The sequence below is a fragment of the Myodes glareolus genome, chromosome 1 (genome assembly GCF_982192425.1).
Source record: "Myodes glareolus chromosome 1, mMyoGla1.1, whole genome shotgun sequence".
NCBI classification, from domain to species: Eukaryota; Metazoa; Chordata; class Mammalia; order Rodentia; family Cricetidae; genus Myodes; species Myodes glareolus.
Window position 1 is genome coordinate 91,935,541 of NC_142026.1, and position 144,179 is coordinate 92,079,719.

The following is a 144,179-nucleotide window of genomic DNA, read 5'->3' on the forward strand; positions in this document are numbered from 1 at the left end:
TCATTAATTATCTTAGTTGTTGAAACTTATGTGAACACTGCAAACTTCATTGTTGCAGAAAACATAGTATTTAATATTATTATAAATGCCAGGGCTCAATTTAGACATCATATCTAAGTATCTGAACAGAATTTTACTCTGCGTTATTAAAAAAAATAAAAAGACTGCTGGACAATGTCTTGGTCTTAACAAATCCCTGCAAATATCTTATTTAAGTACTAAATAAATACCATTTGACCATTATTTTGTAGAAAAATTAGCATATATATCAGTTTCATCAAGGAAAATGTCCTTGGTGTTTGCTCGTCTTTAATATGATGGAAATGTCCAGCTTAGCATTTTACATAGCTATGCTCAGCCTGCGCTCAGTTATCATATGTACAAATCACATTGGAACCTCAGTAATTTAGCATGTCACAATTTGCCCTGACTGTAAATGACATTCTAGGCCAACACGTTCCTTTTAATAACTTCCCCTTTAAAAACTTACATCCTAATTTTACATCCACTCTTTTTCCTGTAAGACAGTAAAGACAAGGGATTTCAGTATGTCTTTGGTATTGATTGATTTGATTTTGATTTGCTATATTCAGTATTCATTATTTTCCTTTGTGTTCATCCATGTATATATGTTACACAATTTTTCCAAAGTGATTTTGTTGAGGTGGAAGGTGTCAGCTGATTTGATTTTAAAAAATGACAATATATTTCCTAAACCATCATCATAATAAATTATGGCCGTGTATTAGGTTTCATTGGAGATAATTTATTAACATTGATTAATAATCAAATCAGTGCATAATGAAGTTACCAATGTTTATGACTATCATTACTTTCTATAAATTCAAATTGCTTTTTCTATGCTCATTTTATGATGAGAAGTAAAATCATAATGAAAGTACTCTTGGGCCCATTACCTATGGAGTGATACCTTGCTCAGCCTAGATACAGGGGTCAGACCTGGGTCCTATCTCAAGTGATGTGGCAGACTTTGTTGACTCCCTATGGGAGGCTTCACTGTCTGAGGAGTGGATGGGGAGTGGAAAAAGTGCATGTGGGGAAGGAAAAGGGAACTGGAATTGGTATGTAAAATAAAAAAAAAGGTGCTCTTGGAATCAAAGTGCTCTTGGGAACTAGAGAATAGTTTCATATTATGATGATATAGTTGTGGTTTTACAAGTTTCATTAGTTGAGAAGATTAATATGTCACTCATTTTAAGATAATTCAAATATAATTTAATTGAAAAATGAAAATGAAAGATGCTACTTCTTAAGAATAACAACTTAAACTATCCCTAAGTGTGCCAAATAGAATTTTAGCTAATCATTTGAATTAAACATGAATTATTTAAACTACCCTGCCTATCACATTTACAATTTGCTAGTTCTCCTGCTAAGCACTTTACATATGCTGTTTTTCTTTTATTTGTCACAATACCTCATGAACAGGTGCGCTTGTCTCTTCTCTAGTGGGGCTTCTCCTGGAGTATGGTTGATATGACAGGTCCTGGACATGGGACTTGTCCTGGAAGATGGTTGGTGTGACAGGTCCTGGGTATGGGGCTCACTTTGGAGGATGGTGTGTGATGTAGCAGGTGTTACATACTACTGAGGAGACATTCTCCTCTTTCTACAGTGATGAAATGCCAACAGTCACTCAGTTGGTGGTGGGATTTCCTACCTATTCTGCCATGTTTGGATTTTGTCGGTTTGAGCTTGTGCCCAATCACCATGAGCTCCTCTGTGTATCTGTACCATTGTGTCTAGAAAGCCCTGATTCTCTGAAAGCATCCACTCCCCACCTCACCTTCATGACTCTTACCATCTTTCTGTAGCATCTTCTGTATAAATCCTGGAGCTTTGAGTGGAGGGCAGTGATAATAGACATCCTGTTTACTGTTTAAACACATCTTCATATCTATTCTATTAAGATTTACTGTGCCTGGAACAGTGGTTCTCAACTTCTGCAATGGTGCAATCCTTTAATACAGTTCATCATGTTGTGGGGAATCCCAATCATAAAATTATTTTTGCTGCTACTTCATAATTATAATTTTGCGACAGTTATAAATCATAATGTAGACATACGTAAAAGAGTCATTTGACACTTAAAGGAGTCACAACCCACCGGTAGAGAACCACTGGCCTAGAGCATTCCAGCTTTTATATGGACTTTCCCAAATGCAGACCATTTGCAAATTATCACTTGTGTCTCTTTGTGACTTGATCTTGTGACAGGCTCCTATGCTATCTTTGGTTCACACATTGTGACAGGATCTCCAAATCTCCTTGAATGTAGAACAATGTGTTTAATTCTAAAATTTCTAGGCTTTCCTATGCTGAAGATAGTACTTGGGTAATGATAATATGATGTGGGATTCCCCTCTGTATGCTATGAATACCATTGGTTAATAAAGAAAGTGCCTTGGCCTGTTGTTAGGGCAGAACTTAGGTAGGCAGGGAAAACTAAACGGCATGCTGGGAAAAAGGAGGCAGAGTCAGTGAGAAGCCATGTAGCCCCCACTGGAGACAGACACCTGATGGAACTTTGCCCAGTAAGTCACAGCCACGTGGCGATACACATATTGCTAGAAATGGGTTAAATTAAGATGGAAGAGTTAGCAAATAAGAAGCTAGAGCTAATGGGTCAAGCAGTGATTTAAATAATAAAGTTTTGGTGTGATTATTTTGGGGCTGAGTAGCCGGGAATCAACAAGCAGCCTCCCTGCAACAATAATATGTAAAAGTATTTGTGAACAGGAGACAAATGAAAGCAATTTTCTTTAAATTAGAACATGTTGTCTTCTGTAACAGGCCTCCAGGAGAGCAACATGTGTCCAATGTATCTATGTGTATGCATATTTTGGGTGTCTTAGAATTTTTGCTACCTCAAATTTAATTGAAAATGCTTTTCTGCTGAGTGATTGCACTCACATTAGCTAGACCCTGAAATCAACATGATTTGTAAGATAAATTTTATCTCTCACTTCACAAACACAAAAAGATCTATAGGGGAATAAACCAGAGTCAGCAGCTGATGTTGATGCCCTAGGGAACAGGAGTCAATGAAGTCCTAAAAAGATGATTCTTTTCAGTCCCTGCACCTTTTCTAAAGTAAAATAGTTTGAGGGTGGAAAAAAATCTATCCCCTGCTGTCTGCAGCAATGCTTTACTATGAGAAGAGTCTGTCACACGAATTTCCTTTTCTTGGGGTTCTAAATAGTTATAGAATCATCCCAGTGCTTTACAATGAATCAGTATGAACTGATTTGTTGAATAAGATTATCCTGTGGCTTTTCTTAGAATAAACATAAGAAGTACACTCTGAAATGTCAGGTTTGTAATAAGGAAAAGCTACCAGCCAATGGTTGTGTAGGAACTGAAATAATCATGAAAGAATTGATTCTTTTTTTTACCAAATCCTCAATTCAATAGATGCTTAATAAATACCAATTAAACATTCCCCTTCTTAAGAAAGGAAGAGGATATGTTCATACTCTCGCTGTTTATTTTGCAGCCGGTCAGACCCATGTTGATATCACAGATCATTTCAGATGTTAAGAAACTTGAAGCACATGACAATGCAACATAAATGCAGGCTAGCTTGAGTGTCTCGAATATCTCATAAACTTTGTCCATGTGTTAGGTGTTCCTACATAACCATGGCTGTGTTTGTGTGTTAGGTGCTGAAGGCTATGAACTTCTTAGTGATCTGATGGTTAACATAAATCATAGTAGACTGAATCCTGCTCCTTGCAAGGAATAGGTTCACTTTCATTCTGTCTGTAGAAATCCACCCTTAGATTTCATTTTTGCTTTAATACAGCTGGTTTGCTGCTTGGGGTAGGGGACAAGTGTAGTGGGAAAAGTCTGTGAATGAGAGGAAATGCTTAAAAGACCAGCTGTTCTTAAAAGTCTGCTGTTGCTAAAGTCTTATGTTAAGCTTTCTCTTCCTAGGCTTCTAAAATATATGAAAGAAGTAAGCAGAAGAAGAGTAGAAGACATGTAACAAGAAAGAAGGGGGATGCTGACAATTTGAAAATTACACAAAAACTGCAGCTCAGGGTTGGGGAAGAGGAAAGAATAAGTAGGTTAACTAAAACCAAAGATTCTGGTGAAGCATGATGGGAACTCAATAGTTTATAAGTTAATGTCAAAATGTAACTTAAAATAGAGTCCACAATGAATTTTCCAGAGTGGGTGGATATTGCTTCTCCCAGAAGATATGGATTATTAATGAAAATGCAGTACAGGGCATGGGAAACCTTCTTATAAGTTATTGTTTAGAGAAGCCCCAGAGGCCTCCTGAGCAGCATAGACTATTACCATATGACTTGGTTATCTGCCATAACTACATGGCAAGACCCAGAAATGTAGAGAATGCTCTGGTGGCAGAGATCTATGGTTAGTTGGGAGGGAAAATGGGGGGTTTATATGAGTATATTTCTTTGTATGTGTTTATGAAAGGTTAAAAATAAAGAAAAACCTGCAAAAGGAAAGTGTGTTTAGAATTTTAAATACACATGAGTATGTGTAGTCGCTAAGGATATTTGTTTGAATCAGACATGAAACTAAGGAACTTTGTATAAACTCCATGAGCATCATTTTTAATGATGGGATTTGAACAAACTTGTAGAAAAATAAAGGGCTTACATTTAAGAAAATGGATCTATAACATATTGTCATCAGGCATTCAATTCAGAAACTCAATGCTTAAACAATCCTACCTAGAAGAACTTATATTCCAAAACTAATACCATAATGAACTAAATTTGAATTTTATTATTAAGCTTCTAATGGGACAATCAATTTTTGATCATATGCTTAACATATATTGATTTAGCCTTGATTCTGTAATTGATCTGTAATTATTTACAGATGCTCCTAATATAAAACAATTATTATACAGATAAATGTAGTTATTTTAAATGTACTTATTTGATGTTAGAAAAGTAATTGTTCAGAGTCATTTCATTTAAGACAAAACGATACTGCTATTTTTTGTAACTAATTATGGTTAAGCAGAAAAACTCAAGTTTTCTTCAGTCATGGGTTTCTTAACTTATATTCCTTAACCAAATGCAATAAGAATTGATTTGCCAATAGTCACTACCCCTGGTTGGTTGTTACTATCCCTGGGGAATAGTTGTTACAATACATTGATGATAAAATGCTATAAATATTTTAAAGCATCCACATAGATTTACACAAGACAATATTACAGAAACTGAGTGACTGTCCCAATGATTAGTTCCCTTTGTGGTACCCCCCAGTCGTCAAGACTTCATAGTCAGCCCCAACCTGTCAATGAAGATGACTGGGCAGGTATATGGAGTATTTCCATTCTGAAAAAAAAAACAGTCTAATAGTGAATCCTAGAATCAAAACAATATCTTTTCTTCTACATGTCCGACCAATTCTGAAAAAAAGGCAACACCCAGTTAAAAGCAGCATATCCCGACAGGTCCTGAAGGCACCTGTGCAGCGCCAACTAATGCTGAGCATCTCTTCCTCTGGGTTGATGGTGTTGTAGCCTAGAGTCCATAGTTATATAAAACAATTGCTAAAATATTCACCTACAATTTTGACGACCAGAAAGAGGCCCATAGTATAAAACTTACTATCTGAATCTGGTAGCAGAAATTAGTTGACTTTTCCCTAAACATCATATAACCCCCTTTGGGATATAATAATACTACAATGCCCATCCCACTTATTATTTGATGTGGTTCTGTGCCTATGTTTTGATAAAATAAATCTTGGCAGATGCAGTGCATATTTTTAAAAACATGCCCACTGTATTTTCCCTTTATTTTTACTTCTGTTGGGTAGGTGTTGATCCCTGATCCAGTTTCAGAATTATATTTCCTAAAAAAATGTTTAAAAACTTAATTTATGTTTACTTAAATATATGACTGTAAGAAGTTCAGGGTTCAATATAGTCAAGTGCCAACACAGTTAAGCTAAGTATTTCTAATTTTGTGACCCATTGCATTCCACCATACTATTTGTTCCTGTCCTATGAACGTGGGAAGTCACAAGGGCACAGATGAATGCTGCATCTTTATCTAATAGTCACTAGTCGTGGCTTCTTTGATGATGAGTACTTTCAAATCCATGTGTTTCACCTTTTCTATGCCTTTTTTGGGTTTTGATCAAAATGACTCATCCAATGAATATGTCCTGAATACTAAATATGTTCCATGTACTATTTCAGGTTCCAGAAGGTGTGAAAGGACACAACAAGCAATCCTGCCTCATTTGGAACTTCTTGACTGTATATGTCTTGTGTAGAAATAAGGCTTTGCTAATACAATTGCAATATACTCAACAAGCCATTTTTAGAGCCTTATAATTTTTCATTTTTTTTAGCAAATCAGGAAGGACCAGTGATGTCTGAGGTCTACAGATATTAAATATGAAATATGGCCGACATAAAATAATAAAATGCCAAGCTTTATCCTTTAGACCAAACAACCTCTGGGGACAGATTCTTCACGGATGTCTAGAATTTGTACAGCCCTTTAGCTCCCCTTGGCATGTCCTCTTTCTGGTTTCTCTTCTGACTCCATTCCGTGCTGCTTCAAGGATGGCCAACATCAAATGGGCTTAGGCCCACCAAGAGTGCTTGGCTTCCTGTCCTTGTACTTTCCTTTCATTCTCATTATTCCTGGTTCAACTAAAGCTAGGCTTTAGGAAGAATGGCTCAAGTACAGTTGAGAAGCAGGGAAAATTATGCTCTTAATGGTGCAACCTTTTAGCGGTGGAAGGCAGAGGTTGGCAGATAGATAATGGCTCTCCCTTCTTGGTTCTGAACACTGTCAGAAGATGCAATCATCCCTAGAGGACTCTAAAAGAATTATTTCTCAGCAATAATCATTGAGCCACATCTAGTATGTAGCAATGTCCATCTCAAGGGTTTACCCACCGGCAAATGTTCCACCTTCATATCCTTTTCCTGGTGTCCTTTCATTCTGCATGGTTATGCACTCTCACTAGTTAGTATTTAGTGTATTTTCTGGGAACATTGAATTACTCTACGTATCAGAATATGACTGTGGGAATGAGAGAGCCGAGAATGGCATGATATGAGAGTGGAGAAAAGGTGATCTTGTTTCTAGGTGTGGGTTGCTAGGTGAGCAATGACAAGGGAAACTCGGGTTCTTAGATTTCATTTCAAAATATGACTATAATTAGACAGATGTGGCTGGATACAGTTTGGAAGACAGAAGACTGTCAAATGTAAGAATGAATTAATCTTTCATAGACGATTCACAGTGGTAATCAGATGGTGGGTCTTAAAGAGGAAAGTATGTGGTGGGGCTAAGAAATAACATATTGGAGGATAGATGAAAGATGGAGGTAATCCCAAATTACCAGGAATAATGGTAAGCCTGTAGTCAGGTAAAACCTCATGAAGGGGACAGAGAATGAGGAAGAACCATGTTTGAAAGTGCTTCTTATTTTGTTACACATGAAAACCCTCCACAGGTAAACTGAACCTTTTTCTGATGTCTCGGTTCAGTAGCTCCAAGGTAGGAACTCAGATTCCTTCCTACAAACTGCCAGGACATTCTGTGGCTTCTTCAGTGATCACACCGTGATAGCAATGATCCTGCTGATGGAGAGAGCCCTCTCCTCTGCAGGTCAGCTGAGGAGGCCCAGACCAGTGTGCTTAGTCATACTTCAAATGCATTCTTGGCATCTTTGCAAATTGGGAGGTTAAAATATTTTTCTCAAACAATTTGTAACACACCTAAGTTGTTGTCACAAGCAACTTGTTGTCTGTTGTTGGTGTTGACAAAAATTTCCAGTAGTTTAACCCAAGATTAACTATTCCTATTTATTAACTTGCCACTGCTCTACTTTCTATAGAGGCCATGCTCCTCTGTGATAGGATATGGAAAAGGTAACTTTGTCCAAAAATCATTGAGATGCACTCAAGAAAAATAAATAATCTAATAGGAAAGGAATAAGAATTTCAAATAAGGAAAATTAAAAGTGAGAAGTGCGACTAAATAAGAAACATGATCAACCATATGGCTCAGCAGGTAACAATGTTTGCGGTGAAGCCTGAAGACCTGAGTCCAAGGCACAGGAGCCACAATATGGAAATAGAAAACCTATTACTACAAGTTACCCTTTAACTTTCTTCACAAGGGCAAGCATACACCCCTTCTACTTCTCTGACTCTGTCTCTGTCTCTCTCTCTCTCTCTCTCTCTCTCTCTCTCTCTCTCTCACACACACACACACACACACACACACACACTTAATGGTAATTCATTTCTTTTTTAGTAGAAGTACTAGAAGGAAGCCATGTTGGTAATTCTTTCAAATATGTTTTTTTTAACTGTGGAAAACACTGAAAAGAATTCCAAGGTGGCAGGGAAATGATGTATTTCTATTTGCACAAGTTCCAGGAGACTTGAATCCAGCAGTGAGAATTCCATGTAGAACTAAAACTTAACATGGAGACATAAAGACCATGTTTCCCATAGGGAACTGGGTCTGCATTAGGCCCCACAGTGGGTTTGCCTAAAATTACCCAGGCCTTTCCTGCTGTGTCCTGGAGGAGAAAGGAAAATGAACTGATGGGGCCTTACAGATGAAACAAAACACCATGGAAAAAGCAATCTGTGTAGGAGAGGGGCTACTTTGCTTATATTTCTGTATCACAGTCCTTCACTGAAGGATGTCAGGGCAAGAACTCCAAGGATGGTCCTGGAGACAGGACCTGATGCACAGGTTGCAAAGGTGAGCTATTTATTGCCTTGCTGCTCACAGCAGTGCAGCCTGCTTTCTTAAAGTGACCAAGAACACCATTCCAGAGATAGCACCTCCCGTAGTGAACTGGGTCTAATCACATCAATCATCATTCAACAAAATTCTCCACACAGACATCCATACAGACATACACATCCACACATATTCACGCAGGCCAGGTGGGAGATTTTTCTCAGTTGAGGTTTCCTCTTCTCAAACAACTCCAGCTTGTGACAAGCTGACTTAAAACTAGTAAACACACAACCACAAAGTAGAATATTGTCATCTGCATCTCTGAAGATGCTTGCTCAGGAATTGTGTAGGTCTCTATCCATTCATGATACTTGCGTTTTTTTCCCATAAGATCAAGTTGTTTGAAGTAGAAGATACCCACAGTATAGCCACTAGAGTGTCATTTTTAAAAATGAAACTTTTTATTTTTATTATTCATTATTTCATTTTTAGCATACCAATAATGGGCTCGTTATCCTATTTTTATGTATTTAATTATACTTTGAGTTTGTTTACTCAACCCATTTCCCTCATTTGTTGTTCTGTATTCCTCTTTCAGGGTCCAGCACTTTTCTACCTACCTGCCAAATAACTCTTCCTCAGCTTTCTTGTCATGAGTTCATGTGTGTGCATGTGTGAAAATGTGTTTGTGTGACTATGTGAATATGTGCATATGTCTGGGTAGGTATGTGTCCCTCCGTGTGTATGTTTCTGTGTATCTGTGACTGTGTGACTCTGTGTGTGTGCATGTGTGTCTGTGACTATGTGAATATGTCTGTGTGTGCAACTGTGACTGTGTTAACATGTGCATATGTGAATATTTGTGTGTGAGTATGTGTCACTCTGTGTGTATGTCTCTGTGTGTCTCTGTGACTGTGTGACTCTGTGTGTGTATGCGTTCTGTGACTGTGCGAATATGTGTGCATGTGTGTCTGTGTGTACAACTGTGACTGTGTGAACATGTATGCATGTGTGTGTCTATGTGAGTATGTGTCTCTCTGTGTGCATGTCTCTGTGTGACTCTGTGTGTGTGCATGTGTGTCAGTGACTGTGTGAATGTGTGTATGTGTATCCATGACTGTATGTGAATATCTGTGTGTGAGCATGTGTCTCTCTGGGTGTATGCCTCTGTGTGTCTACAACTCTCTCTGTGTGTGTGTGTGTGTGTGTGTGTGTGTGTGTGTGTGTGTTTAGCTGCAGATTGAACCCAATGCCCACCATTTTCACTGTGATTACCAAATACACTCTCAGCAAGGGCTTAAGGCTTTGCCATCGAGCCTCTCAGTCTCTGGCTTCTGCTCCCATGAACCATCTTTATGGTACTGCCACACTCACTCCACCCCCACACCCCATACCTGCCTGTATGCTGAACACTATGCAGCTGCTCCCACCATAGGTACTTTGCATATGTGTCGCATCTGGTTTGAATACATCTCTCCACCGTCTTCCTCTCCCCTCCTAAATCTCGCTATTCATATCTAAGCCCAGGTGTTACTCACTCAAGTACTTCACTACCTTCCACCTTGTTCCTCCCATGAGAGCATTTATCATAACTGTACTCCTATCACAGGTGTGCAATCCATTTTAATTACCAACTCAGCAAAACCAGAGATAGAATCAGGTTCTTTTCAGTATTTATTCCTTTGGCTCCAGAAATACACCTGACATTGCAAAATAATTTTGGAAAAATGATAAATAATTCTTTGAAATAGAATAATGTAAATACTTTAAAAGTGTAATTTCCTTGGTTAAAAAATTAAAATGATTTCATTTGTCTGTATTTTTAATCATAGGTTAGGTAAGTGACTGTCAGCGTCTCAACGTGTCACCAAGGTCCTGATTTTCTCTACTCTAACTTTTGCTTGAATGTCCAATCAGAAGAATTTTGATTGCTGATGAAGCTGTTCTTTTTAGGTTGAAACTTACTACTGAGACTTTAGGGAATTTTTTATTTCATTTAGAGATTGCACCAAACTTGGACCAAAGTGGAGTTTTCTAATTCAGCAGCTGATTTATACCTTCAAATTAGCACATAATCTACTTTCACAGTTACCTCCTGGTTTTATGTTCCATAGTAATAATAAGAACAAATAATAACAATAATAATAGTAATAAAATATTTATGCCTCACACTTAGAGATGGTACAGGCATTTCTTGAATGCTGTTATGTACATTCTGGGATCCAGGTCTTAAGCGACAGAAAGGTCATAGGCTCCATACCTCATAGGTGGTCATGGGCCCTTAGGTAGGTGGTGAAAGATGCCTACACACATTGCTTCTTCACTGTTTCCTTTTCTAGGCCTGGAATCACTCCTGCTGGTGATATTTTCCCACCTCTATCCAAAGGCTGACTCCTTCCAGAGTAAGACAAGAAAAGAAAAGTTCTAGCAAGTTCTGTGTCAGAGACTAATATGTGCTACACTAGATTTCATGTAGATGCAGACTATGAAGTCAAAGGGTATCTCACTGAATAAAAATGGTGATATGTCTCAAATGCTTCTTTATACATACTTGCTGCCTATCAATTTTATGATGTCTGAATCAGTTGTGGAGTTTTATAGCAGGAAACGTGACAGGTGTTAGATGTCTTATGCCTTTTCACCTTTAACAAAATGAAGGTATATAGAAATATTGTGTCGTATTTGTATTAACTTTGAAGATACTAAGGGTTCCTATTTAGAAAAGTTTGCACAGTTATGTCTACTTTCACTTTGAAAAATTCGGAGTGAGCAATGAAAATTATTGCTACGCCACTTCTTCGAAAGGTGTGTGATAACGAGCACATGTCTGCTCTAGTTAGCTAATCAGTGAACTTTGAAGGGCAGTTTTGAAACTTTCCAACTCATGGTTTATTGCCTCAATTTCCTTGCTTCAGCTGGAGTGTTTTTTTTATTTCTGGAGGATGGCATTTGAAAACTAGATGGCTCTTACTCTGTTTTACAACAAGTTTTCATTCCTACCAATAGCTATAAATTGGTTTTCAGAGAAGGAACACCCGGGGGCCTATAGAAGCTAGACCAAATGATGGATTTCAATTACTTGCATTGGCTCATATACCCAAGATGAGCTACTTCTTTGGGGTTAGGTTACAACTTGGTTACTCAGAAACACCATTTTGCCCTTCTGCCAGTCCAGGCTTCCAGAATAACTGTTCAGTTTTTAATAGAAATAGAATTATGAAACTTGCAGGTAGCTGGATAGAGTTGAGAACAACTGATCTGAGTGGAATAATCCAAACCTGGAGAAACTAACATTGCATGTCTCTGCTCCTTTGTAGATGTTAGCTTTAATATTCAGATATGTGGCTTTACTTGGGATACCCATACAGGCCAGGAAATTAGTAATGGGCCATGGGGGAATTTCAAGGTAGAGGAATTAGACCATAAGCACATAAAGAATTAAGTATCAAATGGAACAGGAAGGGTTAAATGGATGAGGGATGGGAGTTTGGGGTAGATATAGGGAGAACTAACCAACACTAAAGGTCTTTTCATAAAGTCAGGTTCTGGAGTGAAATAAAGATCACCGGCAATAAATAGCCTTTTATAGTTGGGGTTCTAGTGAAACCTGCTATTCTTCAACTCTAAAATGAGTAATGGGGCTTTTTAATTGTTAGCCAGAGCTGTCTAATAGAAGCATTTATGATTCCAATATATGGTAATTCCATTTAAATTATTTTGAAATGTATTATATCCTTTAGGAAGCTTCAGTAGTTAAAAGTTTTCATATGACTTTTTGAGAGTAGGTTTTCTTGTGGTTATAAAAATGTAAAGTCATATTCCTCAGAATATCGACTACCAATTGACAGAGATTGATAAACATTTAAATGATAACAGTTTTGTGTTATCAAATGCTTCAAACAAATGCTTAAAGCAAGCATTTATAAAGTCAATTTCAATACTGCCTTAATATTTTTCATCAACTATCACAAAGAAAAGTTTCAGAAGTTTATTCTTTCAACCATGATTTAGTTTATTTAGTTGAATCTCACAAGCAATTTAAGAGGCCAACACTGAATACTTTCACCATAATATCACTAATGAAATATTTAATATGGATTGACAATACACTATTTATTAAGATAAAAATACATGGAGGAAGTTCATACTTAGGATTGACTCTGTGTACATTAAATACAAATAGGAACTAATTGTACATGGTCTCTAATTGAACCTAAATAAATGGTCATATTTTGAAAACCTGTTTTCAAAATTGGAAAACTTAAAGGAAATGGGCATCTTTCTGGATAAATATCATTTACCAAAATTAAATCAAGACCAACTAAGCAAATTAAACAGATCTATACCCACAGAGAAATGACTGTTGAGCTTGCCTAAAGGTTAAATGATTCTTCTGGGTTCCTGCTTCATGAGAGTCTACCGGACATTCTGCAGGACACAGAAAAAAAAAGTGACTGGCGAACTGCCAATGTAGGCAGACCTGTCTTTGAAGTTTCCTACTTCATGAAAAAGTCTGCTGGATACTATGGGCCTTTATGCTGAAGATGGATGCCCCAGTGGTACAGAAGAACTTTGGGTGATTGTCCAGGCATCAAGATGTCTCTGTCAATTCTAGAATCTGGATGTTGATTACAATGCACTTCCTGTTTACTTAGGTAATATATCCTTCTGGAGTCTTTGATGAAGTTGAAGAATAGTTATAATTATAGTTCCCCTTATTTAAGATAAAAGACAAAGTAGATATAAATATAGTAACTGTAATTATTGTTTGATACCCATTTTCTATATCTAATTTTACTATGTTAAAACCTTCCTTTTTATTTAAACAGAAAAAGGGAGGTGATGTGGGAATCCCTTCTGTATGCTGTGACTACCATTAATGAATAAAGAAAGCTGGCTTGAGCTTATAGCAACTCAGAACTTAGCTAGTTGAGGAAAACTAAACTGAATTCTGGGAGAGAGGAGGCAGAGTCAGGAGAGAAGCCATGGGACTGTCACCAGAGACAGACATGTGAAACTTTGCTGGTAGTCCATGACCTTGCGGTGGTGCACAGATTAATTGAGACGGGTTAAATTAAGATGTAAAAGTTAGCCAATAAGACGTTAAAGCTAATGGGTCAAGCAGTGATTTAAGTAATACAGTTTCTGTATGGTTATTTTGGGTCTGAGCTGCCGGGCAGCTGGGAAACAAACAAGTGGCTACCCTACAACATCTATAGAGTTACAATTTTTAAACATATGGACTTCAAAAAAGAGTAAATTTAAAATATTAATAATTTTATTTTAAAATTTAACACCATACTGAATAAAAGAATATTTGAAAGTATATCTCAAGTGACTTACTTTTAGATCATGTAGGTGAGTGTACATGTGAGCATCCACAGTGTCTTTCTTACATGCATTTGTAGTGTGTGAGACATACAGTCTTTCTATTCGCTATGTAAGTTATTAATGCTTTCAAATACAGATTGAAATGTTTTAAGAATTACTTCTTTTTAGAAAACATCTTAAAATTCAAATACAAATGTGTCATTCCCTTCCCCCTCTAATACCTATCATGTATTCCCATCTCTCATAATTATGGATTCTTTTCCTTTAATCATTACAGTCACACACACACACATACACACACACACACAAAGTTCATTTAGTGATACTTGTATGCATATGATTTCAGGGCTGACCTCTGGGTATTAGACAACCAGTTAGGGGGCTCATTCCTCAGGCAGACTATTTCTCTCATTTTCAGAATTACTTAGCTGCCATAGTTCCTCATGTGTGAGTGGTGTCCTGTGAGATTCGCTACTTCTATGTTAGTATGCTGATTGTTGTCATTTGTTCTGTTTTGGGGGGGGGCAGCCATAATTATTTGGCCTATTACTTCATAACTTAAGGTACAAAATCTTTTTCCTTTGTTTCTTTTCCCTAAAATGTACACTATACTAAAGATTTTCATTGTGTTTACACTTTATTATATGAGACATAATCTAGGGAATTCTTAATGTACAGAGGAGATTGCGTGTAGGCTATATACAAGTAGCATGCCATTTCAATGGGGAACTTGAGAATACCCATGTTGGTACTAGAACCAATTCCCCACAGCTTCCAAGAAATAGCTCTTACCAGAAGTTATATTAGCATTTCTTTGATAATGGTGGGAGTTAGGGAGCTCTGGCAGTCACCTTGAGTAAGCACACACTCTCAGTGTTGCATGGTGCTTAAATAGTTGTGTGGCACCATCAGTTCTGGCATCATCTGGTCAATAGCTGGAAAATTGTTATATAAACTGCCACAATTACAAAGTATCAATTTGGAAGTGTTATTTTATAAAAATGTGTTTCAACCCTCTGGAGACAGTATGCAATGTGGTGTGATTCTGGTACAATTCCTGTGGCCATGACACTGTTTTTCCACATGAAGGAACGGGAATGAATGACCCACTGAGGATGTTTCTGCCTGCGTCTCTGGGCTCTGCTAGTTTAGATATTCCAGTTCTTAAAGTAGAGAAAAGAATTGCCAGTCTAAAGGATCTAATTTCTGCCACCAGACAGCCCCACTGAGTCCCATGCTAGACAAAGCCTAGGGTTCTAGAATAAACACATCGCCCACCATTGTCTTTCCCCTACCATTTATAACCCGAGGAAAGAAATATCCAGCAGTAGTCTGGAGGAGCTGTTCCAGACAGTAGATGGAGAGTGAGCAGAGTGATGTAAGGAGTTCTGAGATGAGGTTCAGAGATTCCATCTCAGCTGGTATTTTCCCCAGACACTGTGGGTACCCTCTGATGGTCCTTGTTTTGTCTTCTCATGTGCTTCAGTGTGTCCAGGATGATTAATTTTAACATCTAGATCTGAGTACAGAGCTATTTACTTTCCACACATAACCGTCTATGTTACATCTATTATCTTTTTCTCCCCATTGTGTTTGTTGTATACGCCTGTCTCCTTTTGGATCAGGTAAGCACTGATGAGCTTTCTAAATTTGTACATGGAAATTTGTGAGTGACAATATGTGTTAGCTGTATGTGGACAGGCAGAGTCATGAGGAGTTGTCAATCAATTCCAGAGCTTCAGGGTTTCTTGGGGCTGACTCCACCCAACTGCCAATATACTTTTGACCTTTGATTCTTGAGTCTAAACTTCTGGGATCCCAATTCAAACCTAAGGCATGTTATTACGAACCCCATTTCTTTTGATTCTGGAATTCTATTAGCAAAGAATGCAACACCTTGGTTTTAATGAAATAGTATTGCTAAGACTATAGACCCATAAACACAAAAAGAAAGCTTATTCTTGTTTTACTAGTGTACAAACATGATAGAATCTATTACTTACATTTTTTCTTGCTTCATAAATTCTTAATTTCAACTTCTTTTTATTTAAATAACAATGAATAGGTTTACATGTTGAGTAAATACATTTGTGAGCAAAACTTTGCATTTTCACTTTTGTCCATATCATGGATTTTTGTTATATATTTTTATTTAGAGACATAATTTCACATAGTGCACATAGCCCAGAATGGCCCCTAACTTCTTATGTAAAGAACAATTTGAGCTTCTGATCCTTCTGCCTCTAATAGTTGAGTGTTTGGATTAGAGGTGAAATAAATATTTCAGCTGTAATTGATTTTTTAAAATAAAAATCACTACCTATGCAGGACGATCAAGTCTCCAGTTTGCCAAACACAGGGCATTCTTCAGAGCAGAGTCTCTGTCTCTCAGTCTGCCAACCCATTGCTTTCCTACAAAACATTCATGTGTGTACAAACAGTGATTCAGGGTAGCTATGAACACAAAAACTGTAAATTAAGTTAAAATATTATGAGGTTTGTGTTGTATAATTTTGTTGTTCTTGTTTTCTTTTCTTATTTGGTTAATTTAATGGTTAGTTCTTGAGTGTGAACTTTATAGATGACAACATGGCCCAGAGAAGACAAAAGTTGGTAGACTCCTGTGTGGTCTTAAATTGAAGAAACTGCTTGACCCCAGTTTTTCTGTTTTCTGACTCTAGCTCTCCAAACTTTTCAACCTTCTCTTTTGTTCCTCTGTAGTAAGGAGTTGCGGGCAGGCCTGCTTTTCGTCCTGCCCAGCTCCTGCATGGCTAGCTTAGTCCCAGAAATAATAACACACAAGTTATATTCATTTAAACACTGCCTGGCCCATTATCTCTAGAGAGTTAGTTACTGACTAACTCTCATATCTTGATATTAACCCATTTCTAATAATCTCGTGGTAGCACCACGAGGTAGTGGCTTACCAGAAAAGATTTAGCATGTCTGACCTGGTGGCTGGCTCCATGGCGTCTGGCTCATTGCCCTCTTCCCAGCATTCTATTCTGTTTACTCCGCCTACCTAATTTTCTGTCCTATCAAAGGGGCCAAGGCAGTCTCTTTATTGACCAATGAAAATAACACAATAGACAGATAACCCTCCTCCATCATTCCTCTTTCATTCAAAACTATCATTTCAAACCCTTTCACTTTTTCTTATGAAATTACATTTCACTTTTACATTATAACAAACTCTTTCACACCATAAAAACCCCAGAAGGTACTCCACAGAATAAAGAAGGTAATTAGTTTGAAAATATTAGATACTTAATAAAAATAACATCCATTTTAAGATTACAATTCAGACTTTACTTTCATTAAAGAAACATTGATTAAGACCTTGATAAATTATAATGTAGATATAAAGCTGTGATTTTTTTTAATTTCCTGAGCAAAATGTTCAATAAGACAAAAAGTTCGATCATTTGGGATGATGCTTCAACATTTTAAAAACAATAGTTTTGTTACTTCATAACAATCAGGAAATTGTCTTAAATATAAGAATCCTATTGGAGATTGTCATTCAATGAAACCTCTTCATCCCATCCTACATAATAATGTATTTATGGAAGCTCCAATCTCTGTTGTAGTCATGTGTCTCGCAATGACACTTTGTTTAACAGCACATGACGAAAAAGACAGTGGTATCTGGGAGAGTGTGTTCTCTAATGATTCTGTCAACATCCCGATGTATGTAAGCACATTCTATAAGGTATACTAACAACACTGTAGATATATATCTCAACAACTGCCCAAGCATACTTTTTGGAAAATGTATTCCCAGAGCATGGCTGCATTTTCAAAAGGTAGGAAAGTTAAAGTTGAATCAGCAGAATGGGTCCTAATCCATCATAATTAATGTTCTCTTAAGGAAAGAGAACTGAAGGACAACATAGAAAACTAAGCACAGAAGTTAAGCAAGAAGGCAGCCATCTGCAAGCCTAGCAGAGGGACGCCTGAGCAAGTCAAATTTGCCACTGCTTTGGTCCCAGAAGTCCTGCCTGAGGCTGATGCAAATGCAGTTTTTGGTGTTTCAGGCTCTTGGATTAGACTTTTATTATTGCATTCCCAGCAAACTCACAAGCAGGCTAACAGCGAGTGCCTACGTGTCAAGGAAGGTGAAATTTGGAAAGGACATAGAACTTGTTTCATTTTTTTTTCTTGTAGGTATTCAGGGCCTGGTGAGATAAACTCTACTCTTTAAAATACCAACACGCCTTTCAAAGTTCCCTTTGAAAAGGTTATTTCAGATCGTTCATTTCTACCCATACTTTTTGTTCATTGTCGAAAATTATCTTTTTGTCCCCCAGCTTAGCATTTTCATTTGACTACACAAATAGGATTTATAGAGTGTTCACGCAAATGTAAAAACCAAATTGTTCAGTATGCGGTGAGACGAAAGGAGAGTGTGGGAGGGGAGGGGCCAGGGTGGAAAATGAAGTATAATACAAGCAGGCTAAATCACCCTCTGTTTCCATCCAGAGGGCTCAGGTTCATAGCGCAACGCAGCGGTCTCCACTGTTCGGTGGAGATCTTGTGGCCATTCAGGTGGGACTCAGGCAGCATTTGCTGGCCACCATTTTTTCACTTCTGTGTGTGATCCAAGATGTTCTTGCCAATTCATGTATTTTTTTAAGCTTCAGAAAAAGTTGAGGTTATTTTCTGAAGTTTTATTAATTTAAAAATTAGCTCTTAAATTTGATTTTTTTCAGTTTCTCTATGTAAGATATTAATTCATTGAAAAAAATAACCATTTCTATCATGAGCATTTGCTGCTCATAATCATGCCATAGAATGCTCCTGTAGATAGCTTATAAATGGAATTAGAAGTTATTTTAATCATATTATATCAAACATATAATACACATTAGGGAGAATCAAGGGATATCTAATATAAATTATATTTGTTCTCCAATTGATATGATACTTAACTTTTTTTTAATCTCATAGATTATGTAATTCAAGTACATATATAAATGTAGACTTTAGTTCTCTTTGAGAATCTTTTTCTGAACCAATAATTATCTTTGTAAAAATTATTTGTTACAGTTGGCTGACTTGCTTGTCTTTGTTTCTTAACTAGAGCCTTGCTATATAACTAAAGACAGCTTCCTTGGAACCATCTTGCTTCTGCTCTTGACTACGGGGCTCCATGGAAAAAAAGCAACACATCCAGCTGTATTTTTGTTTTATTAAGGCTTTCATAGTTACAAGATTTGTCACTCAGTAAAATGGTAGAACTATTAGAGAGACTTGTTAAATTAAATCATCTTATATTTTTTAAGACGTATTAACTATGCATATTAGTAGGGCTCACGTGCTATTTCCACGAACACATGTAGAGTTTACATTGATTAAATGTACTTCTTCCTTATATAATTTCTCCCCTCCCACACCCTTTTAGCCTCTAGAAATTCACTGTATTGAATTTTAGTCAACTTTTTTTTTTTTAAAAAAATAAGCATTCACATGAAAGAGAACTTGTGATATTTGCCTTTCTGGGTCTGTCTTATTTCATTTACTTTTTAATTAGCCACCAGATGGAACTTAATCTCTTGAGAGACTGCACAATGTTGGTCACTGCATGGAAATTAAAAGTCCCCTGACCTAGCACAGAGTTGCTTCTGGGAAAGTATTATTTAACTAAATGGAGCAACAGCACAGCAGATGCCACGGATTTATAATTGCTGGTTTCTGAAGTTGGTATCACCTCACTTTCCCCCAACTTTGAAATCAGTGGACTTCCCAAGACTGCTGTCACTTTACCCATGGGTGTGCCTACACTACTGCTTGAAAGAATGACACATGTCGGCAAAACGCTGCACTTGATGTTGCTTGCCTAAGCACATCTGGCATCTGCTCATATGAGTGAGCATGCTCCCAACTGCCAGCTCCTGCATCCAGGTGGCTGGTACAGATGTGCAACTACTGCACAATCACAGGTTCTTCCCGCAACAGCTTTACACCATGAACTGTCTTCTGTTCTTTTCAAAGCTTCCGAATCACTTTAAAATGGTCCTCATATTGTGTTTTCTCTTACACATAATTCTCAAAATGTCTAATCTTTGTAGATTACACGGCTTGAGGGTCGATGTTATTAATGATTTCTTTTCTATTCTTGTTGTATGCGAAGCAACTCCCAGATCCTAGAATGCTACTCAGTACGGGTGAAGCTGCTGGTTGGACACCAACTTGATTTCTCCCTGCTTGATGACAAAATATGTGCTGTCTTCAGCAATAAGGCATTACCATCAGGTTATAGAGGGTAACCAAAAGCTTTGGCAATATTCTGTGATATTTGTGGGGGCAGTTGTGGGAACCCTTTAGTCAATGATTCAGAAAACTGTAATCCATCTCTAGAACTGGAGATTTTACTTAGTGTCATAAGGTATCTAGTTGAGGCATGTGTTTCCCATTATACGGTGACTCCATTTTAAATTCCTTTCATATTACATATTTAAAGAAACTTCTGCGATAGTAAGTTTTTATATAGCTTTTAGAAAGGCCTTTAGTCTTAGAACAGTAGTATTTGATTTTACCCTAGGTCTCTGGGCTATTCATACTCGGGCTCATGGTCATCAAAGCAGTCTCAGGTATGAGTAGGCCTCAAGTCAAATCAGATATTGGTTGTTTGCTCCCACAGGCTTTGTGCCACCTTTGGACAAACATATCTTACAGGAAAGACAACATTGTCTTTAACAATGGGACCTTTCTGTCAGTTGTTGGAGAATAACCTATAGTCTTGGCAAAATCCCGAGTTGGTTGGGAGTGGCCATGAAGTACATTTAGTCAACAACTCGTTTATATGTGTGCCAGTCCTAAGACAGGAAGTGTCATTTGGCAGCAAAAGATGGCTAGTTGTAGCTCACTCTTTCCCATTATTGGGTGATTTCATTTAGATTGCCTTCATATATGTTTTATTTTAGGAAGCCTCCACCGCATTAGGTTTTCGTATTACCCTCCTAATGGCCCTTAATTTTACTCTCTCTCTCACTGTCCCTCCTATGTTTTCCTCCTCACTTGATACCTCCATTTCAATCTGCTCCCCCCACTATATATCTGTAACTGTCTATTCTATTTCCTTTCTCTAAGGATATTTATCTGCTCCCCACTAGTCCCTTACTCTATACCTAACTTCTGTGGTTGTATGAATAATAGCTTGATTATCATTGACAGCTAGAGCTAATATCCACACACAAGTGAATACATACCATATTTGTTTTCTGGGTCTGAATCACTTCACTCAGTTTGACTTCTTTTTTAATTCCATCTTTTACTTGAAAATTTCATGATTTCATTTTTAACAACTAAGTAATACTCCAGTATGTAAATGTACCATATAGTCTTAACTTTTTCATCTGTTGAGGGATGTCTAAGTTATTTTTGATTTCTAGCTATTATGAATAGAGCAGCAAGGAAGATAGTTGAGTGTTTCTGTGTTAGGATGGTATGTCCTGTGGGTATATGTCCAACAGTGGTATATCTGGGTCTTGAGGTAAATCTGTTCCCATCTTCCTGAAGAACTTCCACACTGATTTCCATAGTGGTTGCACAAGTTTGTACTCCCACAAGCAACAAATGAGTGATCTTTTTATTCCACATTCTTGCCTACATGAGCTGTCACTTGTTTTATTGATCATTCTGATTGGTGTAAAATGAAATATCAAAGTAGTTTTGATATGTATGCCCTTGATGTTTCCCAACCATTGGAATTTCCTCTTTTGTAAATTCTTTGTTTAGATCTGTACCCCATTTTTAATTGGGTTAGTTTTCCTTTTCATATCTAGCTTGTGTGTGCTTGTTTGTGTTCTTTATATATTTTGAATGTTAGCCCTCAATTGGAAGTGTAGTTGATAAATATATTTTCCCATTCTGCAGGTTGCTGCTTTGATGGAAAGATGCTGTCCTTTGCCTCACAGAAGTTTTTTTGATTTAATGAGGTCCCATTTATTAATTGTTGATCTTAGTGCCTATGCTAATAGTGTTCTGTTCCAAAAGTATTCTCCTGTGCCAACAAATTTAAGGCTACTCTCACTTTTTTAAATATAATATTCCATGTGTCTGATCTTTTCCCCATTTGAATTTGAGTTTTGAACAGGGTGATAAGTAGGGATCTATTTTCACCCTTCTACATACAGGTGTCCAGTTTGACCAGCATCATTTTTTGAAAATGCTGTCTTTTCCATTGTGTATTGCTGGCTTTGTTATAAAAATCAGATATGTGGATTTTTGTCTGGGTCTTCACTTTGATCCCACTAGTCAATGTTTCTGTTTCTGTGGCAATCTCAGATATCCTCTAGCACTATAGTTCTATAGTACAGCTTGAAATCAGGTATAGTGGTTCCTCCACAGTTCTTTTATTATTCAGGATTATTTTAGCTGTCCTGTTTTTTTTCTTGCTTTGTTTTTATATGAAGCTGAATTTTTTTCTTTCAAGACCTGTGAAAAACTGAGCAGAAATTTTGATGGGATTGCATTGACTCTGTAGATTGCATTTGATAGAATATCATTTTTACTGTATTATTCTTACCAATCCATGAGCATGGGAGATTTCTCCATATTCTGATATCTTCTTCAATTTCTTTATTCATTGTTCTAGTTTTTATTATACAAGTTTTATCTTACTTGACTAGAATTATCTCAAGATATTTTATATTATTTGAGGCTATTGTGAGGGGTATTGTTTTTCTGATTTCTTTCTCAGTCCATTTGCCATTTGTTTACAGGAAGGTTACTGATTTTTTTTGAGCTACTTTCGTATTCTACTACTTTACTGAAAGTGTTTATCAGATATATGGGATACCTGGTGGACTTTTAGAGTTACATAGATATCTTTATCATCTCCAAATAAAGATACTTTTACTTCTTCCTTTCCTATTTGTATCTTCTTGATCTCCTTCAGTTGTCTTATTGCTAAAGCTAAGACTTCAAGTCTTTATATAATTTTTTAAATAAAATTTCCATTATTAAAAACATTTTAAAAAATTAAATTCTGAAATTTTTATTTATAATTTGTTTTTCTTAGAAGAACCTCTACAGACACATTTGGCATAAGTCTCTCATTTCCTGTCCATGTCCAAACTTTATCATTTTCATAGAAGTCGGGACATAATCATAACCAAAATGACTTATGCATTTAGCTTCCTTCAGCAACTAATGGCATGAACTGACAGCTTCTTCAGGTAGTGCTAAAATTTTACTCTCATGGGTAAATTTCCATGTGGCATTATAGAATTTCTGCCCCCAAGAAAGTAGTTATTGGATTATCCTTCAAGGAAGCTCAGACATCCTTCAGGAGAAACAGTAGTGTGGCTGAAGTTCAGGGTGAAGGTTCTCTGTAGATAGTGTGTCCTGAGCAAACCACCTGCTGCAAGAAGAATGGATATTTGTTGCTGTGGTTGTTTATGTGTTTTTGAAACCAAGAGTCATGTTTTTTTTGTTTGTTTGTTTTTATACTTTATCCTAAAATACTTCGGGTTAGAAAGGTAAAATTTTAGGTAGAAATACCCTTTGGGAAGGCTCTAGTACTACAGAACTTGCCAAAGTTTTCTGGTGAACAATTGCCAGGCTCCCTTGTTTCCTGAAATACAAGTTACATGCTCCTATGGGTAAGTTAGAAGGCGCGGGTCTTCCCCATTGGCAAGGTACCTTAGAAAGGGCTAGGAGTCAAATTTTACTATCCCTAAGTTCTCACTTGTTTGTGGATACAGAGTTTCCCTGGTAACCATCTAAATGTAGAGATTCGTAGTCTAGTCAGGACCTGAACTTCCTTTCCCTGTGCTAACTGGGAAACAGGTGCAGACATTAACTTCTAACTATAATTACGTCTGAAAACAAGGATAATGGAGATGTAGAATATTTCTTCTGACTTTAATGCACTGTTATTTAAGGAAAATCTAGTGTTTTATTAAAGTAAAGTTTACTTAAATAACATGACAGATATAAATTATTTGTACTCTTGAAAGTTGTCATAAATGTGATGAATTATAAAGTGTAAATAACCCATACTATGAAACAAAGGTATGTATGGCTTTTTATATGAAACAAGAACTAGGGTAATGTGTATCAAAGCAGTGCCTTGCACAAAATATATTTATTTATATTAAATATAAATTTATATTAAATGTAAATAGCTTCTGGGTTAGGGATGAGGGCATATGTTCACTTCTTTCAGCTTCTGGACCCATCTAATTTTATCTTTTTCTATTTTTTACTTTTTATATTTATCTATTTATTTTTATCCTTTTTTAACTCCACAAGTCCTTTAAATATAAATTATGTCTTCCAACTTTATGTTTTTAATGGAACTGCTGGGTGTGCAAATGTTTGGATCCTTGTGCCTGTATCTGTTTCTTGTACCTTTTCTTGGGATCTTTTCCTTCCATTTGTTTTGTTCTATTCCAGTATGTTCATTTTTTCTTATATCATATCATACTATTCTATATTCTATTCTAATCTATTCTATTAATTATTGATTGAAACTCCTTAGCATTTTGTATTATCTAATGAGAGACAGAAAAGTGGATGATCGAGATAGTAGGAATTGGGAGGAGTGGGGGGCATAATCAGGACACATTATGTGGGAAAATAGCTATTTTCAATAAAAGAAGGATTTTTGGTTTCTTCCAAGATGAATGCCACTGTTGCGCCATTTGGGTCATTCTTCATGGAGAGTTGCTATTGTGGTCTGTAGTCATTGCAATGGAGTAGGACTGTTAATTGCTTTTCTCACCTGGCAACTTGCATAGCACTTCAGGGTAATGGAGAACCAGTTTTAGGGAAGAAGCTTTCAGGTCAGTTCCAGTTTGATTCTTAAAAGTCTTGTATCCTAAGTGCTTGGTTTTTACTGCAATAGGGTTTATCTTCAAATTCTGGTAAACAACCAAAGGTAGTAATAACCTATATTGTTTGGGGACTCTCTTAGACTTCCTTAATTGACAATTCCAAGGGCCATTTTCCTTGTCTGGAACTCTGGCACTGAGATTTTTGTTAGGCAGGTTATGGATCTTAGGGAGAATATGATCCCCCAAGTAGCAAAACATTCCTCTCTCTCTCTCTCTCTCTCTCTCTCTCTCTCTCTCTGTCTCTCTGTCTCTCTGTCTCTCTGTCTGTCTCTCTCTCTCTCTCTCATTCTCTCTGTTTGTGTTCATTTAAAGTAAGCTTAAAAAATAATAAACTTCCATATATCTTTCTCAAGTGCCATAGTGCTATTTATTTCTCTCCTCTTCTGTATTACTCCTTCCACTGCTACCTCAGTTAAAATCACCATTCCATTTTCTCTGTTTGTTTAAAATATGATTTGCCTAACATTCCATGAGAGCCCAAAAATTTTCACAGTCTTAGAAAATAAAATCCTAAATCTTAGTGTGGTTTCATTAGACTTTAACGACCCTTTCTGGTCTGGTTTGTGATTTCAGACCTTGTCTGGTTGGAATTTACATTATCTGACTTCCTAAATTACGATTTCCCCCTTTGCTTTCACATGCTAAGATTGTCTTAGTCATTCATATCCTGTCCCTTTTGCTAGAAACATTCTTTCTGCATAATTTGAAATCATTCTCTTCATCTTGTCATTAGGTTAATGTGTAACTTTCCTTGACAGCCATGATAAGGTTCTCCTCCACCCTCATCTTTCCTCACTCCTCTATCCACACAGCTGCATCCTGCTCATCTTGTATTGTTTTTCTTTTATTTTTGAGATGCCTCAGACCCTTTTCTAGGAATCAAAGCTGAGTTTCTTTTATTTTCTTCAGTGTTATGACTCTGTAGTCGTATTTCCTAAAATATCATAATTACCTGTGCTGATAGAAGGCTTTAAGCACTGCCCAAGCAATTTTTAAATTTTTGATTATCTTTGATTTTTTCCACAACCTCTCCAAAATTTAAAGACTGAAAATTATCGTATCATCTTATGCAATCCCATATTTTCATGTGGGAGACTGAGTGAAGGTCAGCCTGGAATTTGCTAAGGTCATATAGCTAGCTGCAGACACACTGAGAACACCTTTCTTTCTGCTTAAGCTGTCTTTCCTCAGTCTGATTGTTTAAGCTTCTGACGTTCCTGGAAGGACGATGTCTTGTTATCTGATAAAGAGCAAACTTTGTTATAGGTGAATGCCCAGAGTAGCCCTCCAAAGGAGCAGGCTAATTTTAAGTGTAATTCCCTTTAATAAAACAATAGCTCTTAACCCACTCTGTTCTGAATCTTGGAGCTCTACACATAATTTTGGAGTTGAACTGTCTGTTTTCTAATAAATCCTGTATAAAGCAAGATATGTCTTAGAGGAAAAACAATCTGTAAAGGACCTGTTAGGAATACCAAGTATTGTTTGGTTTTAGATGGAAGACCCACTGTATTATATCTTCTATTAATTTTTGAGGTATAATTTTTGAATTGAATTCTAAATTCAGAGTCATTATGGGATATTTTTACCTCTCTTATGAATCTCACTTATTCTCTTACTGTATTTGATATTTTAAAGGTAATTATTGTATTCATCTAAGAGCAGAACATCTCATAGAGTTTTTCTCAGTACTATTTTTATGTTCAGGTAATTAAGTTTGAGGTCTACATGGAAATAAAACCACATTCTAAGACATGTATTCTTTCTACTTATAACTCTATCAATAAATATAGTGTAATTATTTAGACTGGCCATAAATTAAAAGGAAATTTTAAAGATAGATGTAAATAAAGGTTTTGAAAATGTCCTCTTTTTGCAACAACAAAAAATTCTTTTGCCTTTGTCTTCTAAGTGATATACTGATAGGCATTCATTGGGATTCTATTTTTTTAAAAGTCTTACAAGCCAAGCTTGGTGATGTAGACCTTTAATCCTAGCACTTAGGTAGCAGAGGCAGGCAAATTTTGGAGTTCAAGACCACTCTGGTCTCTAGAGTAAGTTCCTGAACAGCCGGGGCTGTATAGAGAACCACTGTTTCATACAAGAGATGTACAAACAATAGCAAAAAGCTTCACCAAGAGATCTTCAATATTTGCTGGATTAATATACAAGGGTGACTGTTGGCTCTGAGCTCTTGGTTTCCATGATGTCTACATTAGAGATGATTTTTTTCTACTTACATAGCATTTTATTTAGAATGATGCATACTAGGCATAATTCATCACTTTTGTCTTACAGGGCTAAGTACAGACAGGCCACATTTTATAACAGCAACTCAGCTGTTGGTGTCAACACAAAGGAGATATAGCTTCTGCTTTCGTGATTCTTTCAGATGTATTTAGCACACTGCTTGAATATGGTGGACAACTGGAGAATGTTTCTAGATTGATTTGGAAACATATTGTGTGATTCTTTTAGCTATAAAAGCAGTGAAGTGACCAGGCAGAGGCGACTCCTCCCTGCGGAGCTCTCCCGAATCCCGTCCCAGTCTTTATCCAGAACCCTCATCTGGCGATGGATGGAGATGGAGGCGGAGAACCACGTTGGAACACTGGACCTAGCTCCCTAGGTCCAAATGAGAGGCAGAAGGAAAGAGAACGTGAGCAAAGAAGGCAAGGGCAGAGGAAACCTTCATCCGACGTTGGATGGCGATACAGATGGAAACCCATATTGGAACACCGAACTGAGCACTCCACGGTCCAAATGAGGAGCAGAAGGATGAAGAAAATAAAAAAAGTAATCAGGACTGCGAGGGATGCGAACACCCACTGATACAAGGGGACTGATATAATGAGAGTTCACCAAGGCCTGTTGGACTGGGACTGAACGAGGACGTGATCCAACCAGATTCTCTGAATGTGGCTGGCCCGGAGCCTTTTTGAAAAGCCATTGACAATGACACTGGGACTTGCTTCCTCTGCACATACTGGATTTTGGCGCTCCAGTCTGTTTGGACTCTCACCTTCCCTGGACCTGGAGGGAGGGGGGAGGAACTTGAACTTCCCACAGGGCAGGAAACCCTGACTGCTCTAGGGGATGGAGAGGGAGGAGGAGAGGGAGTGGGGGGAGTGGGAGGGTGTTGGGAGGAGGGGCTGAAATGGAAACTTTTATAATTTAATAAAAAAAATTTAAAAAAAAGCAGTGAAGTACCAGTTCTTATCATTTTTGGAGCGAGAAAGGAATAAGGAGATGGAGGTGATGATGAGGATGGGAGAGAGCTCTGCTCTTAAACCATGTGGTGTGGGAGAATTGTTTGTATTCTGTCAATCATGTATTTTAATAAAACGCTGATTGGTCAAGCAGGAAGTATAGGTGGGTCAACCAGACAGGAAGTAGAGGTGGGGCGATGTGAACAGGAATATTCTGGGAAACAGAAAGCTCCCTCCACCACTCCTGGGCAGACCACTGAAGAGGCAGCATGTAACTTGCCCAGCTAAAAAAGGTACCAAGCCATATGGCTAACGTAGATAAGGATAATGGGGTAATATGTGTCATAAGAACTAATAAGTAGCCTGACCTAATGGGCCAATCAGCTTTATAACTTATAGAGATCTCTGTGTGGTTGATTTTCTCTGGGACTTGCCGGCTGTGGGGTACTGAGCGGGACAGAAACCCCAACAAGCCGGCCCTCATGTTACGACCATGTTTATCTAAATTCTTTAGATAGCAAATATTCTAGTGACTCTAAAAGGACACAGTTTGGGACTGGTATCCAATGTCAACAGGTGGTTTTCTTTCTCATTTGATGCTGAAACAATCCGAGACAATTTCAGAGGCCCCCATTCCCCACCCCAGGACTTTTCTGAAAAGTCCTAGTGACCTCACAGGAATGGTTACATGGTTAATATTAGAGTTCTTTGGCCTTTGGCATTTAGAAGCCAGAGGCAAATTCCATAGAAACCCAAAAGGAGAATCTCAGAACATTTAAAATAGAGATTTGCTGATTTTTATTTCGTGTGTGTGTGTGTGTGTGTGTGTGTGTGTGTGTGTGTGCTTGCCTTTAAGAATGTATGTGCACCGTGTAAGTTCCAGAAGAGAATATTGGATCTGCTGGTATTTAAGTTAGATATTGTTATGAGCTCCCATGTGAGTATCTGGGAACCAAACCCAGGTCCTCTTCAAGAGCAGAAAATCTCTTGTCCACATAGTCATCTCTCCAAACCCTCCCTGGTCACTTTTAATGTAAAAGGAACTAAGTTTTTAATTAGAACAATTATTAAAACCGAGTCAGCTTAGTTGCCACCTTGACTACACCAGGAATTAACTAAAACCCAAATGGGTGGCCATACCAGTAAAGCATTGTTTTCTTAATTAAATTATTTGAAATGGGAAGTCCTACTTCTAATTGCCTCCTAAAGGTTGTAGTATCCATTTTTAAAATGTGCCTCACCTTTACTTGTAGCCTACTTAAGGACATGGGCAAAGAAAGCTTGCTTCTTCAGGATTCCAGCACATACTGAAGACTAACTGATATCCCTACTCACGGACTGAACAACTACTGCATTCTTGGGCCTTCCATTTTGAGACAGTCATTGGTTCAGTGACTTTTCCTCCTGTCTTTGTCCACCACTCCTTTTGTGACCTTGATGTTAGAAAGTACCTTTCTGTTCATAGCTACAGTATGTTGGGTGCCTTGAGTTGTGTTTAAGGGTTCCTCTTCTTTGCACTGTGTGATTCTTCCTAAGCAATTGCCCAGGGAATGTAAACACTCTGGTGCTGCTACAGCTGCAGTGTGACAATTGCCCTTGAGTCTTTTCCTGTCAGATGGTTTAGTCTGACCCTAGCAGGAAATGCTTAAAAATAGACCTCTAATGCTGAGAAGGTCTGGGAGACATTTCTGTTTCTCTTTGTATTTTAAACTTTTCCTCTTCCAGCCAGTTTATCAAGCGAAAGAGCTATTAACCTAAATGAGACTATATTATGTCTAATATGAGTTTTTTTTCCTCATTTGTCCTTAAGTTCCTCATAAGCTAAGAGGTAGGCTATCAGCAGTGCAAGCATGTTAGTGATGAATTATGTTGAACCTTTGAACAACACATTTTTAAAGTCATTAATGTAGAGATTTCTTAAGAGGCGAGGAAGATAATTCAACACAATCACTTCTTGGTCTGGGTAGACACAACCAACTGGTAGCTATGTGAGTCTCTAAGTCCAGGCATGGGAGGAAGAAAAGTCTATAGCTCCATGGCATCCCTTATGGTTTGGGTGGGCAGGATTCAACCAAGTGTCACCTGTGTCCCTGCCAAGGCCCCAGCACCTGGCAATCAGGCACCATTGTGGTGAAAGAGTACAGGGTATGGACATGAAAGAGAAGAGGCAGAATGGTTTGAGGGCTGGGGAGAGAGGCAGATCTGGAGAGGCGAGGGTGGTGAGAGACAGGCTATCATGAATGACCTGATGGGCACCTGAGTCCAGAGAGATGTCCCAGCCTGGGCTATGGTCAAGGCCAGACCTTGGTTCAGGATCCTGGAGAAGTTGAAGGGCATGCATTGATGTTTGTGACTTCTGTCCTCACTGGGGGCCTTGCAGGGGCCTATTGTCTGGGACTCTGTTTGTATCCAAGGGCCACACTGCTATGGGGGCTCTAACAATCTGGGTAGCTTACAAAACCACCTGGGACTATGGTGACATCCTGGCCCGGGATGCAGCTGAGGACCATGCAGGTCTGTGTTGGTGTCCCTCAACCATGTTGCTTCCAGGCGCAATGCAGATTCCTGGGGTCTGAACCACAACCTGTAACCATGTTTGTGTCTAAGGGTTGTGACACCATCAGTGCCAGGCCGATTTGGGTGGCTACTGCTGTCTACTGGGACCAGAACTGTGGCTGATGGCCACATCTGGGCCTGTGGCGCTGTGGCAGCCAAGGTCTGTGTTTATGTTTGTAGCTCTTGACACCGCCTATGACCAAGCTGATGCCATGCTCTGAGCACCGGGGCCAATATTGATAACCAAGGGCCATGTTAGTCCGAGGAGCCTGGGCTGCTACCTGGGACCATGCTGACATCTGGGCCCAGGTTGCTGCCAAGGGCAGTGTCTTGATATCTATGGCTCATGTTGCCACTAAAGAGCACATAGATGCCCAGGGTCTGGGCTGCAACTTGTGGCCATGAGGGTGTCTGAAGGTCATGCATCCACCAAGGACATGCTGATCTGAGCGGCCTGCACTGTCTCCTGGGGACATGGTATGGTGCAGCCCAGGGTTGCTACCAAGGGCCTTTCCTTGATTCATGGCTATACAGTACCCAGGCTCTGAGCTGATGTTCATGGGTCCTGTTACCACCAAGGGCCATGCAGATGACCAGGAGGTATGCGTGTGGGTGGCTCAGATCTGAGGACCTGAGAACAGAACCTGCCCCTCTCCTTGTTTCAGGCAGCATTGGGTGAGCTAACTGAGACAGTGCTGGAGAGCTCAGCTGTCGGAGAAGAGACAAAGAGGGAAAGCTACCAAACTGAACAAACCAGCGACCACCCAGGCCCAGAACCAGACCTGAGTTGGCCCACTCCAATATCCACCTCATCTATGACCTGTTTTAGCACGTGAAGGAGACAAACCTACAGGTCTCCAGGACATAGGACAACAGACAGGCTAGCCAAGAGGAACCCCAGTGAAAGTCTATTATTGGTATTGTAGTGGTAACCAGAGGCCTCGAAACAGACTCATGGCAACAGTCTGCATAAGCTGCTTCTCAACCTTTTTTTTCCCTCCCTTTTATTAAAATTGGATTCTTTTCTCATTCATTATATCCTGATTATGGTTTTCCCTCTCTTTACTCCCTCTCAGTTCCTCCCTTCATGCCCTCCCATCTGGATCCACTGCCTTACTTTCTCTCACTAGAGAAACAAAACAATCCTCTAAGGAATAATTAAATACAATACAACAAAAACTATCACATCTAGTTGGACAAGACAAACCAACTGGAGAGTCCAAGAGAAGGTACAGGAATCAGAGACCAACTCATTGACACACTCAGAAATCCTGTAAGAGCCCTATAACTGGGAGCCATACTATATATGCAGAGGACCTGGTGCAGACCTGTGCAGGGTGTGCGCTCGCTCGCTCTGCCTCTCTGAGCTCACTCTCTTCTCTTCCTTCACAGGTAATAAACTTTGCTATGTCTCCTGTCTACTGTGCCCTTTCCTTTACTTTAATCCTTAGTGTCTGCATGCTTCTGTCTGCCTATTTGTGGTGACCTATGCTCTGTTTTATTAATTATTTTTGCTTCTCTCTAAGACACACAGTTAAGCTAATCTCTTGACCTTGTATTTTCAGTATAATTTTTATTTCATTTAAAAATTTTGTTTTGAATATATTCTACTTTTTAATTATTTATTTATTTGTGTGTAGGGCGTGTTTTTTTTGCCATGTATGTGCCTGGTGACCTTGGAGGCCATAAGAGAGCATCCCATCCCCCAAAACTAGCATTACAGATGGTTGTGATCCACAATGTGGGTGATGAGAATTAAATCTGGATCTACTAGAAGAGCAACAATTCACTTAATCACCGAGTCATCTCTTCAGTCCCTTAATACATTCTGTTTTTAAAATTCAGGCTTAAGATCCTGGTGTTGGATACATTTATGGTCTGTTTATTGTCTGGTTTCTCTATATTCTATCTTATAGGCAGGGACACAAGATGCGCAAATACACACATTGTCCAGTTTATGTATTAATTTCAGTCTCTTACACACATTTTAAATTAAAATATAACCTTTAGACTCTGAAGTTAGAGTTTAATCACCCACCCTGGACCAGTGAATCAATAAGAAAACTATTTACTGGATTTTAAGTTCTGAGAAGACTAATCTATTCACATTTTGCCTCCTTATTTCCCTATATGGTTGCATTGTAGGGTTCTTAACTGAAATTCTTGGCTATTCACAAAAGGTCTCTGTGGCCAAAATGAACAACATTCCTTTTGGCACATTTGTTAAAAATGCACAGAAGTGTGTTTGGCCTTTGGTATCATTTTTCTCTTGGTTTCTTCCCTTTACAACCACCTGAAGCTTTGAGGTAGGCATATGCTTATGTGAGGAAAAGTTATATTAAATACGATGCTCACAGAACTGGAGAGATACTCCGGCCCCTAAGAGAACTTATTACTCTTGTAGAGGACCTGGGTTCAGTTCCCAGCACCTAAACTGGAGGCTCATGACTGCCTGTCACCCCAGTTCCAAGACATTTGACATCCTCTTCTAGTTTCTGTGGTTACTTACATATATGTAGTGCACACACTCATATTCTGGTATACACACACACACACATTTGTGTGCACACACATATTACATAAATAAATCTCTTACAAAAAGTGATACTCTTATCTATGTGTTGGGCCCAAGCTGACATATTTGTTCTTGCTTGGGAGGAAGAGTGTGGATTAAGAAAGAAATAGACAAGAGACATCAGATAGTGTCAGGAGGGCATCCAGTGAATACTGTGATCTGCCTCGTGTTTATTTCTCATAGCCTTTATATACTCCAATCTAAAATGGAGGGGGAAGAAGACAAAAGACTTTTTTGCCAAGATACAAAGAGCAAACAAAGTAATTACCTTCTTAAAATCCAAAACATCTAGTAACCACACTCTAGGTCAAGACTTCATCACATATCCCTGAAGAAGCAAGAAGAGGTCTGAATATTCTGACATTTAGTCAAGATGGAGCGGATCCACTTCTGTGGACTCCCACATCTACGGGTATAAGGAGAAATGTTTATAGATTGTTGCTAGGCCTTATGCTGGTTTTGTAAATTAGTGGCTATAGATTCTTCTCCAATGATCATGACTTCATTTTCACTGGGTAGTTAGCTAGGTTTCTAGTAAGGCATGGCATCCCTCTTATTGAGAGGGTTAAGTACAGTTAGAGAGATATTAGTTCCTACTGAGGTATGTGTACCACATCTGCACCCATAGGATTATTGTGCCATACTGGTAGTTTAATGCGACAATTAATGAAAAAAGGGGTCACAGATTTGAAGAAGAACAGAGAGCAGTATTTGGTAGGGTTTGGATTGATGTTCACTTCTCTATGGGACTTTGTCTTTGGACTCTGCCTGATTTGGTAGCTATAAGTTATAGAATTTCATTCTGCAATCTATTCTTTATGCAATCCTGTGGAGTTACTGTAAGCTTTGGGTTGCTACTGTCCTGTGAAGTATGTGCAAGTCAACCTCAATACACTTTCTCAGCAATGTTGACCCTCATGGTTTTGAACATCTTGCTCGATCGCTAATGCCTGTAATAAGCAATGTATTCTTTTTTTGTTGTTATTCTTAGCCAGTAGGTTAGTTTGTTACAAGCTATTCTGTCACTTTTAAAAGTAGAAGTCCTGGATACTACATTTGTACTGGAAAACTAATTATTATAGCAAAAGAATTATGGAAGTCTGAAATAGAAAAGTTTACCTGAAATAAGTTTCCTATGATCACAAACAATAGAGCCAAATTTCAACATAGTACTAACATAAGGATGGGCAGAAGCCAGGAAGCATTATACCTGAAGTCTTGGCTATTTTAAAAGGTCTAATTGACTGAAAAAATAATTTCAGGGTTATCACTGGATCTCTAAACCTAATACAATTATATAATAGGAGAAATATCTAAAGGCATATAAGTGTGTTTGGTCTCGATAAGCGTAGTTCTGAGTAGGATTAGTAATGGCATTAAATAAGACTGAAAGTGCTTAAGGATGTGGGGCAGGAACAGAAGTGATCCGAATTGATTTGAACATCAAAACTTTCCAGGAAGATTTTATCTAAATTGAAAAATGAAACTTCCAGCCTTTAGGGCTAGCCACCAAAGCCCAGAATTCTTCCAGAAGGCATCAGAAGACAATATGAAGCCATACAGGCCCGGGAGATACAAAGAGCCTCTTTTTCCCTAGGAGGGGGGGTTAAACATTACAAAACAAAAGCGGTGATAACAACTATGTTCCCACTGACTGAGTTACATAAACAACGAGATATAAGTGCCTTAGATTAAGAATCGTTTTTAACCCCTACAAGTTTGTGAATTAAATGTCAGTATCACTTTACAAATGAGGAACTGGAAGTACAAAGGACAAAGAGTTTGTTTAGAAGAAGTGGAGAAGGATGAGATGGGCCCAAAACTCAGGCATCTGGTTCCAGACATGACACTCCCATACACTACAGTACACTATTTAAGCTGAAAGTCTTGATTTTTACAAGTTTTTTTTAACCTTTTCCTGAACTTGGGTAGCAGAAATAACCAAAAATCACAGTAATCATATATAATTTGCTTATCCTTGTTGGAGAGGGATGTTGCAAATAGAATTATAATGGATTTTAACTTCTTTGTTATGTGCATTGTTTAATGAATCAGGATAAGAAACTAGGGATATTCTTTGATAGAATTTAATGTAAGTAATGCAAGCAAAACAGAACAAATTAATACTATAGTGAGATATAAAATATGCACTATTTATGCAGGTGTATACAAATAAACTTACCATGCACAGAATCATTTTATACCTCAGTCAATTCTTACAGAAATATTATAGGCATGAACTATAATGGAAATTCAAAGTATCATTTAATATAATTTGAATGCCTGCTCTGAGTATACTGGTAATTTCAATGAAATTTTAAAGTATACTTTTAAAGTAGTCCAGGCAAAAGAACCTGAGGTCTCTTTTGTTTTCTAAGTTAAATTACCTGTCATGTCTTTGCTATTCTTTGTCATATTTATCACATCAGTGTGACCAATGCTAGACGGTCCAGGAGTATGATTGCTGGGAAATCACCCAGAGCAGATTCAGATCTTAGCATCCAACAAACATGCCTCTGTATGAAAATATCTGTGACTCCAGCCCTGATAGATTCAACCCCCTCTGCTGGCTTCTGCACCCAAGCACACATGCACAAGCATCACAAGCATCACAAAGACAAGTAAGTCCATCAGTAAGATAGTCTTTATGGCAGATGTGACAGTGCACACCTTCCGTCCCAGAACTGGAGATGTAGAGGCAGGAAGATCTCTATCAGTTTAGGGCCAGCCTGGTCTATATAGTAAGCCTCAGGTTAGCCAAGGCTACATAGTAAGATGCCATGTCAAAGAAAACAAAATGAAAAAAAAACACAAAAAAAAGGTAGACTACAGACACTATGTATTTGCAGCCATTTCATGCCAGACAGTTGGCAAATGCAGGCCATTTCTATGTCTTCAGGATAATAATAAAAAATTTGAGTTCAACACCTCAGGTGTTGAAGAATCAATAATTAATTTTACTTCTTATGATTAATCTGGAAACCACAATAAAATCATTTGAGCATAAATCAAGCATTAGATTTACTGTTTTTGAAAGGCTATCAAAATAACATCAAAGAGCGCTATTTTACCTCAGTAGGATTATGACAGGTGACTGCCTTAATTAACTGAAGCTGTGTCTCAACATTTTTGAGGACTTTCTGACACAGCTCTTTAAGAGCTTGCTGGAAAGCCTGTTTTTTCCCCTTCATCTCTACAGACTTCAAAGGAGTCTGGTATTTCAGAAGACTGTCAAAATGTGCTGATGCGTATTTGAGAGAGCACATATTTTATAGCTTGCCAGAGTTGCTACACATTATTATTTTTCTCAGGTTTCCGGCTGTAGACCCATATAATGGAAAAGGAGTCTGTGTGTGGGAAATACCAGGCTTGTCACAGGGCAAAGGGAGCCATCCACTGTCTGTGACTTTTCTCCAGAAGAAATGAAGAGAGGAATCCATCAAATGTTAGTGTTAAGAACTGAGACGCTCTGGAATGTTTGTCCAGAGTCCCCGGCCTCAGAGCAAAGCCTCTTACACTGTTGGGCTCCAGGGGAAGACTTCAGCCAAAGTCAACAAGAGCAGAAACTCCATCTGATTGGGCTGTGGAAACAGCTGGAAGCACTTAGCAGGAAAACCACCTCAAATTCCTCTCCCAGAAACGCTGACGGCATGGGAGATGTATATGCATGTGTGTGTTTGGGGGGGGGGGGCGCTGTCAGGATCTCTCTTCAGCTGTGGTCAGAAAAAATATTTTCTTTCCCTGAAAACTGTAAATATATGTGTTCAGCCTTGGTCATAATAAACATCCAACCAAGATGTCTTTCCTTTTCTGAAAATTAGCCCATGTTGGGTCCTTTTTGATATATTAATCAGCATTTGGTTTAAGTCAGCTTTCATGCTTCCTTTCATTTTTTTTTTAATATTCACTACCCTTAGGCCTCATTTTCTAAATGAAATTGGATAGCATCCAGACTTCTATTAGGGTCCAGCCTGTCCAACGAATGTTTCATTTTGACAAACTTTTAGTTGGTAAAATAATAGTCATTAATTCTTTGCCTTGTGAATGTTTTTTCACTGTTCTACACAGCAACTTTTGCAACATGACTGCTAGGAGGAAAAAATTAAATGCCACACAAAACAGCAAGTAGATTTTTGTAGCTTTGCTGACCTATAGTGGCCAGTTGAAAATTATGTGTTTGTAAATTCTACAAGAGGATTTGCCAGAGCCGGACATAGTGAGACTTCCACATACTCGGACAGCACACAAATCATCTCACAGCTACTCCTTCTGATGTGGGGAGAAAACCTGAGATCTACATCCTGTAGTTGCTTTCTCTATTCTTTGGGGAAACCACCAACCAGCTCCCAAATGAATATATGGAGACTTATTCTTACTTATGAAGGCCTGGCCTTAGCTTGACTTGTTTCTAGTCAACTTTTCTTAACTTAAATTATCCCATCTACCTTTTGCCTCTGGGCTTTTACCTTTCTCTATATTCTTTTCTTTCCTTCTTACTCAGTGACTGATTGTGGGACTGGGGGTCTGGCCTCTGGCATCCTCTCTTTTTCTCCTTTTCTCATTCCTCCTTCTTCTTTCTTCTATTTATTCTCTCTGTCAGGCTGTCCTGCCTATCTCTCTCTCCTACTTAGCTATTGGCCATTCAGTCCTTATTTAGAGCAATTAGGTATTTTAAGTAGGCAAAGTAATGCATTTTTACAGAATTAAACAAACGCAACATAAAAGAAAGCAACACATCTTTACGTCATTAAACAAATATTTCACAGCATAAAAGAATGTAACTCATCTTTAACTAATATTCCACAACAACATTAGTCAACCTCCTCCACACAGGATCCCATGACACTCACTGGCAATCCAAACTGCACTGTCATACGTTATATTAACTTGACCCGTAGTATAACTGGAACTTTTTCACCACTTGACCAACACATCCCAATGTGTCCCTTAAAGCACTATACTACACAGTATGCATTTATAAAGCTATATAAAATCATAGAGAGGCAATGTATTTGAGAAATAGATTTTCCACTCTATAGAAAGTAAATTTTGCTCTTGTGATCAAAGCTTTAAAATTATCACTAGTCTAATGACTATAACTATAGGTAGAACAAAAAGTGAACTGTGGAAAAACTAAGAAAAAAAACCCATTATTTTACATTCAGTATCTGAAAAGTCCATAGTGTGATTTTCTACTGGACAAACACAAGTGACACACATATATGTAATTACTTTTGTAACAAGTACTGAACCTAGGATTTAGTGAATGACAGGCAGACAGTCGACCACAGAGCTCTGTTTAGGTTTTAATCATTGAAAGAATTCTTATATATAATTCTTATCTATTTATTTATTTACTTGTTTGAAATAAGTCTTATTGTATTACCTTGACTATCCCAAAACTCACTCCTTAAAACAGGCTAGCTTCAAATGCATAAAAATCTACCTTCTTCAACCTCCACACTGCTGAGATAGAGATATGCATCACCACACCCAGCCTGCACTTCTTCTCAAAAGGTGTGTCTTGTGCCTACCATTGATTAGATAGCTATTTAATTATCATTATTTTAGGTAAATTCGGTGGTAAATTCGGTTTGAGGAACAAAGTCTTAATCCTATGTATAAAATATATCATGTAAATATGAGCGATGACTTGTATTATTGATCACTCTGCTTCCAAAATGCTAAATAACATACTAATGATTATTTTACCCAAATATTGCGGAATATTTCATTCATTTATTCACCAATTGTTCCCAGATTACTGGAAATTATTTCATATTCCTAATATAGCAGTAAACTTAGCAAATTAAATTTCTTTAAGGAGATTATTATGGTCCATTACAAGTACAGCGTACAGATAAAGACATAAATATGTACATCAGGTTTCGATGATGTGTTTGCATAAACATAAAATGAGGGAAATGTGAACACAGCACACTGAGTCTGTGGCTGCTTCTTTGTAGAAGGTGACCAGGAGAAATTTATCCATGCAAACACACTATGCTATAAGAAACCAACTCATGTGTCTAGTGTTCAGAAAAGTTTCCCAAGAAAGGAAAATTTTCCCCAGAGTAAAATCTGCTTGGTCACTTCAAGAAAGTCTGAAGTAGTTAGCTCGTGTGGTTGAACACATAGAATGTGAACACAGTAGCGTGGCAACGAGTTTGCAGGGACCAGATCTGTAGACAGATGATGGGTGTCTAGCCCTTGATCTGGGATGTAAAGGTATGAAAAAGCTTTGAGAAGAAGCATGAATCAGTCTGACAGGTGTTTGAAAGTGTCCCTCTGACCTTGACATGGATGATTCCATTGAGAGGTGTGGTGATAGTGGCTTGGATCAAGGTCACATGAATGAGAAAACAATAAAGTAACAAAAGTTCATATTCTGAGCTACCAAGTCCTGACAATATTTTGAAATAAACGCGCTGATTTTTCTAATGGTTTGGGCATGGGACAAGAGATAAAATGATGATTCAGGGTTTACTCCAAATGTTTTAGTCTCAGTAACTATAAAAAAGCTTCAGGAAAAATGGTTTCTTTGGAAATTAGCCTACAAGGCTCAAGAATTTAAATAGAAATCTATGTAGGTTGATTCATGAGGAGTTAAGACATATAGGTATGGGAGGAAAGCATATAGTAGATAGGGGTCATGATTAATGCTACATGCAGAATTAACTTAAGGTACTGAGCCAAGGAACAAGAAGCAATTGCACAAAATGGAGTATTGTTAGGCAAGTTTCCAAGAGTAACTTGATAGATCCTCCAAAGTTGGCTGAAGGTAGCAGAATTTTCTTCAAGCTGTATGACAGAGACTAGGTTATTGACTGGTTCCAAGAGGACTCACGTAGCTGCTAATCTGCAGTCATAGTGAAATGCAGCTATTCGGACACGTGCAGAATAACACAGTGCCAGCTAGCAAGGCTCTCACGTTATGGAGATGAAAACCTGGACTCTGCCTTTCATTATCTGTATGACCCTGAGCAAGATATGCAACCTCTCTCAGCCTCGGCTCTTTCATCTTCAAATGAGGGGTCTGAGAATTCAGGGAGGTGCGGACTGCAATGTGCACAACAGAGCGCCTGGTAGAGAATCAATATCAGTAAGTGTGGTCTGTATTAGCACCAACTCCAAGGCGCATCTGATCAGAGGGACACTGGATGGGCAGGGTCCCAGGAGTCAGCAGAGAGCAGGGCTCAGCCAGATCTCCTTTGCTGGTATGAGAAAGAACAGCTGCTGTCCAGATGGAAGTCAGATGTTTGCAATTTTTCATGGGTTTTCCTTTGCAAAGTCTACTGAGATGTCACCGTAAAAGGCTGTCACACCTCTGATGAGGAAGTCAAGACTTTCCTCACCTCCATTGAATTTGTAACAAATTATATATTTTAAAAATCATCCTAAAGGAATAGGAGTGTAATTATCATTTTTTTCTTGAGGTATCAAAGTTTATCTTGAGGTATACATTCTGTGTTTAAAATTCAACCAGAATATGAACACAGATTAGCAGGTACCATGAAAAAAATAGCCAGACTTGTATACAATTGTTTTCATATCAAAAAGTTTCAATATGACATATTTTATGTTAGGCATATAGCTATCAAAATGCCTTACAGAGCTAGAACCCAAGCAGAAGTGCCTTCATGCTTTAATAGACAATTATATATGCACAGCAAAATGTCTGAGTGACTCTATAGCAAATTAGAAAGAGTGGTTACGCCTCAATGACTTGGGGCTTTTCATTTAATGGCAATTCGAAATTTTTCCATAGTTATTTCTTCTACAAATAAATCCAAACTTACAACCACATTCAGAACTAATCTAAATGATATGACCTTAAGATCAAGCTTTATTCATAAATAGCAAAGTACTGAGTTCATATGCAAGATCCACAAGTGACACCTCTCAGAGTAAGGCTATTTTTTGCCTCACCTACAGAAGGAACAGTTTCAAGGATCTTGTTGGGAAAACACTGGTGAATTTTCCTCATTAAATGTGACTTTTGTTAAACCTTCCTCCACTCAGCCACTTTAAACAGGAACCCAAAGTGGTCCCAGATGTGAAGACAAGTGAAGTCAGGATACTAAGAAAATATTTGTGAACAATGAACACTCAACCACTTGGAGTAATTTGAATCATCTTGTTTGTTACTTTATCTCAAATTATTGAGCCTATTTCTTCATATTTAAGCTACAAATAAATGTTATATTACCTGACCAAGCCAATACATCCATGACTATTCAAATATTTTGAGTAATGTCACCACCTTTCCTGTGTTTCTACAAACTTGCCTCAACTCCACCCACAGATGATCAAGTGTTACAACCAAACTCTTGGGTCCCATCCAGAAATTTCTAGGTGGAGGAACCCACCAGAAAGTACACTGCTTTGGGTTTTATGAAACCCTGTGTATTTCTGTGAAGCTGTACAAAAATGTGTTTCTCTTTTTAAGGTTAAAAAAAAGTTCAGTGAATAGACTTGTTACAATAATATCCCTGAGACCAAGTACTGGCAGAAGCAATCTGAATGCGAGGTTTGCTTGGCCCCTGGGTAAAAAGATACAGCGCACTGTGGTGGGGTCCTCCCGGTGGTACAGAGAGCTAAGTCTGCAGTGTGTGAATGGGAAGTGAAAGAAACTCATGTGTTAGTAGAACTGGAAGCAGAAAAGTAGACCAGAGGTGGGACTGGGCTCGAACTCTCATAGGCCTGACCTCAGAGACCCATCCTACCAGCCTGGTGTCCACAGGTGAAGATGAGACCGCTTCTGAAAACAATAGCCAAGCTATGGTCTCAGATACATTAGCCTGAGGGGGACATTTCAGATCCAAGCCACAACACAAAGTTTAGATGTATTGTAGAAGGAGCAGTGGGCTGCTTTTCGTCCCGCCCAGCTCCTGGCCGCCTGGCTAGCTTTACCTGAAATAATTACACAGAAACTATATTCATTTAAACACTGCCTGGCCCATTAGTTCTAGCCTCTTATTGGCTGACTCTCCCATCTTGATTAACCCATTTCTAACAATGTGTGTATCACCACAAGGTAGTGGCTTACTGGGAAGATTCTAACCACCGACCATCCGTCTTGGGCAGGAGAAGCATGACGTCTGCCTCATTGCCTTCCTCCCAGCATTCTGTTCTGTCTACCTCACCCACATATGTTCTGACCTATCAAGCTAAGGCAGATTCTTTATTAACCAATGAAAGTAACACATAGACAGATGATCCTCCTACATCGATGTATGCCTTATATCAGGGAGGAGAGACTATCTGAAAGACTTTTATCTATCTTTTTTTTTTTTTTTGAGACAGGGTTTCCCTGTGTTGCTTTGGAGCCTGTCCTGGAATTAGCTCTTGTAGACCAGGCTGACCCTGAACTCACAGAGATATACCAGCCTCTGCCTCTCGAGTGCTGGGATTAAAGGCATGCTTCACCTACCTATCTAGTATTTATATCAAATATGATTGAGCTGTCAGCCATTGCTGTCTGCTATAAATGGCTGCGTTAACACAAAGGAAGAATTATTTCAGTGCTGAAATTTACTCAAATTGATTGCTTATGGCTACCAAGAAAAACTCACATTTAATAAACGGTGAACTTTGTGGAAATTTGCTATTCGGTGTACTTAGAAGATACCCTACACCCTTGAAACACCTTAAGCAAATATAAATGGTATTTTCTGCACATACCTTGAATGTAGCACTGTTCTTGAGTTTGCCAATGAGTACTTCATGAAATAATACAGAAGCAGAACTTTTGAGCCCAAGCAAATTATCCTCACAAACTTGGGCAAGTGTCATGGATTCTCATTAAGGCCAACTCTCAGGGCCAAGAGAACCCGGCCTTCATTATGCCAATGAACAGCATAGCCATTTAAAAGGGGAGCCCAAAACTAGGAAGTTGTTCTCAGAGGATGTAGATTGTACCTTGCTTATTTCTAGCTTATCTTTAGCTTTAGAGGTTACAGAATACATGTTCATATTGCCTTTTAATTGCCCACATTGTTTATCTATTATTCATCATGCAAGCAATTTTCAGGAATTATTTCAGTATTTATTTGACTGTCTCCAAGACCTCTTACTGATAAAAATCACAAATATTCCCAATGTCTTAAATTGGACCTTGCAGAAAACAATAGAAATCGCACTATCTTTTATTTCTAGCTTTGGAAGCGAGCTGCACTGTGAGATCTCTCAGGAAAACTTAGCAACATTGACCCTGCCATGAGCAAAACAACCCAGATTCCTTCCTGAAACTACTTAAAATTATTTGGCTAGGAGAAAGAACCATGGGGAAGAGCACAGTTCATGAGGTGAACTGAGCTGAGACACAGGAAGAATAAACTTTTGGAAAGAAAATTGAGTATGTTTCCTGTTTGCACTTACAATTCTCTATAAATAAGGCCTAGTTAGCATTTGCACTAAATTAAAATATTTAGCCTTCAGTGAATGGCATGCTATGAATGTCTCTGAAAACATGTATAAAAATTTTTCTTATTTTTTTTTATTTTCTGAAATCAAAATATAGTTACATCATCTTCCTCTTTTCTTTTCTTCCCCTCCCCCATTTCTCCCATGCCCCGTTCCTCACTCCTCTCAAGCTGTTGGCCTTTTCTTTGCAAGTATCTCTCTATAAAGATGCTTATGTAAATATATTTCATGTTATATACTTACCTGTAGGTATAAAGGCAAGTTTCAGAATGCAATTAGGAATTATGCTTGTCTAAGTTAAGTGAAAACAGTACATTCTCCTCTAAGATCCATAGCCTCACCAGCCCTGGGTAATTGCAAGTTTTCTTGTACCAGTCATGAATTCCTTCCTGTTGAGTCAATCTTGTATTCAATTTTCTACCTGATATTTTCTGTAAAGATATGTCATTAATGCAACTTTAGAGATACCTTCCTCTGCTGATCATTATTGGGATCTGTAGGTATCATAGCTGGGGAGAATTGTTGACTGCTTCTCTCCCTCGGCAGCCATCATAGCAACTTCTGGCACTCTGGAAGCTAGACCTCAGGAAGGAGGCTTCTGGGTCAGACCCAGCTTGAACTTTCATAGTCTTCTGTTTGAAGTGTGTAGTATTTTCAACAATAGGGATTTATTGTCAATGTCTGCGAGCAGTCAATGGCAACAGCAGTCATCTGTTGTGTTTAGGAGTGTCTTAGATTCTCCTCACCAATAGTTCAAAGGAGGTGTCCTATGCCTTGTACTGGCATTTTGTTAGTGTGTTATTCCTATAGGATCATTGTCAGTCCTAATAAATATATACATACATATACATAAACATATACATACACACATATAGTCTAGCTCTCTTCCTTTCTTCATGTATGCATGTGTGTGTGTGCGTCTGTGTCTGTGTACATATGTCTGAATAGGAAGAGAGTTTAAATTAGGAAGGAGTGAGGGAAGTCAATACAGAAGGAGAGAGAAACAAATAAGGACATTGGAAAAATCTTAAGGAATCATATCTTTTTGTTTTTATTCTTCTTTATTTAGCACATTGCTATTACTTATTAAAGAAATATACAGACATGGCAATCCCCTTAGAGGAATGGAGGCATCTCAGCTGAAATCACCTACCTACACCACACTGTGATCAACCTGAATGGGACAGGCTCTTTTGGGTGTTATAGTCAAGATTATAATCTGAGCAGTGGAGAGATAGTGTGCCTTGGACTTCATCTCCTGTCATTCGGCATCCTCCAACCATTCCTGTCGGCAGAAAGAAGTCTTCAGAAGCCCCCTGTTTTGGTTTACGATTGGTTTTCATTTCTTTGTGTTATAGAAAATGCACGGAAAAGGAGGCTGTTGAGAAATGAAAGGGAAATGATGTTGTAAACAGGACATCAGCCTACCATGAGGTGAGCAATTCAACCACATCAGGGAAGGGGGAGCAATCATGGCCACAGCTGGTTGACAGGTTACTCCTTCAGGTGTCTGTCCCAGTCTACTGTCTCTAGGTGAAGGGAGAGTCCCTTGTTAGGCAGTTTCATTTCTCCATCTTTAAATAAGGATATCAGTAACCAATCTCTTTAAGGTCCCTGTGAGGTTGACGTACTGTGTCAGAAGTCTCATGTGCGCACCACACAGAGTTGCTGTCATGTTACAGCAACTAGCTATGAGTAACTGATGATGTTTACTTAGGTCGAGGGCAAAGAGATCTATAACGTAAGAGTGGCAGAGTTACTTCGCAAGGACACTGTGTCTCTAGTGACTTCAGGCATAATACTTCATCCTTACAGAGCATCTCATCTCTCTGTTTTGTTTTACATTTCTTGTGCTTCTCCACTGGCATATTCTAGATGAGAATAAATACTTTTTGAGAATACCTAAAGCAAGAATTGAAAAAGTATAATAGCATATATGTATCTCTCACTGAAGTATCTGAAGGTATTTTATCATTGTTAAACCCTTTCCTTGGAAAGTGGTAATTTGTTCAAAAACAGGTTTTTGACTTTCAGGTGTTTGATCTTTGTGTCATCCAAAGGAATTGATGAATTACAGGGATCCCAAATGCTGTTCCAGGACATAAGTATAAGCCACAAGTACAATACTAGTGATACCTCCCATTAAATGTATCTAACCAACTTGTTCTTTGAGTTTTGGAGTAAATATATTCTTTAGTTATTTCCCAAACCAATAGTAATCCTTTTATTCTCCAAGGAAGAAATAGTTTAACACAGAGAAACTAAGCAATCAGCCAAGGATACAAGGAGGTAATTTCAATGCTCAGACTCAAAACAGAGCAGAGTTCCCCAAGCATAAATTTCCCAGTGCTCCTCAAACAGTGTTCTATGGTCACAATGTTTCTCCCTGAGTGATGGGTATTTATTTAGCTAGATGGAGAAAAACCACAGTGCCTCCTATAAAGTAATAGGCCTACAGTCTTTACTATTGATGATGGGTCCCCTTCCTGTCAGTTATTACAGCTCTGGTCCAGAGAGCTACACAGCTGAATCTGTGATTACGACTGAAAAGGCACTAATGCCTGAGGCTGAAACAATTGCTTCACAAAGCAAGACCCTCCTTCCACTTCCATTGCATACATTACTTTCTGCATAACTCCAATGAAGATAATCTGCTTTGTGGTAGTTCTCATTGCTTTTCCTAATTCTTTCCCTAACTGAAGGAAGATGTCTAAGCATCAACTTTGCAGTTGCAACAGCTAATTATCTAAAAGATTTTCCATTCAATCCAATACCAAGCCTGTCATCCTCAAACACAACACCTGAATCTGTGTTTACTCTTCCCCTGGATATGATTAAAGGAGACATGTTAAATACATGGACTGTCTACAAAAGTAAATTAGGAAGGAAATGACTACCTGGTGCCATACCCATGGACTCCCCAGGGTGACTGCTCTGGGACTGATGGTGAATGAATCTTTCACCATTGTACTTAGAGAGCACCTGCAGAGATGCTTTTCCAACACTGTCGAGGGATGTGCTTTTTAGTAAGATAAAGAGAGAACAAACAAATAACAGGGCACACAGTACAATTCTTCCTTCCTTTCTTATTTATTGTCCTTTATGAAGATCTAGGGAGACAGTTTAGTTGGCTATGTGCTGTTCAAGCATGAAGGCACGAGTTTGAACCCCAGAACACATTTTTGTTTAGATTTATTTATTTTATTTGAGTCCTCTATCTGCATGTATGAATTTATGCCAGAAGAGGAGAATGATTTACTTAGGTCATAGTTTATGTTGATGCTCTTTTATCTGGTTATGAAATAAATGTAAAAGCTATATAAGTGCTGGACTCACCCACTGGATTTTAGTGTGGAAGACTAGTGTTACCTATAAGTTATTAGGGAATTAGAGGAATAATTAAATAGCGATGAAACCTCTCGTCACAAAAAAAAAATTTAAAAAGGAAATGTTGCTACATGTCATTACATTTTTGACATTTAAAACTTTGGAGGTAGACAACTTCAGGCATGTTACAATGGGTGATAAAATACCTGAGTTCTAGTTTGTCTGTTTTCAGTCAAACAACCTGTATAAATGGAGCTCTTATCAATACAGTACCACTTGCAAGCGCGAGTACTCAAGTACGGATCCCCAGCACTGGCATAAAAGCCAGATCCAGTGGCCGGCACCTGTGGACATAAACACAGGTGGTTGTCAGGGTGGGGTGTCACTGACCAGCCACCCCAGCTGAATCAGAGAGCTTCAGGTTCACTGTGAGACCCTGTCTCAGAAAATATATAGTAGAAAACTATCAAGAAAAGACATCTAATGTTGACTTTTGGCATCCACATGCATGTGCACACACAGGAACACAAAAGACACAAACTAGGATAGTAATTGTGAATACTTAATAAGAGACTATAGTCATTAAATATTCAGCAAAGTTAAGTATAACACCGGCGATGTTTGATAATAATTTATGGAGACCTGTTGAGTGAAGTGGCTTTTCATCAAGTAAAATCCTCAGAAAGAATAAGCACAGGAACTTCGCTTGTATATTAACAGAAGAGCGTATTAATGTTACACATCAGCTGGTGGAGAGCAGTCTCTGACCTGTCATCACGCCAGATGCTAGAGAAAGAGCCTTCAGGAGGATGTGCGGGACAAACCGAAGAAGCCACCTTCAAATATAACTGATGGTGAGCTACTCATCAGAATGAGTATTCAGACAGTGCCTACAAGATGCCCATGAAAATGCAGCAGATGAGAGTCCCAGATGCATAGCTGACCAATCCTTCTAAAACCCCATGCCATATTAAAATTATGTTAAATTTCCTTCTATACACAAGAACCTTTATGCACATAGGAAGGCCATATGTAAACATTACAATATATGCAGATATTGAATATTACTAAAAAGAAATTTCTGGCTAAAAGACTGAAAGAAAACACATAATAAAATATATCTGTCTTATATGATGTAAAGATAGTGAATTTATTTTCAAAAATGTAAGAACTATTTGGATGAGATGTGGAAAAAAATGCTTAGTACAATTCAGGGAAGTCCTTAATTTGAGTAAGTAAACTCACAATGAAAACTTCAGTGCAACCCCATTTCTTTACTATTTATCCAAAGAAACCTGGGGACTGAGGATACAACTCAGAGGTAGGGTGTTTGCCTGGCCAGCTCGTAGGTCATGAGTGTGGTGTATGTCTCAACAAAGGAAGAAATAAAACCAAGGATTCCATAATGGAGCCAGGGTCGGAAGGGAAAGCAGAGGGGACAGGAAAATTTTAAAACTGAAAGGGGTGGAACAGATACTTCAGTCTGACACTAACTCGTTGGGTCTTTTGTGGTCTTCATCTCAATCTCAGCCTTTCTATAATCTTTTCTGTTTAGGTTTTATAACTGTGCGTTAGAAAACACAAAACGCTATGGCACTTGTAATGGGAATTTCTAGTGAATTTTTGACAACATGTTGAAAAGTGATTTCTAGCTTGTCTATCAAATGGAAGAAAGATGTTTGGAGAGCCATTTCTCCACACCTTTGAGATGATTAGCTGAAGAGTTACTGGGATTTGTGGTGAATTTTACTTAGCCCAGTCTCTTGCTTAAGGGACAGTGAAATAAAAAGGCCAATAATAAAACTAACAAACTAACATCAGCAGAACCAAAGAAAGAGCCTTCTGCTTCGTTAGTTACTATTGCAGTGAGTGTCCAAATTGTGGAAAAATGGTGCTAATTCCAAATCATGTCGATGTATCAGATAAATAACCAGCTGAGGCACTTTCAGCACCTCCCTGGAAACCGAACTCTATGGTACAAGGTATCCTTTAATAACCCAGGTGTGCCCTGTTATTTTTAACAGCCCACATAACCCAGTGTGAAAATACCAAGAAACTGTAGGCACTCTTTTGCATGCTTGAGTTACAGCTACCAGCTTTAAACCATGTTAGTGAAATGAGGTGTTCCCTCAACTTATTATAGAACTCATAATCTCTAACCTGAAACGTCAACATTTGAACCTACGAGTCTATATTGTTTGTGTTGTTCTGGGAAAAGAGAAAACAAAAAGACCTTGCTTAGAGGAAAGACTTAGAGAAACAAAGTGCCGGAAAACAGAAGGTTGGCAATTAGACAACACGGAGGTGCCGTGAACCTACTATGTTTATGTGCATTTCATATGCATGCTAAACGTTCCCTTTCTATAAAGCTGTTCTACCCTGAGATGACGCAGTGAGGTATAAAACGATGTCATTTTCTGCCCCATTGAGTTTGACACTGTTCAGATAAGAAACAGGAACCCTCTGTATAGATATTCTGTAACCCTAACACTAAGTTCAATTACGTCTCACTGATTTCAGGATTCGTACTCTACCCTATAGAACATAATTTTCAGAAATATTTTACATCTCTTTCTGAAATTCAAAGGAAATAATTTTCAGTTCTCAGTATTTCCTGTAAGAATAAGTGTGTTCACTTCGCTGGTCAGGTTTTTAAGTCGATATTGTTTGTTTTTACAATTAGTAATTGGTTTTGCTTTCTGGGTCACTAGTAGTCTGGGCACTTCTGTGGCACTCCCTCTGTCTCTTTACAGAAGTGACCCTAAGCAGTATTATCTGAATTTTTCAAAGTATGAAAAACTTTGATATCTTTTGTACTCATAACAAGGGTTTTTTTACATTTTTTTTCCTGCTTCTCAAAGTCTTGCAAAATGCAGCCTCCCTCACTCACAAACTGCAGCCTGTTGGCTGGTCATTTCCTCCCGTTCCTGCCCTTGATCTGTTCTTCTGAGAGAAGGGCTCACTGTGGGATGCCACCCCTCCCAGTTCATTGATGTTCAGCTCTGCCTACAAGGTGGATTCATGGCAGGTGCATGAGGAACATCACACTCAGGTCTTGCCCGGAACAACAGAGTCAGTCAGTGCCTGCAGAGAAAGAGCATGCACACTCCTGGCTTACACATGTCTAACCAGTAGTTTCGGTGCATGGTGGAAATTAAGAAATGAGTTGAGCAATTCAAAGCAATTTGTTGGCAAAAAGGGCTGTGGTTTAGGAATATACTTTCTGATTCTTTTCTGCTATACTCATGGCACAGTATGCGCAGAACATGCTACGATCACGAATCCAAACCCAAAACTCATTCAGCTTTTGAATGGCAAGTTGACCTAATTTCACACATCAGCCATAATTGGTTCATCATTGCTCCTCATGGATCATGTAGAGAAGGATTCAAAGGGCCGAGTGTGTACCATCCAAAATAGTTGGTGACAGCCAGGCAGTGGTGGTGCACGCCTTTAATCCCAGCACTCGGGAGACAGAAGCAGGTAGATCTCTGTGAGTTCGAGGCCAGCCTGGTCCATAAAAGCTAGTTGCAGGACAGGCTCCAAAGCCACAGAGAAACCCTGTCTCAAAAAACCAAAACATTAAGAACTAAAATAAAATATTTGGTTTCACAGGTGGAGAAGAGGGAAGGTGAAGCATGCTTACTTCGAGTTTCTATTGCTGTGAGGAGACCATGACCACAGTAACTTTTCTAATGGAGAACATTTAATTGGGTAGCTTACAGTTTTGAAGGTTTATTCCATTGTCATCATTGTGGGACATGCTGGTGTGCAGGCAGACATGGTGCCTGAGGATGAGCTGAGAATTCTATGTCTTTGGTTCATCGGCAACAGGAAGTGAATTGAACACTGGATATGGCTTGAGCATATACAAGACCTCAAAGTCCACCTCCATAATGATACACTTCTCCAACAAGGCCATAGCTCCTCATAGTGCCATTCCCTATAGCTTATGGGGGCCAATTATATTGAAACCACCATAGATACTAGTACTTTCCTTTAAAATGTATTATTATATATTGGTGAGACAAAATGAGTTTCATTTACATATCATATGTCATACACACATGTACTGTACTTTGATCATATTCACCCCACATTTTACTCTTTCAAAATCTGATTTTGGAGATGCGCCTCAGAAATAGATTAATAAACTGAGGCCCGTGTTCCGTCTTGGTCAGAAGCATGAATAAAGCCTGAAGAATCCACAGGAGGGGGTCAGCAGCCACATTGGAGTGAAGCCTTAGTGCTTACTTGCTTCACGGTAAGTGGCATTATGCGCCAGTTAACATGTCTGCAGTGGCCCTGACTGCTTTGATGCTAGCATCAACTAGCAATCAACTGCTTTGATTTCTAAACAAAACTCAATAGCAGAGCTTGGTTGGCCTGATTCACAAGCAGTTCCATTCTTTTTGAGGTCTGAGCTCTTAGGAATGCCACCGTCGCGTAAGAGAGCCATTTTTTTTTTCAGAAGTCTCGGAATAAAATGGAGGCTTCATTCTTCATAAACCAGTGTTGATGTGGTCATTTTGGTGTTTGTGGATTGTAAAAGAAGTTCACTGCTTCATGGGACCTTCAGATCGTGATGCTGTTCGCCACATCCCAGTCTCTCTATGTGGATCTCCATTTTTCTGGAAAAAAAAATGTGGCCGCACAAGCCTGGAGAAGTGTGCTACCAAACCTTGGAATTTTGATTTTATTCTCCAGAGTCACAGAAACCAGAAGAAAAAAAAACATTAATTCTTTAAAAGTCCCCAAGTCAGTATGGAAGCAAGTGCACAGGAATCATTCATCTTAAATGGCATGAATTTCCATCTACACCCATGGATTTAAATGGGTTTCCATTCATGACCACTACAGTGTACATTAGACTGTGCCCTCCTCGCAGCCAATGGCCTTCGCTTTTGTAACAGTGACTGCCCTTGCCCATTGGATGTATGGGGTTAAGGGTCATTATTAATGAAATTTGTATGGCTGGTCTTCTGCTGGAAGAGACACACATCAGGATTTAAAGGTTTCCAGCTCAGTTCTGAGTTCCATTGTCTTCTGAAGAGTTCCAAAAGGTTTCTCCTGAAATACACAAGCTCAGAGCTGTTCTAATGGCCTGGGAGCAATTCCCCACAGGAATTCCAAACCGGGATCTGCATCATAGAATATACTTGTTTTTCAATGAGCATTTCTTCCATCTGTTTCTGTTCTGTCAGATGTTGTATGCTTTTCCACATGACCCTGGCAGACAACAGCTCCCCCATTGTTCAGATGGATCTTCTGAAAACTGTAATAACAACTTAAGAGTCTTTTATAACAACACACAAAAATGTATCTGAGTTGACGGTGTCGATAATTTTTCCAAGTTGAAAATATCGCCTTGAGTGATTTTTTTTTTTACCCAGCAACAATCTAATATTAAATAATATTTGAATAGGTAAAAGGAAATCAGGCCCTAGCAATTCTGCATGTCTTTTGAAGGGGAGGATTTCGGTTTCCATAACCACAATTTCTCTCCCTCAGCCAGTCAATTACAGGGTGCAGCCCTCTCTGAAATAAAGGGAAATGCCATTTCTCTGGCCTCAGGCTGAGTGGAGCAGGCAGTGGTTCAGCAAAGCAGCAGCACAGGATGAACATGGGCAGTACGGTAAAGTGACAAGGAGCTAGAAGGAAATGGGGACTTTAATCTTCTGCCCGGAACTGGCTGGGCTGCCTCCCTCTGTGGCCGACTGGATGGAGAGACTTCCTTAAGCACCCACTACTCAAATCAATGTTGCTTTCATTAAACAGACTTTGCAAAGCTGTGATATTTTGATGAAATTCAGAAAAATTTTGAAGTGCATTTTTTCTATACTAGCCAATAACCTAGCATTCTGAAAGACACACACACAGAGAATCCCTAAAACTTAAAATTAAAAAATACATTAATTTCCATATACAAAGAATGCAAAGCACATTGTATATGAATACCAATAATATCCACTCTCAGGTGTGCATATTATTATCTTCCTTTGTCTTCCTTGGTCGATGGTGAACATACATATCTGAAAACCTATACTATTTGATGTATGCACAATAAATTCATCATACCTATGTGTATACATGTCTATATATACTATACATGCTTACAATGTACATGAATACTTTCGTTAATATTTTTAACTGAGTAGATACTTCCATCTCAAGGACAGGGGTTTGGTTCCTACATCTTGGTTTCCCTTTTGCAGTGGTCAATGCAGCAAGTGTACAAAAGAGTACAGTTGCTGGACAAAGACTGCCACTGTATCTAACTAACTCTATGCATCACTAATCCTGAGCCTGAGTTCTCTCAATATGGGGATAGTTATTTCAGATTGACAATGACATCAAATATTCATAGTGCTTGGTTATTAGTAATTATTAAACCTTTGAGTATCGTCATTATTAGCCAAAATACATTTAAAAAAGACTGATCAAGATATTTTCTATTAGCTGGCACATTACTGAGGATCTTAATGAGTGATCACTATATATATAAAACCTAAACTATGAAGGGAAAAAAATCCATTTCACAAATAATGAGTAAGAACGGTATGAAAAGCAAGAAATAAAGAGGGTGTGCAGAAGGGGTGTGGAAGGGGTGGTACAGAAAATTTGAAGGGACATGGCAAATGCTACATTACTGGTTGAGGGCAGAGCTGAAGCCGGCCGTATGTGTCGTGTCGCCATGTCTTTTATTTTTGGTTGTAGTTGTTCCTTTAAGATTTCAGACTGAGCATTCTTATCTCACAAAGCTGCTGATTTACCCTCTGGTCAACCTTCTTGATGAATATTTCTAGACAGTTCTATCCCCCAGGGAAGAGTCCCTGTTTGTTTCTTTCTTTGGTATGTGTTTAAGTGACAGCCTTGATTTCTTAATTAGGGATTTTCAAATAGTGCTCAGCTCTGACCCTTTCCAAATCTTCTAACCGCCAGAAATTAAAATTGCACCATTTCTGAAACCATGCATGTAGCAGTCCTCTCGGCCCACAAACTCCTGTAAATCTGGTTCTCTTGCTCATGGTGGGAAAGCTACATCTATATAAGTACACACACGTACACATGCATTCACACACACACACACACATACATATGCATATACACACATATATGCACACACACATACACACACACACATCAAGTACATGGTTACACATTATTTTCGTGATCTCCCCCAGAAAACCTTCTGACTATTCATCTCTATTGCATTCTGACCTATGTCTATCTGTTCTTTTTTGTTTGTGTACCCAGTATGTAATGTACACAAGGTAAGCAGTAATTATTATATTTGATATATATAAAAAAGGTTAAGAACAATAGAACAAGAAATAGGGAGCCAAATATGCCTTTCAACTAGGAAATCACTTGCTGTGTCACTAATCTAGGAAAACTGATTTCACAATATAAAACTGAAAATTAAGTGGAAATGGTGAAATTGCATCTTTTAATCAGTTAGGACAGTATGGGCAAACTTCTATAGTACAAGAGACCACAGCTTTGCTCCCCCCAGTTTCATTATCCTCAACTTCTTCTTTTGATTTGTTCTCTTCTGCTGCTTGTACTGGGAAATGACACCACCTGTGTTAAGGTAAACTGAAAAACCCAAAATGCATCGTTATTTTTAGGGTGGACAAATGCCTAAAGACATAGCCGCAGAGTCTGTAAGACATGTGGGAAGTCCATTTTATGAATCACAAGGACTGTCCTACTTTTGCCTTCCTGCTGACTGCACAGCTTCTGACTCCCACCACCCCCCGCCTAGAGCTGCTTTACTTGGGCTCAGTAGGGCTCACACAGAGAGTGTCTGGCTCCTGTCAGTTGCCAGCCTTGACAAAAATACCTCTTCCCAGGGTAGAGGCTTGGAGACTTAGAAAATATTTGTAAACAATATGAAGGCACAATTGAAAATAATAAAACGGAGAAACAGAATAGTATTCAGATGGAATTGTAAGCCTATTTCCATGTTGACCAAAGATCAAGGTTATCATACTTCTACCTCAAACAAAGGTCCCACCTAGATTTAGGTCAGAGAGTTCTGCTCTCTCAAAGTGATTATCAGTAGGTGTGGCTAATAGTTAGACCTTGTATTTCAGGAATAGAGAAGTAGGCTTGTTTCTACCTCAAGCAAAATCCAACTAAGTTCCAGTTCCCTTGAGGAGATAACTTTGGAGTCCACCCAGGGAGAGATTTGCCTACAGAATGTGTTGGTCTAGGGTACAGGCCCGTGGCTTGTTTTGTTCTAGGAACAGAATGTTTAACTACGGTTGTCTGTGACCTTCAATTAGTATGTTCATTTCCTTGTATCATGTTAATACAGTAATGGAGTTTTTGTCTTACTCCTACCTTTCGCAGTCAGAGGTATTTAAAGCAATGGGAAATTAAATGCAGGCAAATTTCAGTACTCACTGGATCTCCCTCCCGATACTATTCTATAGTTTCTCCATTTTATGATTTTCATTTGCATCTTCATATTCTTCACTGATGTTTTCTAAATCCCCATGCCTATACCCTGGCAAGAGATATTTTTATCGAGGCTGGTACCTGACAACTGGCAGTCCAGTGCAGTGTGGTCAACCAACAGCCTCCCAGCACCTCCTGCATAGAGCTGCCTTTACTTGGGTTCCACAGGACGGACACAGGGAGTGTCTTTGGCTACAGCTCTGTTCCTGGAACTCAATGTTCCAGGTGATTGTGTCTGTACTGGGACTCCATAGCTTCTAAAAGCCTGACTTGTCCTCCTCCAATCTGTTTTTTGAATGGAGAGGAGGCCTCTGATGGGCCAAGGGAAACTCCCTTGTTATTTTTGAGTCATTATCCAGGACTTCAGTTGTCTGTATCTGAGACCACCTACAATATCTGCAGCCTTGCCCTATGCCTATCTTTTAAGCATAAGTCACACATAGTGTGTATATTGCTAGAACCAAGATTAGGACAAGGGTAATTGTTTTCTAGGATGCTGAGAGACCTTGGTCATGCAAGATGGGATGCCAAGATGCATGTAATTTAGGCTTCTCAAGATATACAGCAGAATGGCGTGAAGAGAGAAGGCATAAAAATATTTAGCAGGAAGAATTTAATTGTCTCTCATTAACAGAAATGGAATAAAGAGTTTAGATTAAAAATAAGCAATTATTGTATATTAGAGCCTACAGGAATATAAAAGAGTTTAAGATAGTACACAGCACTTGGAAGTAACCTCTAAAAGTATTTTTTCTCTACACTAAGCCAAATGAGGCTCTGCCCCACCTTTTAGAGTCTATAGAGAGAGCTAGCATTACACACACTCAAGAAGTGGCCCACACTCAAGTTGAATGATTAGTACCATAGAAACTCACAAACAGATGTCTGGATAGTTCCCAATAAAAATAAGACATATTGCTTTTTTTCCTAATACTGAAGAAGGATGAGCAAAAATATTGAAAGGCAACAATAAACAGCTGTGACTGAATTGTCCAAAGCTAATTCCACTTCAAGTCAAGGTCATGTGATTTATCGGTGTGGTTTTAATTATATTGTTTTCTAGTGAGCATTATGGGTGTGTCACTGCTAATTTCAAATATTTCATAAAAGTTTTCAATTGCCTACATTGTAATGAGCCACAATCTAGCATTAACTTAATCAGAACCCCACCTAATTTCAGTGGGACTATTCTGTGAGGATAAACTAAATATTTGAACAGAGGATCTTGAAAGGCAAAGCTGACCTGTGATTGAGAGATGGCTTTTGTATGCAGAAAAATGTTCTTTCTTTGGTCTCTAGATAGCTAAAAGGATTCTTGGCAATCATAGATATGTAGATTTACCAACTTAGATAGTATGGAGATGTTTTTTACTATTTCAAAAAACATACTGAAATCTGCTTAAAATATGTAATGCATGAGACAATCATGCCCAGACCAAAGAAGTGAGAGCTAAGCTATCTGACAGTTTCAAATCATTGAGTATTTACATGGTTGCTTCTGTGAAGAGCTTTATTCATTAAACCTTTTAATTAAAATGAACCCAGAATGACTTTAGGATGATAGAAAAAGATGCTATTTTTGGAAAACTTGTAGCTTGTCTTCAAGTCTTTGACAGAAACTGCATATTTTAAAATAACCTTTATAAAGAATGGGAAAGGTAGAGAAAGTATGAAAACTTTCAAAAGAGGACTTAACCACAGCATGTTGATGCTTATGTTAGCCATCCTGTTTGGAGAATTCTGCTTTCTCCACTCTCAAATCCGTCTGAAAATCTGCATGCCTTGTCAAAGGACTAAACAATAGGACCGCACTTCAGTTTCTGTGGGTGGGTGTCTCTGTGTGCCTCTAGTCTGTTCATGTAACCAAAATCTCCTACATAGCAGTCTAACTCGGTGGTCCTCAACTTTCCTAAATCTATGACCCTCTAATACAGTTCCTTATGTTGTGGTGACCCCCAATCATATAATTATTTTCTTTCCTATTTCATAACTGTAATTTTGCTTTTGCTATGAATCATAATGTAAATATCTGTTATGAGACCCCTGGGAAAGGGCCATCTGAACCTCAAAGGGTCACAACCCACAGGTTGAGAGCCACTGATCTAACCAATTATGTTAAAATAACTAAAATCTTTAGGATATTTTTATTTTCACAGTAAGTTCACATCAGGCTATGTTTGATAATCCAGAAGGGATCTCCCCCACTATTTCAGAATTATTTCACTCGTAGAGGAATGTATCTTGTTTGTACCCTTCTGAAAACTAATCAACAAAGAACGTCATTTCCCAAGCTAACAAGTCTTTATCCTCTCACACAAAACAGTATGGAAAATAGATTTTCACTAAAATTTAGTTCACTCACTAAATCTTTGGTCATTGTTGTATGAAACCCATAAGATGGAAAAATAAATGAGTCATTATAAAATTTACAATTATATTGTTTTGACTGCATGCCATGTATTAATTTGTTTTTGATGACTAGCAGGCCTTTGAAAGACAGTGGGCAAACTGTCAACATTTTGCTAGTATTTATGTGTAGAGACTGAAATAAGGAGAGTGATTTACTGTTCTTGGATAGGCGCCTAGTTTTTAAAGGGATTAAATGGACCTTGTTCTAGCTCACATTGAAACATATAAGAATGTTTAAAAATAAGTGACTATAACGCTCCTTTAAAATAACAAAAGCAACATGTATTGAATTGAATAATACATTGAGTTATTTCATTCTCCAAGTTTTACTATGAGATATGTTTAGACGTGCCTAAACATACTATTACTAAGGAAATACTATTTGGTGATTCAAACATAGATCAGCATAGAGTCATGATGGAGATGTAGCTGGTGTTTGAGAGAAACATTTCATAATTTCTTGTTAGTATATGTTTGTGACTTTCTCTTCAAACTACTTAGCAAAGTAGATAAAATATCCAATAGTGATTCTTTTGAGAGAGTACTATTGGCATAAGGCATAATGAAACACACATTTTGCCGTTGATGATAAAGAAATCCTTCTTTGTTAGATCATTTTGGCTGGACATTTATGAACAACAATGTTCTGGAAATTTAAATATGTGTTTGTTTGGAGTCCTATAAAGCACACATCCCTAATTGGTGTAGATATCCAAATATTTCATTGTAAATATTCCCATGGGCAAGAGAATTCCCGTTTGGTTTGGAGCTCCTTTGCATCACTTTGTTTCCTTGTGCCTATCTGAGGGGGCAGAGACTGGCCTGTCATATACTCATTCCTGTCTGCATGGACTTGATTTCCTTTTGTTGAACTTACCCTGTGGATTAGATCTGCGTACATTGTTGCTAATGAAACTTTGTTAATAGCAGTAAAATAAAGTTGCCAGTACTGTGACACGAATATTTTATTAATTGTCCATTCTGGGCATCAGCCCAAGGTAAAACCAACAGGGTAGATGGCACACTGCCATTCCTTTCAAGAGAAGATTATAGCACTGTCCTTCCCTTCCAAACATTGGTTCAATTCCCATTCTTTAATTGATTTGCAAGAGGCTGTCAGTATTATTTTCTTAATTTTCTTGTTGGGGATTGTCTAATGATTTCCCACCTCCCCTCTATTTCTATTCACATCCCACCCTCTCTACTGTGTTGTTCTGTATTTATATGAATTTTAGTTTTTCTCTCTTGTTTTCATCTTCTTAGTAGACAATGAAAGTTTAACTCACCTGCAAGTGTGTCTTTTCTATTTTATTATATTTAAGGGTGTACTCACACAAAAAGGAAATTAGTAGAGAAAGTATTAGAAAAACATTTATTATTTTAGTACAGGCTTTCATGTAGCTCTGGCTAGCCTTAAACCCTCTATGTAACCCTGTATAATCTTGAACTTTTGATCCTTCTTCCTCTACCTCCCAAGATATAACCCTGATGATTGAACCTAGGGCTCTGTGCCTGTTAGGAAAGCACTCTGTCACTGTAGTTGCATCTATTTTTTGGGAGGGGATGGGGGTGGAGACAGGATTTCTCCATGTAGCCCAGGTTGTCCTGGAACTCATTCTGTAGACCATGCTGGCCTTTAACTGAGAGATCCAATTGTCTCTGCCTGCCAAGTCCTGTGATTAAAATCACATGCCATCACAGACTAGCTCTGAGCTATATTCTAAACCCCACCCCCAAACACACATATCTTTTGACAAAAGACTGAAGCTTCTCATTAGGAGGCGTTTGGAGATAATAAGGCAAACATTATGAGAAAATACTGAGTTTTAAAGTTTTCTGCAAAATGATATCACATAAAGCAATGCAGGGCATCATAATAATGTAATAGGCTACATTGAAGTAAGAAACCTTTTCTAGTATTTTTCCCCCCAGGAAACTTTCATTGCTACATGGAGATTTTCTTTAGAGAAAAATATACTGCTTTTAGCATCAAATTTAAAACTAATATCTACTTTATGCCTTTCATATGAGCTTTTTTAGAATTAAAAAAGAAATGGGTCTAAGTAATTTTATGATAAAGGCTTCTGAACAATATTATAACTGATCAGAGTGTAAGCATGTCTAGAAAAATTTATTGAAATTAACCACACAAATCTACAAATGGAATTTATACCCACCCTATTTTAAATCAATGAAAAGTTTTGTATGTCAAAATATTATTCAGTGATTACTTATATTGATTAGCAAAATGTCAAAATGAGCTTATGACACAGAGCCTGCTAAGCCTTGGATCTGATGTACACTATGATTTAAATCTCCACCTGGTACCTATTTATGAGAGTCTGTAATTATAAACTCCTATCAAAAGGACTATTAACTACATCTGCCGAAAACATCTAGTTTAATCATTGCAGCAATAATTTTATCTTTATTTAAAAATGATGCATGTTGGATTAGTTGAAAATTTTTTCAGAACCAAGTGTTTTGAGAAATGACCAAAACAGTTTTTTACATCTTTTTTTAAAATTGTTTTTACTGAGCTATATATTTTTCCTCCATTGCTCTCACTTCCTCCCCGTCCCCTTCTAGCCTCTCCCATGATCCCCATACTCCCAGTTGAGTATGGGTATCTGTAGATCTTTTCTTATTCTACTTTCCATGTAGTTTAGATCCATATTTGTATTTCTTGGGGTCCTCTTTGTTGTCTAAGTTCTCTGGAGTTGTGGTTTGTAGACTTGTTTTTCTTTTCTTTACATCTAAAAGCCACTTACGAGTGGGTAGATATTATATTTGCTTTTCTTAGTCTGGTTATCTCACTCAATATGGTGTTTTCTACATTCTACAATTCATAAACACCTTCAGTAATGTAACAAAACACAAGATTCACAAAAAAATAAATAAACAGCAATCCAGTAGCCCTTCTTTTTCAGATGATAAATGGGCAGGAAAGAAATCAGAAATATCATCTTTCACAATAACCACAAATAACATCAAATATCTTATAGTAGCTATAACCAAACAAATGGAAGACCTATACAACAAGAACTTTAAATTTTTGGAGAAAGAAATTGAAGAAGACACCAGAAAATGGAAAGATCTTCTTTGCTCGTGGATAGGTAGAATTAGCATAGTAAAAATGGCAATCTTACCAAAAACAATCTACAGATTTAATGCAATGCCCATCAAAATTCCAGCACAATTCTTCACAGACATTGAGAGAATAATAATCAAGTACATATGTAAAAGCAAAAACCCCAGGATAGCCAAAACAATACTGTACAATAAAGGAACTTCTAGAAGCATCACAATCCTTGACTTCAAACTATACTACAGAGCTATAGTATCAAAATCAGCTTTGTATTGGCATAAAAACATACAGGAGGACCAATGTCAATTCTTTAAATATTAACATAAGGAATCTGTTGTCTAGAGTGATAAAAATCTTTACTAGTGAGTCAGTACCAAAAGATCAACTGTGACTATATCCCTATATATGTTTTAGTAACAATAAAACAGCAATAAAAGGGGATAATTTTTAACTTTCTGAAATAATGATATCTGTATTTGAGAACCTTCCATTTTAAATCTTTTTATTCTTTACAAAGTATGCAAATAATATTTATAGCCCCATATGTCAACATTGATACCTTGGCTGTATTAATCTCTTAAGTCAGTAGGATTGAGCTAATAAGACATATTTGTAGAATAAATCTCTTTATAAAATCTGTGTATAAAACTAACATCTATCTCAGAAAATATTATATTCAGTTTATAAGAAATTATATTCATTTCCTAAATCTTATTCAAATTAACTCATTTAAAGAGCCTGTATTATAAGAAAATGATTTCTCCATGATTCTTCTAGTTTCTTTAGGATATTATTGTGGACAATTTCCTGGTTAAACAGTGGATCAAATGTTCAATGAACAATATTTTTAAAGCTATTTATGACTTTAAGTGTTTCATCCTATACAGAATGGTGTTTTTCTGGCATCATAAGATATATTTTGTAAATGGAAACTGCTCTTTGTTTCCTGGCCACGCAGACTTGAGTACTAACATAGAAACTTTATTAATTACAACACTGCCCTGCCAACAGCTTAGGCATATTCCTACCTAGCTCTTATATCTTAAATTAACCTGTTTTTATTATCTGTGTATTACCATGAGGCTGTGCCTACTGCTAACTTTCCGGCATCCTTCTCCTTCGGTAGCTACACAGCGTTTCCTTTCTCTGCCTACTCTCTCTTTCTGAATATCTCTGTTCAGATTTCCCACCCGGCTTTACTCTGCTAAGCTGTTGGTCAAAACAGCTTTATTCATTCACCAATAAAAGCAACACATATACAGAAGGACTTCCCACATCATATTTTAGGCTGCAAAGTAACCAAAGTTAATGACAATAAATCCTTGCACATTAACTAAAGGTCTGCTAAAAGATTAACTAGTTTTAAGTACTATTTTTTAGAAAGTAGGGTTGCCCTGGTGATAACCTGGTGTGTTAGGATGGAAGGCAACATAAGAAGGCATGTGGTCAGAAGAAGGGCATTATCAAGACAGCATATTAGCATTGCTTCTTACACCACTTGAAACCCAAATGAACTAAATTCTGAATATCTAATGCTGAACAAAGACTCTTCAATGGATTTCTGAACTTTATTAGCCTTCTCTAAAAGCTGGAGTCCTTTTTGTTGTTGTTGTTGTTGTTGTTGCTTTCTGTTTTAAGCAGATGCATTTTAATTTTTTCTGAACCTAATTCTTAAGTCAGAAAACAATGAGGAAACCCTGTGGACATCTAATTGTAACTTTGCAAGACATGGAAGATGCTATTTTAGCAAAGTGTCCACTTAGCAAATGAAGGACTTTTGTAGAGGGGGAAAACTACCATGAACAAATTATCCATTGTTGTTACTAAATAAATTTTTTATTCAAATGAGAATCCACTTAGAAAATATTGCAATATAACCTATTATTCAGAGTCCTAAGGGAAAATGAAATGTCTCCTTGGATGAAATTTAATCCTTTTGTTTGTGTGTATAAAAACTGCCAATATGTTGATATCAATCAATGGATGCCTTTTGTTTTTAAGTAATAGATGTCAAATTCAAATTAACTTCATCACAAAGGGGAATTTATTGATTCAAGTAGGTCAAGGATACTGAAGTTCTCTGGAGAGCCAGTGGCTTAGCTCAAGTACCAGTTTCCATGAAGATGGAATGTGATATCTTGCCTGTTCCCTCTCTGAACCTGCTCCTCCTCTTCTTTATTTCTTTCCCTAATTTATTTTTTTAAAAAAATCTTGGACTCTCTTTTACACTTTAACTCTCATCTCTCCCCACTTGTCTGTAATGACAGCCCCAATCTGACCACTTAACGAACAAAAAGCACGGCGATTTGCTAGTGTCTGTGCAACAATTCCAAGGACGAGTGTTCTGATTTTCTTTACTTAGCCCATATAACTATTTCTTGACTGTCTTTGCTATTGTAGGAAAGAAAAACTGTTCTGGGTCCAAGCAGGGTCTTATGTGGCCCCAGTACAGTCTTCTGGGGGAGGAAAGCTAGCAAGAAACTTCTTTATCACATACCATTACTGCAAATTAGTGGGGCTTTTTTATCTTAGAAGCTCAGAATCAGAGCTAATGATAAAGCTAAGATAATGGTTAAAATATGTGGACACAGGGTATGACTTCCATTCTGAGCAAACAACTCATTTGAATATACACATGTACACACACACACACATGCATGCACATGCACAAACACAAATGCACACACACACACACACACACACACACACACACACACACGCACACTCCTCAGAACAAGTACACAACTCTTTTGTCACATGCTTTATCCATGTCTCACATATCTGAAATCTTATTTCTCTGGCTTTTTTTTTGTTGTTGTTTTTTAAGTACTTAATTATTCCCTACCTAAGACGTGTTTGGTGCTACAAATGACTTAAAATTCACTTTTGAGATACTTTGTATTACAAAAATCAAAATTAAACACAGGTTGGTTTTCAGTAAACCAGAGTGGCGTCTATTTTAGAAAAGTTAAATAAAGCCTAGCAGTTTTATTTCAGCAAATATGGGTCTATATTCAAGCAAAATAAGTGACTAGAAAATATTGGTGATTCTAGGAAGTACTTCATTAGTCACTGGTGACTTAAGTAGTGGTTAAACTAGATTCAATTGTGATTTGAAATGTAAATGTTGACTTAAAATTACCCAAAGATTGGACTTAATCCTTTTGTTTTTGGAAATGCTTAAGCTATTTTAAACTCTACAGGTGAATGAGTGTCCTAAGACTCAAGATGTTGCTAAATCATAATAAAGGAGCATTTCATTTATTTAACCAATGTTAATATGCCATTGATTATATGTCAACAGAAGTTTAAAGGGTTATCTTTCTTGATAATGCCGAAGGATGTCACTAAATTATTTGACTTGAATAAAACATTTCATTAAATAACTGTCTGACAGAAGGTGATTAGTTGTGTTTATACTATAAAGAAAAATAATCTTTATTAGTATAATTTAAGTGTTGGCAAGAGTTCTTTAAACTCCCATCAATATCCTAGTGTCCAGTCTATCCACATCAAACAAAAGAGAGAGGAGGGTAGACTTGACCAATTTCCCAGATGACGAGGGAGGACAAGGGCCACTAGGAAACCAGGTGAGTATTAAATCATTTCAAGTAAATTTTAAATATCTATGTGAGAAAAGTATTGTTCTGTCATTTTGCATAGCTTGCAATCTAGATTTTCAGCCTCTTCTTTCTAGTGGCAGCTAACTATATAGTGGGGAACAAGACATCTTAACCTCACAGGTATCAATTTTCTGTGTGTGAAAATTAGTTAACAAAGGATGGGTTATATATTAAATATATGTGACTTTTATAAAATAACATGTAACATTAGATTTAACTTAGCATTTGCAATAATTTTTTTGCCCCAAAATTGTATTCAAGAAGCATCAGTTTCCTTGCAGAAAGCCTTGCAACTTTTCTGCACTCAGGTATACTTCCTGCTCTCTCCCTAAAATACAATTCTGTCACCTTCACACACATTTTGCATCATGGGAACTGGTCATGATGGACTTCAGGTACCATAGCTAGTATTTTAATTTATTTTCATGAGTTGCTTCCTACCAAGAGGGCATTGGAATCAATGCATAATCTAACTGTTAAAGAGAAATACACCTCATTTCTACATGATTCTACATTGAAGTGAAGGGGCATCAATGAGATAAACAATTTTCAGTGAAGACAGTTCAGCAATTCTCCTAATTACTGTCCAATACATAGATAAAAATGATGGCAATTCTTTACCTTTAGAAGGCATTTTTGCTTTTCCTCATCATCTCCTTTTGAGTTCTAAGAGGGTTTTCATGTTGACTCATATCTAATGTTTTTGTTGTATTGTGGCAACAATTTAGTGAAATTACTAACGTAACACAAATACATGTATGCCTCCCCTGCCCTCATCCCTAACCAAGACCTCAGACACAGACTAAGAGAGAAGTGGAGGACTAGAAATAGTTTCACAAGGGTTTAGCTGCTACTCATATTATTTTAGAGAAAATGAATTATCAAATTTATTTATTTCAAAGTTTACCTAATTGATGGGGAGTGATTGGCAAACATGTATGCTACAATCTAGTTTATCTCTTTAGTATTCATGTTTCTTTTACAAAGACGAGAGCTTTGTTTTACTCTCAAATGATCTAGTCCAACATGTTGTCAATGGTGTGGTAGAACAGAGGAGTTCACCTCCTGGTGGCCGGGAAACAGAAAGAATTCCTGTGCTATCTACTCGCTCTTGTTGGATCCAGCTTCCTAGCCTGTGGGATGGTGCTACCCACTTTTAGACGCACTATTCCTTCTTTATTTAATCATCTCTAGAAATACCTCTGTTGTCATATCAGAGATGTGTTTTACTAATCCTAGAAGTACTTATCAATATAAGCAGTGGACTTTTAAGATTCAGCATCAGAAATCCATCCTTCATCAGCTTGGCACCTCAAAAATGCCATGATTTTTTATATATATATATACTTACAGTGTCAATGCATTAAAAAAAACTGCTTCTCATGTTGCTAACTATGGCAAATTATTAGCAATAACTCTTAATAATTCTTTATATTTATGTGTTAACATGTTTCCCTACACAGCTTGGTTGCTTTTGTCCATTAGGTTGCAAAATCAGCTAAGGATTTTCTGTGTGGGTTGGTCTTGTGTCTTTAACAAAGGTTATGTTGCAGAAACTCTCTCGTCCCTTTCCAGGTCTAGACTTTTAAGCTTCCATTCTTTGCCTTTTAAGGCACTGAGGTCAACACATGAAGGAACACAGACTTATTTTTTGAAATCAACGTAGTCAAAGTGGCAAGTATGTTGTTGGGGCCATCATACAGATTTCAGTACCAGCTAACCCACCATGGGAACTAGGCTAGAAAGGTGAACCTTAATGATATCAACAGAAGAAACCCTCAGTTGAACATAGTCCAAAGTTTTCACCAAGGTGTCATGGACAAATGAAATAATAGTTATGTTTTATGCTACCATGTTTTGATATCATTTATTAAAGGAGAATAGGCAAGTATTTCAAGTAGAAAGCAGGTGATTTCTTAGGTTAAAGATTATCTTGTTACTCTATCCAGTCCCCTTATACATTCAAGTATTCCAGTCGGAGGGAAAAGACATCTTTTGTTTTGGGGAAAATGAATCATCAAATTAATTTATTTTGAAGTGTACTGTACTGGTGTACTTAGTTTGTGCAGAGTGATTGAAGTATTTGTTATAACCTAATTTATCACATTGTGTTAATTTTCAATCAAGAAGAGCCTTATTTTAGGTATATATGATCCAATTGAGTCTGCTGGGAAGGGTGTGGTAAAACAGAGGAGTTCACATCGTGGTGTCCTGGAAAGAGAGGGAATTCTGAGCTCTTTGTCCACCCTTATTTCATCCAGACTCTGGTGGGAAAACTGAATTTCATTTAAAATCTAAATATTCTAGTAAAGATATGGTTCTTATTCTTTTCCCTGAAACAATTAAGGGTTCTATTTTTCTGTTCCCTTGCTGTTGTAGAAACTACCCTTGCTTTTACAGAATGAGGGGGACCATTTGGCAATTTTCCAAAACATAACTATAGACATATGTTTGAGATGCAAACTGCAATTTGCTGAACTCTGGATAATTTATTATGCCTTCTCCTACCAGAGTGATTTCTGCCAAACATTCAAATGTGTGCACTAAATCACTAAGCAGAAATTAAAGACCTGGAATAGCCATCTCCTCTTCCTCCTCTTCCTCCTCCTCTTCCCTCCCTCTCTCCTCCTCCTTTTCCCTTTCCTCCTCCTCCTCCTCCTCTCTCTCTCCCATTAATTAAAAATGATATAATACACCCTCAAATTTCTTTCTATTTACATAATATGACCTGAGACAAACAATGTACATTTGAAATTTTGCCTTGCTTTTTCCCTTGTACATTGTGGCATGGGACAAAGTTAACAAAAACATGTCCACAGGCTGACTATTATTCCATCATTACCTTGCACTGTGCCCTGCTAGGTAGCCAATCCTTGACCCCAAGGCATAGATAATGATGGCAGAGCAGGCTTGCTCAGCATGATGATGGAGACCTCAACACTAGGCTGTGCATTTTTGTAATCATTTTAAGCATTCTTTTTTATTGAAAGCTATTCGAAAAATATATTAAAAAATAGGATACAATAGGTAGAGGCAATTTGCTAGAGGAGGTACTCTCTTTCCACCATGCAGAGACTGGAGACCAAATTTTCGATCAGGCTTAGCTGCAGGTGCTTTACCCACTGGTTCATCCTTGGTCCTAAGTTTATAAATTCTTAAAACACCTAACAATAAATTTAATGATTTACTTCTTGTTTGTTTCCAGGCACTCAGATCCAAATAATCACACAGAAGCTATATAAATTGCAACACTATTTGACCAATAGCTTAGGTGTATTCCTAGTTATCTTAGTTAGCTCTTACATCTTAAATTAATGCATTTCTATTAACTTGTGTATCACCATGAGGCTGTGGTCTACCAGTAAGGTTCTAGTGCCTTTCTCAGTCAGCAACTATGTGGCATGTCCTTGACTCTATCTATTCTCTCTCTCTCTCTCTCTCTCTCTCTCTTTCTCTCTCTCTCTCTTTCTCTCTCTTTCTATATATGTATATATATATATATATATACACACACACACACACACACACATATCTTCTAGCTTGACTATATTCTTCCCTGCCATAGACAAAAACAATTTCTTTACTAATGAATGTTAATAAAACATATTCACAGCATACAGTAGGGAATCCAACATCATAGTTTAATTAATATTTAATTATTACAATGGATATACAATCTATCCTTTAAGTCAAGATGTCTGCCTAAAAACTGCAAAAGAAGCTCCAAATGTAAAAACAAACAAACAAAAAGATTGTAGCATTCCCAGATGCATAAATTGCTCTTAGAAAGAGGTCAATTACTAGCTGAGTATGGTAGCTCTGTAATGTAAAAAATGTAAAAAACAAAGAAACAAATAAACAAGCAAACAACCAAAAAGCCTCAGGAGGCTGAGGCAGGAGAAGCTTGAGCTAGAGGTAAGCCCTGCTATGTATTGCATCTCATCTTAAAGCCAACCAGTTTCTAAATAAGGACATGGAGACTTATTATTAGTTATATATAAATTCTCAATTTTAGTTTAGGCTCATCCCACTAGCTCTTATAACTATTTTAACCTGTTTCTCTTCATCTACATTTGCCTTGGATTTTTCTCCTTTCATTCTATTCTATATGTTCTACTTTTCTTGCTTCCTCTATGTCTAACTGGCAGGTAATTGCCTGAATGTCCCCAGACATCTATCACTCTTTCTCTCTTGTTCTGTTCTCTCTCTCTCTCTCTCTCTCTCTCTCTCTCTCTCTCTCTCTCTCTCTCTCTCTCTGCCCCTCAGTCTCCTTCTACTTATTCTCTCTGCCCTCTAACTCCACCTATCCCTCTACTGCCTACCTATTGGCTATTCTGCTTTTTATTATACCAATCAGGTGTTTTAGGCAGGCAAAGCAGCACATCTTTACATCATTAAGCAAATGCACCATAAGCAAATGTAACACATATTTACAGTAATAGTCCACAACAATATAAAGTATAAATAACTGATGTTGTGTGTTAACATATGATGGAGCAATGAATACTAATTATCCTTTATGCGCAATCTTCATATAGTCACATTTTATGCATAAAAGTGAAATCACGTTACACCAATTACAGTACAATACCTTATTAGTACTTTGAGTGAAGGTTGTACAATTAGCTCAAGGAAAACTGACTCCTTTATAAAAATGATTCTGCTTTTTAAAAATCATTTCTTCCCATCTACTTTAGGCTTCAGAAATAATGATGCTACTTAGTTGTGTGTATTTTATTCTTCAATTTTCATTTCTCTCTTGCTTTATTCTTGTCTTCTTATAGATTTAACATATTCTTTAATCATTTATTCTCCATAGGTATTTTTTTTGTAGAAATTCATTTAATGAACATGCATGCAGGAGTCATCAACTAAGTTCCTGAGGCTATTTTAGAAAGTAGAAGTGAAAAACTGAACAGAAAAGACCGAAAATCCCAACTCAATGTCATGAGAATGGAAGTAGAAACCAATTATGATTCAAATACAGATTGTTATTTAAAATTTAAAATACTTTCCTAATCTGAATTTAGTCCAGTGGGACACAGTATAAGAATAGAGATGGATGTGGAGTGGACATATGTGTCTTTATAAGACCACATGTAAGAAATTAGGATGAAAAATACATGTTACTGTAGATTATTTGTGCTAAGAAGGAAGTGTTGAAGTACAGAGTACTGAAAGGAGACTAATGTGTCAGCACATCATCTGCTGATTTGAAATTTCAGAAAAGCCAATCAGACCTCATTGGAGTGACATCTGGGTGAAGGATGTCACATGATTATGCAGCTAGAACTTCCTGAAGAAGGAGGGAAGGCAAAATGTTATCAAAGCAAAATATGCATGCTATGTTGAGATTAGTGAAAGGAGGACTTCAGGGGAGATTCTAGAAGGTCCGCAGAGAGATACTGGATAAGAGGGTACTTGAAGTCCAGTTGAGCCCTTTTAAAGAATTGTATATTTGTTTTAATTGAATCTGTGTACATTTTCAATTTTTAGTGTGGCTAGATTATTTTTATGGACCAATAAAATCAAAATTGTTCTAAAGGTTTCTATTTTTTTTAATCACAGAAGGTACTTTCTATTTTCTGAGTAGAGTTGGGGAATTATACTGGTAGACAAATGGATGGGTGGATAGATGGGTAGAGGGACAGATGATAGGCACACAGAAGGTTATCTTATTGTATTAAATGCCTTCCATATTGTTATTTCAAGCCAATTGTTATCAACAACAGGCATTGGGCTTATATCACAAGATGAACTTCATAGTTCATTTTCCAGCCACATCTAAACATTGTCATACCAGGCCAGACTTTCTGGGCCACGATTTTATTAAGTTCTTGGAAATTGGGGTGTTAACTTGTGAGGCCACAGGCTCCCATTTTTTCCTCACTGTGAACTAGTCCTTTTCCAATGTCTGCTTTTGCTTCCTGTTTTTTTGAAAGGTATTAAGACTATACCATCATGTTCAAAGGAGAAATCCTCACTGATTCTGTGTGAGGGTAAGAGAATTTTATGGTTACTTAATTGAACTGTCTGCAAGATTATTGCAAAGACAATGGGCATGACTTGGTGAATACTCACAAAGAGAGAAAGTTCCCAATATGTACAAATAAAGAAAACCAGAGCCTTAGAAGCCATCCCCATCAGGCTACCTACCGTCCAAAAGACTTTAATATGTTTTGTTGTACCTTTGATGACTTTAATTTTAAAATCCCCAATTCCTGACTTCTAGTTTTATAATCAGAAAAAAATAACTTGAATTGCTTTTGGCATTTGCATTTTTTTAGCAGAAGCATTTTGATTAAGGAAAGTTACTTCTTGGTAAAAATGTTGAATTCTACTTGATGTTCTATATTTAGTAGGATTGTAGGAATTGGAGATATATTCAAATGTGAACCAAACATTTTAATGACTTCAGGATTGTACTGGTGCTGTCAAGTGCTTTGTGAGCACATCACCACTAAAGTGCTTTAATTTACTCATACTATATAATTGGACCTTCCTCTTGGCAGACCATGTCACTTGAGTTCCAAATACATAAACTAGAACATGATTCACACGGGGCTGCTTGGGAAGGTTCTGTGTGTTTAGATGCAATATACTGAAAAGTGAGGATTCTCTGTACATGCCTCTATCACTATGACAGTCAAAGACTTAGCAGTCTTCCTGCTTTTGCTTCTAACAGCAGAACTGCACACTCAGGCGAGTCTTTTAGGTCATGGAAATCGTAATGTGCTTTTTCCAAAATACTTCTCTTTTTACATGTGAAAGAATTGATTATTACACTCCTGCAGGGTCAAAGAAGAGTGTTCTATTGGTGACATGATGAGTCTCTTTGAATTGGTAGGTAAGGTCCCACTGGTACACAGAAGAAAAAAGAGCACAGCACATCCCGCGTTTGTCCACCGGCTCTGACTTTAGCTCTCCTTTTCACTCTTATCTTTTGCATGTTGCTCTTGCCTTCATTCCGAGCTGCACTCCATGAGCTGGCATCCAGGAGACCTAACCAGGCTCAGTGTCACAGTCACAGTCCTGTCTCTGGTTCCTCAGAGAGAGAGAAAGTCAGCTAGTCTGTCTAGTTGGTGAACTCCCCATCTCCCCAGTGTCCACAAGTTGAAAGAAAACTCTGCAGGAACGATTCTCTGTCCAACAGAAACACAATGGAGAACATGTGAATCATTAGCTGGACTCAGTATGACCCAGTGGGTGGGGGTGGGGGTCAGGGCAAAGTAGGAACAACTCAGTCTTAGACAATGGACTGATCTGGCTCTCTGCAAATTTCCCGACTTCCATTTCTAGGGTTTTTCACAGTAGAGGGCATGAGTGTCAGCATGGACTAATGCTACCCACAACACCCAGAGCACTGGCTCACAGCTCACTACCACATAACTTGGGGTTCACTGACTCTAAGTGACCTTGGCTGGTTCCAAAGCCAAAGCTGAAATCCAGATGTGAATTCTATTTTTCCAGTTTCTTGCTCTGTACCCTTCCCTTTCTAGACTCCTCCAGATGAATTTAATTCTAGCTCTAGCAAGGAGTTTTGTAAACCAAGTGAACATTAGGGTTCTCAAAAATATGTGGTAATTACATATGCCTGCAAAGCACCATTGCTTGAGGAATTCTCTCATCATCTTACAAAGTGTTCGTTATTTGAAGAGTCACAGTAGAAAACACATGAAATCATAGAGATGTAGAATGTTGCCAGGCTCAGCCTTTGTACTGTCAATCCTTTGGAGTAAAAATGTCACTAGGAAAGAGAGTGATTCCAACTTCTAAATTTTATGTTTTCTTGCCTCCAGTACAAAGGTCTCACTGTTGAGAGTGTATCCAATTTTAAATAAGAACTACAAAAAATTCCAACAGCATAGTCAGAGTCTGATCCTATCACTTGTTTTAAGAGCAGAGGCCTAACTTTCAGAGAGAGTATTCCTGGCACTTTTTGCACATGTTCAAAAGATGGTAAGAAACAAATGTTACTCACATCACAACAAGTGTCTGTGTGCACACTGTTTCCAGGGCTTGGGACATGAGAAAACAGTCACTAGTTCTAGGAATTTTGTGAATGTCTATAAATTTTTTAATATGTCTTGTTTTGTATTTAATTATAGAAATCTAGAATGGCATTTATATCATGGAAAATATTCTATTGTAAAGGAATATATTCCAGTTAATCACATGTTTCTAAGTTCATAGTTATTAAATATCCTAGGAGAAAATCCAGATGGCTGAGAATATGTTTTCATAAAGTATGCAGTGTTTATGGTGATGGAAAAAATCAAATATTAAATTTAGATCACCTCCATGTATTAAATATAAAAATATTGGTTTTACTTTGTAACTGATTAAGTATTTCATAAGATTCTTTCATGTGTTGGCACTGTGCCAAAGGACTCATGACCTCAGCCATTGCGCATGCTGAGGACTCATTGTAATAACTTGTATAGAGATTTAAACACTGCACCCAGTCTGGGAAACGGAAAATAGAGGTTGCATGCTTCCTCAAACGATTCCTGATTATAAGTTACATGAAACATTTAAACAGTGAGTGCCGTCCATCCAGTGTGCTAATCCTAAAGAGAAGCAAAACACTCAAAGATTTCAGTGACGTGAAAGAGAATGTCTGACTTTGGTAACAGAATTTATTCTATCAACAAACAAATCATTGAAGGATCATTATCTTAGATCAGTTGTTAAAACAGAATGCCTTATTGCTGGGCCCTAACATCCTCCTCACGGGAGGGAGGGAGAAATTGCAGTATCGGCATCTTGGACACTGGGAGTCAGGGAGAAGGTTAGGGAACATTTGTTTATTTAACAATAGGGAAAAACGTATACACTCTCTGAGCATCCAGACATTCCAATTCATTGACATTGTGTGATCACCCGTCATTGACTAGATAAGATCAGGACCTTTAACAGCACCTTTTGCTAGGCTCTTGGGCAGCGATTGCATCATCCCTCATTGCCTAGGCAGGATCAGGACCTCTGACAACACCAGGCAGACTCCAGATTGGCTCATACCAGACTGGTAGTCCTTAACTTCCTGCAGTACCTGTCCAGGCTATGCATAAAGAATATATGTTTGCTTTGTTCTAGAAATGGGATACTGAAGATGCTTCTTGTCTTCCAGGAGTGGATTTGGGCTTTGTCCACTCAAACGAGGCTAAGTTGTGAGAGAGTGAAACAAAGCTAGGAAGTTCTATTTACCTTTTAACCAACCTGCTTATGCAGTGACACATCTCCAGAGAGTCTTACACAGGAAATACACTATTTGAACTATGTAAAACTAAGTACCCACATTAGGTCTCATGTACCAATACTACCACACTGGGAGATAAACTCCAGCATTGGTTTTGGTGTAAGCAAATCATATGTGAACCATAAAAAGTTCAGAAAAAGGAGCTACGTTAAGGAAAAACTCACGTAGTCTGGTGGGATAACATGAGAAATAATTCTTTGCCAAGCCACACATGGAGTGTTAGAGTCAATTATGGTACTAATCTTGATTAGCAATAATTGTCCCTCAAAGTTAACAGTTGGAAACATGCATAGGAGGTGACTGGGGGAGTGAGAGAATTTGACCCTGTGAGCTGTGATGACAGGATGAAGGTCTGATGACAGTCCTCCTATTGGATAATTAAGTCAAATGTGATGGCTGTCCTTTCGCATTGGGATGGGAAAGAAGGATTAGCTCTGTTCTGTATAGGTCCGTAAGTGCTGCTAGTGCCATACAAAACTTCAGAAGGATGAACATCACAGTGACCAGTAAGTGTCTAACAGTAAAAATAATCCAGAAGGGTTAGAGGTAGCTTCAGAAGGAAGGCTTGTATGCCAAGTAGTGTCAGGTTTCTTTAGCAAGGTCACAAAGTCCACCTCTTCTAGAAACAGAACCACAGTTTCTCCTTAGATGCTCCAAAGCTTCTGTGTCCTCACATTTAGACAAGAAAATAGACTGGGTGGTGGTGGCACACACCTTTAAATCCCAGTAGTTGGGAGACAGAGGCTGGCAGGACACAGTGAATTCAAGTTTGAGGTCAACCTGGTCTACAAAGTGAATTCCAAGACAGTCTGGACTGTTACACAGAGAAACCCTGTCTCAAGAAGCCGAACTAATAAGAATAATAAAACAAATTGTTATGCATCAAATTCTTAGGGCTTTTTTCAATATTTGGTAAATGCTTAATCTGCACAATAACTAGGAGATCCTAGATGCTTTGTACAGTTAACAACAAAAGCTGGGCAATGTATTAATAACAGTTACAGACTCAAATCATGCAAGGCCTGCATAAGACTAGTCCTGTCATCAATTCATCACAGATGGGGGAGGGGCCATGAGACTTATCCCCTCCAGTGGGACTGCTGGCAATCCGTGGTTATTGAGGGTTGAGATGTCATTGTCTTCAATAGTGTAGTCACAGATATATTGCCCATGCTCAACTAAATAACCTCCAACCAAAACTGGGACAAGTAGCACAAAGATCAGTGGATCACACACACACACACACACACACAGATAAACACAAACACACACAAACACATGAAGCTGCTAGCAGGGCTTGCTGAGAATGAGAGAGATGATGATGTGAGGGATGGAGAGGAAATGACTGGAAGGCATTTTATAAATGGGTGGAGCTGTCAAACAATCATAAGAGTTCTGTGAAATGCCATCTGATGTAGGAGGGTTATCTGTCTGTTTGGTACTTTTATTGGTTAATAAAGAAACTGCCTTGGCTTTTGATAGGACGTCAGCTTAGATAGGCAGAGTAGACAGAACAGAATTGTGGGAGAAAGGAAGCAGGGTCAAGAGAGCTGCCCACCATGAAGCTGCCAGGTCAGACATGCTGAATCTCTCCCGGTAAGCCACGACCTCGTGGTACTACACAGATTATTAAAAATGGGTAGAATCAATATGTGAGAGTTAGCCAATAAGGGTCTGGAGATGATGGGCCAGGCAGTGTTTAAAAGAATACAGTTTCCATGTAATTATTTCGGGTGTAAACTAGCTGGAAGCTGGGCGGCGCTCAGCTCCTTCTACAGCCATCTAATATCATTCTGTTTTATTGAAAGGAATTATTCATATAATATATTTTGAACATTTCTCCTTTCCATAATTCCTCCCAGATCTTTCTTACCCAACTAACTTTGTGTGCTGTTTCTAACACTGTCTCTCATTAAAAGAGCAAACAAACAAACCAAAAACAAAAGAATCACATTCACACACACATGCACGTGCACAAACAAACAAACCTACAAAAATAGAAATCAAAACAAACAAGCAAAAGACAATAAAAACAAAAATTTACAAACAAAATAAAATGAAACAGTAAGCCTACTAACATGCCACTGAGTTTATTTTGTGTGGACCAATTATTTCAGACTTGGGGCCTGCCTTGAAGTGTGGCGAATATACTCAGCGAAACTCCATTGGAGAAAACTGATTTTCCCTTCACCAGCAGATCCTAACTGTCGATAACTTTATGGTTGTGGGTAGGAGCCCATCTCTGCTTTCCCTTCTCAATGCTGGGCCACCGTCTGGTTTGAACCTACACACATATGTTGTATGTGCTGCCATAGTCTCTTGAATTCATATGCATATCAGTCTTGTGTTAGCAAGACATGGTTTCGAGTCATCTATCACCTCTGATTCTTACAGTATTTCTGCCTCCTCTTCTACACAGACCCCCTAAACCTTCAGGAAAGGACTTTGGTGAAGATGTCCCATTTAGGACTGAGTGCTTCAAATTCTCTTACTCTGCATATTTAGAAGCTTACCTAATGAATGGTGCTCTGGCCAATAGGTGTAGCAATATGTCATTAGGAGTCATTTTATTGCTATGCTGCTTTAGATTAATAATAGTAGTGGGTTTTCCCCTAGGACTAAAGTCTATGTAGTCTCAGGTTCTTGGTCACTTTATCAGTATCAAGTATGGGTTCAATCCTATATAATCAGAAAGTAGTTTGTTGCTCCCATAACATTTGTGCCAGTATTGTGCTAATATATTTTACAGGCTGGTCACTATTTTAGGTCACAGGGTTTATAGCTGAGAGATATTAATGACTGAGTTTCTTTCCTGTAGTTTGCAGAGTACTTCCCAGTACCATAAATGTTTTTTAGTAGGGGGTGAAGCTTCTAGTAAACAATGAAATAAAATTTAAAGCGTATATCAATCAATGATTGAGGCTTCTAAACAAGCAAAGAAGATATTAAAGATAAGAGATTGGGGAAAGTACAACTTTTTGAATGAAAGTGAACAGGTAAGTTGTAGAATATATAGTAGAGTGGCCAAGAAAAGATGCTTTAGAATTGGAGAAGAAAACAAAGTACCCAGAAGCCACCAAAGGTTAAGTTATGTAAAGTATATAAAATTCTGTAGAGAAATCATGGTACAGTTTATACAGATTGGTACATAGGAACCATAATCTGCAACCAGATGTACCCTCATCTGGAACATCTGCATTTTTAGACTCTACCTGTAGACTGATCTTAGAACACAAAAGCAGACCAGGATGAAATACAGATAGAAATATGCAATTGGCATCTCATGAAGATCATTTCCTATCTCTGCTACTTTCATCAGTCTAAATGAGAGTCATTTTTCTGGCTTACATCTCATTCTTACCCCCTTGTTCATGTTATGGGTTTCATGGACCACGAGAATATTATCAGTAATGTTTTGTGCAGACAGGGTTTGCTTCCCTTTTACTCCTGACTCAGTTTCTCTGTTCATGTGTCCTTTATGGACCATTATCTTTCAGCACCAGGTCAATTTCTTTCTTTCTAAAGTATGCTAGAAAAGTCTGATGATGAGAATTCCCCAGTGTTGCTTGTATATGGCATGATTTTATTTCACTTGGTCTTGAAATGTCGTTTTCTGGGTTTACAATTCTAGTTGAAAGTGAATTCTTCAAAACCACCTTAAATATTATTTCAATGTTTTCCAGTTTCTGTTACAGGTGGTGGTGAAAGATCAACTGCCATTCTGAGTGTTCTTTCTATGTAGGTAACCTTGTTTCCGCATTGACTGAGGTTAAGACTTTAACTTTCAGTGTCATCACGCCTAGAAACTTTTTATCTCATCTTGGTTTTTGAACTCTGCCTGTGAAATATCAAATTTTTCTCATGCTAGATCTTCAAATAATATTTGTTAGTAATTAATATCCACTACATGCTAGGCATAATTATAAAGTAAGAAAACTCAGTATCATCTTGTAGTTTTTCTACATTTTTCATTGCATGTATATCTATTACCAGTAGCATAGTTTTTTCATGGAAATCTTTCTTCTTGTTTGTTGTTTGAAATTTCCACTCAGGTTTTAATTATAATAGTTAAAATGACATATTGTAAGGATATAAAGTACAGAAAATCTAGATTAAAAGACTTTGCAATCGTTGAGTCTATACTTACTTTCTAAGGTGTGTTATCAATGAAATGATAAAAATAACATTGGGATTATTTTATGATTATTATGTATTAAGATGATAATGTTTATATATTGTGTTAAAATACACTAAAATTATGTCTTCCTATTACTATGTTTTTTTGTGACTAAAAAGTGAAACTATGTTTATGGCTTCTATATCATATGTAATCGAAAGCACGTTAGCTTTATATAGTGCTTATACCTGGGATGATTGCTCTATATTGAGACTAATACCTTTAAACATGAGCATTATTTCATGAACTTGCAAAGGAAAATCATAAATGAATTCTGTGAACAGACTCTATAATTCTTCCATCAGAATTTGCTGTAGGAGGAGATGGTTTTGCTTTGTTTCTATCTACAAATATCAACATTCTGTAAATGAAGGTTTCTGTATCACCTACCAGTTCCCAAATAACCACTTAGAAACTTAATATTAGTTACAAACTGTTTAAAACTATTAAACTATTAAACTATTAGCTCAGGATTATTATTAACTAGCTCTTACAACTAAGTTAACCTGTTTATATTAATCTACATTTTACCATTAGCCTTGTGGCTTGTTACTTTACATCTTGCTTCCCAGAAAACTGCTGGCATCTTCCTGAATCTCTCCTTTTTTCTGCTTGGCTAGTGGACAAATCAATTTCTTTACTAACCAATAGTAATAAGACATATTCATAGCATATAGAGATACATACACATCAACATTTCCCTTAAAATGCCTGGTAATATAGATATGCTTACACCAGTGATTAGAATATACACAGTTTTGATTAGCGTCATTCAGAAAAAATACCACTGTATTAGAACTTTTAAGGCATTGAATATTATGTACCAACATATATGACTTTTAAAGGAAGGATCCTTTCCATATGTGACATAAGTGAGCTAAAAATGCATTCCACACCAAATTGATGGATACCTGAGGCTGGTGACAGGAGGAGGGAAGTCTGTGGAAAGACTCATTAGTATCTGCTAAACTCCAATTAAGTGACAACAAGAATCTCTGTTCAGCTACTGCATATTACCATAACTGCAAATAACAAAAATGCAGTGCCCATTTAAAGAACTATAAGATAGGAGTTTGGAAGTTTCCATTAATAAATACAGAAATCCTGGGAGAGTTTAATTAGAATATGTTATACAATATGTGAATGTAACAAAACATTACTTGGTATTTCATTATTATGTGTAGTTTGTGGTGTTTCAACTAAAGAAATTTCAAGTTTAAAAAAATGTTAAAAGGAAGGTAGATCTCTGTTGTAAATAGGCTTCCCCTCTGTATGCTGAATATCATTGGCTAATAAAGAATCTGTCTTGGCCTGTGATAGGGCAAAAGAGTAGAGCCAGGTAGGGAAAATTAAACTTTCTAGGAGAAAGAAGGTGGAGTCAGAGAGAAGCCATGTAGCCTTGCCAGTGACAGATGTGGGAACTTTACCCTTTAAACCACAGCCTCATGGAGATACACAGATTAAAGGTGATGGGCTAGTTTTAGATGTAAGAGTTAGCCAGAAAAACACTTAATCTATTGGCCAAACAATATTGCAAATAATATAGTTTACGTGTGATTATTTTGGGTCTGAGCTGCTGGACAGTTGGGAAATAAACTAGTAGCCTACTACAACAGATCTCATGTTAAGTTTAAAAGCATTTAAAATTGTTTATTCAATGTAATAATTCTGAATTAGAATAATGAATATGTATTCATTATATATACATGATATATGAACACATATGCAGATTGTAAACACTAGAACCTGAGTTTGAGCCACAGTATCCATGTGAAAAACTAAGGAATGATATCACACATCTGTAATCCAAACACTGGGGAGGCAGGTCCTTCTAATAGTTAAAATAATAAACAGTTTGACATTAATTAAAATTTTGCCATTTTACAATTGTTTTAATGCTGAGGAAGGAGCACCAGCTGCTAAATGATATGTGCTTATAAATGCTGCTGAATTAATTCAAGATAGGTATTTTCAAAATTCCTTGACTTCAAAATTGTTAAAATTGACTTCAAAATTCCGACTCCCAACTAGCCAGAAGTAGCCTGGAATACTATGCCCACATTCCCAAAAAAATGGACTATGGATATTTTCCTTTGTTTTTTTTTTTAAAAAAAGAGGGGGAAGTGGTGTGGGAAAATTGTCTGTATTATGTCAGTCATGTTTTCAATAAACACTGTTTGGCCAGGCAGGAAGTATAGGTGGGATAACCAAATAGGAAGTAAAAGTGGGGCAATGAGAATAAGAGAATGCTGGAAAGGAGGAAGCCTTCTTTCCCCAGTCCTGCCCAGATCACCGAAGAAGCAAGATGTGACCTGCCCCGCTGAAAAAGTTACTGAGCCATGTGGCTAACATAGATAAAGATAATGGGTTAATATACTTTATAAGAGTTAACAAGAAGCCTGAACTAATGGGCCAATCAGTTTATCATTAATATAGACTCTCTGTGAGATTTTCTTTGGGACCTGCTGGCTATGGGAACTGGGCAGGACAGAAACCCCAACAAGCAGCTCATGTTTTAAATAAATGCTGATTGACAGAATACAGACAATTCTCCCACACCACCTCATGTTACAACCTTTAAATTTATGAAATTGGTTTGTTGATAGAAATTGTCCATTCTTCCTCAGAAGGTCTAGGTTGTGAAGTTAAGGGTAAAATAAAAATAAAAGGTGACTTGATAGTGTAAACCTTCCAGGGGGAATATAAAGGGAAGAAAAATAGTGAATGTTAAAAGGGAGTAAAGGGGTAAGAGAAGTAAGAAGCACCCACATTCAAGCCCTGTGTGTAATAGAGATATCCCTGAGTCCTTTGGGGGAACCAGGCGTCTTGCAAAGCGTGAGTCACCCCATCTATTAGTCTCATTTACCTTACCGCCAAGAGGACAGACTGCTTCTTGGTCAGTTCATAAGTGCTTGATCATTCTTGCATAAGTTGAATGCCAAGGGAATGTTCTTGAAAACATATTTGATGTTTTTTTTCACTTAGTTAAAATTTTTGAAACTTACATTTCAGCAGCAACAGTAGCAAAGTTCTGACTGAGTTAGTAGCAGAATGAGAAAGACGTTGGGTTGAAGGAATATTTCACAGACATAACCAGTAGACTTTGCAGAGCATGGGGGAACAAGAAGTCACTCACATGAAGAAACAAAACTAGCAGTTCAATATTCCTTCTAGTGACCTACTCTGTAAGGGACTAGAAAATCAATTATTTAATCAGAAAACTTAATTACATTTAAGTCAATTCTCCTCAAAAAGCCCAGTGACTATGCTCATTATAGATTCTAAAATGATGGTTATATTGTGATGTCCTTCCAATCTATAAAATGAAATGATGCATTGAGGATTTTATAATACATCAAACTAGTGCACATTAGTTATTACATTTGTACTTAGATCAGGAGATGGCCCTGTATATAGACATACAGACACCTTTACATTTTAATAAAACTTCAGGATTCTTATCTACAATTATACTTTACAAACCAGCCTCTACTTACATCTGTGAAATTAAATGGCTTCTGGTGCTTTAGTTTCTGTTATAATTTACGTAAATATATGTGAAGTAACATATTGAGGTCTCTTGAATCAAGTTACTATAGTGTTTCAGGGCCATGACAGAAATTCTTGTGTAGCTGGGTTTTGTAAGATTATTTTTAACACATTGTCTGCATCATACACTCACATCTATGCAAACTTTACCTATCTTTCGTTTACATTTTCTATTTCACTCCTCTTAATTTACATAGCTCAAATGATGCCCTTTTGTTTTTCAACTCTTCAACTACTAATAAGATATCACTTGCTCAAATTTAATATTATATGATACAATTGCCTTTAAGAACTTTTCTACAACTACTATTTTTCCTATAATAGTAAGCCTGCATTCAAGATGGGTGACTTGCGTATTGTTTCGGAACATACATGAGAAGTACACTTCGTATTTCTAACTCTGTTTATAAAAAGACATACAGAAATGGGAAGGAGGATGCATTTGATATTTAATTATACATATTATTTGTAAAATGTCTACAGTGCCTTTGTCAATTTATCATCATTATGATGCTACATGTTTTTCTACATTTTAATTGAAAGGGCAAGAAGAGTGAAAATGAAAAGGGGTCCATTTTTCTTCCACTACTTTTGAAGAACAAACCCTGATGATGCTGGTGCAAAGCGTCAGGATGTTTATATAACTTACTAGAACTTCAAACATGACCAAGGTCCATTTTTATAAATATCAGCTACTCTTGACTTTTCCATTCCCCTAGGGAACAATGTATAGGCTTGTATACTTTTTTGTCTTATACCTAATTTCTATTACACTGATAATCACAGGTGTCAACATCCATTAACATACTCAACAATGCCTTGACCTCCAGCTATGTACACAGAAGCATTTTAAGAACCAAAAATGTGTGCACAAGATAAACTCCTATCTTATGAAGAATATTGTGTAGTATAGAAGGAAAAAAAGACATATGAAAAGGGATAATGAATGCTAAGTAGGTAAGAGTACTCCTTGCTCTAATGGAGGACCATTCTGGGTACAGGAAGAAAAGGTTTGTGAATTTGAACTGGAGAGAAAACTGTGGAGGTGTGTGGGCTGTCCACTCTAGCCGGCAAGCATCATGTTAAGTAATGGACTGTCATATGGAAATAAATTTTAAATATATTCTGCCACACTGGGAGGTCACTGGAGGTCTGGATGATGATTAAAATAAATATTTATGTATTCATTTGGTTTCTCACATCTGTGAAAAAAATGAATCTTAATTATAATATCAAATTATATCATTCCAACACATGAAAAGAAATATATCATCTAAGTTAAATTTAAAAAATTTTCTTCAGTTTTTCTCTGTAAACTCATCTACTGGAATATGACATATTTATATATAGTTTTGACATGATATATCATCCCCTGGTTCCATTTATTACCCTCTCTCATTCCCTCTGGCTCCTGATTGCATTTCTAACAATTCCCCCATTTACTTCCACATTTTTTTAAAAACTCAACTTAATAAGGGTTGCTAGTATGTACATATATGTGGGGTTACTTACAGACTGGTAAGTCACTACAACTCTCAAAATAAATGACTGTTTTTTTTTTTTCTCGAATGAACTGCTAATAGTTTCTTAGCTAGTGGCAGAGCTTCACAAGTTTGCCCCTGTCCTTTTGAAGGAAGGGCAACAGATAAGAAAGGAGACCAAGTACAAGTTTGCATTAGGAGTTTGATGGTGATAAGAAAAAAAAATGATCTTAGGCAGGGGAACGGAGAAAGTGAGTCGGGGAGAAGGAGGAGAAGGAAGAAAGGTTGGTTATCAGAGCTAACTTCATTAGGAGCAAACAATGTTGGTTTGCTGTTGCATATGAGGTGACTATAAATAAGAAGAATGTTGGGGACATTTTAAAACCCTAGAACCATGGATTTTGAATGTTCTCAGCATAAAAAGGTAATCAACAAGGTAATCAACATTTGAGTAGGTGGATAGGTTTAACTGACTTATACATTACACAATATACACATATCAAAAAAATCACACGATGCCATTAGTATGTACTATTTTGTGTTTTATATATGTGTTAATATGAAATAAAAATAGTTTTTAAATGTGGATAGAGAAATGAGAGATGACTCAGTAGTTAACAGTGTGCACTACACTTACAATTTGAGTTCCAGCACTCACATTAAATGGCTCAAAAATACTTGTAACTTAAACTCCAGGCTATCTGACCATCCTTGTCTTGATTCTGTGGGCACTTCAGTAACATGAACACACACACACACACACACACACACACACACACACATATGCATACATACATGGGAGAATTGTCTGTATTCTGTCAATCATATTTTAAATAAACGCTGATTGGCTAGACAGGAAGTATAGACGGGAAAACTAGACAAGAAGTAGAAATGATGCAATGAGAACAGCAGAATTCTGGGAAGGAGGAAGTTGATTCCCCCCAGTTCTGACCAGGCCACCGGAGAAGCAAGATGTGAGCTGCCCTGCTGAGAAACGTTCCAAGCTATGTGGCTAACATAGATAAGAATAATGGGTTAATATAAGCTACAAAAGCTAATAAGTAGCCTGAGATAATGGGCCAATCAGCTTATAACTTATGGAGAACTCTGTGTGATTCTCTTTGGGACTAAACAGCTGTGGGAACCGGCAGGACAGAAACCCCCAACAAGCCGACCCTCCATGTTACACACACACACACACACACACACACACACACACACAAATAAATAAATTAAAATGAAAAAACAAACATAGCAAAATGACTCTGTGAAAAGTGGATGTGGCATGTATATTAGGGAACTTTGGTTCACATTATATGTTGATTGTATGCAAGGATGTGCAGGGGAAATATTAAATAAAGATACCACTGAGGTTTGGTCCTGGTTGCACAAAGGAGGGAACTATGGGAGGAGGATCAATTCTAGAGCATAAGCTTGAAGTGTGTGTGCAGATCCCCCAAGCAGGGCTTCACAGGGGCTCAGAGCTGAGCAAAGCTGGAGCAAGTGTGACATTTGCTTTGGGTATAAGCTTAAGGAGTCACCAGAAAACTCGGTAATCAAGATATGATACTTTGCACAATATTTTAAAATATTTTAAAACTGAAAATTAATACAAAAAGCCTCTAGCAAGTGACCATTAGGTCAGTAACAGTGTTAAATATGTTGACACCAAATAAAGAGAAAACCATTTACAACTGATATTTAAAATGATTATGCTGAATCTATAAATACTCACTTAATATTTTAATGGACTAAATACCAAACAGTTACGTACAAAAACACACACATGTGCATACAACAAGAACTCCCAAGTGGACCATATGCCTCATTTGGTATTCTCTAACTTGGAATTAGACAATGTATATTTGCTTTGTACAAATACACTTGCAAGAGGACACCTCAGTGAGCTTTATCAACATCTCACACTTGTTCAGTAGCAGAAGTGACACAGTCAGATATGCAAGATATGCATAAGTCTTTCTGTACTGCCATCTCCCAGGAAGCTTTGATGTGACCTTCATTTATCTCTAAGAAATGAAAGTGAAACACAACACAAATAGCATTCAAAGTCTTTTATATATATTTGGCATCTATGGATGGGAATTTGGAAGCATTTAGTTAATCAATGAATTCTGTCATCTTAATATGAAAAGAAAATTATCAGTCATGTAAATATTTCAAAGATATTTAATAACATGCCAGAAAAATCTGATATCATAAAAACAAATATGCAAATTTATGTAAACCCTGAGTGCCTAATAATCATCAGCATATCAGCATAAAGCAGTGGAGCATCCAGCACAATGTTTGATAAATAATATAATTTTAACTAAACAAAAGCAGAAAATTTAATGAATTTTGCTTTTATGAGAAATAACAAGTAAAATCATAAAAGAGTATTGTTGTTTGTTGCCTTTTACTTATTGAAAAAATATTTTAATATTCTAATCCTGACATGTTGTAGGAGGTCAATTGTTTGTTCCTGGATGCCCAGACCCCCGAAATAACCACATGAAACCTATATTCTTTAAATCATGGCTTGGCCCATTAGCTCTAGTTTCTTTTTGCTAACTCTTACATCTTAATTTAACCCATCTCCATTAATATGTGAATCACCATGAGGTCATGGCCTACCAGCAAAGTTTTAGCATGTCTGCCTCTGGAGGTAGTTCCATGGCTTCTCTCTGATCTGCCCATTTCCTCCCAACACTCAGCCTAGATTTCCACACCTAATTAAGTTCTTTCTTTATTAGCCAATAAAAGCAACACATAGACAGAAGGACCTCCCACACCACTGAGATATTATCAAAAAGAGTCCTGTTTCCTTATCTATACTTTGCATACTTTCCTTTCTTTCATTTTGATAAAAATTTAACATGACCACATTTAATGCCATTTTCCTACTTACTTTGCTTAGAACGAAGGCAAAACTGTTCCAATATTCCCTCAACTAAATGGTTGCAACAGGATTTTGACTCTAACCAGGGATTGAGCCTACAGTTGTACGCATGCTGTGGAAGCACTTGACTACTGACCTACACTTTCTGTAGCAATTGTAGTCAAACTGTATAAGGGTGTTAAGGACTAAGAGTAAGTACTAGTGGAAGCTTAGTGGTAGACTCTAGGCACAGTGCACCCTTAATCACAGAATAACAGGTAGAAACTGCAGAAACTCTCAGAAATTATGCAAGAAATCAATGGACGTGACATCATTAAAGTGTTAAAAACAGATGTGACTTGTAAAACAGAACATGAACAAAAGAATAGAATCTTTAAAAGATGATAAACATGAAGATGATTACAATATATATTTTCACTACATACAATTTCTCCGAAGCAATATATTTATCATTTATATACAAATGTATTTGTAGTATTTATAAAAGTAAAATATACTAAAAACAATAGCATAAAAGACAAGAGATACCAATGGGTACATTGTTCTAGGAGAGTAAGTTAAGTTCTTATTCTACGCCTAAAGTTTTGAGGCACTAATGTTTTTTTCTAGGCTTGATGACATTGCTCAACATAGAATTTTAAGAAAGAGTAAAAAGAACAGAGACATTTGACATTATAAATGCCAGTACATGTGCACTTCTGGATATGCAATCCTCTTACCAGTAAAGTATGATTATTTATTGTGAACAAACCCACAATTATATTTATAGTAATTAGAGCTCATTTGGTTCAAAGATTACTTTCTAAAAGTGATAGAAAATCATTTTTGAAAAAAATAATTCAAATGTCGACCTATGGTGAGAACTTTAAATTATTTGTTTTGTGTCTTCTCAGGCCTCCTCTTTGTTCAATTTACAAAATTTTGGGGTGGGAAAATATAACACAGTTTTATCAGGACTGCAATATTCATTTACAAAACATATTGAAAATAATCTTCAAACAAAATATGCTCAATTACATGAGAGAAATGATGTCATAAGAGAAAGAGAAAATCTAGGGAAGAAATGGGCATTTAAGAACATAAATAGCAATGTTGATAAATACTAAATGACATTAAAATGATCTGTCAAGTCAATCAGTCTAAAAGTTGACAAGTTTTGGGCTAAGTTGAAAAATTTACCTGACCACAGTCAAGTCTGACTATCTATCCATAGAAAGAACCCATGCTGTGCGGGCCATCACCTGTAATAATACAACCCACTGACTTGCCTGTATTTAAAATGATAATACTTTCTCACTATGGATTATGTATTAGCTTGTTTTTACTTTTCATAAACATTGCACTATACATTGTTGATACAAGGTATTGTTCTAGCCTCATGTATTACATGTGTTATACCTCAGTCTCAGCCTACCTTTACCATAAAGGTTCATACCCACAATGTTTCTGGCTGAAAGTTTTGTTCTTTGTACTGTTGTAATTGCAAAGCCAGAAATAAAGGCAACAGATGAAAACTGAGAATCCAAATTACTCCTATTTTACATTCATTTAGGAATATGAGCCTTTGTATCCTAAAACAAGGATGCATTCCAAGTAATTCAGATTAGAGCTTTTGTTTTATTATGAAGAAACAGCATTTTTTTCCATGAATGAAGTTGGGAACCAAGAACAATGCACAGCTAAGGGCTATGCATTTCTCTGTGGAGAGCAGAGCACAGAGACTGCTGGTCACAAATCACAGAGGGTTTTGCATTTGCCTCTTCCCTATTAATGATACAATTGAGGAAGATGTTGAAGATTTTCAACCCAATATAGTTTGCTATAGTCTGTATTGTCCTAAAGGCACTGTGGAGAGAACAAGGAGACACAGGCCTGAGTAATAAGAGACTAGTGTGAGAAAAATAGCCATGCTTGGGGAGAAAAGACTCTCAGATGTTTCTACTTGTTTGTTTGTTGTTTTTGTTATCTTTGAGATGAAGTCTTTCTGTGCAACTTTGGAACCTATCCTGGAACTCACTCTGTAGACCATGCTGTCCTCAAATTAACTTATTTCTGCCTGATTCTGTCTCCCAAGTGATGTGGTTAAAGGTTTGTGCCACCACTGACCTACTGATTCTCAGACTTTTAACTGGGTCTGTGTGATAAAATGAGTCTTGCCGTAGTCTACAGTGGATGACATGAAGCAGTTTATCAATATATCACTCACAGCACAACAACTGACAAGTAGAGTTTTAAATTTTAGTTTTGAGATTATAATATAGTTAGAATAATTATCCTTTCCTTTTCTCCCTCCAAGTCTCCCATACTCCCCTTTCTATGTTCCTTCAAATTCATCACCTCTTTTTAAACTGCTATTACATGAATGTATATGTGTATATACACACATATTCCTAATTATAACCGTATCATTTTACCTGTATGACTATACCAATTGGCTGACTGACACTGGGCAACCAATTGGTGTACACCATGAAGAAGACCACTTTTCCCATGCCCAGCTTTCCTTAATTGCCTATAATTCTTTATGTTAGGAATGAGGCCTTGTGAGCTTTGCCTTCTTTACTTGGGTGTACTCATTGGTGTTTTGTTTGTTTGGCTTGCATTTGAGAAGTCATGTTGGTGAGTCTTTATGTTTGTAGCTCTTAATGTTACTAGGAGGCAAACTCCCAGGTCCTCTGGTGCTTACATTCTTTCTGCTCACTCTTCTCCAGCATTCCCTGAAGCTTAAGTGTGGGAATGCTTGGTGGTAGAACCTACTGGAACTTGGTTCAGCAACTCTGCACTTTAGTTGGTTATTATTTTCTGCAGTGATCTCTATATGTTGCAAAGAGGACTTTCCTTGAGGAGGGGTGAAGACTAAATTTATCTGTGGGTATAAAGACAAATGTTTATAAATTATTGTTTTTATTAAATACTGTGTAAAAATTAGTTATTAAGGTAGTTTTTGCTAATCTACTCTAAAATCAGAAATATGTTTAATTAAAAATGCCTACAGAATAATATGGTTAATATTTTATAACTAGTACCAAGTTAGTGCACCATTAGGACATTATGAGGAGATTATTCTTCATTTTTGAGTTAGGTCCTAATTGCATCTAGGATATTTGAGTACATGAAGGAAGTCATATCCTTTATCGCTTGTGTGTTATGTGTTCAAGTGAATAAATTTCAGTTTGCTTTGTTGTTTTTATTTGGGGAAAAAGAGGAAGAAATAAGGTCAAATACTATTTGAGTAGAGGTTCACTCGTGTAAGTAAATAAAGAGATAGAGAAAACAAATGCTGGTGAATGCAAGGGAAAACTCCTTCAAATTCTAGAACAGAGTACTTGACAGTGTGAGGGCATTCTCAGCTTAAAGACTTTCTGTTTGGGAGCCACGAGGGCAATTGTGGCAGCTCGGTGTGGTGTGTGAGGCTGGCGCAGCTCAGCCTTAGGGCCTTGGCTTTCTTCTTGCCTGTGTGCACAGCTACAAAACAGACTATTAGTCAGAACCTCCAAGGGGACTTGGGTCATTGTAAGTCAGAGACAGATCCATCCTCTGCAGACAAGACTCTCCTGGAAGAGATGATGAAGGTGCAGAAGCTGAGGGAGACCATGAAAAAATACAATCCAGCTTTGGTGGATACAGAGAATCTACAGCAAGCTGGTTGAAACGGCCAAGTTGTATGGCATCCAGAGCTTCTACAATGACTCTCTGGTGGTTGCAGACGTCCCAGAGAAGGCAATCCAGAGTGTTGCAAAGGAGAAGAGCAGAAGCAGCAGCTTTAACCTGAAGAGCATAGTCAGCTCGGGATTGATGAAGTCCAGATTCAGGTGGTGTTCACAAAACACGGCTGCTCACGCTCCACCCCATCGGGTCCACATTCGACCCTTACGAACACGAGGCCTCGTTCCATGTCTCTATGAAGGGAAAAGAACCGGGCACTGTAGCACTAGTTAGTTAGTAAGGTGGGCTACAAGCTGCACGGGAACGTCCTGGGACCAGTCCTGGTAGGGGTGCTGAAGGAAGCAGATTGCCTCCCTTGGGGGATTTTGTAGGTCACTTGCTAGAACTCAAGAGGGTATGTTTGTAATTTCTCACCTGTGAACACATATGACTCTCGCACAGCCTTATTGGAAACCTTAAGGAAGTTAAGCAGAACGTTAAGTTTTTTGTATACAGTGTCAGTGGGTCAGGGACCCTGGTCCCTGAATTTTCGGAGAAATTGCTGTATTGATTTCCAGAGTGGTTGTACAAGTTTGTATTTCTACCAACAATGGAAGCGTGTTCCCCTTACTTCAAATTCTCTCCCGCATAAGCAATCATTGTTGTTTTTGGTCTTAGTCATTCTTACAGGTGTAAGATGGTGTCACAGAGTCATTTTGCTTTGCATTTCCATGATTGCTAAATGTTGAACATTTCCTTAAGCCATTTGGTATTCTTCTGTTGAGAATTCTCTGCTTAAGTCTGTACCCCATTTTTAAATTGTATTATTTGACATTTTGATTTCTTGAGTTCTTTACATATTTTGGAGATCATTACTCTTTCTGATGTGGGGTTGATAAAGATCTTTTCCCATCCAGTAGGTTGTTTTTTTGTCTTATTGATTCTGTCCATTGTTTTATAGAAGCTTCTCAGTTTCAGGAGGTCCCATTTATTAATTATTGTTCTCAGTGTCTGTGCCACTGGTATTATATTTAGGAAGTGGTCTCCTGTACCCATACATTGAAGGCTACTTCCCACTTTCTCTTCTATCTAGTGTGGTCAGATTTATATTGAAGTCTTTAATCCATTTGGACTTGAGTTTTGAGCATGGGGATAGATATGGATCTATTTGCATTATTCTACATGTTGGCATCCTGTTATGCTAAAACCATTTGTTGAAGATGCTTTCTTTTTTCCATTTTATAATTCAAACTTCTTTGTCAAAATTCAGGTGTTTGTAGGTGTGTGGATTGATATCTGTGTCTTCAATTCTATTCTATTGGTGAACCTGTTTTTTTTTTAATACCAATACCAAGCTGTTTTCAGTACTGTAGCTCTATAAGAGAGCTTGATGTCATGGATGGTGATGCCTCTGAAAGTTCCTTTATTATGCAGGATTGTTTTTGCTATCCTTGTTCTTTTGTTTTTCCATATGAAGTTGGGTATTCTTCTTTCAAGGTCTGTGAAGAATTGTGTTGAGATTTTGAATAGGATTGCACTGAATCTGCAGATTGCTTTTCGTAGGATTGCCATTTTCAGTATGTTGATCCTACCTATACAAGAGCGAGGGAGATCTTTCCATTTTCTAAATATCTTTTTCAATTTCTTTCTTCAAAGATACTCTGGTTTCTCTTCAGATCATATATGTCTTTTGCCTTTTACTGATCCCTTATATTGTTAAGTGTACATTTAATCACTGGAAAAATTTTAATTTACTTTAGAACCATTTGTTTTCATTGGTTTCTTAACTATCCTTCTCATTTAGTTTTCACTTATTTTGTAACATATTAAAATCTCTTTCTTTCTTCAAATTGTTTGTACTTTAAGGTCCTCGAAACAAATCTTTTTTTTCTCTAGCCATGTTGTAGTTAACACATTAAATTCCGAAAATGTTTTATATTTTAACAACATAATTTGTATTCTAGTTTCTCCCACTAGATTAAACTATTTCTTTTTTGTAGTGTCTTCACTCTGAGCATATTAACTTCAGGCAATTATGATTCTTAATTTACTCAAATAAACTTTTCCATAATATAAAATGAACTAACTATTCTTTCAGCAGAATAGAGCAATTCTATACAAAATTTTAAAGTACATCCACAATTCGTCTCCTGTTTGTCTAAGTGTTTGGATACTTTTTGTTTAAATTATTATGTGTATGTAGTTCTTCCCATACTTCAGTTCACTAGCATGAAAAATAAAGGCTTATACATATCTAATGTGGGGCATGTGAATTTTTTTCTGGTTTTGGGAACCCTAGGTTTTTTTTTTCTTTTACTATGTAGAAAGGATGTTCAATTATATATATATATATAGTATTTTGAGAAAAATTCTTACCTTTTATATTTGGCCAATTTATTATTTTTTGGCATGAAACCTAAGTGCGTGTGTGTGTGTGTGTGTGTGTGTGTGTGTGTGTATGTGTGTATGTGTGTGTAATATACTTAGTGATAGAAGTGATAGAGTGTGGAATTATGTCATGCTATGAGAATAGTTAGAAAATTAAATTTATTTTTCTTTCAAAAATGTGTAGGGGGAACAGACATTTTTGTCACTTGATGTTTGTTAAAAACCAACCTAACATTTAGAAAATGAAGGAACAACATAGTTTTACTATTGGCATGTAGCTGATGGCTAATTCTATAGCAATGAGCAGCACCGCTCCAAAGGGAGCTGCGTTTCGGTGAAGTGCTGACTGTGTGTGTGTATTCTATTTGACTCTCATGGGATAACTGTGTGTGTTTTCTATTTTGAATAGCATGATGCATTCCTCATCTCTTCACATGCTGCCATAACCTCCCAGTGAACCAGCAAACACAGAACATGTTAAGTAAAGTTTTTTTTGTAAGGCACTGCGTGAACAAAACGCCACAAAGCAGGACCTGACAGTGAAGGCAAAGGCTTGCTGTTTCCTCTTGTCTCCTTTGATCAGTTGTTTGTCCGTTTGGTTGTCAACAGTTTACCTGCAAAAGAAGAGTACTGGCTTTGATCTCCCTCAGTAAGTTATTTTTTTATGGAGTCTTAAGACCATGAAGGAAGATGCCTTCAAGGCCTATGACAGGCCGAGAAATCCCAAGAAAGGAAAAATCTAGATTTGCCTTTATAGATCCATTTGTTATGTCTTGATATTCTCTTCATTTGACACCAGGACATCATATAAAAGCTTGCTTGATACTTTATTTTAACAAGCAAAATGTATTAAAGAGCCAAGCAATGAATAAATTTTAGCCTTTCAAATGCCATCCTTCCTATACATTACATATAATACAGAAATACAAATAAAAACGCTGCATGAACTTACTTTACCTTTCATATTTTATAACATTTCTATAATCATTACTTTTTCAAATCATGTGCTGGGATGGCAGATACAGTCCTCACTTTGTGGGTGACATGGGTACTGGAATTCCGATCCCCTTCCTGGGTCAGCTCCAATAAATCAACTCCACTATCTCTCCTCCTCTTGTAACAGACCTAGGCAGACAGCTACTGTTATTTATCCAGTTTTGGATTTGCTCATCCAAAAAGCAACTTCAGCAGTTACGTAGTATATACAAATCCAGAGTGCATCAACTACTCATCTAGACTTATAGCAATTACATGAATCAAGGAATTTACTCCTAACAGATCTTTGCATTGGGTGTAGCCACGATTAAGGTGCTATCATTTAATCCTTGCCTTTTGCTTCTGGGAAAAAGTGAGTGTGTTCTACAGCTCACTGAAACTGGGGGCTGTCCTGCAGGCAGGATGCTATTTTCCTCTTTCCACTTTCCTCTCATAAGTGGTGCTAACCAAAAGTCATACAAACAAGTTGTCTTGACTGGGGGCTGGAGAGATACATGATGAAGAATTCTTGCCATGAGGAGGCAAGAGAGAGGACCAGAGTTCTGATTTTAGCATTCATATAATGATCCTGTCATCTTACAAACTCTTGTAACTCCAGCACCAAGGAATCTGACACCCCTTTTTGGCTTCTTTTGTGTACAGCCCATATGCTCAAACACATGTAAGCATGTGTTTACACAGAGAAATATACACAAAACATATATAAAGACAATAAAATTTAACAAGTATTTTAAAATAATGAAATTTTATAAATTATTATATCCTGTGGTATATGACTTTAAAAGAGATTCCTTTTTTCGTGGAAATTTGAAGCTTTGTGTATAGGTTTCTCGATTGCAAGTGTCATATAAGAAATGACAGCTACAAGAAAACTGTAATAGAGGAAAACAGATAGATGGAGAGATTGTTGCTCTTAAAAATCATCAATTCATTTAACTAATGTCCAAAAGTACTCTAGCTAGCTTGAGCATGATAAACATGGCCCAGTCAGGTCTTTCCCTTCTCCCGAACTCACTCTGCCTTGCTAAAAACTATAAGATTGTATTCCTAAAGCTAGCCACCAAAGTCTGTTCCCTTATTTGGCCACCTAATAATGTGGGTATCCCTTCTGTGTGCTGTGCTTACCATTAACAAATAAAGAAACTGCAGTGGCCTGTTGATAGGGCAGAACTTAGGTAGGTGGGGAAAACTGGGCTGAATGTCGGGAGAAGGCAGAGAGAGAGAGAGAGAGAGAGAGAGAGAGAGAGAGAGAGAGAGAGAGAGAAAGAGAGAAAGAGAGAAAGAGAGGCCTTGGATCTGTTGCCAGAGCTGGTAGGCCACAACATTGTGGTAATACACAGAGTAATAGAAATGGGTTAAATTAAGATGTAAGAGTTAGCCAAGAAGAAGCTAGAGCTAATGGGCCAAGCAGTGTTTTAATTAATACAGTTTCTGTGTGGTTATTTCAGGTCTAAGCTATCCGGCTGGCTGGGAAGAACAAGTGGCTCTCTCTCCTCCAACAAATTTTGGGCTGGGTGGCCAGGAACAAACAAATGGCCTCCTCCAACAGCCTAAGGTTCAACTATTGAAGTATGAAAGTCTAGTAATCAAAATCCCCATTTGGCTACCCTGACTAATATGCTCAATCAAAATTAGATATCTCATTCTAACACATGGTTTCCCCTTTTACCTTTATAAACGGACATTTTCCTATAGGCCATGTCTGTAGGCCTCTACCCAGAGGCAGTCCTCTATCTCCTGGGACAAATAGCACGTTCCCTGCTTTCTTTTGTCCCCTTTCTCCCTTCTCTCATTTCTTTCTCCTTTCTCCTTCAGCCTTTATCTCCAATCTTTGTCTCTGAGTCCAACCCTTTGTTCTTCTGGGGCAAATGAATCTCCTTTGTGCTGAGAACCTGGGCTTGTGCTCATACCAGCCCCTTAGTCTCCTAATAGGTATAAGAAATAGGTATATTACTTGCCACTGTCCAAAAACAGGAATTTAACTTCGGGCCTAGTACAAGACCAAGTTCTCAAAGGATTCATGGGTGGCATTTAGATATGAAACAGCTGTTTAGATACCAGGAGGCCACATGAATAACCAAACCACAATTAAAGAACATCTTTTAATTAAACTAATTATAGCATTAGAGTTCAAAAGACCATATTTATCATTTTTATACCCTAAATCCTGTTATCATGAACTCATGACTCTGAAAGACAAGTTGAAATTTAGATGAACTTAAGAAACCATAAAGAACAGGTAGTGAAACATTCTTGCTGTCCAGAAGCCTGGCACCATTCCAGAACCTTGTGGCCACTGTAACACAAGGGAAAGAGCTGTAAATATATATATATTCAGGTGCGTATTCATAATGTGTGATTTTTAAAAAGCTGTGGAATTTACGTTGGCTTTCTTTAGCTCAAGGGAAGATGGTTATATATTTGAGAATGAAAGCATGACAAGAGTTACAAGTATGATGTTTCTTAAATTTCTATAAGAGTCAAATAATAACCATATCAGAAATTTATAAAAAAAACGTGCACAGAGTATAAACGAGGCAAAAAAAAGGGCATTGTGATTTTTCCAGCAGTGTCAGTTGTGGCTTCACAGGGAAAGAATTGTTTGCATCTAATTGAAGAAATGTAAAAGATGGGAAATTTGGGAAACAAGAAAGCTATGGAAAAGGTGGAAGAAGTGAGAGAGGAAGGAGAGAGCTCAGGTCAAGGACATGGGGAGGACTGGGCAGAAAATATCAAAGGGGAAGGGGAGGGTAATGAGGGTGGAAAGATGGGCTTGCCGAGAAGTGAGTTTCCTTTCCCTATATTCATTTTGGGATGGATTCCATGCTGTTAGTCTAAGTGTGCCTGTACAAAAAGTCAGTGGTCTAGCAAAATCTGTATTCACCAGAATTCTAGGCAAAGAATACCATGTTGAATGAGAAAACTAAGACAGTTGTCATTCCCTCATTGCCTACTCTGGACAATCATTAAACTAGATCATAATTGTTAATGTATTTGAATAACACAATGCTATGAAATAAATATTATTTCTTTGGTTTGAGGATAACTGAATCTTTAAATATAATGCAAATTCTTCCAAATTTTCTTATATAATTGGTAGCTTAACAAGAAATTGTCCACATAAACTAGCTCTGGAAGCAACAAAAGTAATTAGCCATGTAAATTACCTTTCACTGCTCAACGGTTTGATTCACAATTATTAATATAAAAAACTGCTGAACTAAGTGGGCAGGACAGAGTGTGAATAGGCAGGGAAGGGAGGCAGATTTCATTTCATTGTGATCCACTTCAGTTGAGGCAAAAATGGTTTGGGAGGTCTCTAGAAAACCCACATATCTGAAATAGATAAACACATATTCTTCTGGAATCCATGGTCCATCCAAGGGTGTGACTGACATCTAACTTATTGAAAAAGATTCTCTTTCCTAAACCCATTGATTGATTGATTGATTGATTGATTGATGAGTACAGTATCTACTTAGCCTATCCCAAGATCTCCTTGCATGAGTGGATAGTAATTTGGTACCACTCTTGCCTCTCAGCTTAAAGATAAAGAGCACTGTAGACCCAAGCCAGATCCGGGGACACACAACCTGACTCATTCCAGTCTGGGTGATTTTGCCATGTACAGTTCTCATGTACATATGTGTAGCTATGTCTCAGAGATTGTGATAGTTTGGATGAGATATCCCTCTTAGTCTCAGACATTTGAATACTTGCTCTTCTACTGGTGACATTGCTTGAGAAGGCTTAGTAGGTGTATCCTTGCTGGCGGAAATGTGTCCCTGGAGGAAGGCTTTGAAATTTCAGAGTCAAATCTTTTTTTCCCAGTGATTGTCTTCTGCTTTCTGTTTGAGATTCTAGCTCTGAGCCTTCATCTTTTCAGCTTCTAGATCAAATGCCTTGACACACTTTGGAATCATAAACTCCAAATACACCCTTCCTCTATAAGTGGCCTTGGTCATGACCACAGCAATAGAAAAGTAGCTAAGACAGGGATTTGTTGCTTTCCTTTGCCCACCTGACTGAATATGTAACATAGAAGATCCTGCTAACTTAGTAAGCAATCTCCTTCCCATCTACCAGTCAACACATTCAGATGTAAGGACAATAACGCACATTTTGCTGGAAATTAGCGCTGATGTTTTATATATGATCACTTGCTAGAAAATAAAAGAGGAAATATGGACAGGTGTAAGCCCTATCAGTTACAAACTCTGACATGTAGCTGTCATGGAAATATTAATTATATATTTGTATTACATTTGCTTAATATTTTTAACGCTATTAAAATTTTTATAGAATCCTTAAAACACAGTATGTATGAGCACATGAGTATTACATGTAATTTTGAATATTATGTGTAGTTGCAAAAGATATGCTGTTCTCAAGAGCAAGGAGTAAGTAGTAGTGGTAAGAGTAAGTTTAGTTATTAATTGTGATAAAAAGGCTTAATTACATATACGATGAAATACATGAGTTAACAATTAAAGACACAATTATGTTCATAACTGTGATGATATTTGTTATAAACTTTTCAATAATAAATCATCTTGGTTATAAAAACATAATGATAGTTTCATTGAAGAAGTTGTTTTAATCAATTATATGGTTTGTGTTTTAGAAAATAATGAAAATCTACAGTAGGATTTCTAATGGGTTTTAGCTTATCCAAATAAATTATTATAAAGTGGAGTTCACTGTATCAAATCATTTTAAGTTCTTCTTCCAGAGAATCAGGTCAATTTATTTTTTAAAAATTTTAACTTTAAAAGATATCTTTAAATATAAAATGCCTTGTCTGTCATCCTGCTATTATAGATACTGAACTATAAACCCAGGTTCTGACAGAGTGATTAATGGATTTATAACAACCCTCAGGGAAGTTATGACAAAAGGCTACAGGTATCTTTAGTTTGACATACAAAGAAAAATTAATCTCACACTTTTATGGTTTAGTCTGAGCCTGAGAACATTAGAGGATAACATGGTCCAGATAGTTCAAGGAACATATATGTTCCAATGTGGAAAATAAAACTCCCATAGTCCCTATTCCCAATTACAGCAAAACCAGACTAATTATTAAGGAAACAATAAATGTAGTTCATCTAAACAGTGTGTGATATGCCTAAGTTTCCTTTGATCATGAGGAACAGTCTGAGAAACATGGAAAAGAGGTGGGAATAATTTGATTCTACGCTAATTTTTCATTCTTAACAATTTATTTTGGTTCTGTTTAAAGTGAAAAGGTTTTTGTTTTTATAACTAGAGATTTTTCTGTGTTGATAACAGAATACTAAATTTATAGCTCTAATACATATCATAACATTGCTTACTATTCCTTATCCTTGCTAAACATAAGGAAATAAAGCCTTGATGGCTGGAAAACTCACTCACATCACTTCAAGAAGAGGAACTGCTGGGGGATTCAATATGAATATGTCTCTCTCTTCAACTAATAATATTCCTTTCTTCATTTATTGAAGCAAGGTGTGGTGGTGTAGAGTTCTTCTCAGCTCCAAATTCTTTATTTAGGTATATTGCTATCTCCGTCTATCACCAAGGAGTCTTTCTTGTTTCCAGGAATATTATTCTCTCCAAAACCAGCTTGTCAATTGTAAGTTTTTCAGTAAAGCTTGTGCCATCAAACTTACCAAGTACACAGTGGTTGTCTGTCAAATCCTAATGGGCAGTTTTATCTGATAAACTACTTTTGAGGCAGAAGATCATGCTGGAGTAGAAACGAGAACAAGAATCACTGAAATAAATAGCCAAGAAGGCTAGTACAGACAGGGTGAAAGTAAAGTCACATCTTTACTTTTCATTTCTCCTCCCCCATTTTGCCCTGCAAAGGCCTGAGTGCAGCTGGAGGACCAAGCAATTCATTCTCACATCACTTCTTGTACACATGAGGAAATGTGGAAAAAGCCCAGAGGCCTGAAAGATTTGTGTGACTTTTTCTATCACACACATAGTTTAATGCACCTGTTTTAGGTACTAATATAAATACTAAATAGTTAAGATGACTGGGTAAATCCTCCTAAAATAAGATAATATATATGTTACACGTACACACACACACAACACACATATGAATAAGACGTGTTATAACTAATGGATGTACCTATAGCAGACAGCAGAAACACTCTGGGGTGTTGGCTTGGGAAAGGTCAAATAAGAGCTTAACCCTGAAGGACCTGTTTTTGATGGTAAACAGAAACGGGGGCAGGGAAATCTCCTTTAAAAGCATATTTTAATTATGATAACATCAGCTTTTGCCTATATTTTTACTTTTACTCTTACTAATACACATCATTTTAAACCATTACTTTAACTGTCTGTCAGAGATCTACAATTCAGCAATCATACAAAGGTTATTCAATAAATTTCAAAATAAATAATCAAACTACAAAAAAAAATATGCTGGACCAGGTAGGGTAGTGCATGCTTATGATCCTAGAATTTGGGAGGAAGAGGCAGGAGAATTACTAAAAGGTTGAGGTTAGCCTTGTCTACATAATGAATTCCAGGACAGATCAGGTTATTAAATTAGTTATTGAAAAAGTTTAATCTTGTGCTGATTAGTATCTTTTTGCCAACTTTACATAAGATAGGGTCTGGGAGGAAAGAGCTTGAACTGAGACAGTGACGCCATTTAATTGGTCTGTAGTCAAGTGTGTAAGACATTTTCCTGGTTAGTGATTGTCGTGGGACAGCCCAGTTCACTATGGGCTGTACTATCCTCAGGAACATGGTCCTGGCTTGTATAAGGAGATCTAAGAAGATATGGGTAGAGAGGCATTAACAGTCACCCCTGCAGTGTCTTCTTCACTTCCTGCCTGTAGCTTCCTGCCTTGATTTCCTCCCATTATAGACTGAATTGAAAACAAATATAAGACCATTCCTCCTCTGTTTTTGACCATTGTGTTTTCTTACTGTAATAGAGAGAAAACTAAGACACCTACAAAATAAATATTTAAAAAGCCTTTTAAATATTTAAATCAATATTTTTAAAAAATGCCTATTGATTTATATAAAAAGATTTGCAAAATTTTAGCTGAAGATTAAACATAAATTACTTGCTCTTAACGTGGAAAGTTAAATTCATATTTCAATTTACATTTTAAGCATGTGAAATATATTATGTATTGAGTTTTTTCTTTATTTCTGCCTTTGATAATAATGTTTTCTCTAGGTCCAAATGACATACATTGGACATAGTTTACAGTTTTAAAATGATAAAAATATATTCAAATTTATAAATGCACACATGCATGTGAGAACATTTAGGTTAATTCATTGGATGATGTTACTTAAACATATTTGTTAAACCAATATTTTTGTTATGATGGGGACAGAACCCAGGGTCTTTCATGTGACAGGAAATTGTTCTACAACTGAGCTAAAACTCCAGTCCCCTATAAGCTGATTATTAATATCAATTGCCTGGTAATATTAATGAACTAGTACAACATGCATTGATTAGACAGTCTCATTGGGTGAGGTTTTGTGTGTGCAAGCATGTTTTAGTTACAATTCATAATTATTATCTATGGAATTTCCACTTCGTTAACTACTGCTTATTCTAGTAAAGATGTGCCTGCACAGTGAAATGCAGATTGTGTAAGAGTTTTCACTCTGGTACAGTGCCTTCTCGGGCGGGTGTGGCAATCATTCTTTAAAAAGCATTACAGGAAAGACTTTGTATTATTCAGTTCAGACAAAACAGAAAGTGCCTTTAAAGGTATGATGCATAAACAATACATATTCTCATTTCATGTTGTTTCTTTTATTTTTAGTATTGTTTGTGTTGCCTCCCATGCAAATGAGATGGCAGATCTGAGTCACCAATGCAGACAGGAGCCACTTCATCTCTTCCTGTTGTTAAATCCAAGTCCATTCTACTTCCCAGACACAATTCAATTTTCAAAAATTGTGATCTGTTTGAAATTTATTTTGAATTAATTAATAGTTTTGATTGATGAGTCTTCATGTGGAGGGGTAAGAGAAAAAGGAAGAGAGGGAGAAAGAAAGGTAGGGGAGAGAGAGATGGCAAATAGATAGATAGATAGATAGATAGATACATACATACATACATACATACATACATACATAGATACATAGATATATAGATAGATGATAGATACATACAAAATGAAAGACAAGTTCCTGTATTTTAAGGTTACAATGTGCTAGAATGTGAACAATTTTAATTTAAAAAATCAGTTTTTGGATACTCCATATCATTTTCTCTTTAACTATAAACTTAAACTACTAGTAATTTTAAAAAGAACATTTACATTCTCCAAAACCTGTCATCCATTTCTGATAGGGAAAGAGGAGCAGATTTCCACATATTCCTATTTTCCTCCTAATCCACTCCCCCCTCTCCCTCCCATCTCTATGCCAAACTATCTACTATGATCCTCCTGCCTCCCTGCTCCCATTTCCAGTAGATCTCACAGTTCCTCTGCAACCTTCCTTCCCAGCACTCTCCACTTACTCCAGCCTCAAAATCCAGCAGGCATTCCCTGGGCACCCAATAGCCAAGAGTGCCAGAGAAGTAAGTAGGTCAGCAAAGCAGGTGGGTGAGCTTCAGATCTTCACTCTCCCTCCTCTCCTCCATATCCAGTTTCTTAGTTTATCCTAAACTCTGTAGCGGTCTGCCCATTGTGACCTCTCCACACTCTCTGCCCGCATTCCTAGGGGGAGTAGAAAATCCTGGAGGGTTCATTCTGGTTTTTTCTGTGGACTCCGTTGGCTACCTTCTTAGCCCATCCCCATTCCTAAATGTCATCCCCAATACCTAGAACCACATTTCACTGGGAACACTAAGTAGCCACATTTAGTAGATACCCAGAAAATTTTTTTTACAAGACAACATAGAACCACTACTCCCCACTAAGAAACAAAGAGGGCAACAGAAGCCAAAGAACAAAATGCCCAATCAACAAAGTTAATACCAGCATTATTACCTAAAGTAACAACCTTCCAGAATCTAGACGACTAAATACCAGTGCAAAATGCAATTAGTATCAGCTAGCACAAATATGTTGCCACTAAAGCCTGAAGATGCTACCACAGTAGGCTCTGAAAGTTACAACATAGCTGAAACAAAAACCTTAAAATAGTCTTTGTGCCTATATTAAGATTCTCTTTAATATTCTTAAAGAGGAAATTAATAAATCCCTTAAAGAAATCTATGACGCCAGCTAAGAATCTAAGCAAAAGTGGAGAGGGTGCCAGAACTGCCCTTCCCTGCAATCAGATTGATGACTACATTAACTGTCATCATAGGACGTTCCTCCAGTAAATGATGGAAGCAGATGCAGAGATCCACAGCTAAGACCTGGACTGAGATCCTGGAGTCCAGTCGAGGAGAGGCAGGAGCGATAATATGAGCAAAGGGGTTAAGACTATGATGGGGAAACCCACAGTAACAGCTGACCTGAACTAGTGGGATCTCACTGACTCTGGAATGACACTAAGGGAGACTGCATAGAACTGAACTAGGCCCTCTGAATGTCAGTGACATTGTGTGGCGTGGGCAGTGGAAGAAAAGAAATAAAACAGTTCAAGATGTGATAGTAGAATTCGAATCAATAAAGAAAACCAAAACTGAGGAAAAAAGGAACTGAAAACTTTAGAAACTTAAACAGTAATCTCATAGCAAGCCTCACCGACGGAATACAAGAAATAGAGGAGAGACATCTCAGGCATGTAAGACACAGTAGAAAAAGTGGCTACCTCAGTCAAAAAAAATTATAAAATCTAAAATGTATTATCACAAAATATACAAGAAATGTGCGGTACTAGGAGAAGACAAAATCTGAGGATAATGAGAATAGAGGAAGTGTTCCCAACCAGGCAAAGGCACAGAAAATATTTTCATAAAATCATGAAATAAAATTTTCCTAATATAAAGAAGGCAATGCCTAACAAGGTATAGGAAGCACACAGAATACCAAATAAACTAGAGCAAATTCCCATAGGTAAATAACAATCAAAACACCAAATTACAAAATGCAGAAAGAATATCAAAAGCTGTAAGGGAGTAGACCAATTAACATATAAAGGCAGACCTATTAGAATAACACCTGAGCCCTCAGTAGAGCTTTGGAAAGCCAGAGGAACCTGAGCAGATATTCCACAGTCTCTAAGAACCATAGATACCAGGCCAGACTACTGTACCCAAAAAAACTTTCAACAACAATAAGACATTTCAAGATATAACCAAATTTAAGCAATGTCTACCTAGAAATTCAGCCCTGTAGAAGTGATTAGAAGGAAAACTGAAACTTAAAAGAGTAATAACACCCAAGAAAACACAAGAAAGGAATAATCCCAGGCCACCAAATCAAAACAGGGGAAGCACACACACACACACACACACACCATAACAACAAAATAACAGGCATCAACAAACAGGGCACATTGATCTCTCTCAATGTCAGTGGCCTCAATTACCCAATAAAAAGTCACAGACTAACATAACGAAATTGACAACAGAATTCATCTTTGTGTTGCATTGAAGAAACATATCTTAACATCAAAGGTAGGCATCACCTCAAAGTAAAAGGGTGGAAAAAGATATTCCAAACAAGTGAATCTAAGAAGCAAGCTGGTATAGTGTCTTTAATCACTGATAAAATAAACTTCAAACCAAAATTAATCAGAAGAGAATGGAAAAAGTCCTCATCAAAGCAAAAGTCCACCAAGAGAACATTGCTATTCCAAAAACAATTTTTTTCTTTATATATAACACTTACCAAAGTGAAATCGGAATCAGATAACTAAAATAGAAATGGTAATTAAAAGTTTATCAAAAAGCCCAGAAATGTCTGTTTTTCTTGTATTTATTGATACCTTTGAGTCCAAGTATATGGTCAACTTTGGAGAAAGCTCTGTGAGGTGCTCAGTGTTTGGGTAACATGTTCTGTAGCTAACTGCTAGGTCTGTTTTGTTCATAAGTTTGTTCTCACAGTTCTCTGCTGAGTATTTGTCTGGATGACCTGTGCATTGGTGAGCATGATACCGAAGTCTTCCTCTGCCAGCGTGTGCAGGTCAATATGAGATTTAAACTGAAAGAGCGTTTCTTTTATGAACTTGGATGCTCTAGTTTTTGGTGCATAGATGTTAAAACTTACAAATTACACATTCAATAGAGGCCTAGTCAATCCAGCTATACCACCTTTGGGCATAACACAAATGATGCATCAGCCTACCACAGAGACTCTTGCTCAACCATGTTCATTGCTACTTTATGATAATAGCCAGAAATTGGAAACAGCTAGGATGAACCTCAACAGAAAAATGAAAAAAAATACAGTACATTTACCTGACAATATTACATATCAATACCATCAATCAATGCTACATATCAAAACCCTACATATCAGTAAATTAATTTAAATATCAAGAAATTTAAACAAAGCTACATTTCTTTTTCTAAATTTATTTATTTGTTAAAAATTTCCACCTCTTCCCCTCCTCCCATTTCCCTCCCCCTCCTCCTCTCCCCCTACCTCTCTAGTCCTAAGAGAAGTCAGGGTGCCCTGCCCTGTGGGAAGTCCAAGACCCTCCCCCCTCCATCCAGATCTAGGAAGGTGTGCATCTAAACAGACTAGGCTCCGAAAAAGCCAATCCATGCAGTAGAATCAAAACCCAGTGCCATTATCATTGGCTTCTCAGTCAGCCCTCATTGTCAACCACATTCAGAGAGTCTGGTCTGATCACATGCTCATTCAGTTCCTGTCCAGCTGGCCTTGGTGAGCTCCCATTAGATCAGTCCCACCGTCTCAGTGGGTAGACGCACCCCTGACTTCCTTGCTCATGTTCTCACTCCTTCTGCTCTTCATCTGAACCTCGGAGAGATGGCTCAGCTGTTAAAGGCTAGGCTCACAACCCAAAATACAAAGATACATTGTTAAACAGAATTTTCAAAAGAAGGAAACTCAAATGGCCAAGAAACAAAGAAATAGAATGAATCCTTATCCATCAGTGAAATGCAAGTCAAAACTACTTTGAGATTTCATTTTACACTTGTAAGAACAGCCAAGATCAATACAACAAGTAACAGTTTATAGGGGTGAGGATGATGAGTATGGGGAAAACTCAAACATTGCGGGTGAGAGTACAAACTTCTACAGCTACTTTGGATATCAGTGTGGCAGCTCCTTAAGAAGATTGAAACAATCTACCACAAAATCCAGCTATATCACCTTTGAGCGTAACACAAGTGATGCATTAGCCTACCAAACAGACTCTTGCTCAACCATGTTCATTGGTGCTTTAAGACAGTAGCCAGAAATTGGAAACAGTGAAATGACCCTCAACAGAATAATGGATAAAGAAATATAATACATTTACCTGATGGATTATTATTCAGTCATTTAAAAAATGAAAAAGTGAGATTTGCAGGTAAAATGGATGGGACTAGAAAAAAATAATCCTGAGTGTGGTAACCCAGACGTAAAAAGAGAAAAATGATATGTTCTCACTTGTAATTGAATATTAGCTGTAAAGTAAAGGATAATCATGTCACAGTCCACAGAACCAGAGAGGTTAATAAACAAGGAAGGATTAACGTAGATGCATGCATCTTCCTAGGAAGGGGAAATAGATTTTTCAGGTAGTCTAGGGGCTGGTGGGGATGAGAAGAGCTGCAGCCTGGTTGGGGGTAGAGGGAGAGAAGACTAGAATTGAAAGGCATTTTGGGAGTGAGGTAGAAACCCAGTACAATGGAACCTCCCTGGAATCTCTGAAGATGATCGTTATGGAAAAAAATGATGCCATTCCCCTAGTGGCTGCAGTAGACAGAAGGCCATGAGACCAAGGTGGGCCACCTGAAGGCAGCGAGTCTCAGGCAGGGAGCCACGTAGCAAATAAGAGACAGAGACCTATTAGGCATGCCATGAAATGAAAGTGGGTATTTATTTTTCATTTAGTGGGTTATAGAGAGGCTTGTTCTTGAAGAAAATGAAAGCAAGTACAGATGCCCATAGCTAGACATTAAGCAGAGAGCGAGAGGACTTGAAACACTCATCCCAGAACAGGATTCCTCCACTGAATACCTTGAGTCAGGAAATCCTGTAGAAGAGGAGATAAAAAGAGTGTCAGGACAAGTTCAGATGGGTGCCACCAAGAAAAGAAGACCATCTAAAACCCCATGGTGAATACACATTTGAACTCACAGCATCTCTAGATGGGGTCAGAGTTGTAAGTTGGAGTGGACTCCTGCCACCATCCCTAGTCCAGAAGCTACCTCCACTAAATAACCACTTGCAAATGAAAATTTATTGTTTCCAAGGGAGTCTTTCTTTGGAAACAAATTACTATCAAGGGAAGGCCAGATGCCCACCAGTAGATAGTCAATAGAAAACAAAATCAGGCCAGGCGGTGGTGGCGCACGCCTTTAATCCCAGCACTTGGGAGGCAGAGACAGGCAGATAGTTTGAGGCCAGCCTGGTCTGCAAGAGTTAGTTTCAGGACAAGCTCCAAAGCTACAGAGAAACCATCTCTCACCAAAACCAAACCAAAACAAAACAAAAAAACAAAAACAAAAACAAACAAACAAACAAAAAAACAAAAAAAAAGGAAGAAAGAAAATAAAATCAGGGGCTGGAGAGAAGGCTCAGTGGTTAAGAACACTGACGGCTATTCCACAGCACACAGGTTTAATTCTCAGCACCCACATGGCAGCTCACAACTGTCTGTAATTCCAGTTTCAGGAGAACTGACACCTTCATACCAACACACATAAACTGGAGTTAATTAAAATAAATTTGAAAAGAAAATGAACTCAACAGGATCTTTGGGGTTTCCTCATTTCATAATGTCCAGTCAGGGCTTTTAAAAATTAGCTTTATATATACATATATATTTAAATAAGTATCAATATTATATATAAAAATTTATTTTTGTAGATGCAATTTTTTTCTACCCTGTGTATATTCCTAGTGTATATATTATGATTTCTAATTTAGTTTTTATAGAATTTCTGAGTGCATGAACAAGTGGATCTCTGTTTCTTATGCCTTTTCTTGGGTTCTTTTCTTGCTGTACTTTTTCCACTAGTCCAAAGTGTTAGTTTTTATTTTATTTTGTTACTATCCCTTAGAACCCTGTTTGTATTCTAATGAGGAATAGATATGGGGTGAATTCAGAATGAAAGGGAGGTGGAAAGAAACTAGGAGAAGTAGAGAGAGGAAAAACAGTTATTAGGATTTATTATTTGATAAATAAAAGCTATTTTTTAATAAAAGGAAAAATGAAATAAAAATATCTTACATACAACGTACAATAAAGCGTATTAATGCTTGATGCTCATATTTTGCAATGCATTTAAAAATTGGTGACAAAATAAAAATCAATATTTTGGTTTAAAAATCATTTAATTCCTGAATATTTTTAACTGTACTTTTAAGGTAGAGAGCAGCATATTAGAAATCAATTATGATAAGCATTTGACTATTAAACATGTTTAAGAATACATACAAGCAAGTTCTGATTTAAATGGTAGGTGCTATCCTTCTCATGCACAATTGTCACTCTGTTTTATTGAATTGCCAAAGCTACAACCCAGTACGAGTTTGACTCAGTGTAATGAATTACTTCTTAAAAACCCCTCGAACTTTATGAGAGTTTTGTGACATCTGATCAATGCATTCTTAGGTTATTATTATGTCACTGCTTTATGTTTCTCATAGACTCTTGTCTTGAGTTAAATGACAAGCTAAGTATAATTAGGTGTATACAATGATGAAAGGTGTCATGTTTATTCAGAACTGGAAGATACATTTTTAAAAAATATATTTTTCAAAACAAAGATGTGAAGAGAGAACATGTAGCCATCCTGTCAATTTTTTCCTGATCTGATTATTTTCTTTTCAAAGCATATACATCAAAAGTATTATTTTTCCTTGTGCTCAGACAGGGTGTGAAAGTCTTACATACATGATATTCTGTGTTTTAGAATGCCCTGTGACAGAACTGAATTCAAAAATATTTTGGCTGAGAAACAACCCTAATTTCCAACCGGTCAATCTAATAAAAATTCATAAGTAAAATTGACAAAGCTGATTTGATGTGATGGAATAACTTACTGGAAAATTTCTAGCAGATTAGTGAGAGGTCAAATGTGACAATATATGTATCCTTTGCTTCGTAACAATAAAAGTGATGTGAAACTGTTTGAGGTGTTGTTAATGTTTTTCTATTAAGTTTCCCATTTTCAAGAAGGTAAAGACCATTGTACAGTTTTGGCTTCTTTGTCAAAAATCAGGAGTTCATAGGTATGTGGATTAATGCCAGAGACTTCAGTTTGATTCCATTGCTCCACCTGTCTGTTTTTGTGCCAATACAAAGCTCTTTTCATAACTATAACTCTGTAATATAGCTTGATGTCAGGAATGGTGATGTCTCTGGAAGATCCTTTATTGTATAGGATTGTTTTGGCTTTCTTGTTTTCCTTTTGTTTTTTGTTTCTTTGTTTTTCTATGTGAGATTGAGTATTTTTTCTTTTGAGGTCTGTGAAGAATCGTGTTGAGATTTGGATGGGGATTGTATTGAATCTGTAGATTACTTTTGGTAAGATTGCAATTTTTACTACGTTGATCCTACCTAAACAAGAGCATGGGAGATCTTTCCTTCTTTTCTTTTTCTTATATCTTCTTCAATTTCTTTCTTTAGTGACTTAAAGTTCTTGTTATACAGGTCTTTCTCTTGTTTGGTTAGAGTTACTTCAAGATGTTTGTGGCTATTGTGAAGGGCGATGTTTCTCTGCTTTCTCAGCCGTTTATCAATTGTATATAGGTGAACTACTGATTTTTTTAGTTAATCTTATATTCCGCCACATTACTGAAGGTGTTTATCAGCTTTAGGAGTTACTGCTCAAGTGTAAAAAACAATGACATAATAAAATTTGCAGGTGAATGGATAGAACTAAAAGAAAAATAATCATCCTGAGTGAGGTAACCCAGACCCAGAAAAACAAACATGGTATGTCCTCACTCATAAATGGATACTAGATGTAAAGCAAAAGATACCAGGATACAATTCACAGCCGCAGAGAAAGTAAATAACATGAAGGATTCTAAGAGGGACACAAGAGTTGTCCTGGGAAGGAGAAATAAAAGAGATCTCCTGGGATGATCTCCTGGGTGTAAACTAGGGGGTGGGAGGCAGCTGATGGGAGGGTATAGGGAATGAGACCATAAGGGAATGAGATGGTGAAGTTGGAGAAGGGACAGAGTGGAAGAGCAATGAAATACCTTGATAGAAGTCCTTGTCAGATTAGGGAGAAACCTCGTGCTGGAGAAATTCCCAGGAATCCTCAAGGATGCCTCCAGCTATAAGACTCCTAGCAATAGTGGAGAGGGTGTCTGAACTGGTCTTCTCCTGTAATCAAATTGGTGACTACCAATAGAACCTTCATCCAGTAACTGATGGAAGCAGAAGTAGAAGTCCACAGCCAAGCACCAGGCAGAGCTCCAGGAGTTCGTCTGAAGAGAGGAGCATGGATTATGTGAGCAAGGGTCCATCATGATCATGATGGGAAATCCACAGAGACAGATGACCCAAGCTCCTGGGAGCTCATGGACACTAGGTTGATAGTTGGGGAGCCTGCCTGGGATAAAGCGAGGCTCTCTGTCTGTGGGAGACAGTCCTGTGGCTTGGTCTGTTTGTGGGACTGGCTCCGGGTGTGTGAGCTGGCCTTTTGAGCCTATTCCCTATGGTGGGATGCCTTCCTCAGTCTTAATGCAGTGGGAAGGGGCTTGATCCTGCCTCAACTTAATATGCAAGGCTTTATGGACTCCCCATGGGAAGTCTTACCCTGTCTGAAGCATGGATGGGAGGGGTGAGGTGGAGAAGTGAGAGAAGGGGGAAGGGAGGGGGAACTGAGGTTTCAGATCAAGATATATTCTTTCTTTCTCTTACTTTTTTCCCACATATACAAATCCATCTTTTCATTGTTCCTTCTTTAAATAATTTATTTCATAATACTTACATATCCCCACAAATGGTTGTTTCCAAGTCACTGCAAGTTTCTCATGTTGTCTGCTACTCTGGACTGATTTTCCCAGGCTTCCTCATTGGGCAAATGATGCCATTCTCACAGATTGCCTTCCACAAGCTTGCTCCATGCCTTGCCTATTTCTATAGAGGTTTCCTTTCTCCTAAAGTATAATCTCTATGATGAAACACAAGGTGCCTTGTTTTACCTATAGATGCTCAGCATCTGAGACAGCACTGTTTGAAAAGCTGCTATTTTGTAATAAAGAGAATGAACAATGAAAAATTGCTTTGATATATTTACCTAAGAATTTCTTCTTACATGAGAAATAATATAATTCACATCCAATCTTGATATTGAAAAACAGAAATTATTTTGTATTTGATACTCAAATGATTTCTTAAATATGGACATCCTTCTTAAAATAAAATGGTATCTACATAATTTTGAAATATATATGGATTCAATATTAGGACCATACTTTTCAGTTGGTTAGTGTTGCCTTTTCTGTTGAATATTTTTTGAAAGTGAACTTTTCAATAATGTCCTCCAGCCTAGTGGAAAGATAATTTGTTTAATGTGAAGGAAGATTCTTTTCTCACATCATTTGGCTTCCTAAAAGAATATCCTTCAACTTTAGACTGGTTTGTTGAGAAAGCCCCAAACCAAGCTAAACATTCATAAATTCAAATACATTAACTCAGCCCTTGTGGACTTGATTTTCCTTGTTAAATCTGCTTTGCTATTGGCTTTCCTTGGGAATTATGTATTCTGAACTAAATATTTTGTCATAATTTGTGACAATTTTGTACATTATAGTTTTGGAGCAGTTGTGAGAACCTGACATATTGCTAATTTCTGACCCTACCCAGAGATTGGTTTATCCTTCTTAGCACCATGGACCACCGAAAATAACAAGAATTACTGCTTTATGTAATTTGAGTGACTTTCCCCCTATGAAGGACCCAAACCCACCATGCTGCTACTGTCCTATACTAAATCTTTATTCATGATATCCCCTTAGGAACTTCAGGGGTGACTGGCTGCCATCTGTGAAACTGACTTGACAGGAGATGAATAAACACTCTGAACAGCTCTGCCTTGCCTCCCATTACCACATCTTGTTTTAGTCTCTGTGTTTCATCTTGATGACCGAGCTAGACAGGTTATTAGAGTACTCCATGAGTTGTAGGCCTGAAACATCAATCCAGGTGATCTTAACACATGCAGATAACACTTGCAAAATATGGTGCAGAAATAACCCCTTAAAAACAAGTATTTGCAAGAGAAGAAATCTGAAAATATTAAGTAAGAGTCAACAATTTTTATATCATTTGTTTCATCACTGTTCAGGGATTTTTCTTACAGTGACAAATTTACATGTGTCCATATTTTGTCTTCCATGTGGTGGCATCACATGCATGCATATGATTGTTTCAACATCACAGTTATTCTCCAAAACGTTCAGATTTTCCCAAACTATGATGGTGTACTTATTTATTTTTATGCATTTGGATAGTTTATATACTTCATTTGAATATAGTCACACCAAATTTATCCTTCTGTTTAATGGCTTATTACACTTAACACAATGTGTTCAAGTTTCGTGTATATGTCAGAATACCCTTAGTTTTAAGGGTAAATGGTATTCTGTTTTATACACATATTTGGTTTATAATTACTTTAAGTATAATCTAAACACACACAAAATGTAAGTATCTAATAACAGCATTATATATAATTTTGACAGCTTAAAAAGGTGTGATTGCACATCCATGAGGGCATACATAAAAATATGGAGTATCAATATTTTGAAATTTCACACAGAAAATTTTAATACACCTATTTATTTTCTTTTTATGCATATCTGTGAATCTTTGAATATACACCGATGGATGAGTACCCTATCCTATGTAGAGGTCAAAAGGTAGCTTGTGAGAATCGTACTCTTCCACCATGTGGGCTCTGGAACCACAGAGGTGTAGGCAGTCTTGCTTCAAATACCTTCATACACCTAATTCTCCTACAGAGGATTTTTTAAGTTCATATAAACATTGAGAGTTATTAATAATTTACTGCTTGGATAACAAAACCGGTGCCATAATTTGAATGAATTAGGAAAATCACTTTGTTCTCTCAGTCTTGAGTTCTCATTTTTAAAAAAAAATAAGTGATTAGAACTCAGGCATGAAAGCAAATAGGCTAACAGCAGGCCTTCACCTCTACTACTCCATGTCTAATTCCCTAGTCTTGTCCTCAGCTCTGTATTACACCACCTAAGGCAAATCTACCTCTTCTCTCTGCTCCCAGCTCACAGAACTTCTCCAAACTTCCTCTGCTTATCCTGTTATCCAAGCCCCCAAATCATCAGACTTTTACTGGTGACACAGCAGCCAAGCAATAGGCCAGCAAAGCAGGTGGGCTAGCTTCAGAACTTTGTTTTCCTTCCTCTGCTCAGTATCTAATACCCTACTCTCATTCTACATCTGTAGCAGACTGCTTGTTGTGGCCTCTCTTCACTTCTTCCCTCATTCCCAGGGAACTAAGAAAATCCTGGTGTAAGGCCCTGCTTTCTTCCCTCCTATGGATCTCCACAGCCCCTTACTCTTAATTCAATCCCATTCCAAAGTGTCAGCTCTCAATACACACAAACACATTTTACTGAGAACCCACAGTGGCTACATACAACATGATTTCAGAAGAATTTCCTACTAGGAAATGCACAGCCACCACACCCTCATAAGAACCAGAGAGGACAAGAGGCCAAGAAACAAAATACTCAGCCAACTAAGACAAGAAAAGACTTCAGCACCTAGAACTGTCATTTTCTAAGACCATCTGTCTAGACACAAGTCAAAAAACACAACCAATAACAAAGAAAACAAAAGTCTTCACTAGAGCTCAACAACCCTACCATAATAGCTCTGAGAATTCTAAAGCTTTGGAAACACATGCCAAAGACCTTAAAAGCAGTCTTTATGGTTATGAACAATGTCTTTAAATAGGAAATGAAGACAGCCCTTAAAGAAATCTATAAGAACACAAACAATGGAACAAAATGAATGAAAGAGTTCAAGTTCTGAAAGTGGAAATAGATTTAATGAAAAAAGAAAACACACCAAGGGAAATCTGGAATGACACATTTAGGAACTAAAACATGAACCTCAGAGGCAAGACTCACCAACAGAATACAAAATACGACAAAAGAGAATCTCAGGCACGAAAGACATATGGAAGAAACGGATATTGCAGTAAAAAAGAGTTGAATCTAAACAACAACAGCAACAAAAAGCAAAAAACCTGGCATAAAACATCCAAGTTACAAGGGACACTATGAAAAACAAAACAACCAAAACAAAAACAAAAAAAATCTAAGAATAAGAATGGAGGACAAGAAACCAAGGTCAAAGGCAAAGAAAATATTATCAACAAAATCATAAAAAAATTCTCCTAACCTAAAGAAGGAGATGCCTTTTAAAGTACAAGAAGCATATAGAGCGTCAAATAGATTGGACAAAGAAACAGATTTTTCTCAGCAGATAATAATCAAAACATTAACTGAACAAAACTAAAAAAGACTATTAAAAGAAACAAGGTAAAAAGACCAAATATCTTATAAAGGCAGATCCTTCTGTTTCTTCCAAGAAACACACTTTGATAGCAAAGATACACATCATCTCTGGGTAAAATGATGAAAAAAGATATTCCAGGAAAATGGACCTAAGAAGAAGGCTGGGGTAGCATTTTTAATAACTGACAAATAAACTTCAAATCAAAACTAATTAGAAGAGAATTGGATAGAAAAATCTCCATCAAAGGGAAAGTAAAGCAAGAGAATATTGCTATTGTTTGTATTTTAAAATTTTTTGCTTGTATTGAGCAAACAATACAACACAATATTTTTCTTTAATCACCTCCACTTCTACTCTCTCCCATGGTCACCATGGTCTTAATTTACTCAGAAATGTTTGTCTTTTTCTACTTTCCATGTAGATTAGATCCATGTATGTCTCTCTTACGGTCCTCATTGTTGTCTAGGGTCTCTGGAATTATAATTTGTAGTCTGATATTTTTTTTTGCTTTATGCCTTAAAGCCACTTATGAGTGAGGAAATATGGTATTTGTCTTTTTAGAGCACGTTTTCCTCACTCAATATGATGTTTTCTAGACCTGCCCATTTGCCTGCAAATTTCAAGATGTCATTTATTTTCTTCTGTGCAGTACTCTATTGTGTAAATGTACCACATTTTCCTTATCCGTTCTTCAGTCCAGGGTCATTTAGGTTGTTTCCAGGTTCCGGCTATGACAAGCAATGTTGCTATGAACACAGTTGAACACATGTCCTTGTGGTACAATTGAGCATCTTTTGGGTACATACTTAAAAGTGGTATTGCTGGGTTTTCAGGTAGGTTGTTTCCTAATTTTCTGAGAAATTGCCATACTGATATCCAAAAGGGCTGTACCAGTTTGCACTCCTGTCAGCAATGCAGGAGTGTTCCCTTTACCCCACAACCTCTTCAGCGTAAGTTGTCATCAGTGTTTTTGATCTTGGCCATTTTTTTATGGTGACATATTTGGGGTCTTTTATTGTAATATTATTCTATCTAAAAAACAAAAGAATTAATTATATTGAGTAATAAATAATTCTTTGCATTTGGAGTTTTATTTCTCATACTTTCAGGCTTCCTAAGCTAATACCAGATCTTTTTGTACTTTTGAGTCTTCTTGTTGTCTTTGATATAAGCTTTAAAGCATCCATAGTGAGATATATAAGCTGTTGTTTAAGCTATATTACTCATGTTTATGCTGTCATACTGATAATATTTTATTAGAGTACAGAGAAGAAGCAATGGTTATTGAAATGTAGTTGAGATCTTACAGGTGTAAGATGGAATCTCAGAGTTGTTTTGATTTGCATTTCCCTGATGACTAAGGATGTTGAGCATTTCCTTAAGTGTCTTTAAGTCATTTTAGATTCCTCTGTTGAGAGTTCTCTGTTTAGGTCTACCCCATTTTTTTATTGGACTATTTGTTCTTTTGATGACCAATTTTTGGAGTTCTTTGTATATTTTGGAGATCAGATTCTCTGTCCAAAGTGGGGTGGGTAAAGTCCTTTTCCCATTCTGTAGGCTGCCATTTTGTCTTATTGACCATGTCCTTTGCAACATAAAATCAAACACTACTGCTCTAAAAAAAAACAAGCTAAAACCATAGAAATAAAAAACAGTAACAACCTGCAATACACTTAGTTCAGTGCCTTGATCAGTCATTATCAAAAAAGCTTCCTCCTGCAGAAACTGGGAACAAACATGGAGGTCTATAGCCAGTATATGCAGGGAAAAACCTTAGGATACTTAGCACTAAATGATATGTCTTCATTAAATCCCTCCACTCAAGTCTCAGAGAACCCTGAAGAAAAAGAAGAAGAGATAGAAAGAGTGTAAGAGCCACAGGGCATGAAGGATATGAGGAAACAAGATTTTCTGAATCAATGTAATGAAAGCACATAGGAACTCATAGAGACTGAATGCAGCATGCACAGATATGTTCAGGTCTATATCAGTCGTGTTCTTACAGCTGAGAAGAGGACATATGCCCCATCTTAGTTCAGAATCTGCGTCCAATGCAGAACCAATTGCAAACAAAGCTTTAATTTCCTCTAAGGAGTTCTCATTGGGGAAACAAACTACTGTAAAGAGTAAGTTGCATGCGCAACAATAGATGGTCAAGAGAAGATGAACTCTACATCTTTAGGGGTCACCTTGTCTCATAATGTTCTGCCGGTACTCTTCCTTTTTAAAAGTTATTTTTATTTTTATGTTAATTTTATTTATATACTTTTTCTTTTCTCTTTTAACCATACAAATCCTTTGTGTATATATTATGCCTTCCAGTTTACTGCTTTTATAGGATTCCTGAGTGTGCAAACAAGTGGATCTCTGTTTTGTGTGCCTTTCCTAGGGTCTTTTTTTCTTCTGTTTTTTTTTTTTTGTCCAATTCTGATGTACTAGTTTTGGGTTTATCTTATTATAATATATTTTACTATATTATAATTTATTTCATTATTATCTCATAGTAGAAATCTCTTTGTTTTCTAATGATAGACAGATGGGTTGGATCTGGATGGGAAGGGAGACAGGGAGGAGATGGCAGCAATGAAGGGAGGAGAATTCATAGTCATTATAAATGACTTGAGAAAAATAATCTATTTACAATAAAAGAAAAATAGATACATGAGTGGATTTTGTCTTAGTACTTGGAGCTTTTTCCTTTAATTATCTTTACGGTGCAAAGAAAACCCAGGACCAGGTGGGCTTAAACACTGTCTCACTATCTTTACTACCTGAACTTTGAGCTGTTTTAATTACGTCAGTTAGATCAATGGAGACCTTTTTAAAGGTGTGTACTTAAACATCTGGATAATTTTTTAAACCTAAAAACCACAATATCCCATAAACATGTCACAATTTAAAAAAATGGTTATTCTGGAGAGAGAGTATACTAGGCAAGAGTGTATTCTGTGCAATCACGAGAACCTAATTTTCAATTCTCAGCATCTACGTAGTAGCTGGGCACGGTCATGCATTCCTTCTGTTTGCTTTGTCTAATTGCGCATGGAGACAGGGAGATCCCTGAAACTCACTGGGCAGCCAGTCTAGAGGGAATTGTTAGTTTCAGATTCAATTCCAGGCACCGCCTCTAGAGAATAAGGCAGGCAGCCATAGAGGAGGACACCTTGACCATTACAGCCATGAACATGGGTACATACAGCTACATACACCACTTCCCTGCCCATACAATATCTTCAAATGAGGTGGTAATAAAACTTATGATAATTCAATCAGATGGAGTTGCGAAAATGATAGTGCAAAGCAACTGCTTCTATATTTGATGTAAACAATGAACTAGTGCTTTCCTTGTGTTGGCTATCATGCAGTTCTCCAGTAGACACTAGATATGATACAGGGAAGAACCCAAGGGCTTTGTGACTCAGGCAAAAGGAGAAAAAGACCTATCTGTTGAAATCTCTGCTGAGATTTCAAGGTATTTTCCCAAAATAATAAAATCTTATTTCCCTACCTGAAGACATATCTATAAAAATATCAGAACTTTGTGGGTGGTGACAGTGGCTGTTTGTTTCTTGGTTGGCCCCCGGGAGGCAATTTGGATTTTCTATGTATCTGCAATGACCTGGGACTTACCATCACTCAGCCTCCAATTCACAAGTGCTATGACTGCAGGTTTATGTGATCACGCCCAGTTATATAGTGCTGTGATCACAGTCAGGCCTCACACATGTCAATCTATGACTTCAACAGTGGAACTATACTCCCAACTCCCTGAGAACCAGAAATTAGCATACACATTACATAGATGTGCAAATCAAAAAATGAGTGCTTGCTATGGTTTTATACGTGTAATAAACAGTAATGAACAATACAGCAATTATCAATGTAAAATCATTTTAACAACTGTGGCAATAGTAGCAAAACATGTGTTTGTGTTTATAGAGTCTGATTTAGTTTAGAGTCACAGTAGGGGATTGATAATAAAGCTTTAATTCCAAGTTTTTCCCCAAGCACTGTTCATAGGTGAAGATTCTGGAACTTAGATGTGTTTCAATTTGTGTCCAAAACCCTGTAATATGTGAGAACAGACACAAGCCTACAAGATGTTTCTCCTCTGCTGCAGAAATACACTAGCAAAAGACACCTGTGCACTCAGAGTTGCCTATGGCTACCTCCTCTATTGGATAACACAGAGCGTAGAGGTTGAACTCTCTGTATAGCTATGCTATTTTTTGTTTGTTTGTTTTGCTTTTCTGAGACATGGTTTCTCTGTAGCTTTGAAGCCTTTCCTGAAACTAGCTCTTGTAGACAAGATTGGCCTTGAACTCACATAGATCTGCCTTCCTCTGCCTTCCAAGTGCTGGAATTAAAGTGTGTGCCACCACTGTCCGATTTGTACAGCTACATTCAAAATTAAACTTTCGGGTCTTGAGGTAAGTTGACTCCCAGTTTCTTGAGAAACCGCCACACTGATTTTCAAAGTGGCTGCACAAGTTTGCAAACCCACCAACACTTGAATTTTGCATGCAAATGGATGAAAATAGAAAATGCTTTACTGAGTGAGGTAACCCAGACCCAAAAAGAGGAATATGGTATGGACTCACTCATAAGTGGATTCTAGCCATAATTAAAGGACATTGAACCTATAATTCACGATCCTAGAGAATCTAAATAAGAAGGTGAACCTGAAGAAAATCATATAGTTATCCTCCTGGATATTGGAAGTAGACAGGATTGCCAGGCAAAACTTGGGTGCAAGGGGATGGGGGAAGGGTGGATGTAAGGGGAGATGGGTAGAGAGAAGGGAGAAGGGGAGGATTTGGGAGAGCTTGGGGGAATGGGATGGGTGGGATGGAGGAAGCGGGGATATGGGAGCAGGGAAGTAAATATCTTAACTAAGGGAGCCATTTAAGGGTTTGCAAGAGACTTGATTCTAAAGGGGGTCCCAGGTCCAAGGAGAGGTCCCCAGATTGTTCCTTGGGCAGCAGAGGAGAGGGTGCCTGAACTGGCCTTGTCCCATAGCCACACTGATGAATATCTTGCATATCACCATAGAACCTTCATCTGGCGATGGATGGAGATAGAGACAAAGACCCACACTGGAGCACTGGATTTAGCTCCCAAGGTCCAAATGAGGAGCAGAAGGAGGGAGAACGTGAGCAAGGAAGTCAGGATCAGAGGGAACCTTCATCCGACGATGGATGGAGATAGAGACAGAGACCCACATTGGAGCACTGGACTGAGCTCCCTAGGTTCAAATGAGGAGCAGAAGGAGAGAGAATGTGAGCAAGGAAGTCAGGACCACGAGTGGTGCGTCCACCTACTGAGATGGTGGGACTGATCTAATGGGAGCTCACCAAGGCCAGCTGGACTGGGTGTGATGGAGCATGTGATCAAACTGGACACTCTGAATGTGGCTGACAATGAATGCTGACTGAGAAGCCATGGACAATGGCACTGGGATTTAATTCTACTGCATGGACTGACTTTGTGGGAGCCTGGTTTGTTTGGAGCTCACCTTTATAGACCTGGATGGAGGGGGGAGGACCTTGGACTTCCCACAGGGCAGGAAACCCTGACTGCTCTTAGGATGAGAGAGGGAGGAGGAAGTGGGGAGGGAGAGGGAAAAGGGAGGCAGGGAGGAGGTGGAAGTTTTTAATAAATAAATAAGTAAATAAAACAAAAAAAAACAAAATCAAACTTCCTTGGGATTTCAGTGAAAGATAGTTTTTACATCTAAACATAACACTTCATAAAATTAATGTGGTTTATTATACTATTTATTATTATGTACAATGTTAACAAATATTCACAGGCAACATAAATATTATGGTATCAATGTTGCAAAGTCAGAGAAGGTAAAGTGGTTGCAAACATGTTGAAAGTTTGTGGGGAAGGTGATTAATAAGGGCTGCATTCACTGTTACCCTTGGTTACTATCCAATTACATTTCAGTTTTCTGATATCTACCCAAATATGAATTATCTGTCATGGATTTGAAAACTCCCAAGGGAGTCCCCAAAAAATGTAAAACGTTGTCATCATGTTGAAAATATGGATTTTCAAACTGTTATTGTTTATATAACTTTAACTTTACCATGGGTCATTTTGTAGGAAGTGCCCAGAAATTGGGAATACCCTAAATGAACTTTCTTACATCACGGTTGTTATGATGTGGGTAGGAAGGATGCCCCAAATTGTTTGCTTTTGATTATTTGTTCCTACGATAGGGATGCCAATCCCTGAGGTTAGTGGGGTGGTGATCAAGGTAGCTTGTGAGGGCTCAGGCTTCATTAAGAATTTAATCCATTAATGAATTTCAAGTTTGATGTGATGTTTGGAGGTGGTGGAAATGGGATCAGGAAGAGAAGACAGGCTCCTGGATATTTGCCTTTGAAGGATTTCTTGGCCCTGGTCTTTCCTCTCATACTTTGCCTCCTGTTCACAATGAAGTAGGTAACTTAGCGCTTCCACCCAGTTTTCCTTTCCTTTACTATGTCCTGCAGAGGCTACATGTGGCAGTGGACCCCACCAGTTTCAACTGGAACCTCTAAAGCTCTGCACCTGTCCTCCATTCTCTCAGATATTTGTCAGGGATAAAAACAAAACAAAACAATAAAACTCACTCACACAGTGCAGAGATTTTTAAAATGCAAGGCCTACTTCCTAAAACACTGATGGGAAGCATTTGAACCATGATCCAAGTATTCTCTGCCTTGCACTGAGAGCGCTGGAGAACCTTGGCTTTGAGGAAGCTCGTTTTCATATACATTGAAAAGCATCTAGCATATATTTGCTATAGTCAATGCAATCTTCACAGCAAGTTCATGATGAAGTAGCTTAAGCTGATGGGGTAATGAGCTGCTGACGGACATGTTTTCTAAATTGACACTTGAGGAGGGTGCAGCCAAAGGACTTGGCATGGACAGCAGAGGAAATGGAGATTGAGCTTTCCGAGCTGCTGAATCTGAATCGAGGCAGAAAATCAAACATTTTAATAGTCACTGTGGAGTCATATCTTATAAACTTGGAAAAAGTAATGTATGTAACTGTTAGAAAAACTACACATTTTCCCTCCATTTGTATAAAGATGGGTTTTGCCTCTATTGGCATGTCTTGAGAAAATCAGTGTCATGTAAGTGTTCTTTGGTGTTCCTTCTTAAATTGAGTCATAGAGCCCTACGATATTAAAACCAACTTCTAAAGGGAAATATTAAAACCAAAATATTTAAGTGTTTCAATTTTTTCTATTTATTTATTTATTTTCGGGGCAGGGTTTCTCTGTAGCTTTGGAGACTGTCCTGGAGCTCTTGTAGACCAGGCTGGCCTCAAACTCATAGAGATCCACCTGCTCTTGTAGACCAAGCTGGCCTTGAACTCACAAAAATTGCCTGCCTCTGCCTTTAGAGTGCTGGGATTAAAGGCTATGCCACCACCATTGCCCGGCTTATTTTTCACTTTTAACTTGAAGTTGAATAGTGATGGGATTTGTCTAGTTTATAGATAAAACACCCCTGCATAAATTTTAGTATGTTTTCCAAAGATAGTATTTTTAAACAAATTTTTGCACTTGCACACTACATTTCAATTTGCTTTTCATTTAGTGATTGACAGTCTCTGCTATTGGGTCTTTAGTGACTCCAGTCCCCAGATTCTGATCAGATAAAGTATTCAAGCAAGCCTTAACTCAGGAATGGGGTGGGCTTTTTAAGTTTCAGTCAGAGTTTTGGCAGTCCTGTATGTGAGGGTCCTTTTTTCCCCTAGATACCCATGCTTTGTACCTAAGGTTGTGAAAGAACCCCTAGACATTAAATCAGCCCAAGGAACCCCAGGTTAATGCCTGTTTTCTAAGTTTTCTATTTTCAAGAGTTCATATAGACTGATATAAAAGTCCTCATTTTTGTTCTACTGTTCCCCGTGCAAACATATACCTTAGCCAGGTTTGTGCATCTCCTGGACCTTATGAGTGACTGTTTTTATATGCAGTGGAATGCTTTTCCCTTTATGACACTGTTTTCAGATTATTTTGAATGTACTGTATATCAGCAAGTAAACAAATAAAAACTTTCACTAGTAGCCAGACTGCTTAATGGAAACTCAAATATCTAACAAGAGCCTAAGGCTAAATTGAGTAATAGAAACTAAGTCTAGTATCATATTAAACTGATTTAAACTGCGAAGCCAGTATCTCCAGTGCACAATTTAGATTCACAAAGACATAAACTGCGCATCTTCAGTCCCATAACACCCAGCTGTGACTAGTCACACCTAAATATCCTGCCCAGGGAAAAGTTGTGTTGTCCAAAAAAGTACTGATTGATGACCTCTGCCTACACTCAGCACTTGAATTCGTCTCTGTGAAGACTCAGGCCTGAAGTTGTGTGATATTGTTCAAATTGATGTTTCATTAAAATTTAAATGTCAACTTAGATTTTGTAAAAGTCAGGACTGTTTAGGAAGAGGCCATGTTGCAAAAATCTTGAGAAGTCATGCAAGTGATATTTTGTTAGCGTTTGACTGATTCTGACAAATAAAATTCAGAAACAAAATTGAAAAAGTAAATTAAATAAGTGTAGGCCTTCTATCTACATAGCTCTGAAATTTAAAAAGAACTGCCAGGGGCATTATTTTTAAATCATGTAAAGTAGAAAAACAGAGGGGGCACTAAAAATTCATTGAGTATTGGATTTGATTTCAGGCACTTAGGAGGGAAAGTGGGGGCCAAGCAGGCAGCATTTGTGTCTCACAAAACTTCTACATTTAGTGGGAAGACAGAGAGATACAAAGGAATTGGATACCACAATGCCATGTATTGATAAATACTGTGCAGAAACCAGCTGAGGACTCCAGATTAAGCACATGACCAGGCAGAGTGGGCATGTACATGAGGTAGAGTGGTAGAAAATCCGACTATAATAAACCTATGAGAGAGCTTAAGACCACAGCTGTCCCCGTTCCTCCCCTACTCCCTTCTCTCTAACCCTCTCCCCTTCCATCAACCCTCCCACCCCCCTATGCACCCGAGGTTACCTGGGACTCTTGTCTATTTCCTACCTCCTGGTGGATAGCTAAATAATCTTCATCAGGAGCTCGGTGGCCTGGGATGGGGGGGGGGGGAGGGAGGAAGGATGAATATGGGATCAGGGAAGAATATATTTCAACTAAGGGAGTCATTTTAGGGTTTACAGGAGACTTGATTATATATGGGATCCCAGGTCCAAGGAGAGATCCCCCAGATTGTTCTCTGGACAGAGGAGAGGGTGCCTGAATCGGCCGTGGCCCATAACCATACTGATGTATATTTTGCTTATCACCATAGATCCTTCATCTGGCGAAGGACGGCGATACAGTCGGAGACCCACATTGGAGCACCGACTGAGCCCCCCGAGGTCCAAATGAGGAGCAGAAGGAGGAAGAACATGAAAAACGAAATCAGTACTGCGAGGGATGCTATCACCCACTGATACAAGGGAACGGATCTAATGAGAGTTTACCAAGGCCAGTTGGACTGGGACTGAACGAGGAGGTGATCTAACCAGATTCTCGGAATTTGGCCGGATTCTCTGACTGTGGCTGGCCCGAAGTCTTTCTGAAAAGCCATTGACTATGATACTGAGACCTGTTTCCTCTGCATATACTGGATTTTGGGGATCCAGTCTGTTTGGACACTCACCTTCCTGGACCTGGAGGGAGGGGGAACGAACTGGAACTTCCCACAGAGCAGGAAACCCTGACTGCCCTAAGGGACGAAGAGGGAGGAGGAGAGGGAGTGGGGGGAGTGGGAGGGTGTTGGGAAGAGGGGCGGAAATGGAAACTTTTATAATTTAATAAAATTTACTTAAAAAAAAAGACCACAGCTGAGTGAGGCGTGAACCCTTGAACAGGGCTCTAGCAGCTGGCACAGTCTGGGTCCTCACATGATAGCTCTAGGAGCTCTTATCTCCCGAGAACATGTGTAAGCAATATTTCAATCTTGCTGTGAAGGATAGAGGAGAGTCTGCAGATGATGTTTCAGCATCACCAAGTCTGGGTATGAAACGCCCTTAGGTAATGTTACACTGGCCATGTAGTGACATGGGATGTCCTTCTGTATATGTGTTGCTTTTAATGGTTGATGGATAAAGCTGTTCTAGCCAATGGCTTAGCAAAGTAAAGCTAGGTGGGAAATCTGTACAGAAATAAAGAGAGAAAGAGTAGGTGGAGTTAAGCAGATACCATGTAGCTGCAGAAGGAGAAAATCACTGGACACTTACTGGTAAGCCACATCGTTACAGTGATATATAGATTAATAGAAATGACTTAAGATGTAAGAGCTAGCTAGGAATATGCCTACGCTATTGGCCAAACAGTGTTGTAATTAATATGGTTTTTTGTGTCATTATTTGAGTTTGAGCAGCCAGGAAATGAACGAGCAGTCTTCTTCTGCAAGAGAGTCCTTTAGCTATTAAATAAAGGGTTAAAATAATGCTAGCTAGTGAAAAGTAGCATTTCCCCTGAAAATCTGTGGATGATTGGTTCCAACATCCTACACAGAAGCCCAGATTTATATATGCATAAGTCTTTTATATAAAAATGTAGCATTTTCTTACAACTTGCTCAAATCCTCTTATTAGTTGTCATCTACTGATTGTTCATGATAGTTAGCACAATGTAAATTTGATGTAAATAGTATCATTTGAAGAATAACTACATAAAAATGGTATATAGTGTTCAGGACTGACCCAGTTCAACTTTATTATTTTATATCCATTGTTGGCTGACTCTGTAAAGGTAGAGCATGCAGATATAATGAACCATCTATAGGCAACTTTTCCTCAATAATCTTTTGATGCATGTTTAGATTATGGACATACATGGCATGTTTTCTATATGTTGCACAGTATAGTCTCATAAGTCACCACCCTTAGAACAAGTCTCTTCCTCCAATTAGCCCTACCACAGCCATCTTGCCTTGGCTGCTGATCTTTCAGCTTGGCAATGAAGTTCCCCACAAACTGTGGCCTGTGAGGTTAATGGCACCAACCCTTTGTCATCCTACTGAGCCTAGATGTGGAGAGGGTTGATGATTCATGGGGAAGCCCTGGCTAGAGAGTGGGGTCTAGCAATGTTTCACCTCTTTTACCCTTAGTCCAACATTTTGAAAAAATAAATTTAATTACAAAAATGAAGAGTGATCAAGACATTGTATCCCATGTGCAGAGATGAAACACCCAAAGTCACCTGTACTTGAGAATATGTGAAATCACAGGCAAATACTGGACCCACAGAGACAGAGGGGCTGGGAACAAAAAAATGCAGAGAAAGAGAACCATCTTTAATCTAGGAGGAGGGAAGTCTGAAATCTGGCAAACAGGAGATGAATGTTCTTCTGCCATGGTGAGAGAGAGTCAGTGAGTAAAGTGATGGATGAAGCCCTGGCCATAGACGAAGATCAGCTGTCAGAAGAAAAAAACTGAAGAGACTGGGAGGTTTCTTATAAGGAACTGGTCTAAAAGGATGGAAGAATCATTGCTTCTGATTGAATTAATATATTTTTTCATAAAGATAAAATGTAGATAATTATAAAAAACTTTAATGTTTAATGTTTACATCTTATCTTATGCTATAAGCAATACAGAGCTGTGTAGTATCTATATACCCATACATTTCTCTTTAGATCTATAGTTATATAATATATTATATATAATATATATGTTACTTACAGTTTAGACAATTTTTATATTGACTAACTGAGGACATACAGTTATTATTCTTAGATTGCTCCAAATTTTATTTTTATGGAATATGTATTCGCTTTGTTTATTAAATAATACCTAGCTTTATGTAGCTGTAGTCCATATTCTGTCTTAAAAGTTTGAAAATACTCTATATTTTCTACATGTTAGTTATTGATATTTAATTGAGAAAGAAAAACTCTTCAAAGCAAATATTCATTTTTTTCTGTTCAAGAACCCTGAAAATGATTTCACTTAGAGAACACTGTAGAATTTATTTCAATAAAATTAAGAAAAGAATAAATTGCTAAAATGTATATCATTCAAGGAGTTTTCAGGTAATAATTTGTTTGCTGATGTGCACTTTAGAAAGATAGGACTTATTTTAAAATTTGGAACATCAGGGGTAAATGAGATGATTCAACAGGCAAAGGCACTTGATGCCCTCTGACCTCCTCACCCATGGTTCATGCACATACCTCACAAATACTCAACACAAACAAACATACAAGTAAAAATGAATAAACTGAAATTTAAGCACCGGAAACAAGTTGGGGCTTTAGCTCAGTGGTAGAGCTCCTGCCTAGCAAGCTCAAGCCCTCAGTTCAGTTCAGTCCTCAAGTGGAAGAAGGAAGAGGAGGCAATAGAAAAGAAGGAGGAAAAGGTGATGGAGGAAGAAGAAGATTCCATCCTTCTTGGCAGCATTGCAAAGCATATTTGTGTTGATTTAATTTAGTTTTTTCTGTTTTCCCTCTTTAAATAAATGATGGGTGCCCAAGGCCATCATATATCAGTGTGATTTTCAAAACTTTATTAGCCGAAATCTCTCTCTCTCTCTCTCTCTCTCTCTCTCTCTCTCTCTCTCTCTCTCTCTCTCTCTCTTTTAGATTTATGAGATTGGAGAATTGCTTTCTTTTGGGTCACCATGCTGTTTATGTAGTGTTCATTCTGTTTTGTTTGTTTAACCTTATTCAAACTCAGAAAGTGTAGCAACAATTGTGAAAGCACAATTAATTTTTTGAGTTCTTTCTGTAAAAATTTTAGCTTCATTTTCATTCAAATGTACATCAAAATTTTAGCTACACTCTTTCATGAATCTGAACTGCCAGGTGTGCAAGAGGAAGCATTTCAGCCTAATTCTAACATGAATCATAGAGTAAGTTCCACATTTTGCTAGATGCTTGGGAAGAACTAATTTGAGTTGCTACCAACCCTAAACACATGTGGAATGATGCTATTTGAGTAAGTATTTAAAGTAATCAATCACTATATGGCTACAATTTGAATAACAGTAAACAGCAGTGGTCATATGGGTCAAGTAGTGAGTTAGACCCACAATTCATGTTCATCCTTGGACTTTGAATCACTTCCTTTTACCAAACAACTTTTGGTTTTACTGTTGGTTTTGGTTGAAAATTGACAACAGCAACTTTCCTCCTCAAGTTCCAATTTTAGCATGGACTCTTTTCATCTATGTTGAGAGCAGGAAGTCAAATGTCTGACAAATCTGGATCAACGTGAGGAGTTATAATGACAGTTTTTATGAAGTAGAACCCTCTTGTGGAATTTTAGAAATAGAAGATAGCAACTATATAACTTGTGCAAGCTGTCACTCTCTCACAGTTTCAAAGACTAATCTAAAACAGAAATTAAAGTTGCCAATCGTTTTAGAACCCAGTGGCTGACTCATTTGATAAGGCACATGCTCTCGTCTTGTAACTTAAGAGCACTGGACGAATTCTAACCCTGAAGGCGGAAACATTAGTCAACTAAGGGGGAAAAAGGAGAAAGCTTTCAGTTTAAGGAACAGAGAGGATAGTGAGTCACCCAAAGCCATACCTTCTGGATGAAGGAGAAGGATGAGCTGTCTGTGGGCTATCTGGTACTTTCAGCCTTGCAGATTGCTCCAGACATACTGAGTTTATAAAACAATAGGTTGCTTCATCTGGAGAAAACAGCTGCAAAGATTATTCAAAAGGTGGATATTGTAGAGCTCAATAAAAATCAAAAAAGAGGTTGATATTATCCTTCATTGTTTAAAACATTCAAACATTACCTAAATGAAAATGTCTTCTCAGTCAATTACAAATTATGGAAAAATTGCCTTTCCACAGAATTCTCTGCAATAAGAGTCTACTGAGTTTTACATAACTATGCTTAAAGCTTAAATTATTTCAATTTGAGGACATGAGGAAGCTTTGAATCAAATGTTTCATTGACTACCAGAAACCCAGTGAATAAAAATACATTACAATTAATTTACCTATTTCAATATCTTCTTTAAACCTAAAACATTTAATGTTTCAGAGTAATACAATTACACATACACTATTGCAGATATATCACACTTGCCATTTAAAATCTTTCCAAAGAAACTTGAGATTAATATCTCATATTGACATTGAAAATTAATATATTAGTTCACATCTATGTTTGTTCCCTAATATAAATAATATTAGAGGTATTTAAGTAATACCTCTAATAAGAGGTAAAATAGCATTAAAGGAAAATAATATCAAGTGTATAACACAGATTAAGTGCAGCAGCCATACAGGAAAAAAATATGCTCTAGATTTAGATAATAACGTTTCAAGGAGAATTGCAGAATTCTCCCACACATATCCTTTAGTGGTAGAAAATATTTACCCCCACCCTGTCCTTCGCATACTCCTCCCCTCTCCTTTCCCATCTCTCCTTTTTTCCTCTTATTTTACTTTGTTTGTTATATGAAGGGAAGGGCTGAAAACCCAGTTACAGATTTCTACTTCTCCCTTTTCTCTTCCTAGTCAGTGTTCTACCCTGTCACAGGTCATTTTCCCATAAGGACAACATCCAGGTCTGTAGCCACAGAGCTGAGTCCAGGCAGGTTTCTCTGAGAGCCCCAGTAAGGGTCTTTCCTCACCAAGCACTGGCCATCTTTCTTCCTCTGGGACTAATGGAAGCAGCTGGATTGTATCTTCTGTGGCTGATGGTGGAATCTGCACTTGATGCCAACAAAAATTTAATATCTTAAGAGCAGTACCTGCTAGAAAACGAGGAGATGAAAATATCCTGGAGGCCGATGTCCATTGCCAAGCATTATTTTTCAAACCAAACATACCAGGATAATTCATGTTTCCATAATAAACATGGTGTTCCAAGAATGTGGTGATACTTTTAAGTTCATTGATTAATTCAGAGACTACATGAAAAATATAATTATACCTATTCTAAAGCTTTAACCCTTATTTCCTTAGTTAAGACAAATTTGTAGAACCACATAGGCTAGGCATAGAGTAAGGGTATGGGCAAAGATAAAGAACTTCAATGAAAAGATGTGTGATCTCACACACATACATACAAACACGTATACTCACATACAGACACACACACACGTACAAAATGTGGTGACAGCCATAAGTGAATAACTGATAAAAGAGTACATTAAATAAATTTTAAAAAGTCATTAAAAGATTGAAATTCCTATGTTTATTAAAATAAACATAGCATTTCTTTGCAAGAAGATATTAGCAAAACAAGAAACAGAAAATATAAATCAAATATTGAAAATATATCTGAAACATGGGAAAATCATTGTTACAATTTTAATATAAGGCAAAACAGACTTCAAAGTGAAACCTTAATCAGTTACAATAAAAATAATAGAAACTATTCAAATAGACACTATCTCAAAGAACTACAACAGTTACAATACATAAGCACTTACCAATGTGTCTCCAATTCTGATTCAATTAGTCAGGAATAGGCATGGAGAATTCTTATTCCTTAATAGTTAGCCAAGTGATTTATTTTCATATAGTTGAAAATCCTTACACAATGCCTAGCCAATGAGAAAAATATAGAACATAAAAATAACAAAGTATGAATTGTCTAAAAATTAGCATTACTGAGGAGAATGGACATGGCTTTTAAACTCAGAACCTAGAATTCTCTTGAAAGAGCATCTAAGAAAAGCCTAGGAAAAGTAATTCAATGTATTATTGAATGCAACAATTTGGCCTTATGACATGAGGTCGATTTCTTCACAAATCCAGTCTGTACCTTCGAGGTGATTACATTGACACATTTAGCAATTTTGGAAGAACTTAACAAACTCATTCTAAGATGTGCACTGAAGAATAGTCTCTTTGGATTGAGAAATCATTTCTATTGCCTAAAAGAAAAAGTGGGTGGGAGACTAAAATAATAAAAACAAAGAAGTCGTATGTACTGGACATATCGAACAGCCTCAGCAATCAAAACAGCATCAGACTGCTGACGAAACAAATCAATAGACTGATAAATATATATTCAATACAAAAAAGAATACTAATTCTCTACAAAGAGTTCTTCCTGACCTGACCTGAAGAAAAGTCTGAAATTGAACGTTGATAGCGCTTAGAGCATTGGCCTGGCTTACTGCTTACTGCTCTTCCAGAGAATCTGTATTCACAGAGCCCACACTGAGTGCTCACAACTCCCTGAACTGCAGCTTCTGAGGATCCATCACCCTTTCCTGGTCTCCATGGATACCATCTCACATGTGCATATACCCAGACATGTATTCATAAATAAAAATAAATCTTAAAAAAAACTGACAATGTTACTTTGAACCATTTATATTTTCCCCTTCTTGGTATATTCATTTTAACTCTCTACAGCTCTTTTTGATTAAAATAATTTTTTTAATTCTTTGACAGGTTCATACATGCATATAAGAAAATGCAGTTTTCTTTATCTTTTTGCTGTCTGTGAAATCCTTCCTTCTTCTATCCCAGAGACCCTTCTTTTGACAAAGCTCCTCCTATTCTGATGCCTCTGTGTGTATGTGTGTGTGTGTGATAGAGAGAGAGAGAGAGAAAGAGAGAGAGAGAGAGAGAGAGAGAGAGAGAGAGAGAGAGAATAGCCCACACATCTACAGAAAGCCACAGACTTGGGTTGTACCCTTCTGTTCAATGTCTCAGGTGAGTTGAGCACACATCACTCAAAAAGAGCTTTCTTAATTGGTTGTGGTGTTCATTATTGTATTAGGCAGTGTTAGGATTTAGTCTAACCGCACATGATTATAAAATCACTCATTTCCCTAAGGAAGGAGCCAGATGTTTGCTTCATATTTCCTTTCTGATGAGAAGCTCAGTTCAGACCTTCAGCAGGATGCTTAAGTGAGCCTGAGTGTTCATGTTACAATGCTGTAAACATTGAACACCGAAGTAAGCATTTTCCTATGGTGTTGGTCTTCTTGGCTGATCTTTCCAGACACCTAGGAAAAAGGAGCATGTTTTGCTTAGTGATTTTTCTCTGTTTTCAAGGAAATCAGCTGTCAATCTTTTCCGCGGGCCTGCTGATTTCCACATTAGCACATGTTTCCAGATCTTCAGGCTGTTCAGCACATACATGTTTTCTACCACTGACATCCTGAACAACACTGTGGGAATTAGAAGGCATCCCACTTGTCTGCTTCAGACTCCAGGATGTCTGGCAGCTTTTAATGAAGATGCTTCTGAGATCCTCATATCTCTGGGCAGCACACTAGATGTGCAATCTAAATTAAATCCATAACTTTTAGCTAAGGTGATAGTGTGATTCATAAAAAGAGATTAAAAGGGCTATTTAGTAAACTGAAAATTGGCTTTCATTGGGAATGACTATACAAACCACAATCTTTAGTAGAGAGCTATTTGAAAGTTGCCATAAGTGAAAGGAAGTGAGAAATAGACATGGGATGAAATTTATGAGTCATCTTAGTAAATAAAACTTCTAATTGGTTAAAAAAAGAGATTCCAGCTTACAGTAAATGAAACTACATATTTTTAGCCAATTTTAAAGATTAACTCTTAACTTCGGAGTCATTGTTGAATAGTCTTTACTCTATCTATCTATCTATCTATCTATCTATCTATCTATCTATCTATCTATCATCTATCTATCTGTGTCTGTTTGAACACATACTCCATATGTGTAGGTGCCTACTGAGACCAGAGAAGTTGTCAGATCCCCTAAAACTGGCATTACAGACAATTGAGAGACATGGATATGGGTTACAGAAACTGAAGTTGTGTCCTCGGGAAGAGCAGCAAGTGGCCTTAATCACTGAGTGTTTTCTCCATCCCTAATTTCCCTTTTTCTTTTAATTAAAAGACTTAGTTAAATTTTATGCAAGGTGTGGTATGCTTAAAAAAAGATTTCATCTCAAAACATCTGTGTCTGTTTCCTACCTTCTCCTGGAGCCCGAGGGGCATCATAAATTTTAATATCCTGAAACTTGAGATTCTTAAATAAGGAGAGCAGGCCTAGTGTGTCAGCTTACCCAGAAAGCACATTGTTCTTGGAGATAAAAAAAATTGTTCTGTCGCTGCAATCATATTTAAATTCCCTTCCTTTCCAAGTGTTCCTGTGGGGCACATGATGAAACATGCATCTTGACTGAGACCATATCACCTTTTCTGGAATCTCTGTAGCCCGGATGTTAGCACAACTTGATCCTGCTTCTCATCACCTTTGATAGGTGTCTGGGAAGAGGCTGACTACACTTTCTCTTCTTATGAGTCAAATAGCTGAGGCTTCATTCCCGAAGAATGGTACTCCTGATGGTTATGTTTGCATAGACGAGGTCTTCAGTCATCTGAAGGCAATACTGGCTTGGCTTGTCTGAAAAGTTATAAGAAACTCTACTGTCATGCTGTTGAAGCACCACCTCATCTTAAAAATTGTCTAAGAGGAAGGATGCACTACTAGATTCTGAAAGAAATCTCAAGACATTTATAGACTGCCATAAAAGCCTTGTTTAGGCTCAGAGATAAAGAACGTCAATGAGAAGATGTGTGAAAATCTTCAGACACCCTGGCTGCCTGATCTTTCGTTGCCCACCTTTTGGTCTTGGCTGACGACAATTTCCATTCTTCTGGTAGCTCCAATATAAGAAAGACAGGCTCTATATCCCAGGACATGTACAAAGAACTGTGTAATACAACCCCAGAGAACCTAGACAAAAACGTGGACCCTAAGAGGAACATATATGGATCTAATCTACATGAGAAGTTTAAAAAAGACAAGCTCTCCTCAGTAAATTGGGAGCATGGGGAGCATGGGAGAGGGTTGAAGAGGAGTGGAGAGTAAGGGAGGGGAGCAGAGAAAAATGTATAGCTCAATAAAATCAATAAAAAAGAACTGTGTAATCACTAAAATTGAGAACTTGAGGCTAAGTGTCCTATGGCTCAGAGGAGCACCCAAGACCTACTGTTGGACAGGCTCTCCCTGTGGGGAGAGAAGAGAATCTATTCACTGAGGAGACATGTCACATTGTATCCTTCAACAACTTCTGTCACAATGGTTTCTCAGCACACACATGATATCAAGGGTCTATTGTATGGTTACAGATGGCTTTGGTTTGATTCCTGTGAATAACCACGCAATTCTTCCTTCAATTTCCCCTGAAACCAGAAAATGGAGTTTCATACGGTTAAAATGGGTACTATCCTAGGAGTCTGACTCATTTCTTTGAAATTGGCTTTAAGTTTCTAGAAATATAGAATCAAAAATATAGTACAAACCTTGCATTCATTTTAAAAATAACTAGAGCTTTCTTTTATTAACAGGACTGTTGATGATAGTTATGTATCCTTTGTCCATATCTTCTACTATGCAGAAAAATATAGTGTATTTTATGCTTCTTCAACTCTAAAACAGTGTGGAGATGAAGTTCTGAGCAGCTATAACATTTCCCTTGGGGTATCCCAGGCACCCCTAGCTGTCATTCTCAGGTGACTAGCCTAATTTCATTAATCCATTTGTTTGCAGTACATTTTGGTCATAGGAGAGAAATATGTTCATACTCTGCAAGCTGGTTTTTAAAATGTCCATGATTGTTGTTAAATCTGAAGCAATAAATGGTGGGGCTTTAACAGAGTCCAGCTGTTAGTATCCCTGTTACATAAACATACCAAGATATCTTATTACATTTTTCTAGCTACAGGAAGAAAAATTGCATTTTGCTCCTAGGGTCTATAGCTATAAATTATAAGAAAGGGTTTAATCTGAGGAGCAAGATGTTCTTTACGGATAGGAATTATTTCCCTCCAAAGAACGTTTTTCACAAGAGAAATAGACCTGAGGGTGTATAAGTGTACCTTGGCATTTGCAGAATGATTAGAGTTTTAACTCCCCAAAAAATTTGTTTCTGCAAATAAAAGTATGAAGGCTTTGACAAGGGTCTGGAAATCAAGTTACTATGTCCACTATTCTGTCAACAGAGCTCGATCACTCCAGTAATAAATTGCAACCAAAGTCTTCAGGAGTCTCTGTACATTATAAAGAACCTACCTGGCTTTCTGACACCCTTAGCTTTTTTCTCATTTGCCATCTCCGAGATATCAGGATACACTAAAAATGATACAAGATAGAGATGATAAGTGAGTAGATACTTAAAGTGAAAATTAAGTTTAAACCTAAGAAAGTATGAATCTAATAGCAACCAAGGACACGATACAGCATGACTATTCCGAGGCAATTCAGTTTCAAACCTATCTCCTCTCTAGCTTAGTTTTCCAGACAAAGCTTGGGGGTTGAAATTGGTGAGCATTATGGTTGCGTCAGTAGTTGCTGACAATCTTTTAATATTAACCCATGATTTTAAGTATTAATATTTTTTCACATAATCTGATACTTTGAGTAGCATTATACAATATAAACTAGTACACTCATCTTATAAATATTTGGGCTAAGCTATAGTTTATATAGTGTTATAAATATAATCAAACTTCTTTTAAAAATTTTTTATCTATGCATGTATATCATGTATATGGGCATTTTGTCTGCATGTTTGTACACCAGAAGAGAGCATCAGACCTCATGGCATTGGAGGTACAAACAGTTGTAAGCCTTCATGTGAGTGCTGGGAATTGAACTCAGGACTTCTGGAAGAGCATCCAGTGTTCTTAAAGCTGAGCTGTCTCTCTGGCCTTACCAAGCTTTTAAGCAATGGGTTTAAATTCCTGATGCCCAGTTTACTATGACAAACTCCCGAATGCTGTATGCTTTGTTTGTTCCTTGGTCTTGCAGACTTAAACATCTTGCATTTATATGAGACTAAGATTCCATAGCAAATTTTATAGTTTGCCCAATTTTAAGATAATTGTTAAGTAGGTTTGTTCATTGCTTCTAACACCAAGGTTGTAGAAGAAGCATTCGATTCCTTCAGCAAGACATAGAGCATGAGAACATAAACTACGTAGTCCTGGTGATGATCAAATTCTCAGTGCAAAAGCCATGGGTGAGCACAGGCTGGTGTCATAGACTGAGATGACCCATGACCAGGCAATAGCTTTGGGAACAATAAATTAAGAGTGAGTGGGTGGTGGAGAGAGACAGTGTTGAAGAGGACATATGTAGCATTTTAAGGGTGATAGGAGGTGAGTGCAACTTAAAGCTCAGGACATCCTAGACCTTCATGTGGTGTGAACCTCAGTCAGACATTGTTGGGGATGTGCTGACTTTCTCCTATTGCATGCATCTTTTCAAATAGTAGTTTCTGAAGTTAGAGAGATGATTCTTTTCAATGGCATATTCGGAAATCTGGCATTTCTTTTCTTTGAGCCAAAAACTTCCATTAAGCAGGACTGTATTTCCTGAGCTTACACAGTCATTATTCTTCATGAAGTACCAAAAATGCCATCTAATTTACTATGCTTTTAGCAGTGTGGTTGGCTCCTATTTCATGTGCATGATGCTTAGCACTGGGAATGGACCTAAAATGTGTCATTAGGAATATTAAATTAACTTGAGTTTTCATTTTCTGATCTCTTCATTAATAAGAGGACAAAGTCTCTTAAAGTAGAAGAAGATTTTTTTCTGTTTTTTTTGTTTGTTTTATTGTTTAAGATGACATTCACTCATAGGGTAAAGAATTCTTTGCAGGCTTAATTTTGAAATAATTTGAACAACATATTTTTTTAAATCTAAGCATCAAGGGAATTTTTGCTTTATTTACTGAATGAACTTCAGTATATATTCCATTATTAAGTTTAAAATTTGTATATATGTAAGAAAAAATGGAAAACAAGACCCCCAAAATTATTAAAGAACCTTTTTTTAGATGTCAGCAACATGGGCTGGATAGAGCCTCAGCAGTTAGGAACACTTGTAGCTCTAGCTGTAGACTAGGGTCTGATTCCCAGCTCCCACAGAGTAGCTCACAAATGCCTGTAACTCCAGTCCAAGGGATCTAATGACCTCTTCTGGCCTCCTTGATCATTGAATAAACATGTGGTACAAAGACATGCATACAACCAAAACACTTAATACACATAAAAGTAAATAAAAACATCAGTAACTTCATTTAAGACTTCACTTTATGATGCTGCTGATTTCATTTAGGGCATTTTGATGTAGCTAAAGTACATCATTTGTAGAGACCTGTGGATATTGTGGGAGAAAGGAAGTACCAAATGGTGGTGACTGCTGTACTGCTATATTGATTGAACTTGCAAGAGAGGTTGAATAAACTCTCTGTATGAACTCTGCCCTTTGCTATGTTGCCACTCCCTTTCACAAAACACTGATTAGCTCTGATTAATATCGTGTGATATCATTATCATGTTGAAAATATTGTGTGTACATCATATAGTAATGTAATACATATTATGCTATATACCATATGTAGCTAGAATATGCTATTCACCTACATATATATATATAATATATATAAGTTTACATTGTAACTATTCTAATTTTCTTCTCCTGAGTGAAATTAAATGCCATTAAATAAGTATATTGCCATGACAACACTCATACACACATATGTGTCTGTGCATGGGTGTCTTCTTATAGGCAGCTCTCCTTTTAAATAGTACTACAGAACTACAGAAGTGACTAAATAGAGTGCAACTATGAAAAGTAAGATTCATAAATAAGAGGAAAATTAGAATTATAATCAATAAAATGTTTACTAAAATGTTAAAAATATCAATATAAGTATATGAGAGACAAGGGAGGAAAAACTTGAAAAATCAATATTCATGTAACTATTCCTATAACTTAAAGGCTATAAACACAGAACTAAAGTGTTTTGTTTCTTTTTAGTACAAACTTTTTAAGAAGGTTGTTTTAATAGTGCTCACCTTTAAACTATGTATCATCAGATATATCTACCAACTTCTCTGTCATTTCTTCAGTATTTTTATTATTAATTGAGAATGTCATAGAATGCATTTTGATCATATGCATTCCTACAACTCAATCTTCTTTCAGTTCCTCTCCCACCTCTACATCTCCCTACCATTCTACTTCAAAGTTTCTCCTTCTCTTCCTCTCTTTCTCTCCACCCCTCTTTCCCTCCTATTCTCCCTTCCTCTGTTCATCCATCCCTCCATCCTCCCATCCTTCCCTACCATCAAGTCTAGCTTGTATTAGTTGAAACTATGAAATTATTATTATTTACTTTTAAGATTTATTTTGCTTTTTTCTTGCATATGTTTGCCAGACATGCATGTCTGTCTATGTGTGATGGTACCTGGGAAGGCCACAGGATGGTGTTGGATCTCCTGGAAATCAAGTTATTGTCAGTTGTAAGTTGCCAAGTGTAAGCAGTGGGACCTAAACTCTAGTCCTCTAGAAGAGCCATGGGTAGTCTTAAACACTGAGCCATCTCAATGCAACTGTAACATTTCTAACTGTGGACAAGCTTCTGAAACTTTATCCTTTATACGGCCAGCATTATAAAGCTTGAGTTTTGTGAATTATTGATTTCACCGAAATAACTATTTTTTGACAGCATTCTTTGTGTTACAGTTACTCTCTTTGATTATGTCAATAACTTAACAAAATTACCTTCATCAAATCTCTCTGGCTTTATGTCTCAATTTTTTCTGATGGTGGTCATACGAACATTCCTTGTTTGTTTTTTGAGACGGAGACTTGCATTGTAGCCCAGACTGGCCTAAAACCTGTTTTGTAACCCAGGCTAATTTTAAATTTATGTGCACTTCATGTCCCCAGACTTCTGAGTCCTGAAATTACTGCCAAGCAGCATCACATCTGACGCATTCTTCTTTTGTTCATTTGAATTTTACTTGCAGTCTTATCATGTTTCATGTGTTTGATGGTTCGATCTTTCCTAGTGGGCTTATCTTTCCTTTATTGCAAAATGTCACTTGAGTTTTCACTGAAGGACAATAAGGTGAAGCCATTGTGCTGTCTGTGAATAGAATGAACATCCACCATCCAGTGACCAATCACTGACCATGACCATGATGTGCCTGTCATTTACAGGGATGTGTAGATAAAAGTAACAATGAGGTTGATTCCTTATAAAATTCTTACAATATGACAGCTGTAACTGAAATTTGAAAGTATTGTTGATAAACATATATTACTCAATCACAGTAGTTGAAATTTGTGACCATGAGAACTTTCCAAATGATGGAATTCTTGTAAATTATTGATTTTTTCAACACTATTCTGATAATAAAGCCATGATGTCAAATATTTAAATATAATAAAATTTGAAGTAAATTATCTTTGGCAGGAATGCTTATAAATTAAATTTGGCTACTTCTTTTGTGTCATATGGAGAGTGTCCAGACCATTAAAATTAATACATAATTAACTAAAGCATAGCATGAAAAATAGACAGATTTACATGTTTAAAAATATCTAGACTACATAAAGTTTTAAGCTTTAAAATTTTGATTAGGGAAGAAAAACATCTTCATTGAAGTTGTTCTTTAAGAGAATAATGTATAAAAATAGAGTGCAGGTGTGTCTTAGGGTTTCTATTGCTGTGAAGAGACACCATGACCATAGTAACACTTACAAAAGAAAACATTTAATTGGGATATCTTACAGGTCAGAAGTTTCATTCATTATCATCATGGCAGGAAGCATGATGGCATGCAGGCAGACATGGTGCTGACCAAGAAACCAAGAGATCTATGTCTGCATTGGCAGGCAACAGGAAGAGAGAGTAACACTGGACCTGGTTTGAGCTTCTGAGACCACAGAATCTGTCTCCAGTGACAAACTCCCTCCAACAATATCACACCTACTCTAATAAGGCCACACCTCTTAATAGTGCCACCCTGTATAAGCCCATAGGGGCCATATTTATTTAAACCTGCACAAGATGTTAGAGGAAAATTTGTTCAAATACTTTATAGTTTATTACTAGGAGGGCATTGAATTACTTTCATGAAATAGATACTGAGACAATATTAGTACTAGGAACAGAATTATAGAAGCTCAGGAGCTAATGACTGCCACCATAGATAAAGGGAGAGAAATAAGTCATTAAGAAACAACCATGGCTTCAGGTTTTGCTGACTTTCAAAAACCTGAAAACATGTGCTATCCTATGATGCCATGCCAGCAGTGTTTTCAATGCTTTGAACCATTAAAAACAATTAGATTATCTGAAGAAGTTACACAGATCATCATCCTTGCCTATTCATCAATGCTGTTGACTTACAGGCTGGTAGTAAAAAGAAAATCTAGCTGACAACATCTCCCCATCCCTTTCAACCTTATTCCTCTAGTATGCATGGCACTCTCTGAGCAATATGAGCATTTCTTTCACTTAAGTTATGAAGTTAATTCTAAATGCTACCACAAAATATATAGTTTAAGAACTTGGATTGTAAAGACATATTCTCTTATATAGTTGCTTTATTCTTTAATATTTTAAATGCTTAGACTTATCCTCAAATTCTTTTATTTTCATCTTGGAGAGAAGATCCGTCATAGTTAAATAAACAAATTGCGACATTCCACCTTCCCACATTACAGCTTTGGAGAATCAAAAATGTGTTGTACATATTCCTAGCTTATTTTAGTCTGTTTGTCATCAGCAATCATGTGTTTCTAATATTGTGAGCCTCATAAATGTCATTGTGCCTCTTGCATTTGTCTCATAGAGTATGCTTGCCAACTGTGGTCTGTAGAGGGAAGCCTTCAAAATGCCAATCTGGGTGGGCACAATAAAAACACAGAGAACTTCTAATGGTATAAGACAAACCAGAAAATGCAGAATTTAAAAAAGTAGAATGAATATTTGGAAATACTAGAATGACATTTAAAATAAAAGGTATTTTTGTGGCTCTGAAAGTCACAACGTATTATTTTCTAAATCAAACAGTTCATTGTCCACTGTTAGCTTTCCTCGTCTGGGTGATGGTGCTTTAACAATGTACTCAGATATGCTTGTCTTGGCGTGAATGTGTCTGCCATGTGACATGGCAGAAGGATAAGACTCTTTTGCCAACAAAATAATAAAATGATATGAGAACATGTCTGGGGACATATGGTGCAGCAGATTGAAGGAGGAGAGGCCCAAGTTCCAGTTCTGACTCCACCTTCTATTCGCCTGATTGACAGAGGGTGAATAAAAGTAAAATACCAGCCTTCCGATCCTTTCTCAACTGGATGATAGCAATTCCATCCAATAAAGGATTTGGGCATGAAAGACAAAGAGGAAAAATAGACTGTATAAATATTTATAGCATTATATAAGCATAACATTATGACATGATTATAATCCAAATTGCACCATTTTTACATTGTAAAATATAAAATTTACCATAGTCTTTAAGCCTCTCAAACTGTCCCAAATACTCTTTTGCTGACAGGGTCAAAATAAAAGAGATTTACAACAAGATGGGTATCGTGGTATATACCTGCTGTCCTAATTACTTCAAAGACTGAGGTGAGAAGTTCATTTGAAGCTAAGAATTTGAGAGCAGGCTTGGGGTAGGTGGTGGTGTAGGAGGCCCTTCTGTATTTGTATTGTTTTCATTGGTTGAATAAAGAAACTGCCTTGGCCTTTTGATAGGGCAGACTTAGATAGGCGAAGTAGACAGAACAGAATGCTGGGAAGAAGGGCAGTGTGGCAGACGCCATGATTCTCCTGCTTGAGATGGACACAGACACTGGTTTGACTCATGCTGGTAAGCCACAGTCAAGTGGTGATACATATTAATGGAGACGGGTTAAACTAATATGTGAGAGTTAGCCAATAAGAGGCTAGAGATAATGGGTCAGGCAGTGATTAAATTAATACAATTTCTCTGTGGTTATTTCAGGGGTTAAGCTAGCCAGGCTGCGGGGATGTAGCCCGCTGCTCCTCTCACAACAGGGTGGGGCATAGTAAGATCTCTTCTCAAGAAAATAAGCAGCAAAGTCAACATGAGCAGATATAGGACATTTAAAAGGACGTGGGGTCATGTCTTTAAGCATGTGAGCAGGTGAGACGTCATTTTAGTCACAACAAGAAGTAAAAGTGTTAGTTTTCTTTTCTGATGCTGGGATAAAACACAGAAAAACCAATCAGCAGTAGGGGAGGGATAGGAATGGTTTTACTTGGCTTGGAGACTACAGTCCATCATCTGTGGAAGCTAAGGTAGAAACTATAGGCAGAAACCCAAAGACAGGACCCAAAGCAGAAGACATAGGCATGACTTACTGGCTTGTTCCCCTCATCTTTTTATTTCTCAGCTACCTTTCTTATATAGCTCTGGTCCACATGCCCAGGGACAAGACATCAGAGAGTGTCTGGTCTCTGCCACAAGAACCATCAAGAAAATATTCCACAACAGTGTGCACAGGGTAATGTGTTAGAGAGAATTCCTCAGTTCAGATTCTCTCTTCCCAGGTGTGTCTAGGTTTGTGTCAACTTGACAAAAACTATTTGCAACACCATCCAACAATCTGATAAAATTAAAGGAACAAGGTATCACAGATCCTTAGAAGTCAAATACTACAAAAGGAACCCTTGACCTTGAAGTTGAAGAGTTGGACAGGAAAATACAGAGAATCACACATCCTCTGAACACAATGCTGTGGAACCAGAGTCAGAATGGAATGCTTTGACTAACTTTAACAAAGATCTCATTTTGGACAAGTTTGGGAGATTCCAGAGGAACCTACTCATGGGTAATGGGGTACATATTTTTATGAATTTTTCTCCTGGAGTCCTATTACTTTTACTGATTTAGCTAAGGAAATAGTATTCTTGTTTGCATCAGGGAGATGGAAAAAGAAAGCACATTGAGATTAGTTATTCTGTTCTTGAAAGTCTGCTCCTTGGAGAAAAAAACTTAAGCAGAGTTCAAATTATATTGGTTTTTATAGTGTATAATTGACTTTGTGAAAGGGAAATATCCAACTGTGAACAAATTTATCTTCTACTCAGTGGTAGGAAACTGTACTTTAGAAAGTATCCCAGTCAAGCCCAGAAGAGCCATCCTGTCTCATTCACAGCAAAGGAAATAGTGCAGGGAGCTTTTAATGTTCAAGTTCCAAGGACAGAGGCTAAGGTAATGACCGAACCCTAGGACTAAGAACAAGTCCTTTCATCCACTTAAAGACATTCACCCATCAATAAGAAGTACAAGACATACAAAAAGACAAAGAAGACAGATTAATGGGATAGAATGAACATTTAAGTCTGCTTCAGATATGGTAACAATAGTGTAATTACCAGTCTATGTATGCAAAACTATGACTAATAAGATAAGCTTTATCACATAAAGTTGATGGCATGCAAAGAGAGATGGGAAATACAAGAAGGACAATTTTAAGAACTACAAAAAGGAAAATAAGGCTCTCCATATCAGGAATATAAATGATTCTTAGGTTTTCTTAAGCAGACTGGAACATATTACACTAGAAAATGACAAAATACAAACAATAATACAATAAATGAGAAAGAAAGCTGACTAAAGAGTTGTGATGATTATAAAAGGAGCTTAAAGTAGAGAAAATGAGCAATAAAGCAGAGCACCTATCCTGAGCAATGATGCTCAAGAGTTTCTCCAAAATTAACCTCAGATACAAAACAACTGATCCAGGAAGTTCAGAGAATACTAGGCAGGAAAAATGCCAAATGTTATCTGGGCATACTATATTCAAACTACAATACATCAAACAAGCATGGTGGAAGTCCTGATAGAGGCCAGAAGGCATACAAATAGCTCTCTATATGTGAGGAAAGATAATACTTATTTTCTATTTAGCAGAAACCATGAGGCACAAAGAGACTAAGGAACAATGTCTAAAGAATTAAGAGGAACAAAGCACCAACCTAGAATTTTTGCTCCTTCAACAGTGAAAGTGAAATAAAGACTTTTTTCTGAGAAACACAAATTTACCATGTTTATTGCTCTGTATTGCAAAGGTGTTAAAAGAAATTCTTTACAGTAAGGGAAGGTCAGAAACTCATATCTACAAAAAAAAAGAAGCGCATTACATTGAAAGAAGAGGGTTTGTATGGAAATTTTTATTTTCAGACTTTTAATTTAAAGCAGCAGTTTGTTGAAAACAGGAATACCATCAGTTTATTCAATTATGTCTGATGAGAAAAGAGAGTTAGGGTTGTTTTATTACTACTAAATGTTCCCACTCACCATATTCCAAAATAGCATATTTAAAAACAGACCTGGCTTAGTAGTAAATGTACATTCCCAAACCTAGGACAACTATCATTTTTAAAAAGACAGAAATGTGATTGTTGTACTAGAAAGAAGAAGAAGTGTGCAGATGTGCACTATCCAGTTAAAACCAGAAAGAACAGATGGCAGTGGAAGATAAAACAGAAACAAAGAGCAGGAGCAACAAATAGGAAATGTACAGCAGATATTAAATAATCTCTGCTGACAATCACCTTGAATGTCAAACATCTGGCTTGATGTAGTACCACTTGCCTGTAATGATCCCAGCTGCTCAGAAAGACAAAGTGGGAAGATTATAAGTTTGAGACCAGTTTATAAATTTGTGGGTGTCAATGGTCTGAATCCATCAGTTAGAAGGCAAAGATTACCAAAGCATATTAAATAATTTTACATCATGTATAAGAAACTCAATTTAAATATAAAGCATAAAAAGTAAAAGCAAGGGTATATTAGGTTTACATTAATAAAGATAAAAATATAGCATGGAAATTTTATACACCTTATGTTCCCCAAGAAAGATAGTTGTCAGGTATAAAGGGGAGCATACTCAAAAAGTAGCCAGATCTACAAAAAGATACAACAAAATTAGATATCCATACATCTAAAAACCAAGTATTGAATATATGGTGCAAACACTTCAAGGGACAATAGATACAACCACTGTTTTAGTTGAAAATTAGAAAGTGCTTCTCTGTCAGAAATAAATAGATTTATCAGGGGGAAAAAAGCAACAATGGTACAGTTCAATGATTCAGTTGAATTAATACTGAGTATAACCAACAGTGAAATGAATATGATTGACATCAACAGAACACTTTATCCAATTATAGACATCTTCTTCTTGTAGGAAACATTCACAAAGACCGAACACATTATGGAACCACATGTATGGCTCAACAAATTTAAAATAATAAAAATTATGTCTTTCTTCCACCACAATAGGATTAAACCAGTGATGAATAACAGAGAGTTAAATGAATCCCAAAGTACTTACATGTTAGACAACACACGTCTAAATAACATCATTGAAAAAAATTTAAGAGAACTTTAAAAGTGTATCAAACTGAATGAAAAACTCATCAAATTTCAGGGTGCTCAGCACATATGGTACTTGAAATTTATGGGACTGAATGCTCATATTAAAAAGAAAAGACATATTTAAAGTCAGCCACATGTGTTTAACTTCAGAGAACCAAAAAAGGAGCAAATTATAGTAAATAGAACAAAGAGATTAAAAAAGCTAGAACAAAATCAATGAAAGTGAAATCGACAAACTCCAAATGAAACAAAAATCTGAGAATTTGAAATGATTAAAAATTGTGAGTGACTCATTGGGCTAATTATTTTAGAATGAGAAAAGGTTAAAATATCTAATATGAAAAACGTATACATGTTGTAGTCATTGAGGGGTTAATAAATACAATTACAATCTAAAAACCTTGCCTATAAATTAGATAACTTAGATCAAATGACAAAATTCCAT

The 144,179-nt window shown here is 37.4% G+C and overlaps 1 pseudogene; it reads left to right on the top strand.

Moving 5' to 3' along the window:
* Window positions 1-17,673: 17,673 nt before the first annotated feature.
* On the top strand, window positions 17,674-89,993 carry LOC125394621 (grpE protein homolog 1, mitochondrial-like; annotated as a pseudogene).
* The last annotated feature ends 54,186 nt before the right edge of the window (window positions 89,994-144,179 follow it).